The sequence below is a fragment of the Coturnix japonica genome, chromosome 32 (assembly GCF_054131305.1).
Source record: "Coturnix japonica strain WE chromosome 32, WE-NBRP24, whole genome shotgun sequence".
In the NCBI taxonomy this organism is placed as follows: Eukaryota; Metazoa; Chordata; class Aves; order Galliformes; family Phasianidae; genus Coturnix; species Coturnix japonica.
Genome location: NC_140694.1, coordinates 1250528 through 1391724, shown reverse-complemented (window position 1 = coordinate 1391724; position 141197 = coordinate 1250528). Strand labels below are relative to the sequence as shown.

The 141197-nt window shown below is 44.7% G+C and overlaps 6 protein-coding genes, 1 long non-coding RNA gene and 1 pseudogene across 14 annotated transcripts; 3 read left to right on the top strand and 5 right to left on the bottom strand.

Moving 5' to 3' along the window:
* Nucleotides 1–37582: 37582 nt before the first annotated feature.
* On the top strand, nt 37583–60511 carry LOC146755434 (AF4/FMR2 family member 4-like). Of its 4 annotated transcripts, none has more exons than XM_085525604.1 (18): nt 37589–37802; nt 39659–39695; nt 41415–41463; nt 42725–42745; nt 43298–43352; nt 44363–44400; nt 44743–44902; nt 45417–46352; nt 47026–47114; nt 48192–48429; nt 50305–50402; nt 50975–51038; nt 51187–51323; nt 51726–51797; nt 52906–52999; nt 53514–53557; nt 54396–54616; nt 55193–60511. In XM_085525604.1, the coding sequence occupies exons 1-18, from the start codon at nt 37758–37760 to the stop codon at nt 55309–55311; spliced, it is 2517 nt and encodes an 838-aa protein (XP_085381730.1). In that variant the 5' UTR covers nt 37589–37757; the 3' UTR covers nt 55312–60511. The 4 variants fall into 4 exon arrangements, 3 of the variants coding, with proteins under 3 accessions (XP_085381730.1, XP_085381729.1, XP_085381731.1); XM_085525603.1 differs by having other exon boundaries at nt 37590–37802; nt 44740–44902; XM_085525605.1 differs by lacking the exon at nt 42725–42745 and having other exon boundaries at nt 37590–37802; nt 44740–44902.
* Nucleotides 60512–66172: 5661 nt separating this feature from the next.
* On the bottom strand, nt 66173–78987 carry LOC146755433 (hydroxysteroid dehydrogenase-like protein 2; annotated as a pseudogene). Its single transcript, XR_014938076.1, has 12 exons — nt 78928–78987; nt 76991–77154; nt 76475–76573; nt 76227–76341; nt 75600–75703; nt 74691–74789; nt 72819–73013; nt 68505–68590; nt 68003–68018; nt 67472–67618; nt 66787–66915; nt 66173–66410 (listed from the first exon to the last, which is right to left on the bottom strand). The product of XR_014938076.1 is annotated as a hydroxysteroid dehydrogenase-like protein 2 (transcript).
* Nucleotides 78988–90895: 11908 nt separating this feature from the next.
* On the top strand, nt 90896–92097 carry LOC146755432 (uncharacterized). The gene is made up of 4 exons (XR_014938058.1): nt 90896–91062; nt 91149–91212; nt 91365–91475; nt 91573–92097. It is a non-coding gene; the product is annotated as an uncharacterized LOC146755432 (long non-coding RNA).
* A 3696-nt stretch (nt 92098–95793) lies between these two features.
* LOC146755431 (E3 ubiquitin-protein ligase Itchy-like) lies at nt 95794–98187 on the top strand. 2 transcript variants are annotated; one of them, XM_085525545.1, is made up of 5 exons: nt 95794–95880; nt 96067–96163; nt 96669–96741; nt 97417–97514; nt 97941–98187. In XM_085525545.1, exons 2-5 carry the CDS (start codon nt 96097–96099, stop codon nt 97970–97972), a joined length of 270 nt encoding a protein of 89 aa, XP_085381671.1. In that variant the 5' UTR covers nt 95794–95880; nt 96067–96096; the 3' UTR covers nt 97973–98187. The 2 variants fall into 2 exon arrangements, with proteins under 2 accessions (XP_085381671.1, XP_085381670.1); XM_085525544.1 differs by having other exon boundaries at nt 97856–98187.
* Nucleotides 98188–103822: 5635 nt separating this feature from the next.
* On the bottom strand, nt 103823–106066 carry LOC107306924 (protein MANBAL-like). 2 transcript variants are annotated; one of them, XM_085525418.1, is made up of 4 exons: nt 105341–106066; nt 105185–105224; nt 104609–104802; nt 103823–104180 (listed from the first exon to the last, which is right to left on the bottom strand). In XM_085525418.1, exons 1-4 carry the CDS (start codon nt 105503–105505, stop codon nt 104079–104081), a joined length of 501 nt encoding a protein of 166 aa, XP_085381544.1. In that variant the 5' UTR covers nt 105506–106066; the 3' UTR covers nt 103823–104078. The 2 variants fall into 2 exon arrangements, with proteins under 2 accessions (XP_085381544.1, XP_085381545.1); XM_085525419.1 differs by having other exon boundaries at nt 105185–105266; nt 105341–106064.
* Nucleotides 106067–114241: 8175 nt separating this feature from the next.
* Nucleotides 114242–115195, bottom strand: LOC146755430 (E3 ubiquitin-protein ligase PHF7-like). Its single transcript, XM_085525502.1, has 4 exons — nt 115153–115195; nt 114794–114885; nt 114616–114702; nt 114242–114370 (listed from the first exon to the last, which is right to left on the bottom strand). Exons 1-4 carry the CDS (start codon nt 115193–115195, stop codon nt 114242–114244), a joined length of 351 nt encoding a protein of 116 aa, XP_085381628.1.
* A 460-nt stretch (nt 115196–115655) lies between these two features.
* On the bottom strand, nt 115656–127292 carry LOC146755429 (kinesin-like protein KIF20B). 2 transcript variants are annotated; one of them, XM_085525561.1, is made up of 10 exons: nt 126870–127292; nt 125989–126108; nt 124574–124769; nt 120917–122117; nt 120338–120476; nt 119485–119607; nt 118927–119088; nt 117607–117733; nt 116927–117069; nt 115656–115915 (listed from the first exon to the last, which is right to left on the bottom strand). In XM_085525561.1, exons 2-10 carry the CDS (start codon nt 126103–126105, stop codon nt 115835–115837), a joined length of 2289 nt encoding a protein of 762 aa, XP_085381687.1. In that variant the 5' UTR covers nt 126106–126108; nt 126870–127292; the 3' UTR covers nt 115656–115834. The 2 variants fall into 2 exon arrangements, with proteins under 2 accessions (XP_085381687.1, XP_085381686.1); XM_085525560.1 differs by having other exon boundaries at nt 120917–122120; nt 126870–127291.
* Nucleotides 127293–128616: 1324 nt separating this feature from the next.
* On the bottom strand, nt 128617–130058 carry LOC146755428 (obscurin-like). The gene is made up of 2 exons (XM_085525501.1): nt 129761–130058; nt 128617–129133 (listed from the first exon to the last, which is right to left on the bottom strand). Exons 1-2 carry the CDS (start codon nt 130056–130058, stop codon nt 128754–128756), a joined length of 678 nt encoding a protein of 225 aa, XP_085381627.1. The 3' UTR covers nt 128617–128753.
* Between the last annotated feature and the right edge of the window lie 11139 nt (nt 130059–141197).

Genomic DNA, 141197 nt, shown 5'->3' with positions numbered 1-141197 from the left:
GAAAGTGGAACAGCAGTTGTCTCCTTCCTGAGACATGGTGGGGAGCATCCCAGAGGAAGCCCAAGTTCTTTGCTTCTCTCCACAGGGACTTCAAGCACTCTTGGCAAGAGCTGCTTTTGTTCTTTCTTCAATTGCTTCCATCACCAGAATCTCCTTTGGAAAAGGAACCCGAATGAAAGAATCAGCAAATGAAAAAGAATGAGCAATAGCCACTTTACCAGCTTTCTTCTGACACTCAATTTAAACTCATGACTCAGGCAAGGTCTTAAAATCAGCTGGTTACAAGAACTGTCCCAAAATATATCCAGCTTCTGTACAGCTGCCGTTATTTCTGACAGCGAGTGTAATCACAGAATCATAGATTGGCCTGGGTTGGAAGGGACCTCAAGGATCATGAAGATCAATCACCTCCCTGTCCCTGCTGGCCATCCCCTCTTCTGATGGAGCCCAGGGGACCATTTGCTCTCTGAGCTGCAAGAGCACGCTGATGGCTCACGTTCTGTTTTTCATCCACCAGGACCCCCAGGTCCTTCTCTGCGGGGCTTCTCTTAAGGACTGCTCCTCCCAGGCTGTACAGATGCCTGGGATTCCTCCAGCCCAAGTGCAAAACCTTGCACTTTGCTGTGTTCAACCTCATTAGATTCACCTAGGCCAACCTCTCGGTTGAGCTCCCTCTGAATGGCATCCCTTCCTTCCACTGCATCAGCCGCACCACTCAGCAAACAGCAGAGGGTGCACTCCATTGCATCATTGGTGTCTCTGATAACCATGTAAAAAAGCACTGGTCCCAAGACAGACTCCTGGATGACACCACTTGTTATCGGCCTCCACCTGGACATCAAACCATGAATCACCACCCTCTGTCCTCTACAAAACCTCTTTGTCTTCTACTCCTGCTGCAGCTGCAATGGCTGCACCAGCATGACTCACGTGTTTGACAATCCTCCAGCTCTGGCCTAGCCATGCACAGCAGCAGTCCGTCTCCCTCCCAGCTCACTCACCAGTGTGCTGCTGTGCCCCAAATTCAGTGCAGCAGCACTGAGAGCAGGCAGCACCCATCACCCTCCTCTAACTCTCTCTGCCAGCTGCGATGAGGACTGACACAGCACACCCACCCCAGCCCAGCTTTTCTGCTGAGACACCTCCCAGCAACCACCCAGCACCAATCCCAGTTGCTGCAAGCTGTCTGAGAGCCTGCTGGAGTGCACTGACAATAACTTTGTGGGCCAAGCATTAAGCACACAGAAGGGAAGCATTACTGGACATGGTGCACAGCAGGGGTTAAGACTGGAGGTGGTCAGGGCTGTAGTGACCATGCCCTCCTAGAGTTCCTCATCTCAAGGAATGCGGGCCTGGCAAAAAGCAAAGTCAGGACCCTGAGCTTCAGGAGAGTCAGCTGCAGGCTGTTCAAAGAATTCTTGCATGAGAGACACTGGAAAACTGTTTTTAGGGGTAAAGGAATGGAAAAGAGATGGTAACTTTCTCAGAAAACCTTTCTCAGAGCTGGAGCTCTGAGCTCCATCCCGACCACACGAAACACAGCAGAGGAGGCAGGAAAGCAGCATGGCTGAACCTGCTGGTTACAGGGAGCAACAAGAAGGAAATGGAGAAACAGCAGAAATGGAGACATGCAGCCTGGTCGCTTTGGTGGCCTTCTACAGTGGAGTGACAGCATCAGTAGGGAAAGGAAAAGCAACTGACATCACTCAGCCAGACTTTTGCAAGGCCTTCGATGTTGAGCAAGTTTCCTGTTAGAGCTCAGTGTGAACAAATCTACCACTGAGCAACACCCTGAGCCCCCACTCACCTCAGCAGAGGAAAGCCTGCACCCCAGCCTTCCGCCTATTCTGCTCCATTGATGGAAGCACACCGGGCATCATTGCTACTCACCCGACCAATGATGATAGGGGCAGAAAAGGGAATTCCTCTTTACCTTTCAGATGAAAAATTGATGACTGTGTGGAATCTTCCCAGTACAGCTGCGGGGCCTTCCTTTACTTGTATCCTGCTGCTCCGTGTCACAGTGGGAGAGCTGCTCTGGCCTCTCCTCTCAGCCTGTGCCTCCTGCAGTGTGAGCAGCTTTGTGGATAGAGGAGACACCCACACAGACTTGGGCCTGGATAGAGAACTGTGCCCTACAACATAGAATAGCCCTTGGTACATTTACATCATGCTCTTTTCCTTGTGTGTGAGCAATCCTTGCTCTTTTCAGATGGTACTATGAGCGTGTGACACCCCAAACACATATTTAGCATCTGTCCATATCATTAAGGCTCTCGTCAAGGCAGTTATTTCAGCCTTCTGAGGGGTAGTCCCCACGGCTGATGGTTGTGCTTCCATTCCCTGCTCAGTAGCAGTTACTGCATGTCCTGCCTTAAAGCCTCCTTGTCTCACAAAACTGCAGCTGCTGGTAAACCAGGCGTCTTCTGCATCTTCTAAGGGTTCGTCCTTCAGCTCCGACCGACTGGATGTAATGTGCAGCATCAGTTGTTTCAAAGCAGTGATGTCATCCTGGTTCTCCACCAGGGGAGTTCCGCTAAGGAAAGATACTGGGTTGGCAATAGTAGTTACAATTATTTCTATATCACCCTGCTCTACCAGGATGGCCTGGTATTTCGGGAATCTTTGGGGTGAAAGCCAATGTCCCCCTTTTGCCTCCAATACAGTAAACACTGCATGAGATATTAAAACTGGTATCCTTTGGCCCAGTGTAGATTGATGGGCTACTTGAATATTGAGCACCAGTGCATCCTGGATATCCCTTACTCACTTCAAGCTGTTTCAAGTTTACCATCAGTCCGTAGCTGTGTATCCATGGTCGGCACCCTCCTGTCATTCCTGGCAACGTATGGAGTTCCTTGGCAGTTTGCAGCTCAGGGGTTGAGCAGATGGCTTCTTTCTTGGCAGTCCTTAAGGTTCAAAGTCCAGCTGTCATCTCCTATCCCAAATACGTCACTTGCTGCTGAGTTAGTTGTGCTTTCTGTCAACCAAGAAACTCAGCAAACTCTCAGTCTATTGTACACAGTCCTTTTGTTGCTGTGGCACCCACGTGCTCCAGTAAAGTTCCACCCTAGGATGGAGGATGCCAGGTCTCAGGCTCACGAGTTGACCAGTTCTCAACAATCATTCAGCTGTTCTCACAACCCTGGGTAACACTGTCCAGGTTCACTGAGTCTCTTCTCCCTCTATTAGGGAGAACAGATACACGCAAGTACTCGTATGCTATCATGAGGAATCCAGTAGGTTACATTTAATTTAGAAGCATGATGCAATCAAAAGCTCGCTTAAATAAAAGCATACCCTTTTCTTTCACTCAAAATAATAGCCCAGAAAAAAATATAAACCAAACAAAACCCTCATCATAATTGTTAAAGAAATTATCTACTAGATCTTGATGGAGAGTGGAGACACATGCTAGTTTTAGGAACACAGCGCTTATCTCATTATCTGAATGCATCTCAAGGCATGCTCCTTGTGAAACTGTGAGAACTTCTATCATTAACAGACGTGTACCGTGCCCTGATATATGGTTAAACCGCTTGCAGTACACGGTCAGATGTACAGGCTGGCAGCTGTATGTGCTGTGACCAAATAAACCCCACACAGAAATCTTTCAGAATATCAGGATCTACAAGGATTGCATTCATATTTAAAGTAAAAAATTCCTAAGCTACACATGTTCTAGGTTTCCATTTGTTAGATACAACATACCTTTGGAAGTAGGCGCCTGAAAGGATATGCCTTCTACTTGCTTCTCTGTCTGGCTCTTCGAAAAGAAGGCCTTTGGAGCAGGAAATGCAAAGGGCAGCTCATTTCTTAACGCTGACTCTGCATCAACATTCTCTGTGTTTGCACGCTGCTTAGATGCCACTTTTCTTGTCACTGGAGTTGACAGTGTGAATTCCATATCACCCAGTTGAGTATCATGCCTCAAATGCTGCCAGAGACGGAACAAAAGGTTTTCTGATCACAGCCGGAGAAGTTACTGTCAAAGAAATTCTAACAGCTGAGAAGGTCAGACACAATGCTTATAAAAATATCATACATTATTTGGCTATTGAACAAAACAGTTGAAAACTCTGATTCTCTCCTAGAATAAGTTCGTTTCTTATAGACTGTCAAACGCCATTTTTTGATTTGTTCATCTCAATTCTCCATTGAGGATTAACCCTCACCAGCTTATCTAAACATAAATATGAATTATCACTTGGTTTAGTTAAAAATTTGAATAATATCACAGTGGATTTTTTTGCACAACACAGTAAGATTGAATTTCTTTCGGTACCTTTCAACCTCTGCCTACCTCCAGCCTAACTCCAGAATCTTATTAACTGTGCCTTATCTCTTCCCATTGTGTTTTAAAATCCTCACTGACTCCTTTACTTGTTCCCTTGCTTGCTGTTTCTGTGCAAACCAAACACTGGAGTTAGGGATCACGTCAAACCAACCATGGCCTACAGGTAGAAGGCAACAAAATTTATGCTTAACATACTTCTTTGCTCTATCTTCATCTTCCTTTGGTCAAGGTACACTAGATACTTAAATATGGAGGAAGCACTAAATACAATGAGAAGCAGATTTCTAGATTAAGAGCTGTATTTTTTCTGTAAGAAACTAGCTGTACATCTTCACACACCTGCTTTGTTTTCTGAGTATTTAGATCGAGTGGAGATTCTTCAAACACTGAAGCTACATCAGAAAATTCCATGGATCCAAACGCATCTGGCACATGGCCACAGTCTGGCACATCTTCATATGCCAGAGCCTTTTCAGACAGAAATGTTCCATCGAGATTCTTTTGCAGAATTAGAAGGAGGATTTCATCAGAAGATTTCACCACTAAAGTCTAAATAAGATTGCTTTGCAAGTTCCAAACTATGGCTAACAGCTAATAGAAGTCCACAGGCCAGCAGCACAAACTTTTATATTATGTTCTTAATATTCTAATTGTTGATATGACGTTCCTATCAAGAGCAGAAGGGAAATTACTCTTAGAGCTCAAGTCATCTTTCACAGCCTGTGTCAACAAGAGCAGCACCTCACAGCCTTTGGTTTGAAGACCCGGACCACAAGCTAGCTAATGATTTTACACAGAATTCCAGAGTTCAAGTCACTGTTTACATTAGGGCTGCAATTCTACCGAAAGCCTTCAAGTTCATCACACTTAATTATCACTGGCACCACACATAACTCCACGTTACATATGTGATCACACGCAACCTGGCAACTTCAGACAATTTCCAAAGCACTCCACTTGCACTTGGCTACTAAAGTACAGAAAAAGGAATTAACATCAGAAATAGCTGCAGTCAAAACCATCTAAGAATCCAAGTCTCCAGGAAACAAGGAAAGCAAATCCTCTCCAGGACTGTGTTCTAAAAGGAAACAGATCAGAAAGGTGATTTCTTCCCCCCTTTGACCACCCACTCATGTAACGTCCATGTCATTTCTAAGTATGCTGCCCAGACCAAGACTGAGGATGCTTCAGAAGAAGACCTTCCCTGCTAAGCCAAACAGAACAAGTAAGGTAGCAAAATATGTAGAGCCAAACGAGGAAAGGTGCTCTAAGAAGGTAAGCATCACAAGAGACCAACAGGAATGCTTACACAATCCAAACAATGCACAATTTCTGTTCCACAAGCTGCCAAGAGGAATGTGTGCAGTACTCACAGCGCACCATGTACATTGCTTACTGCAGTCATACTGCTTCGTAGGACCAGCCCAACTTACTAAAACATTTTAATGAGCAGTCCGAACTGTCTGGATCAGCACGGTTCACTTGGAAGGGACCTTCACAGATAAACCTGAAGAGGTGAGGCGACTGCACTATCTAAACCTTAAAGCATATAGGACCTTAAAGCATAAGCTTAAAGCACAGAAGCATGACCAGCAGGTCAAGGGAGGTGGTGCTGCCCCTCCACACTCCTCTCATTGAAACCCTATCTGGAGCACTGCACGCAGTTCTGGAGCCCTCAACACAAGAAGGACTTGGAGATGTTCAGGCAGGTCCAGAGGAGGGCCATGAAGGTGATCAGAGAGGGCTGAAAGCACCTCTGCTATGTGCACAGGCTGAGAGAGATGGGGCTCTTCAGCCTGGAGAAGACTCCAGGGAGACCTTATAGTGGCCTTCCAGTATCTGAAGAGGGCCTACAGGGAAGGCTGGGGAGGGACTTTTCATAAGGGCAGGTAGCAACAGAATGAGGGGAAATGGCTTTACGTGGGAAGAAGGTAGATTAGGTTTGGATATTAGGAAGAAATGCTTTACTGTGGGTGTGGTGAGACACTGGAGCAGGTTGCCCAGCAAGGCTCCAATATGATTGCTTTGCAAGTTCCAAACTATGGCTAACAGCTAATGGAAGTCCTCAGTCCAGCAGCACAAACTTTTATATTATCTTCTTAATATTCTAATTGTGGATTTGACGTTCATATAAAGAGCAGAAGGGAAATTACTCTTAGAGCTCAAGTCATCTTTCACAGCCTGTGTCAACAAGAGCAGCACCTCACAGCCTTTGGTTTGAAGACCTGGACCACAAGCTAGCTAATGATTTTACACAGAATTCCAGAGTTCAAGTCATTGTTTATGTTAGGGCTGCAATTCTACTGAAAGCCTTCCAGTTCATCACACTTCATTATCAATGGCACCACAGATACCTCACAAAGAAGCATTATGACACCACAAAGGGGCATTATGACGTCAGAAAGGGCATTATGACATCACAAAGGGCATTATGAATCACAAAGGAGCATTATGACATCACAAAGGAGCATTATGACGTCTCAAAGAGCATTATGACGTCACAAAGGACATTATGACGTCACAAAGTAGCATTATGACATCACAAAGAAGTATTATGACATCACAAAGGGGAATAATGACGTCAAAAAGGGTCATTATGACGTCTGAAAGGGGCATTATGACGTCACAAAGGGGTGTTATAACATCACAAAGGGGTATTGTGACATCACAAAAGAGCATTAAGACATCACAAAGGGGCATTAAGACGTCACGAAGGGGCATTATGACATCACAAAGGAGCCTTATGACGTCTCAAATGGCATTATGACATCACAAAGGGCATTATGACGTCACAAAGGGGCATTAAGACATCACAGTGGGTCATTATGACGTCAGAAAGGGGCATTATGACATCAGAAAGGTGCATTATGATGTCACAAGGGGGTGTTATGATGTCACAAAGGGGCATTATGACGTCACAAAGGGGTGCTGGGAAAAGATCTCTGTGTGGAGATTGCTTCTACTAGAGGTAGTTCTATAAGACTGTTATATAGAGCTGTGCAGGGGCTGTAAATCTGTCTGCAGAGGGTGATGATCAGTTCCGAGTGTCTGCAGTCAATGCTCATGGACAGAGCCCATCCAACCTGGCCTTGAATGCCTGCAGGCCTTGAATGGGGCATCCACAACCTCCTTGGGCAACCTGTTCCAGTGCGTCACCACCCTCTGAGCAAAAAACATCTACCTAAGATCCAACCTATACCTCCCCAGTCTCAGTTTTAAACCATTCCCCCTTGTCCTATCATTATCCACCCTCATAAACAGCCATTCCCCCTCCTGTTTATACGCTCCCTTCAAGTACTGAAAGGCCACAAGGAGGTCTCCCCACAGCCTTCCATTCTCCAGGCTAAACAAGCCCAGATCCCTCCACCTTTCCTCATAGGAGAGCTGCTCCAGCCCTCTGATCATCACAGTGGCCCTCCTCTGGACCCCCCCCAACAGCTCCACATCCTTCCCAGGCCTGGACACAGTGCTGCAAATAGGGCCTCACAAGAGCTGAGCAGGAGGGGACAATCACCTCCCTCTCCTGCTGGCCACCCCTTTTTCAGTGCAGCTCAGAATACACATGGATCTATCTTTTCCATACGGATATTCCCATCTGTGTACATATATATACCACACCTACACCCCCACAATCTGCTACAACTCCATAGAATTTTCAAGGTTGGAAAAGACCTGGATGATCTTATGATCTTATGATCTCAGATCTTATGATCTGGATGATCTTATGATCATCCAGTCCAACCATCACCAATACTTCCCAGTTAAATCACATCCCTCAACACAACACCCAAACTTTTTGTGAACTTCCCAGGGTCGGTGACTCTACATGAGAGAAAAGGGCACACAGATAAGGGATTCTGCATTTGCTATTAGCAGAGGTGGGATGAGACTGAGCACTGCCCCAGCTCCTGGGATAACGCAGAAGGGCTGAGACCTTCCAGCTGCTTCCACCCAGGGTCTCACAGCAAAGCCGACCCTGCAGGAGTCTGCATCATTCTTTGCATGGCATTGCTAAGAGGAAGATCCCCCCCCTACCCTTGGCTCTACACTCCAGCTGCTGTCTGCCATCTGTAAAGCCACCACAGCTCTCCTACTGGAGTTCCCATCTGCACAGTGACAGCTTGGTTTCTTCTTACTGTCAAAGCAGCCACAGCCTCAGTGCTTCTAAAATCTCCCCTTTTCAGCTGATTTCCTCTTTCTAGTGGCTGGGCAATTCCTCCCTCTCACAGTCATCCCTCTGCCCCACTCTGTGCCCACAGACCCACAGAGGGCACACAGAGCCAGCCCTGTCCCAGCAGCTGCTGCTTCACATCTGACAGTCTCAGGAGCTGAGATCCAGGCCGAGACAGCAATGCCCAGACATGGTTTGTAGGACGTTTGTGAGAGGAAATAGGGAGGTTTGTGATTAAACCTGCCCCCTAAGGAGGAAGGCAATGCTGCCTGCAGCCCCAGCAGGCATTACAAAACATCCCCATTTACAGGAGGGTTTTAAATAACACAATTCAGGAACTACAACTGCACAAATTCCCGCATGCCCTGCAATAACTTTGGGAATGGACAAGGTTCTACCACCTGTGCAATGCCATAGAAATAACAACCATCCACCTGTAAACCTCCATCCTCTCCCCTGCTGCACAAAGGGAAGCTCAACAGCAGTGCACAAATGTCCCAGCAATGTCTGAGCGCTGCTCTGTGCATCCCAACCTGCTCATCCCATCCACTCCTGGCTGGGCAGCAGGATTGGGGTGGCACACTGCAATGGGCACAGAGGAACATGGAAGCCCCACACATGTGAGGAAGGGGCTGGCTGTGCTCTACACTCACGTTATCAGACGTGATTTGCCCTTCTGTGGGGAGCCTCTGCTCTTTCCCAGCTCATCCTCCAGCGTCTGGGACTCCAGGATCTCATTCAGGCTGTTGTTGGCTGCGGGGCAGCTCCATGAAGAGCCGCCCCTCCACCGACCGGCACACAACAGCCGCTCCCGCGCACTGCGGCTCAGCCAATCGGAGCCGGCGGAGCTGCCGCTGCCCGATGGGACCCCCCCCCCACATATTGACCCCCAGACGAGGAAGAGGAGGAGGAGAGCGACGAGGAGCTGCCGCAGGAGCTGACGTTGGGGCGGGGGGGCAACGCGGGGGGGGGTCGGCAGTGGGGGGTGGAGGAGGGGGTGGGGCCGCATTACCCCCGGACCCCGTGGACCCCCCCCCCCCCCAGCCAAAGTGCTGCTCTACGACTCCCGCGGGCTCTTTGTGCAGCCGCTGCCCTCCAGTTATAGGACACCCCCCCCCCCTATATTGCGCTTTGCTCACCCCCACCCCCCACCTCCGGAACCCCCCCCCCACTCACCACATCACCCCCTACCCCCCCGGGTGGGGTTATGGGGGATGGGGGTGGGGTCGACGATTTGCCGTAAGCCGCGCCGGGATCGTGTGACAAACCCCCCCCCCCATCAAGCTGTCGGGGGGGTGGGCTCAGCCGTAAGGATAAAGCGGGGGGGTTAATGACGGGGGGGGGGCAGCGCTATAGGGAACGCAACTAATCTAAGCCCCCCCCCCCCCCCATTAACACCCCATTGTGTGTGGGGGTGGTGGGGGTGGGGCACACAATAACCCCCCCAAAGGCCAAACAGCCCCAACCCCCCCCCTCAAAGCCACTGCCTTACGCTGTGCCCCCCTTGCATGAAGGGGCCCCCCCCATCGATTGAGCCCCCCCCAGTCCCATCTATAGTTGAGAGCTATGCTTTTTGTAACCCCCCCTTTTTAAAGCCCGACCCCCCCCCAATGTTGTGCACGTTGTGCTGCCCCCCATGAGCCCCTGACCCCCCCCCTTAAAAGATGGGGTGTGGGGGGGTGGTCTCGGACCCCCCCTCCTTTAAACGATGGGGTGGGGGGGGGATTGTCACTGCCCCCCCCCCCCACCAAAATGGACACCCCCCTTTTAAGGGCTGGGGGGGGGGGTGAAGGTGGTCTCGGCCCCCCCCCATTAAAACGGACCCCCCACCCCTTTAAAGGATGGGTGGGGGTCGGATACGGCCCCACCCCGGTGCTGTGTGTGTATGTGGCCCCCTCCCTGTTTTGCCCCCGCCCGTGTCGGAGTGTGCTGGGAAAGGATCTCTGTGTGGAGATTGCTTCTACTAGAGGTAGTTCTATAAGACTGTTATATAGAGCTGTGCAGGGGCTGTAAATCTGTCTGCAGAGGCTGATGATCAGTTCCAAGTGTCTGCAGTCAATGCGCATGGACAGAGCCCGTCTCTGGAATTCCCAGGGAGCGTGAACCTTGGTAAGCACAAAAACCCCATGAGCAGCTGTGTTAGTTCCCTAAAGATGTTTCCTTTGACTTTAAGGATAGTAGTGCATTAACACACCAAAGGCTTTCCTTTATTCTTAGTTCTCCTATCTCCTATCAACCTCCAGCTACCACTAAAGTGATACAAGTTTTGTTTCTGTGACAGAGACATGAATATCCTTATCTTTTGATATCTCACATGTGCAAGGGGCAGAACTTTCTGTAACAGACCTTAAGCACAGAACTGCTTCTTCCAGCACTCATGCAGAGGGAGAAGTAGAAATGTACCTATGATTTAATCTTCCATTTCTAATTGAGATACCAGACTTTCATCTAAAGAGCATTAAGACAAACATGTTGTTCTTCCTCAGACCCAGTCCTGGCTGTGAAATCCCCCTAACAACTGGTGAAGCTGTACCTGGAGGGGATGCCATGTTTACTATTGACCTTACAACAACGTGTTGCGGCACTTGGTACCTCAGTGGTAAAGTCTTACAGGAAAGAGAGACCTGCATCATCAAGAGAACCCAAATTACTCACAGCCTAATGATAAAGAACGTCACCAAGAACGATGATGGAGCAGAAGTGAAATTTGTTGCCAAAAATGTTGATGTCAGCACCAAGATGAGAGTGAGAGGTATTTGCTTTGATCCTTCTCCTTTCCTCTTACAGTTAAGGCATAGTTGCTGTGATCTGATGATTAGAACTGGGGCTGCAGGCATTCACTGACTGTACCAAATACCTGAAACTGCATCACCTGGACTGACGTGAGTCCTGGTAATGACCTAAACATGATAGCACTGAGTGTAGGGTAAGCCAATCTACCCAGCTGCTTGGTATCTGAACCAGATTGCTTCATGCCAGCTGATGAATGTCTGCAGTTCACAGCTATTGGCCAGTGCATTCAGTCAGCAGGTTTACCACTGCATCACCATAGAGCAGTACTTTCAGCTCCAGGTTCAGACAGCCTTTCTGATTGCACTGGAATAGTTTAGAAGTAGGGGAGCAATCATTCCAATAATATCTCTATCAATCAGCTTTGCATGACAAAGTAGAACAAATAAACATTCATTATGGGAGGACTTGTTTGTCATTGGGTGGAAACCTCTGCAGAAGCATGTTTAGAGCATTATTAATCAGTAGAAGGAGATGTTTGGTTGATTTTTACTTAGTAAATCCGGCAAGAAGACCAAATGAAATATCTTGAATTGCTCAGCACTGACACAATGATGAGTGCAGGAACAGAAGGTGATACTTTTTCAGAGATGTTGCAGCAAACACTGACCACGTTAGCCTGATATCAATTGAACTAACGAGGCCTTTGCTCCTGACAGGTGCTGCAGTGAGATTTACCAATAAGAGCAAAGATGTAGAAAAGATCTCCGCTCGGCTGCGTGAGGAAGCCAAACTGCAGGCTGAGCTTTCAGACACAGGCGCTACTGTGGAGTGGATGAAGGATGGGAAGGAGCTCAAGGCCAGTGAAAATTATGAACTGCACATTGTGGGGAAGAAACACACCCTGAAAATTCACAGCGTCTCAGTGGATGATGCTGGAAGATGTCAGTGCATCTGTGAGGGGGATAAAATGCTCTATCAGCTTTCAGTGAAAGGTATGTGACAGTCTGGGCTGTCCTCTTCCGGCCCAGGGCCAGCAGACTGCATTCACCTGACTCCCCGACAGTCCAGCTGTTGTCAGACAGCATCTGGGGTGTTTTCAGTGGCTGTTTTGACTTGAACTGGCCAATCTGCTTTGTAGAGCCATTTGATTTCTGTGTTCTGTACTGTGTTTGGTCCCTAAGATATAGAGGAAATCAAGGGAAAGATAGGAAAAAGAGCATCCCAGCCTTCCTGTTCTTCTCTCAGGGTGGCCACATGATATGATGTAAACAGCTCTTTTTGTAGCAGTGATCCCAAATGTAGAAGAGACCTGTGAAGAGTCACAGGGATGTTTACTTAGCTGTCATTCCATGGTGGGCTTTTTCTTGCACAGATGTAGTGAGAAACTGAACTTTCCCACGCAGGTCTCTGTTTTGCTGCAGGGTGTAGGTCTGATCTCTGAGATCCACACGCTGGGCCTTGATTGCAATAAATGAGAGCCCTTTCTTTGCTCCAGTGGAAGACTTTCCATTTCTGCAGTACCCTCTGCAGATGACACAAATGCAAATGAACCTTCTTCCCAGCAACAATTGCCTTTTTTTTTTTTTACACTGAGTATGCATGAGGCTCTTCATCATACTCTGCTGGCTTGTCACCCTTGTTGGTCCATGGAGAAACAACAAAGCCCTAGAGTAGTGTATGCAGTTTGGTATTGGAGAGCTTACTTAATTGCTTCTTCTCAAAGAACAAACTCCAGAGAGGCATGGAGACAGCTCCCAACAGAATTGAATAATGGGACTAAATTGATGGAGAGCAGAACTTCCTGCCAAGGCTTGTCAGCTAGTCTTAATTTTGCTTTTCTTCTCTCAGTCATGTTAGCATAATATTTCATACTGGCAGGTCTGCCCACAGAATTAATTGAACTAGCTGATGGACTTTTCCATGTTCTTTGCATTGTAATGTGACTATCAAATGAGTAATCAATGCTGTTATTTTAAAACCTGTGTTGGCAAGCTGTAAGACAAACAACTGCTGTTGGTAGCTTGGTTACTGCAGAATCAGCAGTATTTCACCATTCAGCATCGCCACTTGTATCTTCTCTTGCTGTAAATCAGAGCGAGCTGGTAAATCATCTGCTGTGCGGGTCAGCTGTGTCTCTGCCATGGGCATCACGTGGCTGCTGGGAGGCTCTGAAGAGCTGCAGCCAGAGGTGTGTCACCCGCTGGGCCTCGTGCCCAAAGGAGCCCACAGGAAAGTGTTGTTGCAGTTTGTCATGCACTGCACTGCCATGAGACTTGACGTGCCAGACATCCTCTTACACGTGACCTCCTGCATCCAGGCAGGACATCTGAGACGTCTCCTTCAGCCTGACGTGGCTGCAGTTTCACACTGGTTTTACTAAGGAAGGAGAAGGCACGTGGATGAAACTCTTTTCCTGCTCTTCCTGGCATTAGCTCATAGTACAAGTAAAGCACTGTCAGGTCAAGCCTGGAGGAGTAATGCTTGTCACTGACATGTTCCTGTTCAGGGTGGAGCTGGAGGGTAAAATAACACAAGAAATTGTCATTGATATTCAATATCTGTGAAATTCAGCTGGCTGCATTCACAGAACCTGGCGTTAAGATCTGTTTTCTGGTTTCTATCTTGAGCCTCTTTTCCATAACCCAGTCCTCATTTATGAACTGAAGCTCTACTGAAAGCCTTTCGCTGTGTATGTTCATGCTGCAGCGCAGCGCTTGTGACCTTTAACAGCACATTCACGTTCCTCTGATCACAGGATCCTTAAGGATGATTAAGACGCTCTAGTCCGACTGCTCACCCATCACCACCATGATGCTCACCATCAGCTTAGCTAAAAACTCAGCAGAGATGATAGGTCAAGCACAACACTGGATTTGGGATGGCTAGAGATTCCTAAGATATTGAAGGATTGCTTGCAGGTGGTGTTGGCTCAGGTATTCACCCTGCATCCCACCTGCTGTTCTGTTTGGTTGAGAATCATGCATTCTGCAATTTCACTTTGTAATTCAAAGACCCTGGCTTTATCTGTTGAAAAACTGATCTAAAACAAGCCAAGAAGACTCCGTTGGAATTGGTTGATGCAGGACAAAGGCATTCCCAAAGGACAAGTTGCACTGTTTGATGAACATTATTGGATGAGAGCTAAGCTAAGATTTAAAAAGTTCTGGGGCTGTCTCTGAGCATCAAATACAGAGGAAGCCTGCATGATTCCCTGAGAATGGATACCTCCTACTTTGGTGTAGGGTTAAGGGAACACTAGCAGTAACTCCTATCACAAAATGTCACATGGCTCAGACAAAATGCCATCAAGAGGGCTTAATTAGGAGCACCAAATGGTCACAAGATGGTCTTAGGGCAGGGAAGTAATCTATCTATGTGATATATGTTGGTGCTATTAGTTCTTCACAGCTTGACTCTAGAGGGACTGTTGTTCTTTGGTCACCTAGTTTTAAAAGAATAGATGTCTCCTGTCTATTACAATTTTTAACAAATTATTTGATCACTGATGCCATAAATGTGCCTGGCATAGCAATTGGCCTTGGTATATTCAGTGAATGAAAGCAACAGTTGTTGCTCTAAGAAATGCAATACTAAGCTAGGTCTGCCTGTAGCTGACAGCCATCAGCTTGCTCCTCAGGCAGGTTCTGTCTGGATGGAATGAAGGGCATGAAATACTGATGTGCTCATCAAACGCTGCTTGTTAGCTTAGAGACAAGGTGTTGAATAGGTTTGTTCATGTATTGCAAACACGTTACTTAGCTGCCTTCATTTTAGCTTCAGAAGAACACGTGCAGAATACAGAATTGATTAAAAGAAATAAGAACTGTCTGCATAGAACTTACTCTTTCCTTACACAGGAGAATCAAGCACACGTTTGTATGTGAGTACCTCCAGAGGTGAAACTCGATCACCCAAATGTAATGAGCAGAGTCATTACAATCAGTTCTAACTGTATCTTCATGCTGTGCTGAATAAGCCCGAGTCAGGATGTAAACCACTTTCTCTTTTTTTCTTCAGATGAAGCCATTAATTTTGTCAACAAGCCCAAAACAACCCCAGAAATATCAGTCAGTCCTTCTGAAGACCTGGAGCTGGTGTGTGAAGTGTCAGCTGCAAGTGGAGCTGTCGTATGGAAGAAAGATCAGAGGTGAAGCAGGACCAGAGGACAACCATCATCTCCCAGGGGACGCACCGCAAGCTCATGGTCAAAAATGTGACCCTGAAAGACCGAGGGAGCTACAGCTGTGAAACAAAATATGACAAAGCAACATTCCAAGTGAAAGTCAGAGGTGAGAAAATGCTTGAAATCCCGGAGATAAAGGAACGCTTCATTTTGTGTGTCTTGCATTTGGAGGATCAACTTACAGCCTCTCTGGTGCAAAACACTTTGGCTATAGGACTTTCTTTGTCATCTAGTGTCATAGCAACACTTTTCTACATGTGCTTTTCCATCCAGGAATGAATTACTGCAACAAACCATAGGCAAGGAGGGTAACTTGTGCAGCTCTTGTAGTCAGCTGGTGTCTGCAGGGTTACAGTGCAAGAGCACACCAGGCATGCAAGGAGTGAGAAAAGGGGAGGTGTTTGAAGAGATCTGGTTACAGAATTTGAATGACACAATTAGGTGGAAAATGCCACTAATCAGACTCATAAATGGCCTGGGTTGCAAAGGCCCACAGTGCTCATCCAGTTCCAACCCCCTCCTATGTGCAGGGTTGCCAACCAGCAGCCCAGGCTGCCCAGAACCACATCCAGCCTGGCCTTGAATGCCTGCAGGGATGGAGCATCCACAGTCTCCTTGGGCAACCTGTTCTAGAGGGCCGTTCCCTTCTGATTTACTGGAAATGTAGAGAGACATGAGAAGAAAAAAATATAAGGGAAGAGGTTCAGCAGTGCATGCAGGTGTTCTAAATCTCATGTCCAAATCTGCTATCAGACTGTGAAATGTTTGGCTTTGTGATATGATATGAAATGAAATGATATGATATGATATGATATGATATGAACTGATATGCCTATAATTTCCCAAGGCAAAATAGAGGGGAAAGTATTTTCCTGTCTTAATGAGGCATCACGATGCTCCCTGTGAAGGGCAAGTATAGTGAAAACGGGGAACTGGAGTAAGCTCTGCAGCAGACTACAGCAAAACGGTGTGACTGTTGTGATGTCCCTGCAGAGAAAGAAGACCTGTTTACAAACAAGGACAAGGTACAAAAGGAGGTGAAGGCTGTACTGACTCAAAATGCCACGCTGAGCTGCGAGGTGGCCCAGGAGAAGACTCACCTTCAATATTGATGTAACTGGTAGGAAACACATTTTGGTTGATATTCTTTGATTATTCCATATTTCCATAGTCTGGCTGTGGAAATGTCTGTGTGAACGTGTCCTCTTGATTCTGCCATGAAATTGTTTTGGCGAGGATGACAAGAAATGCTTACAAACGTGCAGCTAAAATGATTATTTGTTTTTAACAATGTTTTATCTAGCTCTTCCCCTAGGACTACTTTTATCATCAGCTGTCCATGGATGTCCAACTGTGATTTGTACAATGTGCAACACTGCTCTGCCAGTTGATATTTCAACAGTAGTAGTTACAGATCTCTACTGTGGCTGCACTGAGGTTTGGTTGTCGGTGTCCTAAGAACTTTTAGTCAGAGGCATTGCACTTGCCTTTGGCTTGTTGAATCCCATGTTGACGACCATTCGTTCCATGTTCTGTAAATGTAATGACCAGTCATGAATCCATTGATACCTTTCTAATTGTACGTTTCTCATTAGTCTGAGAGTTTAGCATGGAGGCAGAACTCTCACTCCAGCTGCAGTAGAGATTGCTCTGGTGTCAGTATATTTTGCACAAGATCCGGTAAATTTTAACTTAGACTCCAGATAGCCATGGGCACATCAGCTGCATTCTGAGTGACCATTAGTGAGCTGGCTGATGACGAGGGTTTGTCTTCTGTTTTATTTGTAGCTGCACTCTACTGGTTTTTGCTCATAAGTCATCTTGTTCTCTGTTAACTTTACAGTTCTCATCTTGTATTCTGAGCTGATCAGGACAGGGAATCTGTTTTCTACTCTTCTTTCTTATGGCAGTGAACACATTGGAGCTTAATCCTGGTCAAGGTTTGGCATTTGATCAGCTATGTGGAGGAGCAACTGTACTGGGAGTCTACTGCCTTTCTGCTCACACAGACCTGGTGTCCTTGCAGGGCATAGCTTGCGTTCTGTTCCCTTGTAAAGGTTGCAGTCTTTGCTCTCTCCATCTTGGGGCATTCTGCTCCTTCAGTCCCTGGTGTGCAATATATCTCTGCTCCTGTAGTAGACAGTTTTGCTGCTTTCTGTGGTGTAGACTCTAAACCATCAGCTCTTACTATTCCCACACCACGTGGATGTGATTCTGGGGCCTTTGGATCTGTTCCGTGAGTTGTGTAGCTCATGCTTTTGGCTCAGGAAACTGGCAGTTTCAGCAAAGATTGGATTACAGAAAGGGTAGATTTGGGAGGTATCTGTCAGAGAAAATGAAATATGAATGATGACAGAAAGACTATGGCAACAGCTGGAATCTACCAAGTTAATCCTCAGCAGCCAAAGCCAGCCCACGTCTTATTGCAGAGGTGTAGGGAGAAAACCCAGAAATGTAGTGCTTTTACACTTGAATTTTGCTAGCTGAGGGCTATTATTAGCTGTTTGCCTCAGGAACCAAAGGTTTTCTGTTCTCTTTCAGAGCAGATGAGCTCATGGCTGCACAGGGTATTGTAATACCTCCTCCTCTGCCATACGTGGAGAGTGCTTGCCTAGCTACCGTTGCTGTATTTCTCATGTGTACCACTGTAACATGATGTGCAAGTCCAGCCCTCACTGCAAAATGATGTGGTGTGAAAGTCAGGAGGGATTATGAGTACTCTTGGAGTGGTTGGCTCTTTCACTACAGAAATCCTCATCTTACTAGCTTCTCCCAAAGTGCAATGGCTTCCTGAGTCTTAATTTCTCCTCTTACCATTGCACTCAGAAAGCTTTTCAGGGTTCCTTTACCCCACGGTTCCACTGGTAGCACAGAACAATCCCATTTTAAGGACATGTTGAATATTAGGTGCTGAGTGTTGAGCATTATGGGACGCGGATTAGACCTTCTTGCTTAAAAGAAACAAGTGCTGCACACCTTGGAAACCTATAGAAAACTAGACTAAAAAGGGCTGATTCTGCCATCTAATTATCTCAGTATTTGTGGTGCATGCTGAAATCCTTATTTGAAGTGGGCCAAAGCTCCATTGCATTTGTGAGAAGTTTTGCATCACCTGGTTGGTCTAGGCCATGTTTGTTGTCTTGCTAATAAGCAAGCCTTCTGATCTTCATCAAATCATTGCGGTTGGAAAAGACCACAAAGATCCCCACATCCAGCCTCACCCCATCCCACCATGCACACTGCCCATGTCCCTCAGTGCCACATCTCCATGGTTATTGAACACTCCCAGGGATGGTGACCCCACCACCTCCCTGCAAAGCTGTGCCACCACATCACCATTCCTCTTCAGAAGAAGTTTTTCTTAACATCCAACTTGAACCTTCCCTGAAAATCATCATTCAGAACAGGGGCTGTTGAAGATGGGCGGAGAGAATGATGTTTCTACAGTCAATACAAGCAGGGAGATCAAATGTAGAGTGTATCAACTGCATTCTTGCATTGGCTTGCTGCCCTGCTCCCTCGCCTTCAGTGGACTGCAGTGCTGGTGGTAGAGCTGTGGTGTGAATCCTGGGATTGCACGTACTGCAACGGTCAGCAGCACAGGAACTTGAGCTGAACTTACCCTCCTGGGCAGCTGCTGCCACTCAGAATTCAGACAGCATGCAGAGGAGAAAGTCATGAAGGAAGGGAAAGGGATGGCAGCAGAAGGCTTCACAGAGTGACAGTAGGGAGGAAGGAGATAGGGGACAGGTCATGGAAGGGTTTGCCATGACTGCTGGGGAGCAGGAGCCTTCCCGGTCACCTGAGCTGGGTATGCCTGAATATGCTTGCATGAATGATCTGAATGAGTGGTCTTCCATGTCTCCACTGCAAATAAAAGGCAATGTCAATCCCCCTCACACCTGCTAGTCCTGCATTCATGCTTGGAGCCTCTGTCTTGGTATCAACATCAGGACCCTGGGATCTTTCCTGGACCCAAACAAGCATAGGAAGCTTATTCAAAATTGCTCTGCTGTTAGAAGCTGGCTAGCACTAGAGAAGTCCATGATGTAAGTGCGTCAGAAATATTCTGCACTTCTACAGCCTTTGGAAGGGCAAATCATGGAATAGAAATGGAAGCCCATTTATTTAGGGTTTATCTGTTCTCCCACACCTCAAATAGGAACTAGCATGAATGCTCTCAGCAACCAGTTGTTGGTAAAAGGAGAACCAGATAAAACAGTCATTAAAGTAATCAATAAAAGATTCAATGTATCAATTGATCCCACTTAGCAAAGTGATTAACTGCATCCCCTTAACTGAATTGTGTATGCCTAACTAATTACACTTGATATCTTTCTGATGCTAACTCCATTTGTTGACACAAAGGGTAAGGTGGGCTTTAAACACTTTCTTCTATATGTGTTAGGTATTAAGAGGAGATGACCTCAGCCAGTTCTCTGAAGAATCAGGGGTTGCTGAGAGTACAAAACCTTGCTTTATGCATAAAACCGAGCTACAAAATCTAATGTAGGCCAAATATTCACCATATTAAGGGCTATATCATTACCATAGGGTAGAGTCAAAAGATGGTTTTCTGCTCTTAAATTTCTATGGTTTCCTGATTTTGAGGTCTTCATAATTGAGCTGTATTTGGCTGATCTCCAGTGCAGAGTGGAGCAATATCAAAAAGACAGACAGATGAAGATCTGTCATTGTCTTCATTAGAAGAAATCAGAAAATTAGGAGTCCGAGCTGATAGTAAAGACTACCCAGAGGGATGGGATGACCATAGGGACTATGCTGTGGATGCATTATAATGTGTGATAAACACTGTGAAGCAGTGTTGCTCCAGGAAATGGTCCAATACAACATAGAAGCAACTTTTAATGTCTTCCAGTCACAAGTTGTTCATATGTAATGTATATTTTACCCAATGTTTTCCAGTTCCAGAAGCAGAGGATGCCTTTATCAACAAGGAGAAGGTGCAGAAGGAGGTGAAGGCTGCACCAACAGAAAATGCCACGCTGAGCTGCGAGGTGACCCAGGAGAAGACGGAGGTGAAGTGGTACAAGGAGGGGAAACTGATCACCTCGAGCAAGAAGTTCAGGGTGGAGTCAGAGGGCAAACAGCGTCGGCTGGTGGTGAGCCAGGTGGAGAAGAAAGATGCAGGGGACTACAGCTGCGAGGCTGCTGGCCTGAAACTCACCTTCAGGATTGATGTAACAGGTGAGAGAAATTGTTTTGACTGTATTGAACCCCCCAACAAAGAAGGGGGGGGAAAGTTAAGTGGTTTGACACATTTAACCCCAGCATTCAGTGATGTAGACGGTGCTTAAATTCTGTTTAATTTGTGTACATTCCTGTTTGCCTTCCTAAGCTATGAACGCAGAGGACTTGGGTAGCCTCAGCTTAAGACAGGCTGGAAATAATTCGGGAATTTCCCTGGGGATCTCAAGTAGATGCAGTGATAGCAAAATGAGAAGTCAATAATTACAGGGGAAATTGAAGAATATTAAAGATATCTTCAGGGCACAAGCACACCCCTGCAAATGCTTCTTCCTAAATAGTCTCAGAGACAGCATTTGGTCACAATGCTAGACGGCGGCATTGGTGGTTTCCATTAAATTAAAGAAACCTGCAACTAAGAAGGTTTTCCCGTATTTTCTTTTGTTTTCTTCTCTATAGCAGGTGCAAAAGAAATGCTTAAAAATAGAAAGGCTTCAAGCTGGTGCTTTTCTTTCCAGAAATGGAGGAAGACAGGCGTTCTATTTATTAGGAGAGTCTGATGTGAAAGTGGAAAAAGGCTTTTTACCAGGGTCTGTAGCAACATAACAAGGGGCAATGGTTTCAAAAGTGAAGAGGGTAGACTCAGTTTGGACATGAGAAAAGTTCTTTATGATGAGGGTGGTGATACACTGGAACAGATTGTCCAGTGAAGGTTGTGGGTGACTCATCATTGGGAGTGTCCAAGGCCAGGCTGGATGGGGACCCTGGGCAGCCTCATTTAGTGAATGATGTCCCTGACCATGGCAAGAGGTTGGACTGGATGATCTTTAAAGCTTCCTTCTATACCCAAACCGTTCTATGATTCCATAGGGGAAACCATTTTATTACTGCCTCTGAAAACTCAGGAGATATTAGAATTGTTTTCAGAAATAAGTAGGTGAGAAAAATACATTTCCTCACTATGACTTAATCACAAACAGAATTTAACCTTGACCCTCACCTGGCTTTTGCTGGCAAAGCAACTTACAGCTGTCAGCTTGTTTGGACAATGTAATGCCTGTCCCCTTGTATGAAACAGACTTTTCAATGACTGCGTATGCTGGTGTGCTGCTGGACAGTGGGGAAAGGGGTGATTTTTTCTTTTTGAAGATTTTGGAACATGATACTGGTGGAAATGAAAACAAGTTTAGGGCTATCTAAGCTGTTTTGGTCTGGCAGGGAGGAAGTTCTTCACTGGCAATTGATATAGTTCAGATGTTGGCATTCAGTTCATAGCACTGTCAGGAAATGTGGGTGGGAAAGCTGTCCTCAACAGTGCAGTCCAAAGACTAATTTGGGCATTTGGGGAAGGCTGTGTAGAAAAGATTCATGTCTTAAATGTGCCCATTTGCCTTCAATTCCAGAAGCAGCAGATGCTTTTATCAACAAGGAGAAGGTGCAGAAGGAGGTGAAGGCTGCACCAACAGAAAGTGCCATGCTGAGCTGCGAGGTGGCCCAGGAGAAGACGGAGGTGAAGTGGTACAAGGAGGGGAAACTGATCACCTCGAGCAAGAAGTTCAAGGCTGAGTCAGAGGGCAAACAGCGTCGGCTGGTGGTGAGCCAGGTGGAGAAGAAAGATGCAGGGGAGTACAGCTGCGAGGCTGCTGGCCAGAAACTCACCTTCAAGATTCATGTCACAGGTAAGACAGGTGTTGCATGAAATACAGCAGAGATCAGTAAAGTAAAATCTAGTTTCTATTATGCAGTGCAGTAGTCTGTGCTGAGGTTTTTTCCCTAGACTTGATTGCCTGGGTTTGTAGAAAGTATTTGGTTTCAGTATGACACAAAGACCTGTTTCAGTCTGTCTGTAGAATAATAATTACTGATATATGTACAATGGAAGCAATATTCAAGATATTATTCAAATCTCTCCTGTGCCTGAGATCCCAAACTGTAATTCTTGTTCACCGAAACATTTAACTAAGCTAAGTATGTGCAGTGAGGCTGGAGTGCATGTTGTACATGCAGCCTTTCATGGCAGGAGAAGCAGGAACTTCTCCTAGTAGTACACTGCCTTTTTACTATGCCTTTATGTTGGAGGCTGCATCTGGATAGGTGAGTCTGCTACTCACAGTAAGAGACCTGGTAGAGCTGACTATTCCCAGAGCTCAAAGTAAGATAGATATCTGCAAATCACACACAAAGAACAAAGGACTGCGTTGGTGAGCATATTTCCTTTGTGCCTTTGACAGTCACAGTTGTGGCAATGGTAGAGGCCATGAGGAGTCTGTTCAGGAAGCCAGGAGTACTGTTCTGGGTCATGAAAAGGCAGCCAGTGGTTTGACTATCGCATGTTTATGTGTTTTGATGTTTTACAGTGGGTCTTAAGTAAAAGGAACTCAGGTTTTGGTTGCCTGCAGGACAGATGTTCTTTTGGGTTCAATATGTTTGCATAGTGACTTGCAACCATGGGACTGGTGTTCAAGGACCCTCTTGGTTCCTTCAGTTCCTAGGTTCTTTCTTGCCTAGATTTGACACTTTGTTTCAACAGAAGAGCTGATATTCTCTAGTGAAGGCTATTAGTTTGGGCACAAGTGGTAACCTAAACCTGTTCCAACCTGTACATACAAACCTGCAAGTTGGTCTCATTTCAGTCCCTCAGTCAATACTTTTTCTTTTCTTCCCTCAGAGCCAAAACCTGTGTTTATAAACCAGGAGCAGGTGCAGAAAGAGGTGAGTGCTGCCCTGGCAGCAAGTGCCTCCCTCAGCTGTGAAGTAGCACAGGATCCAACTGAAGTAAAATGGTACAAGGATGGAAGACTGCTTGCCTCCTCCAGAAAGTTCCAAATGGAATCTGTGGGCAAAACACGGCGTCTGGTTGTGGAGCAGCTGGAGAAGAAAGATGCTGGAGAATACATCTGCGAGGCTGCTGGCCAGAAGATGACCTTCAAGTTGGAAACAACTGGTGAGCATTCGCTTTGGGAACACTAAGCAGCTGTTTATGTGGCTTAGAGGAAGAGGAAGTGAGCCATGCCAAAGGGAAGGTGGTGTGGTGCAGGAATGCAGTTGAGATCAAACCCAGCAAACGTTTCCAGATTGATGAGGAAGGGGTCAGAAGAACCCTGACAATAACAGGGGTCCAGGCTGAGGATGAGGGAGAGTACTTGTGTGAGTCCAGAGATGACAAGAGCAGCATTACCATCACCCCCAAAGGTATGTCTCCTGAAATGAAGGCTGACAGTGTGGAAGGATCCTTGGCTTCCCTCATCAGCCATTACAACACTGCAAAGCTGAGTTCATTTGTATGTTTATGCTGTTCTTTGTGTTAACAACCAAGTACAAAACTTGTCTTTCTCTCTAAATAACTGTGGAACAACTGCTTCTGAAGAGCACAGCTGTTAAGTGGGCAAATCAGCCTTCAAGGCTGGAATTAAGCATCCCAAATGTAAGATGGGATTTGTTTTACCCCTTCTTTGCCTCTTTTCTTCTTGCATCTTTGTAGATGCAAGGAGGATCTCCTCTACAGGCAGGAGATGTGAGTGTGAGTTATGGTGATCACTTCCTGCGAGTCATAAAATCTGATGCTTCCAATAAAATCATTGACTCTGTTGGCTCTTTGAAGGTGCTCATATATAATATGATAGCAGACTTTGAGTATATAAAAGGCTTTTAGAAAGTGGAAGCAAACAATCTGTTCTCTGTGCAGAAATAAGGGACTTCAATTGCAATGACAAAGATGCAAGTTCTACAACAGAAAAGCTTTTTAATGGTTGGATGACTGGATAAGTCATTTGGAGGGGCTTTGAAGCCTTCACTGTGGGATTCAGAAAAGGTTAGTGAAATATCTGGGGCACAAAGAGCTGAGCATGTCCTGGAGCAATGGAGAAGGGCTGGATGATTTTTGCTGGTATTTTTAGCCATAGAATTTTGTGTTCTGGTGGTGTCAGGACATTCTTTTGTACAACATGGACGGGTTGGTTTGTTGCATTGGTTCAGACTTTTGTACTAGGAGCTCAGCAGTGGTTAAAGCTCACACTTCTGCAAAGTAAACAAGCTCCTGCAATTCGTCTCTACTCTGTTTTAGCTGTGGATTAGCTTGACAGTTCCCTTCCATAAGCTTTATGGTTCCCTTCTGTAAGTCTACTTACATAGAGTGAGTTGCTTAACTTTAAGTCTAGCTACAGGATTTTAAGCATATTATTAGCAAAAAATATCACAAATAATTTCACCAACAATTCTCCCCACCCATCTGTAGCTTTCTTTTTTTTCACTGGAAGGTTTTACACTGGCAGATAGGGTGGGCATGTAGAAACAACCCCATTAATTCTGAAGAAGCTCTGATTTCTCTGACTGGCCTTTGTTTTGTGATTCTGCATGCATGCCCTGTAGCTAAAGCCTGGATGTCTTCCCCAACACCTTCAGTCTCCCATCCTTACTTAAGTTACTCCATTGTAAATCTCTCTGCTAGTCCAAGAGAGTTTTTATTTTACCCCTTCTGTGAGGCAGCAGCTGGATGGGAAGGATGAGATGAGGACTAGGTTGTTTGGGTGGCTTTTTTTTTTTTGCCTAAGAGCCAACTGGGAATCAAAGATACCAAAAATTGAAGACAAACTGTGTCATACCGAGCAGGGTTTGTCAAATCACTGGCATGCACTGTTAGGACAACTTCATCATCAACATATTCTGGGCTGACAGTTGTCACAAAATTCTGCTTCTGTGTCCCAAAATGTGCACTTATCACTTCTATTGGCAGTTGCTCATCTTTTCTCCAAACTGAATGGTTGTAGGAAATAAAACAGACAAGCAAACAAACCAAACAACCCGCAGATATTAACTTGCAGCTGATTGTCAGTGCTGATCATTGGGCCATGTGCATCACTTCACATACTTCTGCGGCCAACAGACATTGGAAAATACAAAGACCTTCAGAGACTACTTGAATTTCTAGATGCACTGAATTACCCTCTAGAGTGTATTTCTGAATATAGAAGGAACCATGGGTGACTATGATCCTGATTTATATCTGGGTTCAGGCTTACTGTTTCAGTTAGGTTAGATGAATAATAGTTCCAGAGAAGATAGGGAAATACAGCACTTCATTGATACCACATGTCGGAAGAATGCAGCTCAGTGCTGGGCAGTTTGCTGCTTCATTCCCTCTTACAAGTTGCACCCAAGGCTGGAAAAGACCACTGAGATAGCTGAGCCCAACCCAGCCAACCCTCACTGGACTTACTAACCACGTCCCCAGTGCCACATACCCGTGGCTCTTGAGCACCTCCAGTGACTGCGGTATATCAGTGTGGTTGCTTCAGCTGTGTGAGTTTTCACCACTGGATGTTGTTCTAGCGAGGCAAAAAACCCAAACTGATGGAACAGTGTCTATACAGGAAGCAACTGGCTGTCCTGATGGCTGCCAACAGTTTTGCACAAGGTGTGTCATGCAAGCTTGCATGAGTCTGGTTTAAAAACTTGCAGTTCTGATGGAAGGAGAGGATGTTGGTGCAGGATAACTGCGGGATTTGTGCTTTCCCGACATCCAGTTGCAATCCCAGCTTATTGTTGCTATAGAAAACAGCTTCTCTGTAGACAAACTGAGTTAGTACCATTAAGTGGCTGAATCCCTAAGTGATCCAAGGTGAAGCATGATCCAAACTGGAATTTAGCTAATTGTAGTAGGGAATCCAAGCCTTAATGAGCTGAGTTCTTTAAAGTATGAGTCTTCCATCTAAAACAGCATTGAACTGTTACCCTGGTTGATGATAGAAGTGAGAGTTTAACAGCAGAAGTCTGAAGTTATGCTCCATATTTCTCATCACTCAAGAGAATATTTGAATATATGAATTCCTTTGGCTATGTTAGAGCTCATAATGAGGTCAGCTGATATTCTTTAAATGCTCGGAGTCTAGCAATGTGGGGAAGTGGACTGCTATTTGCTGTTGAGCTTTAGGCTAAGAAGCCTGATTTTAGAGGACCATAGACTTCCCCTTTCCCTTCCCCTCTCCTCCCCTTCTCCCTGGACTGATCCCGCATGGTTTGTGAATGATTTCAGAGCAAGGTAAATGAGGAATAGCCATGTGAAAACCTGTTGTTTTACTGCACTGTAAAAGACACTTAGTCAAAAGACAAGTGTGTGTTACAAGCTTATGATTGCAGGAGATCCTAGAAACAACTCAGCTGCTCAAACCTGTAGTCTGGCTGAATATTTTATTGTCAGTTCTGGTCAGGAGGAGATGCTTGAGTAAGACAAATAAAAGGTCATGGGTAAGTTGGTCCTTCTTGTGATATACTTCTAGGCTTTTGTCAGGGAAAAGCTTAATTAGTCCAAATAATTATAGCAGAAACCACACCAAGAACATGAGAGTGAAATTTCAACTTTCTTGATGTGACGGTAAATTTTACCCCATTCTGCCATTCCCCAAATGTTTGTTTCCTTATGTTATGGTTTTGCAATTTGGTTGGTGTTGGTATTCCACATCAGAACACCATGCCTAATAATGGGAGTAAAGGGGACAAGTTTTTTTTTTCTCCGTGAACTGCCTCAAATGTTCATGTGGGGAGTGGCACCGGAAGGGAAGTGAGGAAGGGGACGGCGTTGCTGGCGCGGCTCCCTGCGAGGAGACAACGTGGTCAGAGCTTCCTGCCTTCCACAGCTCCATCGGTGAGATTGGGGACTTGGTATTCTCTTTGTTGATACTCTCTTGTTGTTTGTTTAGCATTATTAGGTTATTAAACTGCCATTCTTTCTCAGATCACCTTTTTTCTCCCTTATTTTTTGTTAGATCTAATCGCAATCTCCCTTCCCTTCCCCGTCTCCCTAAACGCACGTGGCTGGGCCTGGCCGGGCCACGCCGCACTGCCGCTAGAGAAAAGGGGGGGGGGGCTTTTGTTCCTGCTGCCCCGGGTTTGTGCCCACTGTCCCGGAGTGAGCTCTAGAGAGAACTCCGTGACATTTTTGGTGGAGGATGCAGGCAGAGCTCAGGGCAATGTTTTGGGCAGTAATTAGGTGGTTTTTTTCAGCAGCCCTGTATGTAGGACTGATAGTCCCTAGGTTCCTGTGGTCCTGGCTTAAGGACTTCCTGATGTTGGGGGTAGGGTAGATTTATTAAGCCGATGGCTGGCAGGGATAGAGATATCTGCCTGGCTCCCTTCCAGACTAACGAACATCACAGGCACCGTGCTTGAACTGGCTCACGAATGCTCTGAATTCCTTAAGTATGACTGGGGTGTCAATTGGAATACTGTGTTGTTAGTCTCTCTGATTGTAGTAGTTTACTATAAATTGCAGAGAGACTTGCAAAGAATAGTGCAGAGAGACTCAGGAAAAGGGCCAGAAGCATCGGGACCCCCAGTATCAGGTAATCTCACCCCTGAACACCAGAGGGACCTTGGGAAATTAATAGAACCCCTGAGTGAGTGTGGGAGATCAGGGGGATCTCAGAACGAATGGCTTATGAAAAAGATAGAGAGTCTCGAGAATGAGATCCAAATCCTAAGGGGAAGGCAACAAGTTAATCCCAGCCGACCACAGGAAGCACCAGCATCAGTGTCAGTCGCCCCAGTGGAAGGCCAGAGATGGGAACGTGTGTCCTCACGTCTGGAACGGATGGAGGAAGTAGAGGAAGATGCGGGCGAGGGACCCTCCCCAAAACCACCAAGGAAGGCAACTCAGAAGACTAACAGACATGGAGAAGATAGTGACGATGAAGGCCAGAGATGGGAGCGTGTGCCCTCACGTCTGGAACGGATGGAGGAAGTAGAGGAAGATCCTGGTGAGGGACCCTCCCCAAAACCACTGAGAAAGGCAACCCAGAAGACGAACAGACGCGGAGAAGATAGTGATGATGAGGGAAAAGTCACTGCTTCCTCTACTCATAAACCTCTGAAAATTACTGAAATCCAAAGTGCGAGAAAGGAGTTTGCCCGACTCCCAGGTAAACGCCTTGTCACTTGGCTGCTCCGTTGTTGGGACAATGGGGCCGCCTGCATGTCCCTAAGCTGCGATGAGGCTCGTCAATTAGGAAACATTGCTCGAGACTCATCTATTGATAGAGGGATCAGCAGATGTCTCGATGGAGTCGCCAATCTCGGGGAGAGGATTCAATCAGCTGTAAAGGCAACCTGTCTTCTCAAAAGTGATTTGGAGCCTGTACTGGAAAAATGGAGTACAGCTGAGGAAGGTATCCAGTACCTGAGAGAAATGGCTGTGGCAGAAATGCTGTTCGATCCCACGTTTGTCCCTGGGGACCCAGAGGATTACCATGACCCAGAAAAGGTGAGCGGTACTCCGGAAATATGCAAGAAACTCATACGGTCAGCACCAGGGAAGTATTCCAGTGTACTATTAACGAACTCTAACAGGTATGATGAGCTGGATAGGAGACCTGAAATTTTTGAGCTCATCCTTTCACTGCAAAATATCGAATACTCACTACTGCCACACCGTACCACCATCGCAGCCATCTGTAAAATGGTGGATAGAATGGACCAAATGGAGAGAAGACAGGACAACATGCAGAAGAGCTGGTCTGCGGCAAGGAACCACAGTGAACCTGTGGCAGTCTCAGCTGTCAGACGCAAACGCACACCTGTCCGAGTGAAGGACCGCAGTGAGCCTATGTCACGTGGTGCCATGTGGAACTACCTGCGTGACCATGGAGAGGATATGAAGAAGTGGCATGACGGACCCAATTTTGTACTGCGAGCACGGGTAAGAAAATTACAAAAGAGGTCAGCCACTACTGAGGTTGCCTCTACCGCCTCAGACAACCAATAGAGGGGCCCTGCCCTCAGCCAGGGGGGGGAGAGGGATAATAGAGTGTATTGGACTGTGTGGATTCAGTGGCCTGGCACATCAGAACCACAAAAATATAAAGCACTGGTGGATACCGGTGCACAGTGCACTCTGATACCCTCAGGTTTCGAAGGGACAGAACGGATACATATACATGGGGTGACTGGGGGTTCGCAGGAACTGTCTGTGTTGGAGGCCGAGATAAGCCTCACTGGTAGAGACTGGCAGAGATGGAACACATAAGTGGGCTAGAGACCGAGGGGTGGACATAACTATGGACGCTATTGCGCAGATCATCCATGATTGTGACACCTGTGCCATGATCAAACAGGCCAAGAGGATGAGACCTCTCTGGGGGGAAGGGCGATGGGAAAAGTATAAATATGGGGAGGCATGGCAGATTGATTATGTCACCCTGCCAAAGACTCATAATGGTAAGCATTATGTACTCACCATGGTGGAGGTAACCACCGGGTGGCTTGAGACATATGCGGTACCCCATGCCACTGCCAGAAACACCATATTAGGCCTAGAGACACAAATCTTGTGGCGACATGGCACCCCAGAGAGGATCGAATCAGACAATGGGACTCATTTCAAAAATTCACTGGTGAGCACTTGGGCCAAAGAACATGGCATCGAGTGGATCTATCACATCCCCTATCACGCACCAGCCGCTGGTAAGATCGAGCGCCACAATGGTTTGCTGAAAACCACGCTGAAAGCAATGGGTGGTGGAACATTTAAGAACTGGGAGAAACATCTAGCAGAAGCCACCTGGCTGGTAAACACCCGAGGATCAGCCAACCGAGACGGCGCTACACAGTCCAACTCCCTGCGTACCGTGGAGGGAGACAAGGTTCCTGTGGTGCATGTAAAGAATATGCTGGGAAAAGCGGTTTGGGTCCTTCCAGCCTCTGGAAAGGGGAGGCCCCTCCGTGGAACTGTCTTTGCACAGGGACCTGGGTGCACCTGGTGGGTGATGCAGAAGGATGGGGATGTTCAGTGTGTGCCACAGGGAAATTTGATGCTGGGGGAGTGCAGCCTGTGATTCCATGTGTGTGTATATATATATATATATATATCTGTATGTACATATGTAATGCATGTTAACTACTGTTCTGTTTATATGTTGATAAAAGTTAGGCATGATGTGATGATGTGTAATAAGGGGTGGAATGTTATTGTTTTGTAATTTGGTTGGTGTTGGTATTCCACATCAGAACACCATGCCTAATAATGGGAGTAAAGGGGACAAGTTTTTTTTTCTGTGGGCTGCCTTAATGGGCATGTGGGGTGGGGCACCGGAAGGGAAGTGAGGAAGGGGACGGGGTTGCTGGACCGGCTCCCTGCGAGGAGACAACGTGGTCAGACCTTCCTGCCTTCCACAGCTCCACCGGTGAGATTGGGGACTTGGTATTCTCTTTGTTGATACTCTCTTGTTGTTTGTTTAGCATTATTAGGTTATTAAACTGCCATTCGTTCTCAGATCACCTTTTTTTCTCCCTCATTTTTTGTTAGACCTAATCGTAATCTCCCTTCCCTTCCCCGTCTCCCTAAACGCACGTGGCCGGGCCGGGCCGGGCCACGCCGCACTGCCGCTAGAGAAAAGGGGGGGGGCTTTTGTTCCTGCTGCCCCGGGTTTGTGCCCACTGTCCCGGAGTGAGCTCTAGAGAGAACTCCGTGACACCTACAACAGCAAAAATAACTTCTAGTTCTAATTTTCAATCTTTAAAAGTTGCCTTGGCGTTTATAATAAGGCATTCCCATTAGCTTTGGAGTGTTCACCTGAAAGAAGTGATTGCTTTTTCCTCAATTCAGTCTCAGACTAAATATGTGCTACACTTTTTGGCATTTCTGGGATCGCTTTTGGAAGGGATCTTGAAAACTATCCTAGTCAGTTACACTCCCTACTGGGTTTGTTTGTGTAAACACACACAAAAAAGCTTTCTCTGTCTGGTGTTCTGCCCTGATGTTGTGTGCTGGGCGCTGCACTGAGATGAGGCAATTGAGCTTTTTCCTATAGACTGAAGCCAAAGGTGTCTGTGATCTCTTTGATATTTCAGATGCTTTAGTTTTTATTTACGCACTTTGTCACTCCGACAGGAAATTCTCCAATGACTCAAACAGTTAAATACCATTAGAAGGATTTACAGCTTTAAACAAAATCTTTCCATCTGACTGGGAGCTAACTCAGGCCCAAGCTACTGAGATTTCAGAATGTTTTTAAATTGTGGCATAATAAATATCCAAAGACATTTCTCATTTCCCAAGATGGTCATGTTTTACAAATGTTCAGATTCATCTTGATTTGCACAGAAATGTTAAGGTCCTAGTTTTTCAATTTTAATTCTGCAGTTTTATAGGGTTTAAGTCTGAAATTCCATTCATTTAAGGAGGGTCCACAAAAGGAAAGATTCAGAATATAATTTTCTACAGGTATTCAGTTGGTTGTTTCCCAGGAAAACACTCAGCTAGCAGAGTGCTGTAGGTAACAGAAGAGTCCTACTATCTTTGTACTTCCATCTTATTCACTCTATATTACCATGTGAATTAATACATATTTAGCAGTGTTTTGCTTTAGGTGGTGTGGTGCTGTACATGCAGAAAAGGATAAAGGGTATGGCTTACTCTCCTCTTTGTAATTTATGAGAAATATGGCTGCAGGAAAAGCCCACTTAAAAAGGTTAAGTACAGCTTCATGTTCCTTTATGCTGTTACAGAGTGTTTTTGTGTGCAGTTAAGCAGTTGCGATGTCCCACCCCAAGAATCCTACTTCATTTCACTGAATGAAAATTCATCAGGATAACAGAGGCCAGGTCAGGGTAGAAGCACTTAGCTGCACTGGCATGCGTGCTGTGCCTTGGAAGTGTTCACCCAAATGTTCACATGCTGTGGACATGACTCTGTATACAAGCCTCAAGACAAAGTCTTGGCTAAATATCAGATATTTTTCTCATTGTGAAGACAGGAAATCCTGGGAACTAAAATCATATTCTCCTATGACATTTGTAAACACAATGGTAATTTTGAAGGTTGGCATGGATGATTTTCAGCTTTCAGCTCTGGATCATTTCATGCATTTTTGATTTTTTAAGGAGCACTTCATTGCACAGATTCATGGCAGGCATTTGCTGCTTCTTCGCTCTGAAGAAGTTATGACTCTTTAACTAGGAATATAAATGTAGCATAATGCATATTGAGAGACCCAAGTGAAATGTACTGGGAGGAAAAAAAGGGTAACAGCATATTAAATCAAATTTTCCGTCTGTCTTGGGATATTTAGTGGAGAGCAGATTTAAACTGTTTTGACTCTTTTGACCTTTTTACTCTTATACTCAAATAGCACTGTAACTCCCTTTATATTTGTTTTTATATCTTTGTATAGTACACTTGTTTTTTTCAACAGATGTTGATACAGTTTTGAAAGGTGATGCTCAGTGAAGATCCTCGTGTTAAAGTGTAACTCTCTACTTGTAAAGTGTAATTATCTTCTAAAGGGATAGCTGCATATGATTCATTATCTTAGTGCTTTTTATTGAATGAACTACCCACAGGATACTCTGTTCCCTGCCAAACATTTTGCCTCTGATAGTAAAATGGCATAGATCCTAATGGTTGGCTTTAACAGGTCACTATCTGTGATTAAGTCTGACATTTGTTGCTGTTTAAGTCTTGGATATATAAGAAATCTGAAGGAGGAAAAAAGAAAAAGCTGTTTATACCTCCAACTTTCAAGGCAGGTTTACGTTCTGCCATCACTGTGAACATTGGTTGTAGTTTGTAGCTTGGCTGCATTGCAGCGTGCAGGGCCCTCCCTCAGCTGGCAGACTTGCATTCACTTGCAGTTGCATGAGTTCAACTGATTTTAGCACAATTAGAGAAGAAGTGATTTTCATATGTACGTTAAAAGTTAGCACATTCCTAGGCTCGATGTCAGCGTTACGTTGGATGATGCTGATGCTTTTAGCTTGCTTACAGTGCAGGTATCTCAGGGAAATGCAACAAACTCACACCCTAAAGCATCACACATTTAAACTTACACTGGGGATTTCTTCTGGTTTTGATGTGCCTGTGGGCAGAGTAGTAGGAAAAAATGAAGCCAAGTGAGTAAGAAACTGCAGTGAAAGGCTCAAATGATTTTAAGGTGAAAAGCACAAATAATGTTTTTTTAAAAGCTGAGTGGTAGGTGGAAGTTGTGCCCAGAATGGAACAGCTGGTTTCATAGAGCTTTCAGATGAGCTCTTTGGCAGGATTACGATGCTGTATTTCTAATAATCAGGCAGCTGTCTGAAAACATGAAATAATGACTTTCTGAGCAGACAGCTTTTTCATTTTACACTTAAATTGGAATAGTATTTATGTTCTGGATGCACCTACCATCATTTTGTAGATCAAGAAGCCACTTTTATAAATCTCTTAATGCAAAGTACAGCATGACACATACAAAAAAGAGTTAGAGACCTTATTTATACCTTATTTTGTTTACTCCTGTAAGTCCTGGTGCTTTATGAACCTCAAAGGAAATCATTGCTGACTTGTTTGTGGATTTTGCATTTCTGCAATTTGACACGTTGCTGTTAATGCAAGCAGCAAGGCCAGGCTTCCAAGGAAGATTTGTAATATGTGAGATTTCTATGTTTTTGATCTACATTTTTGCAGTAGAGCACTGTAATGTGTGCTGTCTGTTGGGCTACCAGAGGGGCCGATCCTTCTGGATTTCCTGGAGCCTGGACAACTCCTGACTGCTGCATCGCAGTGCCAACAGAGCTGAAGGCTCCAACTTCCAGTTGTTTGCCTGAGGACTCTGTGATTTATTTATTTAAGTGCATAAACTGTCCCTGTCAGGAACAGATTGTAGGTTATAGCTGCTCTAAATGTGAAATGTTTTAAGCTGGACAAACTTCTTTTCAGTTTTGAGGAGCTGCAGTCAGCGGGGGGTTCTTGCCTGGGATCTCTTGCAGAACAGGGTGTGCTTCCATCCTCCTCTTTCCTTCTGTGACCAGGGAATTGTTGGTTGTTTTTTGCAGCAACATGAACCGTGAAGACCAAAATGTGCTGCGTATGAAAGAAAGGGAAAGGCGAAATCAAGAAATCCAGCAGGGTGAAGAAGCCTTTCCACCCAACTCTCCTCTCTTTGCTGAACTGTACAAAGTTGTGAGTTTCTGCCATTTGTACAAATGTGTTTTTTTGTTTTGTAGTGGAAATTGTAGGGAAATATGTGCTACAAATCTGTTTATATCTGAAATCTTTTCAGGTCCCAGTTGTCACCTTAACCAGCATTTAAGCAAGTATTGAAACTAAGGATGGACAGTTAGTTACTAATCATCTCCATAGGCAGATTTATGCTAATACTTATGAAGCAGGGACTATTTTCAAGGGAGGAAAGGGATAATGAGACAAGATAATTTATTTTTTGAAAAAACCTTTTTTCTGCTTCTGCTGCAGTGGTCATTAAGTGGTACCATTGAAGGTTTTCATTATACAGTTCAAAACTCACTTTGAAAACAAAGCTGTTTTGTTTGCGGGAGGTCAAACATTGCAGCTGAAGACTTTTCTCCCTCAGGGGGGAAGTTGTGAGTTTTTTGATTCCTGTCTTCCCTTCTGTTTGCTGTGCCTGATAACTAAAACCTACAAGTATGAAGCTAACTAAAGCTGGTGGGGATACAGTAAAACTGATTTGAAGGGCAAAAAAGAAACAACAGAAAAAACCCCAACTGGTTTTTCAGGAAAGAACCCCTATAACTGTGTTGGCAACAAGTTATTCCAGTATAAATACCAATTAAAAATTACATAACTGAGTGGTGAGGTTGAGCTGATGTTATTTTACTGCTAAGTAAAGCGTTGTCTGACCAATACATTATTGACTTTAAGGTGACAATGTCTACAGTTCTTAAAGTCTTCCATGCAGCTCACCTATACATTCTTTGAAGCACTGGTTAGTGTTTCAACTATTCTTGGTCAATTTAAGTGGTGCTGTACAGAAGTACTACTTAAAATCCCTGTTGAAACTTGGCTGAAGGCCTAGAATTTGGCTGCAGATTAAATAAATCCACTTTCTTTGCCCAGAATGAGAATTGGAATATAAGAAAATAACAGAACTGAGTTTGTGAAGTGATTGATCCATTTATTTGAAGTCAGAGGGAAAGAACTGCATTACTGTGGTTGGTTGGGGAGAATTGGGTCACTGTGACTCTTTGTAGGGGTTTAAGATACAGGGATCTTCAGGCCATTTAATTAGTATTTTTCACTTGTGTGGCTGCTTGCCTGTTTCCTTCACCTTCTATTGCATGGGACTAAAAACTCTATTGACTGTGTAGATTTTAACAACGGCTTCATTTTTTAGAGAATAAGCATGGATTGGGCATCAATAGACAATTTTCATTTGGCTTTCTTTCTATCAAAATAAGTGTAAACTGTCAAAATAAGTATGAAGTATTGCAAAGTATTTTGGTCTTTTTCCTTCTCTTCTCTGCCTGTAGGGATTTAGTCATTATTTTCTATGAACAGGTGTCTTCTCAGCCTCTGCTAAGACAGTGGTAATCTCCTCTGTATAGGAAATCCTATTTGACGTGCAATCAAGAGGGCAGTTTTAAAGGGGCCTGTATGCAGAAGAACACATAGAAGTGTTTTTTTATTTGCTAATGGCAGTTCTTTCATTCAGCCCTTGGTAGTCTTTGATAAATAGATATGGCTGACATTTTAGTTTGCTTCCTTTCACCTGCCTCCCTAAAAAGCAATGCTTTAAATAATGCTTTTCTTAGAGTTCTGTGTCCTGGGTGTTTTTGTGTCTTCCCAGGCTGAAGGATAAATCTTCTTCACAGATACTTTGTTGGCCATATGAAATAAAATGAGAAAATGATAACTGGGCAAAGTTGCATTTAAATTTGATCAAAGATTTTAATAGAGTTGTTAGTCACTTCTTTGTTTGAAGCACACAGACAGACTACTTTTTAAGTTATCCAGCTTTTCAACATTTAAGAATTCAGAGCAGTGTGTGAATGGAGCTTTCCAAAAGGCTCTGACTACAACTCATGGTTGCTTTTTGGCCAAATGTTCCAGGCTGTGTGTTGTAAGTGCACATCCACCAAAGTGCCACAGGCTGACAGAAGGTTGGATGGTCCTGGTACTGTCACTGCCTGGGTAGCCCAGAGCTATGGGCAGCTTTGGTGTCAGCAGCCTGTGTTGCCTACGTTCTTCTCTCAGTGGCTGTTTGATTCAGGGGGGGAAAGAAAGTGTGCAGAAATACAAAGGCCTTTGTGCTGCAGATAGGAACTGCATAATATTGCACAGCCTTGTTGACGTCTGAACACAAAAGGGAGGCTGTGTTTTTCTTTCTGAATCTGTCAACCTTGGATTCTGTTTCTTCACAAAGTTTGCAAAAAAATTCCATGTATGGCTGCCCTGAGCCTTTCAACTTTCTGCCAGCCTATTTATTTTGTGTGCGTACATCTTAGCCATGGAACTTTGTCAAATTCTCTGTTTCCAAAGTCTGTAATTTCCTCTGCCTTCTCCCCTCTGTCATTCTTGGCAGTGGGATGTCTCCAAATTCCAGCAAGTTAGTGAGCCGTAGGCTTGTACAGCCTAGACCCGGAACAGAATTCAGAAGGCTGAACACAGCGCTGGTTTACTTGAATCAAGCCACACTGTTCTAGAAAATCTTATTCTCCTTAACTTTCTATTTATTTACAAGTTATATGCTGCAGCATCTCACAGCATTTCTCTTGTGTGCAGAAGTCTGGTACACTTTGCCTACATGTAGAAAATGAGGCTCGTTTTGGTGGATGGGTGGATTTTATGTCTAAGATTGCTGGCATAAGATCATTTTCCCTGTGTGCAGCAAGTGTTTGCAGGGACCCAAAATCCTGACTGGGGCCTGTCTGCATTACTATAAATATATCTTATAATTATCAGGAAGTCTTTGAATCAGAAGATAAAACTTCATGAAAATAGGTCATAAAAAGTTTTATGGGTGCTGTGAAAAACAGATTCCTGACTCTTGATAAAAATATTACCCCATCACCTAACGCTCTGTAATTTCATCCTGTGTAAGTCTTTAAAGCCAGGGGTTCACAGTCAAAAAATGCAGAGCAGGAGGACTGGTGTGTTTGTAAAATATATTCAGAAATGCAGCTGTTTCTTATTGGATGGAATCTTTCCATCATAGAACAGGGAGTGTGATGTCACTGACAGCTGTTATGTCTGTGTACCTGAGCGGTGACCTGCAGACGTCTCTGAAGAGGTGCACTGGTCTCTGGGTTTGCTCAGTGTCCCGTGCTGTAGTAGTTGTGAAGGCAGCAGTCAGTTGCGTCGATCCCTTGTGATCCTTGTGATCCAGAAACTTTATTCTGAGAATTAAAAGTGAGGTCTGACCTGGGTTGTCAGATATTAAATGGAAATGGATCCTATTCACCACAGCCAAACCAAAAATGGACAGGTAAGAATTATGTACCTGACTACCATTCTAATCACCATTTTGTGTCAGAGTCCAAGCAATGGTTTCTTACCTGTTGAAGTGTCTTCCACTTAACTTCAGCAATCTGCTGTGCTTTTGTGAAAAGCATTTCCATCCTTCAAAATGTTCTTAATTTCTTCTTTCTCAAGAAATTGGACTTGAAAAAATATATATTTCTGTTTATTTCTTTATTAATCTTTGAGTTTCTGAGAGACGTGTATTCAGAGGCAAAATAGATGGTGAGTTATTTGGAAGAAGTTGCACATTTAAGCATAACACCTCGTTAAAGTGCCCTTAACTGGAATACTGCCTTAGAAATAGGAAGCTGGCTGAGGTAAGCACTGAGGCAGACACTTTCTGTAGAATTTATGGTATGTACATTGATGAGAACAGTCCCAGTTACTCATCTTGTGCTCAGCACAGCGCAGTCGTTCTGCATATGTGGAATTTTGATTACTGTAGGGTCTTTTTTTTGGTTTTACCTACATTTTATCAGGTACTTTTATCAAGTATTTACCTACTTGTCTTAGTTGACAGGAAAAAGGAAACTGAGGAATCATGCTTGTACTCATTGAACCTGTGTGAAAGATAAGAATCAGTTTGTATTCTGAAGAGAGTACGGCTTTTGCTCTCTGTTGAAGTAAGAAGACTTCTGCAACTTGATCTTGACTTTGCAGTTTAACCATAGGTTGATTTTAATGTCTCTTCTTTCAGTCAGTAAAGATGAAGGGCATTGGGAACATCTTAAAGTTCCCTAAGAGGTTTTGTTTTTGAGAAAATTGCACTCTTTCTCCATTCCACTGACAATACTCATTCAAGTCATGATTTCAACTGCTGCCACTTTTGAAATAAAAATGTTAAAGGAAGTCAGATATATGTAAGTATGCCTTGCCATGTAGAGCTTTTGTGTGTTTATGAAGTTACAATTGGAAACTGCATTTATAAATTGCATCACGTCACTGAGCTGGCTGTTTGTGAAGACTGCTGTACAGCTGTGCCCCAAACCCCTGCAATTCACTGTCACAGAGTACATCTATCAGCTTGGTGAATTGACTCAAACATTCTCTGTTTTTATGCGTAAGGTCAGCAGTTGTCCTCATTTTAAAAGGAGGTCAGGAAGGTCCTATTTTAAAATGGCACACTAGCTTAGAAGTAGGTTTTCAGTAACACAATACTCTCTGATTATTTGTTTGTTTATTTATTTTTTAACATTTCAAGTGTTTGATAACGTACTGTGTTTCAGGAGGCAGAATTGGGTTTTCTGGAACAGGAATACAGAGATCTTACCAGTGCTAGAATTGGCGAGGCTCTGTCTTTCAAGGCTAGTTTCATAGACAGCAAATCCACTGTATATCGAGGCAGGTATTTATCACTGTCTGTTGGCTTTTATACAGCCAGGTTGCTCAGTTACATGAGGATTTGGATGAAGGTGAGAAAGGGAAGATAGGGTTTGCAGAAGTTGCACAGTTTCTGGAGATTCAGGTACTGTGTATGACAACTGCACATGGCCCATCTTCCAAGCAAGCAAGCAGGGACAGAGGGGTCAGTGGGACAGATGAGCTAAGGATACTCTTCCCATGTACTCGCTGCTCTGTCACTGCTGGGGAAGGCAGCTTGGGCCCAGGAAAGGGCTCCCTGTTTCTGTTTGGTTGTTACCACTGGGTTTTGTTTTTAGCATGTTGGTTTTCTTTGGGAGTAGGTGTTGGTTTTGTTTTGTTGTTGTTTTTTAAAGGATATGTGCCATCCTTTAAAGTCAGAACAATAGCTTGATTATGGCATGATTTTTGAGATGTTAAAATTCCCTTTGAAAAAACTCCTGTGATCTTTTGTTCCCTTAGGAGTCTCAACAGTCCAGTTTTGGCACTGGAGAACAGAGTAAGTACATTAAACTTCCTTTCCTATGTGCAGTGTTTTTGTTACAACTGAGTATTCTTAGTACCCCTTAAGAAGTCAGGCCATTAGATCATGAGACCTCTCCAGGCTGGTAATGGAATGGGTTGCACGTAAAAATTGTCCGTATTTTCTCAAGACTTATGAAATAAACACTTGATTTTATTTGTGGCTTTTTGCTGAGAACTGGAAAGTTAATAACTGTTGTGTAACTCACTCATAACTTCTAGAAAAGGGGAAAAAAATAAAATTGTTTCTTTAAATTGTTGTTATTTTTTTAATTCTCGAAAAATAGGCTTCCTTGGTTGATATGATTGAAAATAGCTGAGTGTGAAAACACCCACAGAGAAAACCCCTGGGTATGCTGGAAAGCAACGAAGTTCATATTTTAATAGAAAAAGCACAATGCATTTTCTTCCTTTTTCTTGTCCACTTTCGCATTATGGATATGAAAATTGAAGAGAACTGCTCAAGAATTGTTAATATTCTTGAGTGTATTATCCCAGAATGTATTTCCAAAGTCTAGACAAATGCACCTTTTACTCCTATTTGACTGTGTCTTCATTTTGAATATTACTGAAATGAAGCATTTAACCAGGTAACATATCTGGCAAAAATGAATTAGATTTGTGCTGTTGCCTTCCAACAGTCTTACCAGTCCCTGTCAAAGTGATTAAACAGATTAAATAGTAAAAGCGGAATGGTTTATTCTTAGGTATTCACAAGCAGCTTAATCTAAACTCCTAATACAGTGGGGAATTAAGGAAACAAATTAAAACTTAATTCCATAAGGCTAGCCAATAGGTTACATTCTGGAAACAGCTGATCTTTAGGTATGTCATCAGGGAGGCCAAATAGATAAAAACACAGAACCATTTCTCAGCTCCATTTTCAGTTTTCTGTGACACTTCCAACAACCTCAGATATTGTTTCTGTTGTGCTATGTTTAGTAATTTACTAGAACTAAAGAACAGGGAAGAAAAAGAAGACAAACCAAAAAGCAGATTATATCACAGTGTTCTAACTGTAGGGTTTGGTTTATGAGTTTGCTTTTTGGATTTAAAGACTTTTCATTCACTAAAAAGCTGCGTAGGAATGCTGAAACAGATTAAAAACTTGATTTAATTGATCTCCTCAGCATGTAGAGGGTAATAGAATAATTTTCATGGGAGGGTTTGGGCTCTAAGGTCTCTTAGATGCCATCCAGTTCCAAGCTTCCCCCCAGACCAAGCTGCCCAGGTCCCACCCAGCCTGGCTTCAGGGATGGAGCACCCACAGCTCTCTGGCAGCAGTGCCAGGGCTTCCCCACACTCTGACTAAAGAATTTCTTCCTAATATCTAAGCTAGACCTATCCTCTTTTACTTCAGGATTGTCACTTGTATCCTACCTTGATAGAAGCAGAAGTTTTTCACACCTTCAGAAACATATTAAGTGTGTGTTGGTTTAGACAGCAACGATTTAAAAAAGCCTTCTAGATTTTCTTGATTAAGGTCATTGCTTCTCTTGGCAGTCTGTCTCTGCTCCTCTCTCACTTGGTCAATGTGTGAGAGGCTGCACCTGACGTCAGCTGGTCCCTCTTTCTCCTGTTCACTCCGCCATTCTTGAGTTTGTTTGGCTAAGCCTGTTTAGTTCTGTCCACTTTGCAGTGACTGTTTTGCTGTCTGTGTTCAAAAGAGTACAGCGTTATTTCTTTTTCCTTCTAGAACGATATAATCCTTCATCAAAAACATCCAATGGCCATCAATCCAAATCGTAAGTAGCAGTTGAGTAAACATTTCTCATGTAACAGTCAACTTTTAAAAGATTCTGGAAGTAGCTGTTTCTTCACCAGAATGTGTCAGTTCTTGCACACTCTTTGTCATGCTTTACATTTAACTGACAGGAGAGGGAAAAAAAAGTTGATTTCAACCTATTTTCAGGAATAGTAGGGCAAATAATGGCACACCGGTGTAACAGGTGTGCTGTGCCTTCCTTCCATCCCCCTGCTTTCTTCTCAGCTGTAGGATACTGAGCAGGAGTTTGGCCCTAGGAATTGGCTGGTGAGCTGGAAGTGTATCAGTGTGTGAGAATGGGCAGGATGGGACAGGATTTACTAAACGTGCATTGCTAAGCTGTCAGCTGGAAGCAGCTTGTTGCAGTTGCACAAATAGGATGAGGAACTGTTCTGTTATTAGAGGAGACAGTAAATTAAGTTTGAGATCTAGTTAAGTTTGTACGAGTAGTTACTCATTCTCTTAAGTGACTGACAGGCATTTTTATTAGTTGCGTACACAGACCTAACATTATGCTTCATTAATCAGACATCAGAAAGAAAAAATAAAAAAGCAGCAGGAAGAATCTAACTGTCTTCTGCCCTATTCATACCTGAAAATTGATTACATTCTGTTTAAATACAATTTCCAAACAAAAAATGCCCATTCCACCTGATGGAATGTTTACTGAAAGCAACTGCAGATTCTGAAGGTATTCTAAGTTAGTATTTGTGATGCAGTTACGAAATGAAGTTTAGTTTTTCTGTTTACATTTTTAGTATTAATAAGATTAAAAAACAAATCATCTGTGAGAAAGAAATGGGAAATAATTGAAGAGTGGCTTGTTCATTTATTTATTTATTATAGACTATGTCAGTTCCTTAAAACATGAGGTTTCAGATGTTTATACACAGCCACTTCAATAAGTGGTAGCAGTAGGAGTTCATCATTTGGCTTTTCTTTTGTTATAGCAGTGTAGTCCTCTATGAAAGGGCTGTGCTGGTTCCAGAATGGGAGGGTGTAGGAAGGTGCAAGAACATAGAGTTAGCCTCTATGTGTCAATAGAATTTCCGATAAAGCGATTGTGCTCTGTTAAGAAAGCGTTAAAAAGTGAGATAAATGCATCTTTTGATAAGGGTAGCAGCTGAAAATAGATGTCTAAGTAGATTCTCGAGGTTGCTGTTTGTTTTCAGATTATAAGTAGAACAGCTGTACTGTGAAATTGGGAAGTATTCTAATCCTTTCTTATCTTCTTTCTCCAGATGTGAATTGAACCAGACAGAGTAAGACGTTTTATTTTTGTAACGAAGGTGTTTTTAAATAAGCACAAATACCCCACTATGTTTTCTTTGTGTTCCTGTACTTTCAGTGTCATGAAATAGTATGTGTATGTATGACTACCCTAAATAGGAGCAATTATACCTTTGAAGAATAGTAGAAAATTTATGATGTCGAACAGTTGGGATTTTGCCACTAGACATGAAGCAATCACATTTCTTAATTCAATGGGAAACAGTATTCTTGTCCGTGGTGTGTAAGAGGTTGAATGCAGATGTTTTAGCTCCACCTGCATTAGTAAAACGTGTCAGAATTCCTTTCTAAACTTTAAAGAACGAACAAAGGAATCAAAGCACTACAGCCCGTAGTTTTCTTTAAAGAATGACTTAACTTGCCATTCTTAGACATTAAATGTTTTAAATGGTAACTTGTGGATTTCACCCACACACCCAGCTCTGTAGCATAAACAGTAACTTGTTGGAATATAGAAGAGTGCTTTGAATGTAATTAAATTACATGGAAAAACTTGTCTCACTTTCTCCCTTTTACTTACTTAGTATGTTGAAAGATGACTTAAAACTTAGCAGTAGCGAAGACAGCGATGGAGAGCAGGTATGTTCACAAGATACCAAAGATTCAGTAGAATAAACCAAGTGTATTGATGGTTTGTTACATCAGCAATGTTCAGTAGTCCAACAGCAAACTGAAAAGCTGAAGGAGAATTTGCAGTTGAGCTACGAAAAACAATTAGCAAGTTTTCAAACAAACTTCAGGTACTCTAAAATGCAAATGTGAGGAAAATGATCTGGTTTTGTGAGAACAGTACTTTTTTTTTTACCTAGGGACTCATGCTTTGATGATTTCAAATGGGCTTTCTCTGAATGTGGAATGGAAACAGAGTCAGTTTCCTAACACACACAATGGGCTGCCACCTAAGGGAGAGCCCCTCATGTTCTGTGCTGGCTAAAGAGTGCATGGCACACAGATGTCCATGCAGCAGCTGTTCGGGATAAGAGCTGCTGTGTGTGTCTTTTACTCCCAGGTTGTTTCTGTAACTATAAGTCTAGCAGCTCCTTTATTTTTATCGTATCTTTTGCTCCTTGGCAATATTAACTCTGTGCATCTCCAGCCAGAGATGGTGTTCAGCCTGCTGAATTAAACATACCTCTTGAGTCTGTGCTACCCAGCAGAAGTCCATGCTGCTTTTTTTGCTGTTCTCAGTTCCGCTGTTTGTTATTTTTTCACATGGAAAACTTGAAGATGGTGCATTTAGTTGTTTAATTACTGGGACATAGAACATTTCTGGAATAGCACAGTAAAAATTTGTATCATCTGGTTCTAAAACATGGCATGGGGGAGTGGAGAAAATAGGAAATCTCAGAACTACTGTCAGAATATGGAGGGTTCTGAGATGACACGTTTGTGGTAAAAGCTTGGATAAAAGAACTGTGATTTATTTTTCCTTTTGTACAAGCCAAAGGCAGGCAAATTTAAACCTCTGTATTTCTGAATTAGAGCACTCTTCAGGCTAAGTATTTAGAATCTTTAAGACTTGATATCAATACTTTGCAATGTAATTGCATATGCTTCTAGAAGCCTCATGCTCTTCTTCTTAATTGCAGGACTGTGATAAAACAGTTCCAAGGAGCACACCTGGAAGGTAGGCATTCCTTTACTTTCTATGCTGCAATCCAATGGTAGTGATGTTTGGTCCAGTCAGCGCTTCTGGCTTGATCTCGTTTCTAAAATCAGTGTTAGTTGTTTGTCTTTGATTAGACCAGAAGGTGATTAGAGTTTAATCAGTGGCCAACACATATTCTGCAAATATTATACTGACAACATTGTGAAGGGGGGAGGGGAACAAGGTGAATTGTGCTCAGTTGAACTCTTTAGCAAATGTTAGTTAAAATATTACATTTTATTCTTCCTAATGGAAGAACTTCCAGGATGCCTTTGCACTGAGTAATGTTTGTTTATTTTTCTTCCTTTTTGTTTTCAGTAGTTCTGAACCTTCACAACATAACAGTGAAGGAGCAGATAATTCAAGGGATGACTCAAGCAGCCACAGTGGGTCTGAAAGCAGTTCAGGATCTGACTCTGAAAGTGAAAGCAGTTCCAGTGATAGTGAAGCTAATGAACCATCACAGAGTGCATCCCCTGAGGTAGGATTTGTCACGCATTTGGGCTGTCATCAGGCATTAATCCTGAGTTTTAAAAGCAGAAAAAAATGAACATGTTCTCGGTCTCTTTTTTTTTTTTTAACAAAAACTTGTCAAGTGTAGAATTATTTCCACATATTTCCACATATTCTTTTGCTAAAGTACCTGTAATTTGACATGATAACTATATTTTCTATAAGCACACATTTGTTATTTGAGGTGATTTTTACCATAGTTATCTGTTGGAGTGCAGAAGACATGGGAACAGTAGCTTAAAAACCAGTAGCTTTTAGTCTGGAATGCCATGGCAGCAAGTGCTTCCTGTGGACTGCAGTTCTTCTGATTGAAGGAAAAAGCAGACCTGCTATCTGTAGTTATATGCATTTTTCATTAGTTACTGACCTCAGATGCTCGAGTGCACCGCTTGCTTTGGCTTGCAGCACAGTAGGGCTGCAGAAAAGATGGAAGCCACGTGAAACACTGTATCTAACAGTGCTTTATTGAAATTTGTTTTTAGCCGGAGCCACCGCCAACAAACAAGTGGCAACTGGATAACTGGTTGAACAAAGTTAATTCACATAAAGTGTCACCAGCTTCTTCTGTGGACAGCAACATCCCATCCTCACAAGGCTACAAAAAAGAGGGATGGGATCAGGGAACAGGAAGTGGGTACGCTGATCAAAGCGGATCCAAGGACTCGATTTCTTCAACACCAGGGCGAGATTCCAAACCCACCCAAAAGGGCTCAGAGAGCAGTCGTGGCACGCAGAAATCACCTGCCCAGAGTGACAGCTCAACACAGAGGAGGACCGTGGGTAAAAAGCAGCCCAAGAAAGCAGAAAAGACATCTGTTGAAGAGCCTAGAGGAGGTCTTAAAATAGAAAGTGAAACCCCAGTAGACATGGCAACAAACATACCTTCAAACAGGCATAAGGCAGCCACTAAAGGTTCCAGAAAACCTAATATAAAGAAAGAACCCAAATCTTCCCCTCGGCCTACAACAGAGAAAAAGAAATACAAGGCTTCAAGCAAATCTGCACAGAAATCCAGGGAATTCATAGAAACAGATACCTCATCCTCTGATTCAGATGAAAATGAAAGCCTGCCTCCTTCATCACAAACACCCAAATACTCCGAGAGCAATAGGACTCCTGTTAAATCTTCCATGGAGGAGGATGACAGCTTTTTTCGGCAAAGAATGTTCTCTCCTATGGAAGAGAAAGAGCTTCTTTCACCACTCAGCGATCCTGATGAAAGGTACCCACTTATTGTGAAGTGGGTACCTTCACAAAATGGATACCTGAGCCTCTTATCAAGAATACCAGAGAAGCCTTACAAGGATGCTGATGTGCCCAAAGTGGAAAAGAAAAATGTGCCAGAGAAGCATGCAAGAGAATCTCAGAAGCAGCCTTCTGATAAGAGTTCCACAAAAGGCAAAAGGAAACATAAACAGGTAACAGTATCGTAAATAAAATCTTGCCTGTTATCTTAGCCTTTTAGTATCTTGCTAAAGGGGTTAAGCCCAGTAACCAATGTCATACCTCATTGCAGTGGCTCAGTAATTTAGGAGATTACTTTGCCTACCTATTCTATGTAGAATAAATTGATCCTTCCTGTGCCGTTGTAATAGGGAATATTGGAGTTTTCATTCATGAAAGGCAGAGGGTTGTACCTTTAGATGTGTTAGCACTGTAGCTTGCATTCCTGGAGGTAGCACAGATTGTGTATCCTCTTAAACTCTTCAACTTTAGGATTAGGTTTATATAAAAATCTGGTCTTCGACATCTCTTACAGACTCCATGGGTTTTACAGTTCCTGGCATTCATAAGACACCTGTGTTTGACTCCCCAGCATAAAATCTGATTTCGTACCAAAGCCTTTGGCAGATTTTTGTTATTTCATAGTGATATGCGTGTTATAAAATGAACAACTTGAGACTGCCACTTTTCAAATATATGATACAAGGTAGTTGCTTCAGGGGATGTTTCTGTAGCCTGTACTGGTATTATTCTGTACGCTGCAAGACGCCCACTGAATTAAATCCGTTAAATGTGAAAAATTACTGTCTTCGTGAAGCTGTAAATGTAGACATTTATCTGGATGTGTTTCTTGTTTGCTGTATTCAGAATGAGGATGAAAACAGAGCCAGTGAAAGCAAGAAAACAAAACTGGAAGAAAAAGCTCCATCAGGACACAAGACTTCTAGCAGTAGGGAGTGAGTATCTTGCCTGAAGGCTCAGAGTGATCAAGGAGAAGACTCATGCCTGTATCCATCTCTCCCTTACCTTCTTCTCCTTCCTCCACAACAAAATGTCTCCTTACTAATCAGTGGGTAATATTTCATGGTTTCTGATTCTTCAGTTTGAAGTTTCCATTAGTTGTTGGTGGAAATTCATATCCATAACTGAAAATATTGACTAGGTAAACCCTACTATGAAGGGTTCACCTTTTTCAGATCAAACAACAGACAGCTGGTATAATTATATCATGGAAAAAAAATTCTCTACAGCGAATATTTGTTGAATTACTGATGTGTGAGAAGCTGCAGCTTCTGGCTACAGATGCTAGAAGTCTTTCTGAGTTAAATGCCTTCTTTGTTTCTGTTAAGAAATGTAGAAAAAATGGATGCTCGTCTGTCATGTTTTTTTTCCTTTAGTCCTGATATTTTGTTTTGTTGCTGGTGTGATTTTCTGAAGGGCACTTGGTTAAATGCAACAAGATGGTTTTTCAAAAACTTCATGTAAATAGTTATTTTGTGTACTGTTCTCTGTGAAAAGGGATGCCAGAATTAGCAACTGGAATCCTCAGCAGCCAAGGTAAGACTGTACCAAAAGGCCAATGGCTTCTAGAGAACAGTTATCTGGGCCATCTTTTTTCTGAGCTGTTAGGCTGACTTGTCTGCAATAGACAGACTGGCGCTAATGCTGGCATTCATTTCTAACATTACAAGTGTTTAGGGTGTTTTTAAGAACTGTTGAGGGATGTGGTTTTATGGTTAGAACTTGCCTTCTGCGTTTTCAGGTCAGAACAGATAAAGTGGTGAAAACTAGTTTAATCAGGCTTCGTAACGTTTAGTTACTGTGGTGATAATTTGCTTCCTCTGAATCTGTCTTGCTATGTTTAACATTAAAAATCTTGTTTTATTATTTTTTTTTTGGGGGAGGGGAAGGGAGAGGGAAAAGGCTTAAATGGGGGAAGGGTGTGGAGAGAAAAAAAGAAGTGATGCTGGATTTTTGTTTTATTTCTATTTTGAAAAGTAAAAAACAAAACTGAATGTATTCATTTTGTCCAGGTCTTTAAAACCAAGTGCTGTTAAAGAGAAGGATTTACTGCCATCTCTTGCTGCCCCAGTCCTTCAGAAGGATTCCAAACAAGAGCACGGGTCCCGGAAGAGGACAGCCAGTCCGTCATCATCCTTGAAGTCCAGCAGCAATGTTAGTAAGGACAGCAGCAGTGGCAGTAAAAGCTGCTCATCTTCTAAACAGAGGAAGATAGAGGGAAAAGGTTCTGGCAGTGCTAAAGAAACAAAGGTAAAGGGCTTGTTCTGTGAATGCCTTGAACTTATTTCTTGGCTTTGCATTTTGACGTGCAGTGTCATCTAAATAATTTGCAGTTGTTGAAATGTAATTAGTTTCAGATTTGCCTTGTTTCGTACCATGGTGCTTAGACTCTAAATTGGAAAATAACTTAGGAGAGATTGTCGAATGCTAATGTTTATTCCTACCAAATATTTATGTTAATTACTAAAGTGCATTTAGTCATCTTTTGATGACAGATGCTGCGTATTTGCTGTTTAATTTGTTAATGAGAAATATCACTACAAATCTGCTCACACTGAATGAATAATGAGGTTACTCTTATGTCGCTGGAGCAAGTACAGATCTTGTCCTCGTTTTAAGGAGAACAGGAGCTGGGTCCGTGCACAGTGCTGAGATACAAAGCTGTGGCTCTCATTTTTCACCCTAGGATTCTAGAAAGGTTCATCTGATTCCAGATCAGGATGGTACAGAGCTCTCTGTGGTTAGAGTAGAGAAAACACTGTGGAAAAGGTGATGCAGAAAGTGTTTTTTAAGCAACTTAGATTAAGAACATATGTAGTTGAAGGGTTTCAAAAACATTATAAGATGATGATAGTGTAAGGTCATGATATGTAATGTGCTTTTTCGTTAGTATATAAATGTGTATTACTGGACAGGAGTAAACTTGTGAGCACATCTGGGTATCTTCATAGAGTAATTTCTGTTGTATAACCAGATTTGAGTGTAATATGTTCAAGTTGGAGGGATTTCACCTTTATCTTTGGGATTCCAAATGTACCATTTCTCCTTGATTGCTCTGAAGTGTTCAGGAAGGGTAATTGATTTGGGGAGGAGTGAAGCAGCAAATTGCCATCGGCAGTGGCAGAAAGTAGCTTAGTCATTAGGGTGGAGTCCATGCAATATTTAAACTGGGAGACCTGCTGGATTAATTTACATGCCATTACTGTGAAATTTTAGAAACCTGGGAAGGTTGTGTGCATCGGTGTCTGCACTTACAGGAAGCCTGTAGATAGCAGATTTGCATCATAGACTGCTGCTCTGGCCTTTCCTTATTCATCAGCATAGAACTGTCCCTAAACCAGCTGTTAACTTGTTTGATGTTTTTCTTTTCATACTTTGGAAATGCTGCATTTCCCTGCATGTTTTGGTGGTGTTTTATGTTACACTGGTAGTTAGGGCATTGCTGTGCAAGTGCAGTGCCTCGCAACTTTGAGATCCTTCTAATTAGCAAGGATCTGATAAAGGCAGGTTATTAAATACTCTGTGTAATTGGCCTTTGGTCACGATGACTCCAAAGAACTGAAAGCACACTGAAGCTGGGAAATTGCCTTATGCTGTTGATCTAGTGAGAAGAGATTCACTTAGAATTCACAAGATGTTTTGATGTCCCTTCTTTAGCCTGAAGTGTCACATTGAGCCATGTAAAATTAAGGGGAGCAAGGGCAGCATGTTGTGAAGACAGCTGTTATTTCTCCTTGAAGTTGGTGTTTCTGAAATACTAATCTTTTCTACCCAGAGACATTCAGTAGTTTATTGTTGAAAGACATGAGAAGTTATAGAAGTATATATAGCCTCTTTGTTCAGAGTGGAAAATCATGATTTAGCAATAAGGGAGATCTCCTAGTGTAGTAGGGCTCAGCTTAATTATAGCCTCTGTGTCATCCCCTGTGCCAGCATGAGATGAAAGCCTCAGGGAAACTGTGTTATTGTATGGTGAATGGCAGCTAAAGCAGCTACTAAACTGAACTTACTGCTTACAGAGTGTGAAATCATGGGAAAAATGTGTACAGTAAATTCCTCTTTGTCTTTGAGAATATAAAAATAAAAAAAAGTCTTGACATGATTCGGTGACCATTTTCCTTTCAGGAGAAGATTCTGAACAATTCATCGAACTGCCCTCCTGTTTCTGCTCCATCTACAGAGAGCTCAAAGTCCAGAAGAGCAAAACTTGTTTTTGATGACAGGTAAGAAAAGCAGAGGGTGCCTTTCCCTTTTTGGGGGTGCTAATCTTGCAGCACAGTGAGCTCTTCTGTGGAGAAGGGTTGTCCTGTTTGCTTCACAAAAGATGCTGAATACTAGTTCATGCTCTGGAGATCTGCATGCTGTTCTGCAGCAACGTGCTTCTCTGCCTGCTTTGTGCACCAAATATTTGGCAGATGGTGCACTCCTTGAGGAGAAACTCTAGTCTGCCCTGTGTGTTCCTGCAGAGCGTGGATGGACCAAACAGTAGATCTAAACAGTCCAGGGTTGTCCTGTTTTTAAGTGTTGATGTATCCATCACACACTTTCAGGATATCACTGCTGCCTGTTCTCTTTTAACAGAGTCTGCTTTGCCCATGGTGAGCAGTTGTTGTCTTTGGTAGCAAAGAGGAGCCTTCATTTTTTGAACCCAAATGGGATTGTGATGCAGTACCTCCTGTTATTGTAACTTGAGTTAGAGGGGGATGAAGTGAAAGCTGTAACATTAACAAACTTTTGTCATAAAAGGAAGTACAGAGTAGGTGGTCTGACTCCTTAAATGTGTCTTCTATTGTAGGACTTACTCAACTGATCATTATTTACAGCAAGCAAAGAAGTTAAAACATAATGCAGATGCATTGGTAAGCAAATCTACAATGTTTATCCAGTATTTGCACATTATGCTGGGGTTTGTTTACTGCTTGTGCTGTGTTGCTGCCTGTCTGTACTAGAACTTTCTGGTATTTCCTCTCAATATTTTCCTTATTTTTTTTTATCCAATCTTCTCAGTCTGACAGGTTTGAGAAGGCTGTGTACTACCTAGATGCAGTGGTGTCATTCATTGAGTGTGGGAATGCATTGGAGAAAAATGCTCAGGAATCCAAGTCCCCATTCACTATGTATTCAGAAACTGTGGAATTAATCAAGTAAGCGCTGTAAAGCACACACAGAACTCAGATGGTTGGGGAAGAGGGCTGGAAATCAAAGCTTCTGCATTTTACTCATGTTCTGCCACTAACTTTTGGAGTCCCTTGCTCTACACTAAGAACGGATCACTAGCCACTTTGTTCCAGTTACTGAAGCTTCAAGTGTGTTCTTGAGGGCTGAGATCCTTTATTCCAAAGTTTGTGATGTCTTAACAATTTGTGACATGTGCAGAGCAGAACTATTCCAATTATTGCCTAGCCACGTTCTGTTTAGGGTCTGAGGGAAAGACCTGAAACAGTGAAGGAGTTGAAAGTTGAATTTCATAAGAACTTGGTGGCTGATAAATGATTGTATAATGTTTCATTTACTTGATAGTTTTCTTGTTGGTGATTTGTTTATAGGTACACTATGAAACTGAAGAATCACTTGGCACCAGATGCTACGGCTGCAGACAAAAGGCTAGCAGTGCTTTGGTACGTGTATCCTGAACTTTATATTACACACTGATTAATTACACACACAGATTTCAGTCTGTGAAATGCTGTCTTACACTGAGTTTTCAGGTGTTTTGAACCAAATAGGAGTTTTCTGTTTGACTGTTCAGTACCATTGATGCTATAGATCGATTACTGTAAGGGCTTGTTAACAACAGCAAAGTCTTTCAGCTATTAAGAAAATGACTGACTGACTTCAACTTTGACTTCCATAATGTTCTGTCAGTTACTGCTTTTATTTTAGAACGTGATGTCATTGGTAACTTGTCGCATGCAATGGAATTGTTAATATGGCTAAAAATGATAGAGGTGCCTTTGTGAATTTCATTATCCTTAGTGTTTTGATAAAGTTACTGTTGATGAACTGAGCTCTTCATTTGCTCTCTTTGTAAATTATAGTGTTCCAAAATAACAGACTACTGTTGAGTTGGTTGCATGGTCAGCTGATGTTGGGCTGTGACCTAAATGCTTCGGGAAACTTTGAGATTACATTAACAAGCAAACTGTTGTCTGGTCTTGGCTTTAATTTTAGTAAAATAACATAATCAGAGCACACTGCTTTACTCATTTGAATGAATTTCCAGTTCTGTTTTGAAACTTTCTTGGAAAGGAAATTATCTATTGGATTTGGGAGGAGTAGCAGAAGGAGGGTTTGGGGTCTTTGCTGTGTGTTCACACAGTGATATGGCAAAACTTGAAATGGCTGTTAAGAATTGTCATTTGCCTTCTGGACTAATTAAATGGCTGCAGCAAGCAGTTGAACAAAGCTGACTGTGTCAGGTGGAAAAGGGAGGGGGGACTATAGCAGCATGCACCAGATTCAGTGTGTCCTGACATGAGAAAAAAGTGAAGGCTGTATCAGTAAAGTCACTGCAACCTAGTTTCAGCTTAAGGCACAAAACTGTTCTTTACTTTCTTGAGAAGTAAAGGTGGTGTGGGACTTTGTCTAGTTACAGTTTGACAGTTGGCTGTTTAGTGTTGGGAGAGAAAAGCTTTTAAAAACATGGGTACTCCATTTTTGACTTTTGGTATGTTGTGATAAGCTTGACTTTAACTGGAAATGTTTTGTTGTTCTGTCTTTGGTTAGTCTTCGGTGCCAATCTCTACTATACCTAAGGCTTTTCAAACTGAAAAAGGAAAGTGCATTGAAATATTCTAAAACTCTGACTGAACATCTGAAGGTAATTGGATATATATTTTCTTCAAATATTAAAAAACTAATCAAATTGAAGCTCTACATTACTTAAAATTCCTCTGCCTGGTATTCAGATTGCTGCACGTGAACTTCCAGTATGCCCTAATTTAGGAATGGACCTTGAAAGTACATTCAAGCTGAGCAGTTTAAAGCTGGGAGGATACAGCATGACTATGATGTCATCAACCCATTGGTCCTAATGATAGCTTCCTATTAATATTTTGGTGCAGCTTTTAGTAAATTTAGTTGGCTTCAAAGAGAATTTTAATTTTGTTGTTGATATAACAAAGTTAAAACTTTGCTGATTTGTGTCTTAGTCATCAGTGAAATGGATGCTTTTCCCAATTTTGAAAGTACTTTGATATTATTTAGGATATTTTGATATTATTATATGCTTAAAAGAAAAGCCATGAGAACTCATGTTCAGAAATGAGCAATTAAACAACCAGATAAAATATAATTAGCTGAGGTATAAACATACGTTTACTTTTTCCCAACAGAATTCCTATAATAATTCTCAAGCACCGTCACCTGGTATGGGAAGGTAGGTAGTAAAAGTTTACCTGTATTTCTATGTTTATAGCTCATTCTCCACATAAACTGTGAGTTTGAGGTGCTCAAAGAGCAGCTTTTACTTTCTTGAGCTTCTGTTGTTTTTGTTCTAATTTCTAATTGTTCTAAGGTCTAGATTTTGATCCATTTGTTCACGTAAGTGTTCTGATAAGAGGTTGAGAAATGTGCTGTACAGAGATATTCTCAGGCAACTCCTTGTTGGGAGGAATGAACAAAACACTTCTCAGTGTGTCCTTAACACACAGGTCACTTGTCTCAGTGGTTTGTTGTTTTATGTAATGCTTTTGCTCTCAAAACAATAGCTTTATTAGTGCTGCAGTGATGCACTTGTAGCCCAGATGGCTACAAGTGCTTTCACAGTAAGCTCTTCCATGGTACAGCAGTTTACTTCTGTTCTTGAAACCTGACAACAGACTTTTTATAGATTACTCTATCAAAACAAAACAAAAACCAGAATTTTAGGAGGGCATTTCAGATATGCATCATGTTATTTGAAAATACAACAGCAGTATAATTGCCTTGCTTTAATTTTTTCATTATTACTATGTGAGGTTCAATTTATTTAAACAACAGATTTGATTGAAAGATGCTGCATGTTGATTTGGCTGTGAGGCTAAAATACAGGAGCTGGAGGAACATGAGAGGTTTTCAAAAGCTCACTTGTTTTAGGGCCAGTCCTGAGTTCTCAGTGTGTGAAGTAGGAGTGCCTTAGCATCCCATGTTCTGAGCTGTAGGAAGACATTTGCATGACACACCTGACATATCTGTGTGCGTGTTTTACAATGTAATGTTTTCCTTTGGATAAGCAGCAAGCCTGTTGGTATGCCGTCTCCAGTCTCTCCAAAGCTGTCTCCAGGGAATTCAGGAAATTACTCCTCTGGGGCAGCCAACCCTTCAGGGAGTGGGTCTTCAGTGACGATCCCCCAGAGGATCCATCAGATGGCAGCCAGCTACGTCCAAGTTACATCCAACTTCCTCTATGCCACTGAAATTTGGGACCAAGCTGAACAGCTGTCTAAAGAACAGAAAGGTAAAGGTAGGCAAAGGCAAGTTGTAACCTAAGATGTATACATTGTGTTAAATTCTAACAGGTTTTCAATTTTGGAGTTAACAGTGCATAATGATAAATAATTGGGTCCTTTGTAAAAGAAAGATGGAAAGTAATTCCTTTGGTGACAGCGATGCTCTGGGCTGGCTGTCCTGGTTGTCAGGTGGTGTTGGAGATCTAACATTTCCTACCAGCTATGCTTAAAATAAATAAATAAGTCTTGCATTTCCTGCAAGTTTTTCTCTTTAGGAAGTAGAACTTGGTGCATTTCCTTTTCTGAAATCCTGGAGTGAATATACACATTCGAGGGAGAAGGCCAAGAATGCTTTGTAACAGTTAGGCCGCAGTGTAATTATGCTTACCTTCTGCAAAACAGTAAAGAAATGGGCTTAGAAAGGATCTCTTTCTCTTTCTTCTGCCATCTTCAGCCGTCTTTCATTTCTTTTGCCTTGATCTGCAATGTTTGTGCTGAGGTGGTGTTCTTTTAGGGAGAGCAATATTTCACTTACGGCAGCCAATGAGAACGACTGTGCCTAATTTGTGTTTCTGTTGTTTTAGAGTTCTTTGCCGAACTGGATAAAGCTATGGGCCCTCTGGTTTTTAACTCGAGCATCATGACAGACCTAGTGCGTTACACCCGTCAGGGACTACACTGGTTGCGCCTGGATGCCAAGTGATACTTCGAACTGAAGGAATGGAAAATTGAACACATTTTTCTCGCTGCCTCTGATTTATCTCCACAACACTGTGTCATGTCAATAAGGAAGTCTGCCATAACACATTGCTTAGTTGACACTAAAAACAAAGAATGCTTTCACATGTCTCCCATCTTGATTTGTGTTTTGTGTTTTAACCCAAAACGATCTTGTTAATGAACTCCTTCAGTATTCCCTTTTTAAGTTATTTAAATATTTTTAAATTTGCGACATATAAAGGTGTAGCTTGGCTAATCTATCATGGATGGATCAGTCATTGGAATTCCCATCACAATACGTAAATAGTCGGTTTAAATCCTATTTATTTTAATTTTTTTAATTTTAATTTTAAAAAGCCCAGTTTTTTGGCAGTTTTTAGCTGTTTCTTCCCTAAATTTTACCCTTCCAAGTACTTAGGAAAAATTAAACATAGACACTTTATTTAAGTACTCCGTGAGCTTTGTTACTCTGTAATGTCTTGTGGTGGTAGAACCTGTAAAAGGAATTAGGATTGATAGGTTCTGACGTGTAGAAACACCATACTTTTCATGCCTAATGCCTATGATCAACTAATAAATGACAGCTAGAGTTTTATTATTGCAGAATTTGTACTAAATAGAAAAAATTCCAGATGTTCTTCTACGTATTAAAATACTTCATTTAAATGAATTTTAAAGAAATTTATATGGAAAAATATTTAGCTGGTTCTGACTTGGGTTGCTTTCAAGGCAGTTTCAAACCATTGGTTAACACTATAGCAAATCATGAAACAGTTTGCATTCAATGTAATATCAGAGTAATGGTGTAGGAATGAACTTCGGTCTGATAGGAAAGGCATATAGGAAAGGTTTCTGAAATGGACAATCTTGTGCTTTTTTTTTAATCTCTCTTCATTTAAAACGCATTTTGTTTGTCATTTTTTGACACTTGCAAAATCAGCAGTTTTGTGGTGAAAAAAACCAACAGTAGTTAAATTCCTACCAGAACTGCCATTTGCAACTTTCTCATTGACTGGAAAATCAGGAATCTTAAGTAGAGACGGAGGTCCATTTTTTTTTCTGCCTGAAAAAATGTCTGGTGGTTAATGGACACTACAGCATGACAGTGCAACAGCCATTGTGGGGTGGGGGAGCACACCTGCTATTACAGGGAAGTTGTCTAATCGTTTTGATGCAGAATGGATTTAAAACTTGTATTTACCCCATGTTAATGAAGGTCCCATTCGTGTTTGATGCATTTGATGGAGCAGAATATTCATTTGAGAGGGAAGCGAGTTGGTGTAACAGAAACAGTTTGTGGAGTTGCAGTCGACTGCTCTCAAAACCAAAGTACCTTTCCACATGAGGTGCTTGTCTGAGTCAAAGGTTTAAAATGCTACTGCTTTCAGTATTGCTTAGTGCCCCTAACATGTCTGGTGTGCCTTATGCCTTACTTTTAGATGAAGATTTTATGAACTATTTACAAGATGTTTTACAGCAGGACCAGGTGTACTGTATGCAGTGGTCTTCTGCAGTACTTGGGTAAAATTCCATTTCTTTTTCAAAAGTACCAGTGTCTGTCATGCAAACTGACTTCTCATTGCAGTGGTCTTCTAAAGAGTCAAGCTCTGAATACTTTAGAGTGCGATTGTGGAATGCTGCTTTGTTTTATCTCCCATTTAACCCTTAGTTCTGTACCAGAGATGAACGTGCACGTTCAGGAAAAAATATTGCACTAAAGTTTTGTGTCGTCGTGGTTAAGTGCCAAAATCATGGCAACCTCGAAAGAAGGAATAGAATTCTACGCTACTTAGTACTGCAGTATGTCCTATGGGCTTTAAGAGTTTAGAAGTTTTGAAATGAGTAACCTACTAAAAGGTAGCTGCATATTCGTAGAGCTTCCTTTGTGTTCCAGCGTGTTTTGTACTTCCAGAAGAGCTTTGCTACATACGAACCAACATGTGTTTGGTTAGCGGACCTGTGACTTTTCCCGTTAGAGCTGAATCACTGATCAGGTCTGTTGGTTGGAGCATCCTTTTTATTAAATCACTGTGCAAGATCGCATTCTTTTCGTGTTTGCTGTTAGAGACAAAACTCTGTACCCTCAGACTCTGCATCCTGGTTAATAGGACACTGTCAACTAATTTTTCCTTTAATACTCTAAAGTGCCTAGCACTCTTTTGACGCTATATAAAAATACCTTTGTAGGAGTTGCATTCATAGTTTTTTTTTTTTGTGTAGTGCTGCACTGGCCGGTGCGGCTGCTTCCAGCTTGCTCCTTTGTGCACCGTGCCCATGACTGTAAGCAGGAATGGTCTCATCTCTGGGAATTTATTTTCTCTTTTTATTTCCTTAGAGTCCCACAAATACCTTTTGGTGTTACACGCAGTTGTCTCTTACAAAAATGTTTTGCTTGTCCCCAGGTCAATGGGTCTTTGGGTAACTGAAAGACTTCTTACATTGTGTTAAAATGTGGACCTGAAATGGCTGACAGAATCCGTCACAGGGAAACATTCCCTGGAGTGCTGCCCAGGTTTTCTGTCTGTATGGGAGATACACAGTGGTCTTGTTATTTGAAAAATGCCTTACTCATCTGTGGCTATTTCAGTCAGAGACACTTAAATTTCACGCTTCCAAAAGCATATCTGATTTGGGCTTTACCATTGTTTCTAAGACAGAAGTTGTGTACTTTGTCAGATTTCATAGCAATTAAAAAAATGCAAATACTGAATATGCTTCCATCCCGGTGCCACGATGCAGACTAACAGTCCAACTCTGTCCTTTTGTTAACCTCTACACAACAGCAGTGGAAATGCAGACAGCGTCAGCACTAAGGCAGGCTGCGCTAGTGGCTGAGGAGGGGATCCCTCACTCCCAGGTTCCTCAACGATTCCCTAGACGATTGGATCTTAAGCACATATCAACACTGAGATCTTAATTCCCTCACCGAACGTGGTCCCAGTTGGTGAATCTTAAAAATGGCTTAATCAGACTAGGCTTGCTCAGATATCACTATTATTTGGATTTGCTGTGAAACTTGCAGGTTCCTAGATGGTAAGGTGCAACCATTTATACTTATAAACAAATCTTAAGGACACCAGAGTAAAACAGCCCAATACTTTTATTTTGATTTGAAACTATTAGCCATAAAGTAGAGCGTGTGAATGGCTCTTCTTGGCTTTTGATGGCAGTATGCAATTTGTATTGTATGTGTCTTTTAATATATATGTATATATATATGAAATCAGTCTGTCCAAAGTATATGTTATACTTGTTTTTACATTATGGTGCAACTGACTATATTGATATATTATTTATTGAGTGCTGAGTCACCATCTTACTGGTGATAAATCTTGCATATTATACAGGAGTGCAATGTATATTCCTTTAGATTGCTGAGGCTTGATTGCTGTGATAACAAAGGAAAAGAAGAAGAAAAAAAAAAGCCCTGAAATGTATTTATGAATGGCCCCAACATACAGAGTCAGTACTTTATGGGAATGATGTGCTTGCCCGGGGCAAGTAAAATAAAGCCGTAGGCAGATAATGATGTAGTTTTCCAGAATGGGAAACTATTGGAAAAAGAGACTACCTTTGCTGTATTTAATATTTCAGTTACCTAACAGATATTTACTGTCACCGCAGCGTTTATGTTAAGGGCCTGAGCAAGTCAAGTTTGAATTACCCATTGGGGAGTAAGCAACTTCCAAATTTCTAGATTTCTGACAAAAATTTTGGTCAGGGTTTAAATTATTCCATCTAATGAAACAGTGTTATGGAAACCTGTATGTTAATGCTGGATATCTTGAAGTGTGAAGACTAGCCAAAGCTTTTGGTGGCCAACTCAGACAAATACAGAGCTGTTCCAGGAGGCAAATCTCCACAGTGTGAAAGTTACCTAAAAGCAATCAATCAATCAGGGAATCGTGATGTATGTCAAACTCCATTACTTTTCAAGGAATTGGTTTCTGATGCCATGATGCCATTTGAAAGCAGCGGTATTGGGGGTGGGGGGAGGCAGGGAGGGAGGGCTTAGCGATGTAATAAGTACATTTTTCTCTCAATACGAGCTCTGGTCGTTGCTAGATCAGCTATCGACAGCATTAGTTCTTTGCTCTCTGCCGATCTCAGCTGAGTTTCAATCGAATACACTATACTGAACAATTTGAAACGCTGTGTTACAGCGTTAGGGTTTATATAGGCCATCTTTATGTAAAAGTTTTAATTTCATCTGGAAACTTAATGGAAACGTACCTACTCCTGTCATACCTCTCTGCGTTTGCTATTGGAGCTGATACGGGCAAATTGGAATGCAGTGTTCCCCGACTTGGTTTTTATATGCAGCCCGGGGAATCGGTGCTGTTGGGTGCACAGTACTTCTGCAGCGCTTCTTTTCGGCTGCATTGATGTTACACATCTGAAAACTCAACTCTAAGGACCAGGCGTGACTTTTGCAAGCACAGTTCCTGACATTTGTATCTGGTCCCCCTTTTAAATTGTTTTAAGAAATTTTGTATATGGAGGATAAAGTGCTTATATATTTATTAAAAATCCTTTATCTTAATTGAAATTATTATTTGATGAAGAAGGGTTTTTTTGGGGGAGGGTTTGTGGGTGAGGGAAGGTAACTTTTCACCTGTCTCTCATAAATGAAGCCCTTGTGAATCATACAGAAAGGTACTGCTAGTAACTAATGGGATGTCTCTGTTTCACACTTCGTACATGACGAGTCCATGTGTTACGTTTTGTTTCTATGGGAATATTTCGGCGTCCGTCTTCAACCAAAACCTAAAGAAACACACCAACTGTGATTTTATTTGTTGCAATACATTTGAAATTTCAAAGGGTACTTTGGGGCTCAAATTAGGATTTCTAAGTCAGTATGTGCATTTCACGTCATAAAGCTGTTAATGGTGAGCAAAGTATTATATACTAACTAGATTTTTTCCACATCTGTATAGTATATTCTATGTATTTTGTGGTATTGAGATTATAGAAAGTTTAGTGTCTGAAACATGCGTTTAATGTGTATTTTTAAACAAATTTATGGCAATTAAAATATTTGGAGAAAAGGGTATCACATTTCAATTTGTAAAGATCTTTTTAACTACCGTGTCATTAAAATGCTTTGTACAATGCAAAACTGTAACTGGAGAAACTAAGTTTAATAAATATCAAATAGATTTTCTGTATTAAACTTCAAAGTGGTCCTGTCTGTTGAAAGGGCTGCGTGCTCCCTGTTGCTGTATTTTTAAGCAGACGTTTCTTTTTTGACCCCAGCACTCTGCATAACAAGGGAAGATACCGTCCAGTATGTGAGGTATGTTGAAATAATGGGATTATTCAGACGGGGAGGTCAGCTTGGGACGTAGGCAATTTTGATTAGAAATAATTTAAAAGTAAATACTTCTTCCAGTTATCACCAGATATATTTAGTATATTGAATCTGCTAGCACTATTATTATCAGTTTGTTTGCTCTCTCTTCTAACAGGCTTTTATTTGAAGTCCGGCTCAGAGTTCAGCTATTGAGACTGAAATGAGACAGAAGCGTGATCAACTTTACACACTTGCCAGGTTGAACGATAAATGTCTAAAGTCCACTGTGAAATAAGCACTTCTGCTTGAAGTGCCTGATGTGCCGTCAGCAGACACTGTGGACACAGGATGCAAGGAAAAACCCGGGTAGTTTGCGGAATATAAACTTTTAATACGCACCTTAAAATAAATATATATATATGAACAATTACAAACAAAACAAAACAAACATGAGATGCAGAGTCCTTTTATTGAGCTTGGCCGTCCTCAGTGCGTGCTGCAGAGGTACAACCCCGGTGAGCGAATGCTCTCCATCTTTTTGAAGTCCTTTTACCAGTTCCTGTGGCAGGAAAGTCGAATGTACTTGTTGCTGATTTGCTGTCGTAGCTTCTGAGTGGTCAATAAATACGTCACAAGTAGAGCTGAGCCGTGGCAGCAGTAACAGCAGTGGGTGTTCAGAATCACAGAATCACAGAATCACAGAATGACCTGGGTTGGAAGGGACCTCAAGGATCATGTAGTTCCAACCCCCCTGCCTGGCAGGGCCACCAAACATACACATTTACTAGATCAGGTTGCCCAGGAGACCTCATAGATCCCCATAGACCCCATAGATCCCCATAGACACCCCATAGATCCCCATAGAGACCCCATAGATCCCCATAGATCCCCATAGACCCCCATAGAGACCCCATAGATCCCCATAGATCCCCATAGACCCCATAGATCCCCATAGAGACCCCATAGATCCCCATAGAGACCCCAAAGACCCCATAGATCTCCATAGAGACCCCATAGATCCCTATAGAGACCCCATAGACCCCATAGATCCCCGTAGAGACCCCATAGATCTCCATAGACCCCACAGATCCCCATAGAGACCCGAGAGATCCCTATAGAGGCCCCATAGACCCCATAGATCCCTATAGAGACCCCATAGACCCCATAGATCCCAATAGAGACCCCATAGATCCCCATAGACCCCACAGATCCCCATAGAGACCCCATAGATCCCTATAGAGACCCCAAAGATCCCCATAGAGACCCCATAGATCAGGTTGCCCATGGCCCTGTCCAACCTGGTCTTGAACACCTCCAAGGACGGGGCATCCACTACCTCCCTGGGCAGCCTGTTCCAGGACCTAACCACTCTCCTAGTAAAGAACTTCCCCCTAACATCCAACCTAAATCTTCCCTCCTTCAACTTAAAACCATTTCCCCTAGTCCTGCTATTATCAGCCCTTTCCAAGAGTTTACTCCCCTCCTGGGAGTAAGTTCCCTTCAGGTACTGAAAGGCTGCAATGAGGTCACCCCGTAACCTTCTCTTCTCCAGGCTGAACAAACCCAACTCCCTCAGCCTGTCCTCATAGGGGAGGTGCTCCAGCCCCCTGATCATCTTCGTGGCCCTCCTCTGGACCCTTTCCAAAATCTCCATGTCTTTTTTGTACTGAGGGCTCCACACCTGGACACAGTACTCCAGATGGGGCCTCACAAGAGCAGAGTAGAGAGGGACGATCACCTCCCTATCCCTGCTGACCACCCATCTCCTGATGGAGCCCAGGATCCCATTTGTTTTCTGAGCTGCAAGAGCGCACTGCTGGCTCATGTTAAGTTTCTCATCCATCAGGACCCCCAGGTCCTTCTCTGCTGAGCTGCTCTCAAGGACCACTCCTCCCAGCCTGTACAGGTGCCTGGGGTTCTTCCGGCCCAAGTGCAAAACCTTGCACTTTGCCGTGTTGAACCTCATTAGGTTCACTCAGGCCCACCTTTCAAGCCTGTCAAGGTCCCTCTGAATGGCATTCCTTCAACTGCACCACTCAGCTTAGTGTCATCATGCACACACACCCATGTGGACAAATTCTGTATAATCATCACCTCACTCTGGTGATAAAATCTCCTCGAAGAAGGATCCTGCAGCCCCACCATGGCACCTTCTAACTGAGGAAGAGGACCTTTGGTGAAGAAAAGAGCACTTGGGCAGTATGAGTCTCCAAGTACATGTGCTTCGTGTCTCTAGGCTGCTGCTGAGACCCAAAGGTGCTGTAAATCCATATAACTACCTTCACTTTTGCAGTATGACTGAATTAGACACAGAAATATGGATAAAAGAGGCATTAAAATCAGAGCAGTTGGCTTTCAAGGCACACAGCTTTCAAAATGGCTCGGAGAGCAGAGCAAACTCTTTGCAAGTAACTATTACCACACAGTTCCATTTGGCTAAGTCAAAACATGTGCATTCTATTCGAGTATGATGATCTTTCCATGCAGTTTATAACTGTAAAAAGGTATGTTTCAACTTGGGGAGAGGGAAGCTGTGGTGAGAGCCATGGTTTGGAATCCTTCAGGGCCAGCATGCTTATCTGTGAGTCTGAGGGAGACGCCTCCAGGCCAAAGCAGGTGCTACAGAGAGAAAGGTTTGACACAAATGGTTTTATTTGACTGCTAGAGACAAATGAGTAGGAAGAAGCTATGATTTCTTTGCTGACTGCTGGTAAATCAGAACTGCAGACTGTAGGAGAGCTTAAAGGAGCAGTAGTAGGAGTGTGAATGAATGCTCTCTGTTCTGCACTAGGATGGATGTGTGACCAGCATGACATACCAATCTTCCACTCCCAAATCATGCTTTCCTGGAGGGCCTTCAAAACACTCTCACTGAGCCAAAAAAGACACTTTCTGGGCAGGGAAGGTCCCCAGAATGCCCATAGCCCCACCTGAGCACCTGACACTGGCACTCTGTGCCTGCCTCACTGAGCCTCTTTGTATTTTCACCTCTGCCCAGCATCATGTAGAAGGGCTGCCAAGGGCTGTGTGCCTGCGTGCTCCCCTTGTGACAGCATTGTGTTGTAGGTGCCAACAAAGGGAAAGCACGGACAGTGCAAAGTAGCTGATAATTGCATTAAATGGGACTGTTTTGGCAGCACTTTGATTGTGTGCTGAACATACTTACACGGATCTTCATTAATTTAGGGGCTGAAGAGAGGCTGCAGCTCATTGCACAACATTCAGAGGTTCCCTCCCACATGCAAACGCATCTTTTGAAAAGCCAAGCCTTGATCTCGTTTGAGGTACCTTAGAAAATGTAACTGCAGTGGATCTGCTGAAGCTGAATTATTTGTGGAGAGAACATATTACATGTCTTCCCTTAGATCTAGTCACTACTTATCTCACATGTGCTGTTGTATTAGACAGAAAAAGCACAAAATGGTGTACTTCCTCTTGTTCCAAAGGAAGTGACAGTCGTTATTCTTTCCAGCAAATCTAATTGCATCAATTGTTTCTCACACAATACTCACAATTAAGGTTTCCAAAAGAACAGCTAAACTATAAAGCAGAGGGGAGCTGTTATTCACAGGTGTTGGATTAGATCTAATTTATGAGTGTAGCAGAAGCTACTTAGATGCAGGTGCTTAAAGCACATTCCTTCCCCCTATATTCTGAAAGAATACTTAGACCACTCAAGGATATTTCAATACCCTGAGCTTTTCCTGGAAATGCTTGAATATGGCGTAGGCAAACGAGAGATAAAGGAGAATCTTATAGCACAGGCAGATGACTAATGATGGTGCAAGCCATAAAAAAACACAGGACTGCTAACAAGGGAATGGAGATCAGCTGAGTAACCAAAAGAACCGGGTTTCAAATATTCATTTTTACACAAATGCAATTGTGATAGAGTAGGTGCATTATTCCGAGGGAAGGCAGAAAGTGAGATAGAGTAAAAGCTCTGCACTGTGCTGGTCACAGCACATTCAGCATTTTGCAAGCAGCTCCCAGCTGCATAGAATTGAGCAACACACTCATGAGCAGCCCACAGCACTGGAGGTGCTGCTGCCCTGCTGTCACCTACAGGTTGTGCTTAACAGTACTACTATATGTGAATACTTATGCTGCAGCTCTCTCCAGCTCCTCCAGATCTGAGCAAGACTGGATCAAAGAAGGGTAAGGTGCCCTGTTTTTTGAGGCAGCAAGGTTTTTTATTCATAGGGGAAAAGAGGTGTAGTCCAACATGAACATGTGCCTCTAAAATCTTTGTCAGTCTTCAAGGGAGGGAGCTGGAATTTCATCTGATTAATTTTTCCCCACTCTCAGTTCTCAGGAGGGTCACCGGCTGAGGAACTGGCAAAACTCTTTTCCCATTTTGTTTTCAACCTTTACCTTTTGTCAGCTCACTCTGCATCTTCTAGATCCCAGCCACCCCCAGTTTCCAAACACACCACCTTCTCACCCATCCTCTGCTCATACATGAGGTACCGCCAGCTGATGTTTATTCAGCTCAGAGAACAGCAGCGTATCTAACGGTCTTTAGTTATTAACACAAAAATCTTACCATGTGCTCACACCAAGACAATCTGGTACCATCACCCTTTCAGGTCATGCAGCAAAGCACTTGTTTGACTGCTTTTGAAAGATTCTTTTTCTTGCACTATCCCCTCAATACTCTTCATCTTATCTAGATGAGAACAAGCCACATCTGCTTACATCTCCTTCCAGATGTAACAGCCCTGGCAATCCTAAGGCATACTTCCTGATTGCACTGCTGCAACCAGCATTACACATACAGTATTGCATAATGTAGCCAAGTGTGGGAACAACCACACAGCCACAGGCAAGCTGTCACCTCAAAAGGAAAGTTCCTTCATGTTTTTCATGGCGCTGGGACTGCAGAGTGCATAAGTGAATTCAACATTCTCTGTATTATTACCAGAATTCAACAGGGATGGAACCTTTACAGCACAAATAATTTTGTTTGAGCACAGGCTTTGAAGACTATAAACTATTTGACCATTGCACGAGTTAGAAAATAAATTCTAAGTCTTGAAATATTCTCTACATACTTAGGAGTAAAATGCCCTACATTTTGAGCAGTTCTGTTGGCAACACTGTGAGGTTGCTACCTCTGGCTTTGCACGTGCTCTTGAACCAGGAGGAGGATCTGTGCTCTTGTCCCCTTAGAGAGCATTTGTGCTTTTTCTCATGAGTTTCCATTCTTTCCATGCTAAAGAGGGAAGGTGATGTGCCTGTAAACATGTTGTAGTTTAAACCTTCTGGTGCTGCACGCAGGTGCTGTGGGAGGGATTACCTTGTTTGTGGCAGTCTGGGCTGGGGGTGTGTTTGTGTGAAGATCTGCAAGGTGATATTTGCTCCTCCCAGACTTCTTATGGGACATGCACGCATGCAAGCAAATATGTAAAAGAAAATCCACTTCAGGTGTGTTGCATTGCTCCAAAGGAGTGTAAGAAAGGAAAACACCAGTTACATAATAGAAGTATTCTCAAGAAGGAATTGTTTAATCACAAACACCTTTCAGTCTTAATAAAACTAAATTAGATCTTCTCTAACAGATCAGCATTTTATCCACAGTTGTTATACACACAAAAAAAGAGAAAAAAGTAGATTATCGTTTTAAAATGTAGCACTGCTATTATAAAAGAAAGGCTGGATGTTCTGCTGGTACAGCTTCTCCCTCACAGTTTAGCATTAAACTGCGTCAGCATCTTCTCTAGCTTCAATGCTACCTTTAATCCTTAATTTTCCTGACATGAAGGCCATGGTTGGCTTTAGTTTACCTAAAAAGAAGACACAGAATCATCAGGAAAAGGAAAGGAACTGGAGATTGTGATATCATATAGTAGTTACTTTGCTACCAAGTTCTACTGTAAAAGCATCAGAAAAGAGGTTCAACAGATTGACTGGATGCTTTCTGAAGCTACACTCTGAAAAGTTCAATAGCTACTGAACAAAGCAGTAGATATTTTTATTATAAAATCATGGACTCACAGAGTGACTTACGTTGGAAGGGAATTTAAAGGCCATGCACTTCCAGCTACAGCTCATCCAATTCCAAGACCACAAAGAGAGGTGAGCCTGTCAGCTCATCCATCAGCAAGATGTTTCCTGCCACCAGTAGCTGCCTCAGTTCTGCCAAACCCGTTTGTTACTCACCAGTGAACATCTTCACAAAGTCGCCACTCGACATGCTCATCACAACATCAGCTGCTGCAGGAGGCTTCCCAAACCCAGCACTCCCACTGCTGGTTTTCAGGTCAAGGTACCAAGTGCCTCCTTCATCACCTGAGTGGAACAGGGAGAACCTGTGGCAGCACCACAAGGACTGATGTGCCCTGCCCTTTGCTACCCCCGCCTGCTTTTCTCTCCCATCTTCGTGCTAGACGTGCTGGAGGTGCTGTGCCAGAAGCTGCCCCGCGCTCTCTGTGCAGACAAGGTCAGCCCCAGCAGATGCCCCACAGTGCCACAGTGTCAGGGGACAAGGCAGTGGCTGCTGGTGGAGCTGGAGGCAGCAGGGGTTTGGAACAGAACTACATGCTGACCCTGTGCAGCACGGCCAGCAGGGTGACACAGCAGAAATGAAACACCAGGAAAACACACCACAGTCCCCAAAAGAGCAGCACATGCTGCTGATGCAGAAAGCATCTCCCTGTGACAACAGCAGCAGGGTAAATCCCACATGTGCTGAAGTTGGCTCTGAAAGGCAGCATCTTACAGAGCACACCCAAAGATGTCCCTGTTCCTAGACCAGTTATAAAAGACAAGTATTTACATGTGAAAATACAGACTGACTCTTGCTAGGAAAGTGAGCATTTGAGAATTTTACAAGTGATGGTCTTACCTGACAATTCAAACTGAAAGACGCCCTGCGTGGATTTCACTGTTTCTTTATTGAGTTCTCCCTGAATAACTCTGAATGTTTCTGCAACAGGCCCCGCTGAAGCTGATTCTTTATTAAGCTTGGCTCCACCTGATGCCTGTGAAGCACCTAAAAGAAACAGATGGATTCTCTGTAAAATGCTGGAACGCTCTATCTCACTTATCTTTCTAAGAATATATATGTTTTCAGCAGTTCTTCTGCAAAAGCTTCTAAGGTGTGAATCAATTCACTACTTTAATCAGCAACTTTCTACACTGCAGTGAATGTGCTCATTTAACATTAAGAAAGAGCATTTGCAATTTATAAGGCATGTAATGCTTAGCAGCCCCTAAAAGCCATGCAGAAGGTCAGTGTATCAGGAAATAATTATTCTACTCAGTGAATTGCTACTGTGTTGGAGATCTGGGCAGTTGGCAGTATCAGTTCCTGGCAGAAAAGTCTAAGTGCACACTCACAAATAGTATTTTCAAGGGAACTGGGCTCTTTTCAAACTTAGCCTCTTTCTTTCCTATATTTGTTTTGGCACTCCTATAAAACATATTCAGTATTCCTATTTGCCCTCCAATAGAAACATCACTATTCTGAAAAAGTGAACCTGATGCTTTTGTAAAAAAACAACTTCTCTATTTCATCTTGTAGACATTCACATCATGTACGACTGTGAGAACTTCATGTAGGAATAGAAGCTTCTCAAGTTCTCACACTGCAAGAAAGATGTAACACTCCTGCAAAATATGCTGATTGCTTGTGATTTTTTTACAGCAATATTTACTCATAATCTTCATGCCACTTAACTCTGGTGGTAAAAAGCAAAAAGGTTGTTCAAAACAAGGTGCTGATTATGAACTGTGAAAGTTGCAGACACTAAAGTCACTTCCATAAATCAAACAGCCCAAATACAAGAGATTTTGCCACATAGCTTGAATGTAGTCCAAAAGTAACTTGAAATAGAGGAGGCATTCATTATCATCACAAATAATCGACATGTACATGCAGAGGTTGCCCTTCCACGGCCTTCTGATTATGTGGCTGTCATGTCAGTTTCAGCATCCAAGAAGAAGTCAGGCATCAGGGGGTGACCTAAAGGGGAGTTGAACAATAACAGTAAGCCCAAGTAAGGGTGAACAGCACAAACAGGAATCCATTCTGAAGGCAACAGCACCTCAATTTACCAGTAAATGAACTACAGGTTGAAAGAAGACGAGGTGACATGTTTAGGTTCTGGTACATTTAAAATCAGACCCAGAAGCCTCTTACAGATTCAGTCAGAAACATCTGAAGATGAAGAAACACTATCTCACTATTTGGTAAATAGTAATACATGCACTTGTGGTGCAGGTCTGTTACCTCGGTCTGGTAACCTGGAAAGTCAAGTCCCTTTGTGAATGTGTATCGACGGCCCCGACCAAGTCACAGCTGCTTGTTACACCAATATGGTGAGCTGTAAAATGGCGTTTATTGGAATGTGAGGGTCCCTTATATAGGTATCCAGTTTCATCCTTATCTTTTTTACATATGCATGACCCAGCAGGGGAGGGCCTATCACGTTACATCCCGAGGGTCCGATTTCGCCTAATACAACATCTCCCTCTCCCCATGCTTAACAAAACCATGCCCCGTTACAATGCAAGCGCCAATCCTAATCCTAATATATAAAAGTGTTAGTACTTATATAATTTTTTGTGGTGAGTTATTTAAAAAGTGACGTAAACATGCAGAGGTATGTGGTGCAGTGTCTAACAATGTTAGTGGTGTTCTAATCAATATGTCCAAGGCATCTTTGGTTATATTATACAGTTCATCCTTCTGCTCAAAGCTTCTCATATATCTGCTGGAACTCCATTTTCTCATTCAAAGTCCTTGCACCTGTGCCTCTTGAGCCAGCAGCAGGAAATCTATTGCAGCTTTTTTCTGTAAAACAGCATGCCTGAAAGAAAAGTACTCAGATTTCGATTAGTTTTCTGTTTTTCCCAGACCGCCCTTTTGGGTGATCACTGCATCAGGTTTTATTCTTCTTGACGGGACCCATAAAATTTTTCCGATTCTCTTTCCTTTACTGTGGCATAACCTCTTCGTTCAAAATGATTGATTGCATAATGTGCTGTGCCAATACTTCTGCCTGCTGGGCTATCAGGATCCTACCTCTGTGACCCTCCCCCTCCCCAAGGACACGTATCTTGTCCTTCAGGAGACGGTTGGCCCTTTCCACAATGCTTGTCCCTGGGAATTCCCAGGGATGCCTGTTGAATGAGATATTCCCCAATGCTCCTTGAGTAGATCTCGAGATGAAGCACGAGCCATTGTCTGTCTTGATGTGTCGCAGCACACCAAGGACCACGATGGCAGTGGCCCAGTGTCGCTGAGCTGCAGGGGACTTAAATGTTAACATAACCATCACTCAATCAAAACCTTCACTGATAATACACTAAACAGAAGATTACATGTAACGTCATAATTTTTGAGTTGACATATACACACTCATTCCAGCATTCATTTTAGACAATTCTATAAATGGAAATTTCTAAGCTAATGTATTATTACTTATCGATAACTATGAGGTGGCAAACCACCAAAAGGAGAGAGAAGGAATACAATAGTGATGGATGCGATAGGCAGTGCCTGCAGGGCGTCCCCTGCTTCAAAGTGCACTTTGCCTTTCTCACCCATCACAGATTTTCTCCTGTTTTAATTCTTGCTAGAGATTGCAAGGTTTTTTCAAATGTGCTCCATATATGCATGGCCAGTGCATGATACAGAGCCCAGGTGAAACACCTGTTCTTAAAAGATAACAAACCACTATATTAGATCTCTCTACAATACAAACTACTCAGAAAAGTTATTAACAGCTATAGTCACTTATTTCTATCGTTACTTGCTTCACCCTTAGCTTTCTTCTTTTTTCTTTTAATTGGTAAGCTTTTTCTTGTTGACCTACTCCTACTATAGTTACAAAAATCATCTATGGGTAGTATAGTAATTCTTGATGCAGTATAGAGTGAGATGCACTTGTAACTGTCAGAAAACAAATATCTTTGCACTGCTGTGTGCACATTGCATTCAGCCCACTACGGGCAAAACTCATCCTGGGATCTTCAGGACCTGCTCTAGTACGGCTGCCACCGTTCCATCCAACTCCACCACCACAATTCCCCCTCCATACAATTTCAAGCTCCATCAACAAATTTGTCCAAGTCCCTACCCTAGTCCCCTAAATGTGTATATTATTGGGAGAAAATGAAGACATTCTTGCTCCGACTAGCAAGAGATACTTCTAATGTCTTGCTTTTGTCCCCATTCAGAAGTAACGATTTGTTTACTTTCACAAGCGGCGGAGCCGAGGGAGGGGGGGGGGTAAGCAGTGAGGGGGGGGCAGCGCGGGGGTTTGCGTTCTCTTGCTGGCACTTAAACTTCTCTGGTTAGAGCAGATCACATTCAATATTTTAACTCACTGTTCTTCTGTAACCTTTTGCTGTTTTTTGTTTTTCATAATTCCACAACTCGTACCCTCAATTACACTTCCATGTAACATTAATAATTCCACTTCCATATCGCATTCATGTTTACACATTCCTATTACATTAACAGTTCCATACACCATTTGCATTTATACTTTCATATACCATAAACATTTAACAATCACAAAGAGAGTGACAATAATCAATACAGTTAATAATCAATACAGTTTATCCTAAGTATTCTTCCTCTCCTCCAAGTTGTCAGCAGGAGTTTAACTGACTCCAGCTCGGGCTGCCGTGGCTCGCTCGACAGCTGGACTTGTTTCTGCTTCAGAGGCTCCACTCGAGCCCGGGGCCCCCTGACCGGGCCCCCAATTAACGATAAAAAGGAATGCCTCCCTTATCTTTGACCAATCCGAGACTTGGTCGCTCTTGTTCTCCCCTCTCCCTCCCCCCAGGTAGAGCTGGACCAGTAGCCCACCCTCTTGGGGAAGGGTTATGATGATTAGGAACGCCTCTGCCTCCGCCCCCGCTGATGCGGATTGGCTTCCATCTTGGTTAGTCTTATCCACCCCGCCCCCCGGGGCAGAACCACACCCACAACACATCCCATCTCGAGGAAGGGACCCATCCTCCCGCCCCTGCTCACTCCCCTTCCCCACCCCCAAGGATGGGCGAAGGAACGCAGGTTGCTTTGGATACCGTGATGGGGCCTCCGAGGAAGGCTTCTGCTGGTCAAGAGATAAGGATGTGGAATGTGTGGAATGCTGCTGGACGGGGCCATCTGCTTGTTGTTCAGCCGGAGTGATGGGTGCGGTCGGGATGGCTCGCGCCACCTTGTCTTTGTCTTTCAAATCCTCACATCTGCAAGAGAAAAAGCCTCCCGACCCACATTCCGCCGTCCCAACCTGAGTTTCAGTCTTCCCCTCTTTCCGAGCCGCTTTCAATGCCCGTAGCACCAATGCCCACGTTTTGAGCTCAGAAGCTTTTTGCTCATTCATTGCGTGCTCAAAGAGCGAAAAAGTTAGAGTCCCACTTATTGTGATCCAAAATCACCCGAGGAGAGGAAAGCTCCCTCTCCTTTTCAAGACAACTAATGACGACTGCAATGTCCTTCTTAGAAGGCGTAGCTTTCCTACCATAGTAGGTTTTACAAAGTTGCAATACTACTCTAATGACGGAATACATTTACCCAGAGACCTGAAGTCTTCCTGGTCTTCTACGAACTATCGGCCGTAGGATAGGCGCAGCGCTGCATTCCCCTTTGCACCCCACCGAGAGTGCTTCCACGGGCTCGAACCGTGGATACCGCGTCCGTCAGCGCGGTTTTAGCCGTCGCACACTCACCTCCAGGACTTTGCCTCACACGGGGCACCATTTGTTACCTCGGTCTGGTAACCTGGAAAGTCAAGTCCCTTTGTGAATGTGTATCGACGGCCCCGACCAAGTCACAGCTGCTTGTTACACCAATATGGTGAGCTGTAAAATGGCGTTTATTGGAATGTGAGGGTCCCTTATATAGGTATCCAGTTTCATCCTTATCTTTTTTACATATGCATGACCCAGCAGGGGAGGGCCTATCACGTTACATCCCGAGGGTCCGATTTCGCCTAATACAACACAGGTCTATTTTCTTTTTGCTAATGGGTTTAAAATATATATATATATATATATATATATATTTATATAGGCATTGATTATTAGAGCCTCAGTGGACTATTATGTGCTTTCCCAGAATCCACATTCTCAAACGTGAGGCAAAGCATCTTTTGACTGAGTCAAAGGAATATATCCATATTCCCCATATGGCCTTCCTTCCTTCGCAAACTTCTCATTTTAAAGATCTCTTTTACCTGGTGCAATTGCATAGACATCAAAATCCTTAACGCCTTCTTCTCTCAGTAGAACTTCATCAATAATGAAGTTTCCAGTGAAAGTTTTCGGCTTTGTTAAAATGCAATATGCAGCATCTGCAATTATGTCTGTTTTTCTGCACTGCTTCTCTATTCCGGATCCTCCCAGCATATCCATAGCAGCTGTATGTATGGCTGGAAAATTCAGAGGACAGGAAATTACAAGTTTAACACTAATGACATCACATACTCATCTCTTTGGCAAATGCATAAACTTTATTCTCCTCTCACATGAAAGTAAATCATGAGAAGACTAAACTGTGAAATACCATCAACCAGCGAAGAATGGTCAACCAGCAAACAATCCTCAAAGTGTAAAGATTCCCTTACTTGAAAAGTATTAAAGGAACCAAAAGAGGAATAAAGGGAAGAACTCCTTGTAATATTCATATTATTCAATGCTTCTATCAATACTTTCCACACAAAGACTTCCTCTGGCTTTATTCAGGACATGAAAAACTAACAGGACAACTATCTTTCTCAAAGTGAATGTGCATCAGCAATTAACATTTTCTGCAGCCATTACCATACTGAAAATCTCAATTTTAGACCCACAATAACTTGTGAGATAACAAAGTGACTCTAAGTTAAAGATGAGAAACCCAATAGCACAAACTCAAACTTTTCCTGGCTTATGCTCCTCTACTTTCACATTACAGCCAATTATTATTGTTCTAAATATAGCAAAACTATGGGCAAAGACTGATATGAAAAACCATCTACTGTCCTGCAATCTGCACATCCTTCCATCTATTTCATACAAAGTGCTGCTGGTTTTCCATTAATTCATACATACAGCATCTTCCACTTTGACCCTGCAGTACCTCTACTACTCATTCACACTCTTACATCCTTTTGGCAGGCTACCTCTTTCACTTTTAGTTAAATCGAGAGCTCGTAACATCTCACTATCAGCATATTTTCTTGTTTCAAGGAGCTGGATGAACCAATAGAACCATACTAGCACAGTGTCAATCTCCAGCATTGAAGCTGATCACATATATATGATGTTCTTTAAATTAAAAACTTTGTAATTGTAATGTAGATACTACAGAAGTCACCTCTCTCACTCTCTAAAGTAGTTAACTTTTGTTTTGGCAGATAAACCTTTCAAAACAACATTTTTCTTCCTAGACTGAACATTACAAACTTTTATACTTCAGAACATGAACAGTTTTCATCAAGGAAACACTGATACATACAAATTTTGAAAGCTCACTTACTGCTTCTAATGCTTTCAAGACACTGGTCTCTTTGTTCAGCAGCTACAAAACCTTCAACAGCAGCCCTGGTCCTCACTGACCCATGGACAATAAACTGGAGCTAGTATAAGATGGGCACACCAAGTTATTTTTCTGCTATGCGGCCCTTCAGTGTGCTGTGACTTGCAAGAAGTGTTGGATGGTTGTGTGAAAAAGCAATTGATTTCCCACTCAGCCAAAACTTTTTTTTTTTTTTTACATCTACAGAGGTACATATCTTGTCAGCTTCATCTATTTCCTGGCAATCTAACTAGCTGGGGATTCTAAATATTAACATAAATGTCCAATACTACTCAGGGATGGTGTGCAAACCAAAGTTTGAGTCATGTTGAAAGGAGCAGTGACAAGACAGGAGAAAAAGCAGAATGTGCTCAGGCTGAAGGTAAGTTTAAGTGAAAACAGGAAGGCAACAGTGAGAACTAGGAAAGAAAGCCAATACCCACACAACATCTTTGATCACAAAAAAATACACAGAAGTGCTCGGTGTCCTGAATCAGTCCTAAATAAGACCACCTGTATAGGACAAAACACAACAATTCAAAATAATCACCTGTTTTAGGCCATAAAGCATTGACAGCAACTTCTCCTTTAAATTCTTCTGCCATTCCCAAGACACACATGGACATGCCATATTTACAAATTGTGTAGGCTACAAAAAGCACACAAAAATCCCATATTTAGTAGGATACATATTTAGTCTACACATAGAATTTTAGTTTGAAGGATGTAAGTCACGGAAAAATCAACTTTCTGGGGTCAGAGCATCATCTTCCTACAGTACAGAAACTCTCCCAGCTCCTACCACCCCCTTCAGATACAAACTGACCCTTTTACATGAGTATTGAATTGGGGAGGGAAAAAAAAAAAGGAAAAAAGCACGTTGTAAATCCTTTTTGTATACTCTGAGAAGGGGATGTTGCGGAGAAGGAACATGGACTTGCAAGAGGAGTTTAACCATGTTCCAAGTGTTGAAGTTTAAAAGATAATCCACAGGTTTAAGATGAGCAACATATATTCTAGCCCAAAGATGCAATTGGGGCCTCCTTCACTCCTCAAAGATAATTTCTATTTAAAAAGACAGCAATGAGCTTTATCGCTATCAAATCAAATGTGGAAGCATAGAGAAAAAAAGATTTTGCCTTCCTATCTCTATTGGGAATAGAAAACATGGTGTAGTATTAAGAAATCCTATGAAAAACTCTTATCTCTTACCTGCAGAACCTTCTTGGAAATATAAAGGCCACGCTAGGGGCATGAGATTTGTACTGTGTTTTATCAGAAAACAATTTTCTTTCACCTTTTCTTTCAGTGCAAAACACTCTTAGGAACCATTCCTGTCAGTCTCTTGTGAGCACTAAAAACACAATATCTGGAATTCTTGGCTGGCGCTCCTGCACACGTCATTAGTTACTCACACATTTCTCAACACATAACAGCAAAGGCAATGGATGCTACTTACCACAGTGATTTTTGAACCACGTGGGTTTCATATTCAGAGGTGGGCTGAGGTTCAGGATATGGGGGTTCTTACTTTTCCGTAAGTGGGGAAGGCACGCTTTAGACCTGGAAGAGAGGAATCAAGCAAGACAGTCATCTCTTATTTTACAGAACATTTACCACTACAGCAGAGCAGTAGTTTCACTTTCACAAAGGTCCAATGGTGAGCTGAAACCCTTCCCTTGTAGTCAAGTATTTAACTGATGAAAAGAACAGAAAAAAAACCTGTCCTATCTCACTTATCTCAGGAATAGCATTCATGTCTAACAGCTGGGCTGCATCCTCCAAGCTGTGCAGCAACTTCTACTAAAGCAGATATTCCAGATGTTCGGAAGCAATAGTCTCCTTGTAATAGTTCTGGAAAGGGAGTAAACCATGATGTGCTAACAAGCCAGATTACCAGTGTAGAGAATCATCTAGTCCCATATTTCTTACCTTCTGCTCACATATTTATCTCATTTTTAAAACCACATTTGAAAAATAATACAGTATATATGCGTTTAGTTATTATTACTCTCTGCACCAAGATCTCAGACAAACTGAGACAGCATTAAACATTTTGTCAAAATGGCTTTGCCTCAGCACTTACGTGAGGTAGGTTCCTCGTACGTTGACATCCATCATAAGATTGACCTTCTTGGTTTCTGTTTCCAAAGTGCCGGTCAAAGAGATGGCGCTTGCATTGTTCACCAAAATATCAATCCCTGGTTTTAAAGTAAGTCACCTCACATTAGCAGTGAAATAAGAAAAAACAGGAGTAAAGCAGGTTAGGCTGTTCTTTCCTCTTCTTTTTCATTGAATAATCTGCTTGGTAGACTCCCCTGCCCCTCAGCATACCTCCAAATGTCTTCACAGCTTTCTCCACGGCGCTGATAATTTGCTCTTCTTGCCTCACATTAACGATGCATGGCAATGCCTTTCCTCCAGCTGCTTCAACTGCGTGATTAGAAAAAAGCACACTTAGAATTTGTCTCTCAGACTGCACAAACTGACTACTGAGATTTTCTCATTCAGTGAATGCATTAAAAATTACACCTTTCAAACTCTGACTCTTTTACATACTGCATAATGAATAGGGATGCCACAACAAAATCCTAACACTGAGAATGTACATGGCTCACCACACATTTTAATTAACATAACATTTTTACCTTTATGCACATGTATATTCATTAACATCAAACTTCAATACCTCACAGAATTCCTGGGAGGCAGGAGAAGCACTTGGGCTCATTCTTTTAAAGCTGAATGGGAGCTAGGAGAGTCAGAGCAGTTTCCCACTCATACACAAGAACTAAGCAATGACACACACACACAGCCCACAGTCTGAAGCCCACCCTGATTACAACTTACTCTCTTCTGCAGATGTGTAGATAGTCCCAGATAGTTTAGGATGGGGCTCTGCTGTCTTGGCAGCGATCACAATGTTTGCACCATCCCTGGCAGCCTTCAGAGCAATGGCTTTGCCAATTCCCCGGCTCGCACCAGTGATGAAGAGCGTGCAGCCTGCTAGTTTCCTGAAGATGTGAAGGAAGTAGAGGGGAAACAAGAGGGGGAACAAAGCAAAATCTGGAACTCAGTGACTTCTTGCAGTCTTTGGGGACAAAAACAATCACTGCAGTCTTAGCAAGAGGCAACTGCCTTCAACATTTTACAAGGAAATCAGACCCAAAATACAGAATAAATGGATAAAGCTACAGAAAAGCCTTTCACCACCACTGAAGACTTTTTGTACAATAATCCAAGGCTGCCCAAAACAGAACTGCTGCATTCTCCAAAAGCAGAAAAGGAGTGACTTCTAAAAACAACAAAACCAACCAATTCTAACGTTTTGATACTCAGTGCAGCTCTCTGTAATTTAATTCTTTTGGCCCTCTGAACACAGAGGACCAGTAGCTCAACACGCTGTAAAGGCAAAGTCCAGGATCACAATCCCAATGCAGGGTGCCAAAGACAAGAGCCAAAAATCAGATTTTCAAAAATGACCATGATTTTCCTTAAGGCTTTCACAGTAAAACTCAGTTTGCAAGTAACTGCATTTAACCCAATAAATCCCCACAAGTCTGTCCAACCAACCAGCAGGCTGACACAGCTGAGCAAACGACTTGTGACTGAGCCCCTGTGTACAAAGGTGTCACACAGAGTGGAAGCACCAGTGAGATAAAAAGGAACTGGGAATATTGCATGAGCATATCAGCACAGTGTGAGGAGAACCAAAGTTCACCTGCAGCTGAGACTTGCAAGGGAAGCCAGTGGCAACTTGTTTATCTGCTATAATGTGGGTAGGAAGAGCATGAACAAGGAAAAGGCGTTGCTGAGTGGCATGGGTGATTCAGTGAGAGCAGACACTGGTAGTGCCTTGCTTAGGAGCATGGTTTACCAGGACATGAGAAACTAGCCATAGATGAGAGGTAATCTTAGAACTTGGAAGGTTGGAAAAGACAATATAGTCCAACCTTCAACCCATCCCCACTATGGCCACTAAACCATGTCCTTCAGTGCCACATCTAAACCCTTCCTGAACATCACCAGGGATGGTGACTTCACCACTACCCTGGGCAGCATGTTCCAATGCATCATCAATCTCAGTAGGTAAAATCAAGCCTGGTGAACCTGATTGACTTCTGTGATAGAATGAAAGGATTTGAGGCCAAAGTGATAACAGCTGACACCATTAGCAAGGCTTTCATTACCATCTCTCAAAATACTTTTGTATCCAAGTAAATACATAATAGTCTGGATGGTTGACCAGCCTAAGGGGTAAGAGAAATGTTAACTGGACAGGTTCAGGGAGTTAGAATCATGCAGGTGGGCTCCTTTTGCAGCAGGCACGGCCGCAACCAGGGCAGCCCACAGGCTGCACCGTGGGCGCTTTCTGCACTCGTACAGGATCTCATGACTACTGCTTGCAACACACGGGAACGAATAAGGTCAACGTATGTCCCCGTTCATTAGCAGCGCAGAAATAACGCCGCAGCAGTCACTCAATTCAGATTCCGCAGCACACCCACAGCCGCACTTTGCCCTCCGGATGTGCACACAGCTCGGCCTGTGAGCAAACAGCACCGAGCGGGACTCCGGGTCCGACCCAGCCGCTCCGGGGCCACCGTGCCCGGCCGCGGCCTCCACCCCGCGTCCCATCGCCCTCAAGGGGCTGCGGAGCACGCGTCTGTCCCTCCACCCGGCCCCAGCCCTGGCCCCGGCCCCGGCCCCAGCTCTGCCCCGGCAGCTCCTGTGGCTCAGAGCTCGCGGCACCGCCGAAGGAAGGAGGAAAGCCCGGGTCGCCTTACCCAGTGTTTGGCAGCATGGCGGCACGGCTATGGGGCGGCTGTCGGCTCGGCACGGGACGCGCTCCCCGCTCACACCGCCCTCCGTGCAGCCGCGGCCCGGGGAGCCGGGCGGAGCCAGGGCCGAGCGGGGCGGGATGAGGGGCGGGTGATGGAAGTATCGGGATGAGTTCCCTGCGGGAGTACACCTCGTTCAACCAAGCCAAAGCCTTGCACGTTTTCACTGGCAAAATTAAAATCGCATCTGAGATCTCGCCCTCAAGGAAAGGACTGAATGACCAAACTGAAGTGACAACTGAAACGATTTATTATTGAAACAACCTGTCCTTATAACTATCGGTCTATCCACTACCACCTCGGGCCACTATGCGGGCGCCGACATGACCCCACTGCAGGGTGCTCACTCGTCATCTTCATCGGTGCGCAGCTAGCAGCCTTCCTCTACCCAGACAGAGCTGGTGAAAGGTGGGCGCTGCGGGTCCTCCCAAGGCTCCCACTCCTCTGGCATCACCGTGACTTCATGCTGTATGTTCACCGTGAGCGATAAGGAGTGGAAAAGCAGGCTGGCCTCAGGAGCATGCTGCTCTTGCTCTCTTGGGCGCCAGGGACGTTCCTGCAGCGCTGGGTTGCTTGGCAAGCTGTCTCCCATGTAAGATGAAGCAGTGAACGACAAGGAAGTACAAATGTATCCAGGGCTCCAGCCGCTGTTTGGTGGCAGCAGGGACGGGTCCAGAGGCTGGTTCATTCCCCAAGCTGCTGCAGCACGCATTGGCCGGCTGTGAGAGGCTCGAGCTCGGCGTCGGCTGCGGTTTCTCCTTCGGCGCTTGGGAGGCCGGGGTCCCCTGGCTGCAGCTGCCTGGGTGCCAGCTGCCGGACCCGCTGCCTGCAGGCAGCCCCTGCGGGAGCAGGAGCAGCAGCAGCAGCAGGAGCAGCAGCAGGGGCCCGTCTCGGCTCTCCTTCTCCGGGCAGATCTCAGCCTGCGCTGCTCGAGGAGCCGAGAGCTCTCTCCTCCGAAGTCTGGGTTCCAGTTGACGAGAGGCTGCAAAAGGCAAAGGAGAAGAGTCAGTTGTTATCACCTTGCGCTTGAAAGACAGCAAGGTACAGGAGATTTTCAATTGCTAAAGACGGACATGGGAGTGAGCAGCATCACGAGCCGATCCTTGACCACCTCTTGCAGGGTGGGAGCGTCTTTGCTCAGTCCAATTGAAGTTTGTCCTTGCAGACATTTCTGCAACAAAGCGGTTTTCGCTGTGCCACTCGGCAAGTGAAATCCTTCTGAACACCCTGGGGGTTCTGATGGGGTGTCATTGTGATGGCACGTGTTTGTGATGGGGGCTTCGGCCACTCCCAACATGGAGTCACAATGATCACCCCAAGGTGATGCCCAGCCCTTTTCAGCAGAGCTGTCCTCTGTCCTTTCATCCCCAACTTGTCTCAATGCAGTGCTGCTTATAAATCAGATTATAAATCAGATATAATTCCATGGGCTTTTCTGAACTCTCATGATCTGCAAACAAGAAGAGAGCAAGAGTTTCTACTGCTTTGTCCAGTATTTAATGAAATGTTCATCTCTGATCTGTGGTTTCATCTCAGTTTAAAGCTGGTTCTTTTTTTGCCTGTTTAAATGTACAAAGTATTTGTCGAGCGAGGGTCAAATCGCAGCTTTTACAATGTTGAGTTCTGGCCATGTTTTGGATCTGTGATATCCACATTTACTGCCATTCAAACCATTCCTCAGTTCCCTTCAGCAAAACTTTGGAACAGAGCAATTAAACATGAGGCAAAGTGACAAAAAGCAAAACATAAAACACATACATAAAAATGTTATTCAACAAGTAAAGTAACTGTCATGGGTTAGCCCTCAGCTGTACCTTCAGAAATGGCCTGGAAAAGTACATTCTTTTTCAGTCAGTCAGCCTCCTTGATGATGATTCTCTTTCTTCTTATTTAGAGACTTAAAGCCATCCCTGTCTTTCCTCACATGGCTTCCTAACATTGCATCTGTGTTAGGAAAGCTGGGATTTAAATGTGATGCAGTATTTGAAATGAGGCTGGAAAAGGTGCTGCCTTCAAACCTTGGGAGGGAAGCATTACTAACAGAATATTGGCCTCTCATACCACGCATCTACAAAATGCCCGTCCTCATTTTGACTTGACATGGTGTAAGCATGAATAAGATGTGGATCTCTAAGAGAAGATGTAACTAAATCCTGCTGCAACGCCCAGCAAGGAGAACATTTTTTCTGTAATGACTGTGTATAATGACTCAAAGAGAAGACATATAACAGTATTTCTTTATGTTTTGTGGATAATACTTCTTTTGGTTTTCACCTTTTCTGCAGATAGCAAACTGCCCTCTGTTACTGTGAGATGTATGCCACCTAACTGAACATGATTTTGCTGGAGATGCATCCACAGCAGAACAAAGCTGTCTCTGGCTGCCCCTGTGTTTTTCCCTCTCCATTAAAGCAGTAGTTCATCCTGTGGGATGAAAGCTTACTGTGCTGCCCTGGGGGATAGTGATTGTGAATGGCAACTGTGTCAGGGCTGTGTCTGGCTGCTTGTGTGGTTGTACACATGTTTAGAGGGGAGAGAGGACAGGACTGTCATATCCATATATAAGCCATTATGGATTCGAGCCCAATGGAACAAGAAATTCAGTAGCAATAGACAAGGAAAAACAGAAAGATGGAATCTTTGTTTTCTGATGATGTGTTTATGCTATACTGCTTATCCAGGGATGAGCATGTGTCCTAGAGGCAGCATCATGGGAACATAGACAGGTATCCCACCACCTTCCACTCAGGTCCTCAGTGCTGTGCTGTGGGATATTGTGGGAGCTGATGGTGCTGACTATGAGGTGTACTTGATCCTTGCATTACAAACTTTCATGTGGTGCCATTCTTGGACTTTATGCTCTAAACAGACAAGGCTGAACAATGTTCCAGTCTGCTCTGCACTGTAAGGACAAACCCCACAGTGGGTGCTAAAATTCTTCTGGACATTTGCATTCCACAGGATTTTTACATGAGTGTAGAAATGCTCTGCTTATAAATCCGTTCCTCAGGTCACAGCAAATGTAAAAAAGAAGTGACTAAACAAACTTGTTGCCCTGTTATCAGAAACTGAAGAAAAACTTCAGATTCTTTTAGTGGCCGTTCCAGTTAATAAGTGAAAGAAAACCAGCTCTAAGGCCTGTGTAAAATACAGGCGCTATCTGCATGGTGCTGAAGGTAATGAACGACACTGATCGCTAACTGTACCAAGAAGAAAAGGTAAGCTCAGCCTTCAAGTCCCCACGGGCTCTGTTTCGATGACCTCTTTCATTTCATCAGCTCCACTGGCACGTTTTTTTCCCAGCCTGAGTAGGGAAAAATCCAGCTATGTGTGTGTGCCAGCAGAGGGAGCGCTCAGCACACGAGATTGAATCACGGAATATCCCGATTTGGAAAGGGCTCTCAAGGATCATAGAACCACAGAATAGTTGGGTTGGAAGGGACCTCAGGGCCCACCCAACCCCTGCCATGGGAGCGCTGCTACCCAGCAGGTCAGGTTAGAACAGGGCCATCCAACCTGGCTGACCCCTTTACTTTAACCCTTTGAGGCTGAGCTGTCAGCCCATGGTTCACCCATATTTTGCCTGGATTTTATTTATTGTGGTGGTGGCCCAAATGTGGTTTGACTCCCCACCCCCAGTTTCTTTTAAGGCTAGGGCCCCTACTTGTTCTTAGGCTTGTGGCTGGATTCTCTGACACACACTGAGAGAGCTTTACATGCATTTACTACATATTTCCTACATTTAAAGTCAATGATTGACGGGATTAACAGACTACAAGCTGTGAAAGCTGAAAGGAATGAGGGTTTATTTAAAGCAATCAGTAGATAAAGCTTATCTTTGTTATAGGTAACATTCCTTTTCCATCAGTAACTCAGTGGTGCAAATGTAAGCTGAAAAGTAGAGAAACAAAATCTGTCCCTCTCAAAGAACTAGCATAGATTTCTCACAACTTATAAGCCAATATGATAAACTGAAAAGGCTAGATTTTTTATTTCTCTACTCATTGGTGTTTCTGCACATCTCATTATTTAAAGGGACTCTTCCTTGCTCAAGTATGATGGTCTTCTGAGTTCCCAACCTGAAGTCATGGCTGTGTGGTACCCTCCTGCACCAGCTCTGCTTTGGGGTCTGGCAGTTCCTTCTGTCACTGCCTCCTGCCATTCCCACCTGGAGATTATGCTAAAGAATGGAGAGGGAACTTTGCAAATGAGTGAGGGCAGTAGCACAGCACCTCCTGAGAAAGGCTTACTTCCACAGACTTTTATTGGTGGGCTGCACACATCAGCTTGATGTTACCTTAAGGAAATGAGAAAGTGAAGAGAAGGGACAACTGCACAGTAGACAGCCAAGAAACAAAGCCATGTAGTCCCCAGAGGATTTTCTTCTCCAGTGTCAGCAAGTAGTAAGGATGAGGAAGGTGACAATAACTCTTCTTGTCAGACTTTTCCCTCTGTTGGCAAGGGAAAATGAGGAAGAAAAGTGTATGCATTTCCTCCATAGCAGAATAAAGCTTAAGCAAGGCAACCTCTGTGCAGGAAAACAAAAAAATCTTCTCTTGTATTTCCTTAATGTGAACAGTACCTTCTAGCTTTCCCCCTTACTTTCTCCCACTGATAGGAACCACATGGCATGAGCACTAGTTTGTGGAACACACCTTTTTCATCAATGGATGAAGTTTTATCAGGGTGGAGGATAACTGCCACATCATTATTTCCAGTTGTAATCTTTGTCCTAAGGGTGTGTTAGCATGTGTGGGATATGGTACTGGGAGACTACAGAGCACAAAGTTCTGGATCTTTTTTCCCTATAAATATGAACTGTACTCCATAAAAATGCTTTGTCCAGAAGGTTGTTGTCAGCTATTTCTTCATAAGCTGAGAGCTTGCTTTTTTATTAATTTTTGTTTCTATTTATTTATTTATTTATTGGGGGGGGGGGGAGGGGGAAAGAAAGCATTAATGTGATATGGGGGAATGCAGAGATTCAGACTTTGGAGTAAAAGGAGAATACTCAAGGCCACATCTATTCACCAAAAACCACATCTCTCAGAACTCCAAGATTACCAGGCCCAAAATGGAGGGAATAAAAGATTAATGCTGTTGCCTCATTCAAAACTGGGAAGAGACAAGCCCAGATGGCTCGTTTTCTTATTTTCTTTGCCTGAGGAATAAGTGTTACACTGCTGTTGACTGTTAAACACATCCTAACTAAGCAATGTCCTATGTTTGTGTTTATCAGTTTGATTGCTGTCATTTTCCTTTCTTTGTAGAAAGGGAGAGACCCAAACAGAGTGAGGTTTTCTCCATAGGAAATGAACCCTGCTCCAAGAATTCTGCAGCCTGAACAGATGTGACGCACAAGACAAGTTTGTCAGCCTATTACAAATGGGCAGTTGCCTGAAGGACTGCAAATGGCCCTGGGATTTCTGTGACAGAACTGAAAATCAGCCCCTCAGCAGCCCAGCTTTGTCACCACAGACTTTCAGCCCTTCCCTCTGCCTTTCTGTGGGTGCAGCAACTGGCTAAGCCTGCGCTCTCTAAAGCATCTTATAGAACAGTACATCTGCGCTCACAGGTCAGCAGTAGGAGGGCAGAAGTGGAAGGACTGTGGGTCTGCCATAGCATCTGTGCATCACTCATTGATAGCTAATCCAATTCTGAACAGAGGATCTCACACTTAGCAACGCAAGAGGGCTAAGAGAATGATCCAGTTCCACATTCTTAGTGTTGTGAAGCACACTAGGGAATAACTTGGGGAGACAGCCTGGAGACCCAAGTGTCAGGGTTTCTTAAACATAGAAAACAGCCTATTGTACTTATCTGACATATAAAAATTACACATTGCACATTCTTACTAACGTCAGCCAAATATCCATTCTATAATTAGCATATATTCACACTGCCAGATCCCCTGCTTTCTTTCAAGTGGTTTTCTTGTTGAGCTGTTATTACAGTTTTTAATCATATTCATTGTACAGGCTCTCGTTTAATTTACCCTGCATTACCTGTGTATGTCTGCCTTGTGACAGCTGACACATACCTGCTGTGACCACAGATATTTCATGTCCCACCAAAACCCAGGGGTCTCTCCCATCATTATTTACCTTCCAGCACAAAGAGGGAGCTGCCATCAATCTATGAAGGGAATGATGAACCATACTCCTGCCCTTGTTACCCATTCCTGTAGGGTAATAAAGAAGATGCTTACCCTAAGGAAACTCTGCCATACTCTTCATGTGCAGCTCATCAGGAACTTTTCTGACTCCTATTTCATATTTTCCAGATTAGTATTTTTTGCCTGTAAGACATTCATGTTATTCATCTAACGCAGAAGTCATTTTCAGTCCTGAAAGGGGCTCTTTCTTCACACTTTAGAACATTTTTCTATGAGCTTTGTCTTCCAGACAAATACTGAAGAAATCAGAAATATTTTCTGTATAGCAGCAGTTTATATTCTGACTTATGGTGCACTGTCAATCTCCTTTGTCCTTCCACAAGAGAAAGCAACTGGAACAGGTTACTTTGTGTGGTAAAAGCGTAAGGAGAGCTGAAAATGAGACTTCTTGGACTTTAAGGAGCCACAAGAAGAGCCTAGAAAGTGAATGACATTCAAGTCTCTGAACATTTAGGTGGACACCAGGGGAGCAAAATCCTTCCTACTGTAAGAGACGAGCAAGTCCAAGACCTCCTCATAAGACTGGATATGTCCAAGTCCATGGGGCAGGATGACGTGCTTCCCAGAGTCATGAGGGAGCTGGTTGATACGCTCACCCAGCCATTCTCCACCGTATCTGAAAAGTCATGGCTGTCAGAAGAAGGCAGGAGAAGTCCCTGGGGTCTGGAAAAGGGAAACATCACTCCCAGTTTTTAGAAAGGCAGGAAGGAAATCACATGGGAAACTATAGGCCAGTGAGCCTTACCTCTGTGCCTGGGAAGATCATGGAGCTGTTCCTCATGGAAGAAATGTGGAGAACGATTTGGAGGTTCTGGTGGACAAAAAGATGGACATGAACCAGCAGTGTGTGCTTGCAGTCTGGAAGACCAACTGTATCCACAGAGAAGTGGCAGCATGGAGAAGTAGGCTCTTGCTCCCCTCCACTCTGCCTTCATGAGTCCCCATCTGCAGTACTGTGTCCAGATCTGGAGCCCACAGCACAAGAAAAGTGCAGAGCTTCTGGATTAGCTCCAGAGGAAGGTCAGGATGATAATTAGAGGTCTAGAGCACATCTCCTGTGAATGAAGAGAGGAGAATTAGGCTACATGTTAGGTTAGATACTAGGGGGAAACTTTTTCAGACAGAGGGTGGTGAGGCAATGGCACAGGCTGCCCAGAGAGGCTGTAGATGTGAGTTACCAACAGTGGAGTCTGGGAAGGACAAGAATCTTCCATTAATCGGTGACTGCTGGAAGGCGACAAAAATAGTGCTCTGCATTACAGTTGTTGAATTCCTGTTCCTCAAATTGTCCCACACTGCCTTCTATTTAGGAAACAAGCTCAGGGCACTCCTTGCCTCATTGCTCCTTTTAATTCAGACCTGCTGCTTCCTACAGGACCAGAAAGACGTCTGCTTAAACACTTGCGTAAGCCTGCCCTACCCCAGTCAGGCAGAGTAGTATTTGCAATGCCAAACCATAGCAACCTTAATGCAGATGGCTGCACCCTCAAGCTTCTCTGCCTGAATCTGGCTTCTTGTGGTCTTGTGTCCTCCATTGCTGTTCCAGCAGGGAAGACGCCTCAGACCCTTGGGGATCCCTTATACTTTCTGTGCCTTGGTTTCTGGCCTGTGTAGGAGGGATGTAGGACAGAGTGTTGAGCAGGAGACAACCAGATGCTGCGGCAATCGACTGGCAGAGAAGGACCAAAGTACTTCAAAGGTGGGTAGATGTGGATCAGATCTATGGGGCAGGAGCTGCTGTGGGGCTGAGGGGAGTCAGATCTATGGGGCAGGAGCTGCTGTGGGGCAGAGGTGTGTCTGATCTATGGGATAGGAGCTGCTCTGGGGCACATGTGGGTCAGATCTATGGGGCAGGAGCTGCTGTGGGGTAGATGTGGGTCGGATCTATGGTGCTGGAGCTGCTGTGGGTCTGATGGGGGATAGATCAATTGGGCAGGATCTGCTGTGGGGCAGATGTCGGTCTGATCTATGGGGCAGGATCTGTTGTGGGGCAGATCTATGGGGCAGGAGATGCAGTGGGGCATATGTGGGTCAGATCTATGGGGCAGGAGCTTCTGTGGGGCAGATGTGGGTCTGATCTATGGGGCAGGAGCTGCTGTGGGGCTGATGTGGCTGTCATGGTTTTGTAATTTTTTAATTTTGCTCTCAGTATTCCACATCATAACATCATGTAAAGTATGGATACTTGTATTGAATGTGCAGTCCACAGAAGAAGACTACATATCCCAGAGAACAACAGGGGTAATGATAAGTCACAGGACCAGGACGCTGTATAATCTCGTTCCCAGGCTGGAGTGCCCTCCTTCTTCTCTCCAACTTCTCGGAGAGTGGGAAGCGTTCCAGCCGTGTCGCCTAGAGTTCACAGTCGGCCTCTCGGTTTTCGGGGACTCTCTCATTCCCTGTTTGTTTGATTTGTTAGCCTCAATTATATTATATTGTGTTATCTTGTATTTCGTTATCATATTTAGAACTTCTTTACAGTGAGGGTGACGGAGCACTGGAACAGGCTGCCCAGAGAGGTGGTGGAGTCTCCTTCTCTGGAGATATTCAAGACCCGCCTGGATGCCGAGCTGTGTGATGTGGTGTAGGGAGCCTGCTTTGGCAGGGGGGTTGGATGATCTCGATGATCTCTAGAGGTCCCTTCCAACCCCTACAACTCTGTGATTCTGTGTGATTTTGTAATCAAGCTGCACTCTGCCCGGGCAACAGCCAAACAGGCAGAGGTGTGTGCTCCAGACTGTGCCAGCCTTTGGCATCAGCAGGAAGCTCTGCCCATGCAATACTCCCCTCCTGGCTTCTTTTGACCTCCCTGTAAGGTCTGGTGGCACAGCTTGATCCCAGGTCTCTGCTGGGCTGTTACTCTGCCCCGGGAGCAGCTGCCAGGAAAACCAGTGCCACTGGGAAGGTGACGTGTGCAGTGATGGTCTCTGTCACTCACTTGCCTGCTGTCTTGAGCATCAGTCCATCAGCCTCCCAGGCTGACTCCTCTCAGCCCTCTGGGTACAAATCTGGTGCAGTGGTGCACTTAAGTGAGAGACTTACAGGGTCTGCAGATTGTTAAGGGCTATTTGCTGTTTAAAGCCTAGAAGCTGTTTCTGATTCCTTTAAACCAAACCCAAAGCATCGTGTGTGTGTGTGTGTGGATAGGTGTTTGTGGGTACCAGCGTGGGGAAATCACAGAACAATGTCCTACACTGTTGGTGTGACACTGTTTAATTGTGGTGGTCTCAGACCGCAGAGGTGGCCCAGGGTCTCTTGCAATGCATTCTCCATTAGCAGAAGTTGTCACTGGTCCCAAGAGGGAAGCCGGGGAGAAAAAGGTTTTTCTGCACCTCTAAATGTAGCAAGTCTTCTGCCTCTGTAGAGCATTGCATGGAAGCCCCTTTCAGGGAGCATCAGGACCAGGGCAGAAGGACCAGAGTTTCTTTTCCTTATCACCAGACCATGTGAGTTGTCCCACCACACACTTTGGCAACTTCTGGGGTGACTGGTCCACTGGTGACACTGTGTACATGGGCACAGTTGGAGCCTCTTGAGAAGGTGATTCTCCTTTGTGGAAACGGTCAGCATTGTGATGGGGTGAGGCTGAAATCTCTGTTTCTTTGAGAGCAGCCAACCTGAAGCTGCTTCGTAGTGAGGAGGGTGACTGTGTCTGCCCTATGGGAGAACAAGTTCTCTGGGAAGGTTTACGGCTGCAGAGGCAGATCTGGGGACTTGTGTGCAATGAAAGAAGCTGGAGGAGAAGAGGGGGGCAGGAGCTGCTCTGCCAAGAGGGAAATGAAGGCACAGAGCGCTGCTGTGGGTACGTGTCCCAGGAGCCCACTGGGTCCCCAAGACATATAGAGCTCAAAGTCCACCCTAAACCTTGTTCCATCCCACAGAGGTGACAACTGGAGGCAGTAGGAGAAGGAAGGGATGCTTCATTGATTTCATCACAAAGGACTTAAGGAGAAATATCCACTGCTGAATATTTCTCAGGGGGGAGGACGCCAGTTCCAGGGAGCTCTGTGTGCTGGGCACAGACTGACTGAGCCCTTCCATCTGGGTGGCTGTGGCAGCACAACCTTCCATCGGGGTGCTCCAGAGGGAGCTGTGTCTCACTGCAGGGCTGGCAGCTGTCCTGGTTGTTCCTTTGGCTGCTCACGGCCTCAGCCACCATCAGCCCCAGCACCATCAGGACCCCCAGCCCAAGGGCCGGGCGCACTGTGTTGCTCTGCATAAACCAGCAGGGGATGGGAAAGGACGGTCACCTGTTTGTAACTGCTTTGTGCTGATGGAGTTTGCGATCCGCACGTCCAAAGAAACACAGCGCGAGCATTTATTGCCTGTGGAGATGAGCTGCTGGAGGCATCTCTGGGGCAGAGCTAGATAGCGAGGGTGGCCAAAAAGCAAAGGGAAGGGAGGGGAGGGGGACAAGGGCGAGGAAGGAAGGGAAGGGGTAGGAAGGAAAGCAAGAGGAAAGACACAGAACAAGACGTTAATTTTGGGTCCCGGGGGCTGGACTCGATGATCTCTAAGGTCCCTTCCAACCCGCACAAGACTGTGATACTGTGATACTGTGAATACCAATAGAAAAAAATACAAAACCACGACAGTATGGCAGCCCAAAAAGATTCCCTTGTGGAAGAAGGGGGAGGGTGAAGGAGGGTGAAGGAGGGGAGTGAAGGAGAGTGAAGGAGGGTGAAGGAGGCCGAGGGCTCTTTACCTGGGGCCGGCACTTCTGTGACCTCTTGCTGGCCAGAGAGAAGGGCTGCCCGCTGGGCACAGGGAGCGCCTTGGAGCTCCCGTGTCGTGCCCTGCCCTCCAGCCCCCTCCTCATCCTATGTGGAACGCCAGTGCCAGCAGTGCGGCCGCCATTTTAGAACCCTCTCCATGTCACCTTGGTCACCGCTGCCGCGCGCAACACACTCGCCTCTGACAGTTGTGGCAGTTAGCAGCCATGTCAGCAGCTAAGAGGGCTAGGGTAGAAGTTTTCCCTGTTTCAGGTGGGAGGATGGAGCTGGGGGCCCTAGGAGTGAGAACGAGGAGGGGGCCCGCCATGACCACCAGGCAGAGGAGGGGTAAGAGAGCCATATTCCATCATGCCTGGACCAGCCCCGTGACCACCACCCATGTGGAGCCTATGGAGGTGGATCCCCCTCCAGAGGAACCGATGGAGGTGGATCCCCCTCCTGAGGAACCGATGGAGGTGGATCCCCCTCCAGAGGAGCCCATGGATGTGGATCCGCCCGCGGCATAGCTGGCCTGGCACCACACCACCGTGCCAGGCCCCGCGTTGGCATGGTCACAGCTTCACCATCACTGGTCCAGGCACTCGGCTCCTTTCCTGCTGCACGGCCCCTGCCCCCAGCGTTAGCTGGGTGGCATTATTTAGCATCTTCTTCTCCTCCTCCTTGTTGCTCCACCGGTTCTGTGGGCCCCCAGTTCCTTCTTCCCCCTGTTGGAGTTAGGTGCTTGTTCTGTTCTTTGTTGTTGATGGTAGTGTTAGGTTAGTGTTAGCGTTCAGTTTAGTTTTAGCGTTAGGGATAGGTTCCTGTTTGTTCTTTAGAGTTAGGCATAGGTTCCTGTTTGTTCTTTAGGGTTAGGTATAGGTTTCTGTTGTTATTTTAGAGTTAGGCATAGGTTAGTGTTTGTACTTACAGTCAGGCATTGGCTGCTACACTCAAGTCAAAGTAACCGCTGCTCCCTGGGTAAGCACGCAGCTGGTTGCTCACCCCGAGCAATGAGTGCGACTGCCCTGAGAGCAGAGGTTTGATGACATCTGCGATGAACTGAATTTCCCTCTTGGGACTTTTCCTTTGCAGAACATGGAGGAGCAGAGCGTGAGTGGCTGAGAAATGGAGCTGGGACTCAGGAGAGCAACACGTGGCTGTGTCCCAGAGCTCCCAAAGTGTGGCCATGGCAAGGTAGGCGTGCCTTACCGTAAGCGTTGTTCAAGCACAGCTCCTGGCACTGTCTGCAACAGATCCGCTCTCTGCGTGCTTTCTTTCAGTCACTGGTGTTGTGCAGCACAGCCACGGCACGGCCCTCAGTGCGTACCCGAGGAGCATGAAAAGGTAGGTGGTGAATTTTCATCTTGCTAACGCTAGGATTAGGAATGGTGAGCATCCCTAAAAGATTGGCCACGAAGGTGTGATCTGCCTCGGGGAGAAGTTGATTCTTGCCTCTTCAGCTTTTCCCTTCTTTTCTGTCCACCTGTCCTTTCCAGCTCCTCCTCCCCTCAGCTGCAAGTGGGGCAGTGCTCGAGTGTGAGGACTCTTCCTTGGCATGCAGTAACAGACAATGCAGATGTGAGTTTTGTGTCCTTCCTTGTTCTTGGGTCCGTAGCCCAAGGATATCTTGCGAGCAGCTCTCTAAGTCAGCCTGTGCTGGCAGCGTGCGTGAGTGAAATAGTGCCTCTTTTTTCCCTCTTGCAGCAAGCTTGCCGAGGCAAGGCAAGCGCTACTCAGCTGAGGAAGAAAGCCGAGAAGGAAAGCGGAAAGCAACGATGAGGGCTTGAGCAAGAAGCTACAAAGGACAGCAGAACCACCTGCAGCGCTTCCTCGGAGGTGGCACTAAAAGCTGCTGACTCAACAGTCCAGTTTACCGGCACAGCCGTGCTTTCCCTGTCATGGACGGTGGAGATGATGGAAGTGAACTGGACAGGAAGGACTTGTGCTGCGTTAGAAGCAAAGAGGGCTTCACCTGTGCAGGACTTGGTGTATGGCAAGAGCTGGAGACGCTGTGTTCCTTCAGGGTGTGTCTCTTGAGATCCAGGCCTGGTGTAGGGTTAGGTTGAAATAGGGCTGGATGGGACTGGAGAGGGAGGAGGTGACGTAGCCCCGGGATTTGGCTTCTCCTTGGGTCTGACTGGAGGCTGAGTGACTGATTGCTAAGCGGAAATCCTGGGCACTGGGGCTTCATTTTGGGGTGTGGGCGGGGCAATAAATAGAAGCCGAGTCCTTTTGTACGCAATAAAATTGAAGCGAACTTTCTAAACCTGGTGCTGCCTCTTTCAGTAGCTGGTCAGAACATCCCTCGCTCGGGCTGGCAATCACAGGGCGATGAAGCGGTCGGCTTCACGCCTCTCCCTTGACATGGTGCACGTTTTCCCCTGTTTCCTTGTTGGTCTTCCCAACCTGTGGCCTTTCAGCCAACCCGTAGGTGCTGGTGACAGGCTGTGAGCATCTCCTTACTCTCTGAGGTCCAACAGAAAGAAACCAGAGGAGGGGAAGCAGCCCACAAGGAAGAAGGGTGTCCCGTGCTCAGCCCCTTGAGTTGGCCTCTCTTCCCTGAGGGCTCCTTCAGCTTCTGATGCACCGTGTGTTGCTGTTTGCCCTGGGAAGCCCAGCTGCACGCTGGCAGCTGTGGCCTGTGCATCAGCCTCCCCTTGAGGCCCAAGGAGTTGTTTGTTTCTATGTATTCAGTATTGGTGTGGCATTATGTTGTTTTGTTCTGCTTTGAGATCAGGGGTAATTTAACACTGCTGGAAGTAATTGGGGTTCAGGAGTAGCATATGTAGAATTTTGATCATGCAGCAAGTTGTGATTCCTACTGTGTTAAAGAACTGGTACACACATATACGCCTGCAGCCGGAGCTTGATTGACTCTCGTCAATACGGCCTTCCAAACCCCAGCCCTGGGGAGTTGTCCAAAAATTTTCCAACCTTTTGTACTACCTAAGTTTATTTTAAACAGACAAGGAGGAGTAATCTCTTAAAGGCTTTTTTAAAGGCATTGGACTAAGTTTTGATTATCACATCTCAGGAAGCTTCTGCATTCCACCTAGTGCTAATGTGATACATCAAGAGCAGATTACACAAGAGATTCAGGCCTTGCTGCCAGTCTTTTATGAATCCGAACTTTGTTTCATGTTGCCAGATATTCTGGTTTCCTTTTCAGGAGATTCCTTTGCTGTATATTAAGAAGGCCAACTGCATCCTGGCCTGCATCAGAAACAGTGTTGCCAGCAGGAGCAGAGAGGTGATTGTCCCCCTGTTGTCAGCACTGATGAGGCCGCAGCTCGAGTGCTGTGTTCAGTTTTGGGCCCCTCACTGCAAGGAAGACATGGAGGCCCTGGAACGTGTTCAGAGGAGGGCAACAAAGCTGGTGAGGGGTCTGGAGCACAGGCCGTATGAGGAGCGGCTGAGGGAGCTGGGAATGTTCAGCCTGGAGAAGAGGAGGCTCAGGGGAGACCTCATTGCTCTCTCTAACTTCCTGAAGGGAGGCTGTAGTGAGCTGGGGCTCGGCCTCTTCTCTCGTGTCATTAATGATAGGACCAGAGGGAATGGCTTCAAGCTGTGACAGGGGAGATTCAGGCTGGACACTACGAGGTATTACTGGTCAGAACAGGTGGCCAGGCACTGGAATGGACACAGGGAGGTGGTGAAGGGAAGGGGCCGAGGGCGAGGAAGGAAGGAAGGGAATGGGAATGTAAAGGAGGGAAAGCGAGAGGAAAGACATGGAACGAGACGTGAATTTTGGGTCCTTTTCCGGCAGCCGCCCCCCCCCACCAGGCCCCAGCCCGGCCTGAGCCAGGTGACAGTGCCAGTGACAGGAAGTGCTTCCTGCAGGCGGCGGAGAGCACTTCCGGGCCATGGCGGCATGGCGGCCATGAGCGGGGCCGGGAGGAGCGGGCTCTGTGCTGCGAACGGGTTCGGGCCTCGGTGCGGGGGCACGGAGGGGCTGTCGGGGGAGGAGCTCGCGGCTCTGCCGGCACCCAGAGGTGGCTCCCGGGCGGCTCCACGGTCTCGCTGAGCTGCGGAGTCACCCGGCCGGCCCCAAAAGCCTGGAGGCAGATCCTGAGCCGGCCCCGGCCGTGTCGGTGTGCGTTGTTGTTCCGGGGCTGTGAATGAGGACTCCCCGCTGGAACTGGTGCCGATGGATCCGCACGCCTCGGTGCCATGTTGGGCTGGGGCAGTGGGTGTGGATGAAGGTTTGTACGGATGGATTGGGTCTGGATTGCAGTGAGCGGGACGAGTCCGGGCTGCGGTTTGGCGTGGTTGTGTTGGTTGCTTTTTTGCGCGCTTTATTGCTGTGGCCGTAGAATTCCCTCTTTCTTACCATCTGATCTGTGAAGGCTTCTTTGTGGGAAGGTTTTGAGGGATAGAAATTGCTTTTGTCATGAGTCATCTGGAAAGGTTTCACAGAAACAGCGACATTTGCAGAAGGAACGTATTGGCATTGGCAGTTGTGCAAAATACTCATTGGGATAGAGAGGAGGGAGTACCTGCAGAAGACCATTCTCTTCTGGTTTTGAGGAAGCCAGGGAGAGCTCAGATTGCAGCTTAAGCAATGTTCTTTTGTCACACTCTGTGTCCTGTGTTGCGTTCCCCAGAGTTTCATCTCTCCTTTCGATTCCAGTTCTCCTGACAGGTTAGGCTTGAATTCAGCATAATATCTGCTTCTCCCTGGGTTCAGGTTCTTTGCATCTCCTGCCTGCTTTTCTCCCTTTTCTTAATGGAGAGTGGAGTTTCTACCACAGAGCAAAGTTTCCTGATTAACAGAAACAAATATGGAACATATTAGATGAATATAGCTCTGCATTTTTTTCTTCCTCCGGGTAGCAAGGGACTCCTGTGCTCTCATTAATATCAACAGTGAGTAGATGCTGCCTGCTATTGGAGCCTAAAATGCTTTCCATAGTTGAGTGGTTGGAAACATAGGGTTTTAACTTAAAATTGTTTGTGCAGGGTGAAGGTTGGGAACACAATTAGAATACAGTTACACAGTGCTCTATCCCCAGAACTTTCCAGCATTTTTCTTAACACAGCTTACGGTTCATTTCAAAACAAACTAACAAAGATGAACTTGGGTTAGCGTAGCCCGTTTTAAATGATCCTTCTGTGTCTTTTCCAGGCTGGTAGCAGAATGGAGACTTTCCTGAGGTGCTGAGGAACAGACACAAGCTTCTTTTGAAGGCTTCAATGAAATTCTGCCCCAGCAGTATCTGCGGTCCTTTGATGCTAAGGAGCTGGAAGTAAAAGACTATTGTCAGATCCAGGCTGCTACATGTAATACTTGAATTTCAGTCAGAGTCTGAAGAGCAGAGTTCATTAAGGCTGGTGGTTCTGCTTTCAGGATGTGTGAGAGAAGCCTTATGTATCAGGTAGTATTTGGTTACTGTGTTGTTCTTCACTTTCTTCTTTGCAACCAATTTAGACACATTTCTAACCTTAAGATTCTGCCAGCATAAATTTTTTGGCTGACAGTGTTTTTGTAGTCCTTGACAATGTGATTTGCATGTGTCTAAAGAGTGAGTGACTGGAAAGCAAGGGAGATAAGAACCAAATATCAGCGGATGGTCAAATTACAGAGTGGAGCAGGTTTTAGCTGCTTTTGGTCTCTCCAAATTATACTCTGCAGCAGAACATCGTATTTCTAGCACAGAATTGTACGGTTAGGCAATGAGAAAGTATGGTTTATATGTCTAAATGCATTCGTTTTCATGACTGGTGTATCTTCTTTGTTGCCACGGATGTTATTATTTGCTGTGGAAGTTTCAGTTTAATAGTAAAACCAAGCGTACTGTGATTGCGGGTGCTTTGAAGTACAGTAGTATTTCAGTGCAATAGTCTTGCTGTAGAAGCAAAGTAGTAGCTTGTAGTTTCCATGTTTATGAAATTTTTCTTCCCTAAAGGTGCTCCTGTGTGGAATTCAAGAAACTGATCTGAATGACTGGCAGAGGCAATACCATCTACCGGCATGATAGCAGAACCTGCAGACAGATATTGTGGTTCTGGCAGGTTTGTAGACTTCTTTTTTCCACACAAGAACACAGCAACAGCTTAATGAGCAATAGTCAGAATTACTCAACAGATAAGTAGCATGTAAATGTAAATGATAACTGCTAATCCAGCTGTCCCATGGGGGATGGGGAAGTGAACATTTCAATATTAAACTTGACATCAATGTTAATTATTATTTTTCAGTTTGGGAAATAAATAGATAATGAGAAGAGAATGAGATTTCTACAGTTTGTTACTGGAACGTGCAGATTACCAGTAGGAGGATTTGCTGACCTCACGGGTAACGAGCCCTCTTTAATGCATTTTATGCTCATGTTATTTCCTTTTTTCTTAATAAGGACCAAGCTGTGTGTTTAAGGGTATTTTTTAATGAATTTATATGGAATCTGAGTCTTGCATATTGGTAGAGCTGTGATAGAAAAAGGGATGGATGGAATGTGAACACGCCTTGCATCAGTGACTTGATCCATGGTTTGGACATGGTCCTGGCAGGGCAGCCTGCTCTGGGTATCCTTGGTTGATCAGAGTGGCAGGACTAGGTAAACTCCAGAGATTCCTTCCAGTACCAAACCAACGATGTGATTCAGTGGTTGAGTTTCTTTGAAAACTGCTTCATATTTATGCATTTCACTACATGGATTTCTTCAGAGGGATGTAGTGAGAGACAAATGTCTTTGTGCTCTGCAAGTAGTTATAGTCTTGTTTTCACGCACTGTGTTCATGTATTACCTACTGGTATACATGGGCAGTTAGACCTAAGAATTCATTGTTTGATTTTTGTACAGGGAGCAACAGACCCCAAAAATTTTGCATTGAGAAAGTTGGAAAGGAAAACTGGTTACCTGGAAGTCACACCTGGTAAGTACGAAGGATCAAACTCTGCTGTGGTTCTGTTCTTACAGATGGCAGTCTACTTTGAGATTTTAGGAAGTGGGTGTGATATGGAAGTGTCTGAGACTGTGTGAAAGCAAAGCACTGGGCTATGGCAGTAAGCTCTGCTGAGTAATAGTTGAACTTCTGAAAAGCAGTTTTGTTGTGGAGCTGATTCCATTGTAAACGCCATGGATCTGCACATCACTAAAAACGTAAAGCTACTTTTAGTACTTAAGGTTGTCCTTTTTTTAAAGAGTTTGGGATTGATCTTTCATTATCACCACGCTCGATCTTGGCAATGAAAATAAATAGCCACGCTCATGCTCCCTCTTGGCTGGAGAAAATGTAGCTTCTGCTCAGTTTCTCAGTTACGCTGGTGCTTTGTGAAGATGCTCAGATTTTAAGTTTCAGATACAGAAGAGAGATTAGGTGAGACTTGTTCCTAAATACATTGCCAGTTATGGAAAGTTATCGCTGCTCAGGTGCTTGTTGTGCTTTAACTCTCACTTTCATAGACAAGTGCATGTCAAGATACAGGTGTTTTAGAGGGTACAAATGCAGTTTTCCTTCTGAACAGGACAGTTCATATGCCTGTGTTCCTAATGGATATTTGGTGGTTTAAACTGTTGTTCAATAATTAAGGTTTCTCTTTGTTTTCAGTTTCAGTCGCTTGGACCTTCCAGCCTATAAGAATTATGAGCAGCTGAAGGAAAAGCTGTTATTTGCAACTGATAACCCCACAGCATCTGCTACCCCAGGTAATATTGGACTTCCAGCTGAGTTGAATGACTTTACTGCTCCCAGCACTGCTTGAGCAACCTGATCTGTGTGAATTCATACTGCATAACAAATACATACTCGTATGTAGCTGCCAACTAATCCCAGTTCTCAAACATGAAAGTAACTTCTGTTTCGTTGTTTGCCTTATGAAAATGACATGAAAAACTGAATGAGCTGCTGAGCTGCTGATGGACGAATTAACAAAGCCTTATTGCTCCAGGTAGCTCAGGTGTTCCTATATGAAGCTGCACAGTAAATGCGTCATGTCTTCATCTGATCAAGCAGCGGGAGCTGATATTTTAATGTGTTTCTGTTCCAGAAAAAGAAAAACTGCAAACGAAAAGCCTGTTAAAATTGTCTTGTTTGCATCATTCTGACATGCTGCGCTCTGTCTGTGAATTCAGCTCTTGGTTCTGTTGGTATCTCCAGCCCCTGATTCTTGTGGTGTCTTCTGCATTTTCTTCAAGCATCACTGTTTGTGTATATATGCTCTATTGAACAAGGACATGAACTGGGATCAGCAGCACTGGATGGTAAAATACTTTACTGAAATTCATTGTCGGCATTTCCTTGTATTGTAATTTCCAATACTCAAGTAACTGTAACAATATCTGTGTAAGTCAAATATTTTTATAAAATGACTCAAAGAGATGCTCGTCCTGTCATTATTGGTTTGGTGTTACGAAGCACAAGTGTAGAAATGAAGGATTGAACTGCTGCTGGGGGTTGCAGGTAGGCTGGGTTTCTGTCGTGTGCTATTTCTGCCTGCTGGGGATGTGAGCGGGCGTTGGGCCCGAGCCCCGCTCGTGTTGGTCACAGCACAGGGGCTGCAGGAAACACTGGGAGAGCAGAGCAGGGAGAGCCGGGCTGTGTGCAGGCCGGGGCATGACATGGAACCTCGGCAGCTGCACAGCTGCTGAGCTTTTCCCCCAGGTCTTCAGACTCTCAGGTGATAAGGCTGTGCAGCAAAGCCAGCTGGGCACTGCTGATACTGCGGGCTTAGGGGATGAAGCCCTGCAGCACCTGCATGGCACTCCCTGTAGTCTGCCATCTTTATGTGCACAGCTGCTGTAGGTGTTGTTGGAGCAGTGGAGTGGCAGTGCGGTGCTGCAGGGCAGCTACACACCCCAGGGGCTCTCCATAGGCTGCAGTGATGTGGCCCAAGTCCCATACTCACTTTCTTTCCCGTCCCCAAGAATGACATACCAGTAGCAAAATATGTTTTCCCCTTTTCCCAGTGTCCAAAGACAGAGATGAGGTGTCTTAGCAAGTGCACCAGCAATGTGTGGAGCAGAACCGCCTTGGGAGCCACTGTCACACCTGAGTTGATCCGTTTTAGGCTTCCCATGGAAATGTAGCATTTTGACTCTTCGTTAGTAAATCTTTGAGGTTGCATTTGACTTGCTGTTGCAGTGTCTGCTGCTTGCTCTTCATGCAGCTAGTCAATGTATTTGTTTATGTAGTCAGTGCTAGGGTTTGATTTAGACAGCTCCGTCATCTTTTCAAGAGCTGCACCATGGTCGGCTGTGGAGAGAGGGTGAGTGGGAGGGGACACCTGTGTCCCACAGTGGCTCCTCCAGTCAGTGAAGGTCCTGAAATTGGTCTCTTCAGCTAATAGGGAGCTTTCCTCAGCTACCGTGTGTTTGGAAAGAGGAAGAGCAGTCCCAGGACCTTCAGCTGTGAGACTCTTCAGACGGACCTTGTGGAGACATCTGCAGGTGTAGTCTGGGATGGAACGGCTCCTGTTTGGCTCTTGTTACCCACGTGCAGCATGTGGTTATTGAGCTTATAAGGGAGCAACATAGGAAAGAATCCTGTTCTCATCTACTACCTAATGCTAAGTCATTCCTCCTCACGGGGAAGTGACTAAGCATTGGTCCTGGGTGCTAGGAGAGGGATGTCAGATCTGAAAGCAGTGTGAATGATGGACAGCCATGTTAAACACAGGGCTGCTCTGCGGTGCAGAGGTGCTTGTGAGTTCAGAAGATACCTGCTGAAGGAGAACTGCTTTGCTGTTGGATGTCATCAAGCTGCAATCTGCCCGGGCAACAGCAAAACAGGCAGAGGTGTGTGCTCCAGACTGTGCCAGCCTTTGATTCTGTTCCTGAGGTGAGCTGCGCTTTGCTCGCTGCAAATTCCAACTATATTTGTAGGAATTATTTCTATGAATAACACAATGGTGGTGTTTGAGTCGCAGACAGATGCAGCAGAGCCTTTGCTCTGATCTTTTCAGGAACTCAAGCAGCTTTTTGCCATCCCCACCTGGAGCCATTGAAGCGTGCAGCCAGGAGCTGGACTCAGTGGTCCTCGCAGGGACCCTCCAGCTCAGGAATTCAATCATTTTACAATCACTGAGCTTGGCAGACATGCAAAGAGTGTGGGTGTGACAGCAAGCAATTAGCATGGCCAGCATCAGGAACCCATGGTTATGAGCTTAGGGCTGGTTTAGGTTTGCCAAGCGGGGGGACTAATGCTGGGATCCTTCTCTCCGGCCTGGAGGCTCTCACACAGCAGCATGGTTCTGTGTTTGGCAGGTGGGTTGGACCCAGGCTGTGCAGGAATCAACTGGGCTCTGCTTCAGCTGCAGTCTGAGGGCCTTTGGCTGCAGCCAGCTGCTGTTCACACAGGATACAGAAAGCTCCAGAGCCACACAAGGGCCTTCAGGCTCCGAGTGAAACCCCACAAGCTGAGGGGAAGGAAGTGAACATCACCATCCTTAAGTATCACCACACGGAGCCTTGACCCTCCCTGGCACCCAGGCATCAAAGGGCTCTTTTCATGTTCTTTACAGCAGGCTGGGAAAGAATCTTGGCTTCAAAACTTCCAGAGCAGCAAGAAGGAAGTATTGGTTCTCTTCACAGACAGCCTTGGTTCTTCCGCTGCTGCCAGTGGGGAACATCAGCAGAGAGCATCTCTAAAGCAGAGAGAAGCACATGTATGAGAATGAAAGTCAATTAGGTCTGAGCAGGATTAATAGGGATTTAATTGAACTATGTAAACTGGAACTCGGGTCACGAGCTGCTTATGAGCCTGCCTCAAGGGATCATGCAGCTTGCACTGGAGGAGCACAAGGATGCATTGTGAGCGGGACAGCATGTGGTCAGAGAGGGAGACCTGCTTGAACAGTCAAAAATGGAAGAGAAAAACTGCTTGAGATAGATGCCTGGGAATTTGAGGACTTACCGCACAGTCTTTCCTTCCTTTCCTCTTCTGGGGAGGGAACCAAGTAACACCAGCCAGAGCTCACCCAGCTCACCGCTCCTCCTGCAGTCCAAGTGGCTGCCAGGCAGCTCCCTGCTACAGCTACACTTGCCATGGGGCCTACAGAAATCCCCATTATCAATCGACTGAATCCCCATCTAATCCCCTGATCCTATTAACAAACACTGCCTTTATTTTGCTACCTCCATGGGGGCTCTTGGAGCCAACATCCCTCATGAGAGGCAAATTAATTAAGACATTGCACCGTTTCCTCTTTCCAGGAAGGTGGAGGTGTTCTGGCAGACATTTTGCTGCTTCCAAGTCAAGCACGGACACACGCATGCCTGAAAGTTTGAGCCAACCACCCTCACACAGATCGAAGGAGCTGAAAGGCCTCCCCTAAACGCGTCACTCTCGTGAACAGGCCATGGATGTCCCTGTGTTTCTACAGAGCTCAAGAAGCTTTCATAGTAAACAGAAAGAGGCAGCATGACTTTTAAAAAGTTACTTTTGTTTTAATTTGAAACAAAGATTATATGTAATTGGTGTGAGATATTTTTGTCATGTTTCTTTGTCCTGAAATCTCCAAGCAACTTCGGAGTGCTTTTGTCTCGCATGCTTTGTTCTGTTCTCCTCATGCTGCCCACCTGACTCATCCACCAACAGCAAGGGAGAGAAGCAAACGCGGTCCTTCTCACACTGATGGTTCCAGCAAATGTGCTGCTAGTCTTCTGGTAGAGAACAGACACAGCACAGCACTGCTGCTGGACCTGGGCTCACAATGCATTTGTCAGTTGAGGATGGCAGTCTGTGTATGCAAAAGGATGGCAGACTTGCAGCCCCACCACAGAACCCTTTTCTTCAAAGCCACTGTAAGCTCTGGGGCACCTAACACAGCAGGTTCTCCTCCCGTTGACTCATTTGTGATCAAACAAACCAAGCAGTGAGCTGGCATCAGGAAGCTCCAGATGCCTTACAGAGACTCTGTGGCTACGACACCACCTCTCTCCAGACCCTTCTAGCCATATTTCAGGTTAACACTAGACCGTCCCTGGCCCTGAAGAGACAGACCCTAAAGGAATGCAGTGTCTTCAGCTCTTGCCATATATCAAGTCCCAAATAGGTGAAGTCCTCTTTGCTGCTAATGCATTGGAAGCCCTTCCCTTCCAGCTTCCTTAGTTCCAATCCGCAGTCCACGAAAGGGAAAGCACAGCCATGCCTGAAAAACAGACCACGTAGTCCGTTGCCTTTGGTGCACTTCTGAGGAAGCATTCCAGGCGATTCTGCTGTCCTTTGTGCCTTCCTGCTCAAGCCCTTATCGCTTCTTTTTGCTTTCCTTGGCTTTCTTGCTCAGCTGAGCAGCACTTGCCTTGGGTTTCTTCACCATCTCCCAGGTCTTAGACTCAAAGCCCTCCAAGTCCTACAAGAATCAATTGGGAAACAGTCAGGGAGCTTTCTAACAACGTGCTGATGCCCAGCTCATTTCGGGCATTTATGTGAAAGCAAAAGTACGTAAGTGCTGGGTATCTCCGCTGGAATGCATCTATATCAGGCTGAGCCTACATTTAGTAAGACCTGAGCAGCACCATCCCTGCTTCCTCTGTATGTGTTTCTGGATGAGTGTTAATCCACACACAGCCTGTTACCACAGAGGTTGTTATAAGCTTAAGTGCCTAAATCAGGCTTTGTAGAGAAAAAACACCCCCATTTTAACAGCAGGACAAAAACCAACACTAAACAACAATTACTCACACCAGAAAAAGATATCACAGAATCACCAGCATGTATTGAACCACTGAAAAGGTATTTCTGCTAAATTTTCATCCTTATCACGTGCGAGACAAAAGGTAAGCCTCAAAACAGCAGTCAGAATGTCACAGTCAGAGCCTTTACACCAAGACCAAAATCCAGGCAGGGCACCGAAGGCAAAGCTCTCTTCACCTGGACTAACAAGGAATCCTAAGCTATAAAGCTTGTTTCCTTCAGGGCAGATGACAGATCATATTTCAGCCATGGGAAATAAAGTCTAGTTATCTGGTAAAGACACGAGGGAACAGTGCCAGTCTCATTGGAGAAAGCGCACACACACAGATTGCCTCCTTTCATTAAATGCATTTGAGTCTAAATATTGCTTTAGCATCTTGGGTTCTAGCAGTCAGAGCTTGCCAACTGGAAAAGGACACACAGAAAATGCCAGAGCAAGATGTGCTAGCTTCAAGCTTCCAACACAGAGCACCAGATAATAGAGGGGCAGACACGCATCTGACAGTATCCTTTAATCAAAGAGTCCTGTTCAATCATCTCTAAAGTCAATGGGCTATCATATCACATCTGTGTGGCTTCCCAAGGAAAGTGAGTTGGCTGCCTTTCCAAAGGCTGTAATCAGTGCATGGGGAGCTGCGAGGCTCTGCAGAAACAGAGCAACAAGCAGCTATTACTCAGGTTTGTAGATTGGTGCTGCTGAGAAGTGAACACTGATGCCTTCTGCTGTTCAAACCAAGGTAGTCTCCAAAGCCTGAAGCCTCTAAAACTAAGAAGCTCATCTATACGTGAACCTAAGCATCATTCCTAAGAAATGGAGAGTGTCTCTTTTGTTTATTGTCATGTGAATTAATCACATGCACAGGAAATCATGGGGACAGTGCATATACGGAGAAAATAAGAAATAGAGCATACAAACAACCTAAACACAAACAAGTTTGTCAGTTCTATCGCATTAATAGGACGAATGAGGGCCAGAAACTACACATCAAACAAAGCAGTCATCATTCTCAAAGAACAAGCTCTAGATATACAGTATCTACAGAAGTACAGAATAGAGACAAGCTCAAGGCGCAGGGACACCTTTCTTCCTCCCACGCTGCTTTTGTTTCTCTCAGCCCTCGGAGAACAAGGGGTGCTCACAGTTCATCACCAGCAGTTCCAGATGGGCTGAAAGGCCACCAGTTGGGAACACCAACACGGAAACGTGGGACAAGCAGCTCCATTTCCAGGAGGGACGTGAAGCCGACCACATCAGGACCCTGCGATTGCCAGCCTGAGCCAGGCACATTTTGAGCAGCTAATGAAAGAGGCAGCACCACCATTCAAATGTTTGTTTCACTTTTATTTGCAATAGAGAGATGCAAAATGCATCAAAAATACATTTCAATATGAAATCAAATAGGCGGGATACTGGTAATGACTAAAGACAAAGCTTCCTTAGTTCCTCTCCGCAGTCCATGAAAGGGAAAGCACGGCCAGGCCTGAAAACCAGACCATGCAGTGTGTGTCCTTTGGTGCACCTCTGAGGAAGCATTCCAGGTGATTCTGCTGTCCTTTGTGCCTTCCTGCTCAAGCCCTTATTGTTTCTTTTTGCTTTCCTTCTTGCTTCTCAGCTGAGCAGCACTTGCCTTGGGTTTCTTCACCATCTCCCACATCTTAGACTCAAAACCCTCTGAGTCCTGCAAGAAGCAATTGGGAAACAGTCAGGGAACTTTCTAACAACTGGCTGACAGCTGCTTTGGGAGCTCAAGTCACCTGACCGAGCAGCTTTGGGAGACCAGCACAGGAAATTGCCTTCCTGACCTCAGGGCACATTAGAAACTCCACATCTGTCAAGTTCCCAAAAATCCCATGCAAACCAGAGCCTAAAGTCCTCTCTAGCAAGGCGGTCCATGCTGGGAGGGTGGACCCTCTGCCTGGCAGCTCATAGGGCGCAGCAGCAGCTGCAGGATAGGATGAGCTGGCAGCTCAAGGCTGCTGGCGTGCGGAAGGAAGGACAGAACCAAGTGCGGCACTCTCAGCAGTGCCGGGGCACACTGCCGTAGGCAACAGCTACAGACAGTTCCCTCCCAGCCGATTCCTATCAATCTCACACAGCGCTACTTACTGCCTTTGGGGACTTGAAAGCTGGCAGGATGATGGCCAGCACACACAGGAGCTTGAAAAGGGCTCCAAACAAGAGTCTGTAGCGCAGCATGTTCTCCAATATCGTGGGCTCAGGGATCTCAGGTGGTGAGAAATGCAGTTCAGCAGCCATAGCGCAGACAGCTGCTGCTCCACTGCTCTCACAGAGGCTGCGTGCTGTAAGGGGGAAAAAGGCATCATTAGTCTCAGGCACTGCAATGGGGTTACTTCCTGTGAGCAAACATTTCCAGGCTGACTTAGAGAGGTGCTGGGAAGATATCCAGGGCCTACTGACCCGAGAACAAAGAGGGACAGCAAACTTGCATTTCAGTTGCCTTTGCCCGCCTGCCTAGGAAAAGAGCCCTCAGCCTTCAGTACTGCTGCACTTGCAGGTGGGGGGAAGAGAAGCAAGAGAGGACGGGTGGACGTCAAATAAGGGAAGAGCTTAACAAACAAGAATAAACCTATCCCTGAGCTCCATCACACATGCATGACCGCTGCCTTATTAATATTAATACCAGTATTATTCACAGAATTAAAGTTTCCCATGTTCACGTACCTGGTTGTGGACGTGTTTGCTGTCTTGCTGCTGCTGTGCTCTACAACGCCAGACACAGAAATAAAGTGCACAGAAAGCTGATCTGTTGAAGACAGAGGAGTGAGCTGTGCTTAACCAACACTGCTTCAGCACATGCTTACAGTAAGGCACACCTACCTTACAATGGCCACGCAGGAAGCTCCAGACACAGCTCTGGACTGTTTCCATGAAGCCCAATTGCATTTCACAGCCACTCACGCTCTGCTCCTCGACAATATGCAACAGAGAAGTCACAAGATGCAAATCCCATCCATCGGAGATGTCACAGACCTCTGCACTCATGAAGCAGCACTCATGTCATTGGGTGAGAAAGCAGACGTGTGCTTACCGAGTGAGCGCTGTTTGCTGCCATCTGCTGGTAGGACCCCACCTAACTCTAAGTACGAACAGTAACCTATGCCTAACTCTAAAACAGGAACAGAAACCTACACCTAACACTAAAACATGAACAGTAACCTACAGCTAGCTCTAAAACAGGAACAATCATCTACTAACACTAAAACGTGAACAATAACCTACTCCTAACTAAAAAACGCAAACAATAACCTACTCCTAAAACTACAACTAAACTTAACACTAAAATCCACAATAGAAATAGGGTTAAGATGGAACCGGGGGCCCGCAGAGGTCTCAAAGGAGGAGCTGATGTTAAATGAAGCCACCCGGCTAATGCCGGGGGCGGGGGCCGCGCAGACAGTAAGGAGCCCAGCGCCTGGACCAGCGATGGCGGAGCTGAGATGGTAAGGATGTGGGGCCTGGCACGGTGGTGTGGTGCCAGGCCAGCTGTGCCACGGGCGGATCCACCTCCATGGGTTCATCTGGAGGCGGATCCACCTCCATGGGCTCATCTGGCGGTGGATCCACCTCCATGGGCTCATCTGGAGGTGGATCTACCTCCATGGGCTCCACGGAGGTGGTCATGCAGCTGGTCCAGGCGCAATGGGAACGGGCTCGCTTGCCTGTCTGCCACCTGATGGTCATGGTGGGCCCCCTCCTCCTCCTCTCCGACCCTGCAGTCCCCGGCTCCATCTTCCCACCTAAATTGTGGGAATCCTCCAGCCTTGCTCTCTTGGCTTCCAACATGGCTGTCAACGTCCAGAGCTCTCAGAGGCGAGTGCGTTGCGTGGGGCAACGGTGACCAAGGTGACATGGCCAGGGTTCTAACATGGCGGCCGCACTGCTGGCACTGTTGGCACTGGCGTGGGACACACCAGCTCTGCTCTCCATGTTCCAATCCTGAGCCTCTCCTTGTAAGACCTCTGACTCCATTTGCATCCACTCACTCTCATTACATCCCACATCCGCACACCGTGCTGGAACACACACGGGGCCATGCTGCCTCACCGACCCTCAGTGGGGACCCACAGCCGTACAGCACCATCAGCACAGCAGAACCGGGCCGTGCTCCTGATGCTTGTCCAACCTCCCTCTCGCTGCCCCCATTCTGCTCAGGCAGCCGGTCCCAGCAACAAACACCAGCACAGAACTGCAGCCCCGACTCGTCCCGCTCACTGACAGCCAGAGCAAGGACATGTTACACACCTTCCTTCAGCTCCGATCACCTTCCCGGCACCGCCATGCCGCCATGGCCCGGAACTGCTCCCGCCGGCACCAAGCGCTTCCTGCCCCTCCATCCCCCGCTCCTCCTTTCCCTTCACTTTCCATCCGCACTCAGGACGCAGATCTCAATGGAGGTGGCTGCAGAACATCATCAGTGCAGGCAATCAATGGCTCGTGCTGCGCTTCACTGCCTTGTGCTCCTCGGTGCTCTGCTGTGCCCTTTCCTAACCCCGCAGGATCACATCTGCCATCCCCTGCAGCCCCTGTGCTGTGACCAACGCGATTTGTGCTCGGACCCAACGCCCTCCCTGCTGCCGGCCCTCCCCCATGCCCATGTGCTGCACCCACAGCGGCTGCCCCAGCCCCACAGCCCCGCAGCCTCCTGCAGGCAGCACAGCCCCGGGCACCGGGCTCGGCCCCAGCCCCGAGGTGCTGCTGCACGGGCTGAGCCCAGACCCACAGCTGAGATGCAATGACCACTCATCAACATTTCACAGAATCACAGAACTGTCAGTGTTGGAAAATTCTTTACTCAGAGGATGGTGAGGTGCCGGCAGTGCTGCTCAGATCTGGGGGTGCCCCAGGCCATGGAGGGTCCCTGGGCAGGCTGAGCAGAGGGGCAGGCAGCCCATGACAGGAGTGGCACTGGGAGATCCCTTCCAACCCAAACGTGCTGTGATTCTGTGACTTACTGCATATGGTCCATACAAGCCACACATACAGCAAAGACCAATGCTTCCAGAGTCCATGGGTTTGATGCTGACACATGCATCTATTCCAGATACACCAACCTTCTGTTCCACACGGAGCTAACCCGCTGTCCCACCTCGGGGGTACCTGCAGTACAAACCCAGACAGAAAGAGCCCCAACTGCATGGAACTGAAGGGCCCCAGAATCAGGCACTAAAATTAGAGCTAGAGCTCAGCAAGCTGAAAGTGAGCCACCAGTCAGCCCTGCAGGAATGGTGCTGTGTGCCACATCCTCCTCCTCTCCTTGCACGCCCCACGCTCAGTGTGTCATCCTGCCTTAGCTCACACCAGGAGCACACTCTGCCACCAGACCTGCACTGCTCCTGGCACTGCAGGGCAGCACTCCTCAGTAGGACAAGTGTGGGCTCTGTCTCTGCTTTCCTCTCCCCTCCAAAGCCCTTGGAGCTGCAAAGCATTGCACAAACAGAAGATACTGTGACCAAGAAAAATGAGGGCTGTGGGAGCTGCGAAACGCCCGGCTCGAGCAGGGAGAAAGTTTTTCATTTTCACCTCTGCAGAAGCAGCCCATCATGCAATTTACATCTCGCCCTCCCAGTGCCTCTGGGGGCCGAGGAGCTGGGAAGAGGCTGGTATCAGTGTGTCTGAGCCATGGGATCAATCCCATGTGGATTGGGGGGTTCACAGCTCTTGAGATGCAGGAAACAGCCCCCCAGGGGGACTGAGAGCTGCTGGGAGCAGCATGGAACCATGGATGCTCATCTGCAGGACGGACACAGAAATCCCAACCCTGCCTTCCTCCAGCCTTGCTGCACAGACACACTCAGAGCCTCTTCTCCCCTACTCACACAGTACCTGCAGGAAAAACCCTGCAGCATGGCTAGCACTACCTCCACCTGCAAAGAAGAGACCGAGAAAGAGCTGGTGCATGCATCCCTGTGTTGCTAGGGACATAACTCATGCCCTCCACCATGGGACCTTTACCCACAGAAGGAAGAGAAGACAGAGCACATAATTCACAGCGAGGGGGTCCTCCCAGCATCATGGGTATTGGTAGCAACTAGTCCTGGAGCAGAGAGTTTCAGAAACAAAGCAAGCATTGCATTTGAAATAAATTTTCTTCCCCAGCTTCCTAAAACTCATTGCCACCCCACTCTGCCTTGTCCCAGCAATGGGAGCCATTTCTCTAAGGCTTCCTGGAGCTCAGCTTTGTGCTTCACACTATGCTCCAGCCCAGATGCCCGGACCACAACCTTTCCTATCTGTCCTTCTCCCACATCACTTCCACATGGCAGCTTTCTGAAGGGGACTTCCACTGGAAAGCTCAAACACCAGGTTTTCATTATATGACAAGGAATCTGCATAAAGCCACATAACCTCTTCTCACTCAAGGAACAAGCTCTGCATTTCTGCTCCCATCCCCATTACCTTCATTGCTGCAGGAGCACACAGCCCCAAGGCTCAGAGGAGCCCACAGGAGGTCAGGACCACAGCTGGAGTTGCTGCCTCCACTCGGCAGCGCAGCACCAGGACCAGCAGACTGTCACACTGTGAGCACTGGGCCCAGTTCTGGTCTCCCCAGTGCCAGGAGCCCAGGGAAGAGCCACCAAGGGGATGAAGGCTCTGGAGCATCTCTCCTGGGAGGTGAAGCTGAGGGAGCTGGGACTGCTCAGCATGGAGAAGGGGAGGCCCAGGGCCTCTTGTCTGTGTCCAAAAGTCCCACATGGAAGGGGAAGAAAGGACAGTGACAGGTTCTGTCAGTGGTGCCCAGGGGCAGGAGGAGGTAATGGACACTGCCTGGAATACAGGAGGCTCTCCCTGAGATTGCACAACACCCCCTGAGCTGCCCTGGCAGATGCATGCAGAACCATCAAAGCTCAGGTGCATACAACATTGAGATGGCACCTCCCGCCATCCCAGCCTGCTTCTTCTCTGCCACCCATCCCTCTGCAGTCACTGTTGACACTTGTGATGCACAGGCAGACACAGCCTGCAGGGCAGCACCCAGCACAGCCCTGCACCCTTCCAGCAGAAGCCCACCTGGAGGCCTTTCATCCTACAGCAAGTTCCAACTTGCTTTGCTTTGCAGTTACAGTGCTATTTCATCAGCCAAGAGACCTCACCACGAGCCCGCTGAGAGTTCAGTGAGAAGACTCAGGGGACTAAACAACTACAAGGAAGCTCAGAGAGAGCAAGAGAAACAAGAGAAGGAGTATGGATATGGATCCAGCAAACCAAAGAGACCACTCACTTTGAGATTGTCCCTGGAGGTGCTGAAACAATACAGCAGTGTGTCACCTGTAGCGACATGGTTTATTGGGCATGGTGGTAACGGGTTCATGGTTGGACTTGGTGATTTTAAAGGTCATTTCCAACCATAACGATTCTATGACTCTCTAATTCTATGAGGCACGGAGCTGGGATGACAAGCACCAGGTTCTGCCCTGTAACCAGAGCAGACATAAGGTCTGGCTGATAGAAGATGCCAGTGACAGCAAGCTTTGCTCACTTGACACATCCCCACAAGCATTATCCAAGAAACCCTCAGCTTTCAGGTGCCTCGGCACACAGATCACCCTCTGCAGGTCTGGAGACCTCACAAGCCCCAGTGCTCACCAAAGCAGGACAAGCCACAGGTGCCGCTTGGGACCATCAGGGGCTGCCCTGCCCCAGCCTTACCGTGTGCGGGTTGTCATAGTAAACACCAATGGAGCAGAGCTTCGAGGAGATGCTGCAGCCATCAGTGAAGAGCTGCCCCGACTCTCCATAAGGGCCCACCCGGAACTTGTAAGCCAGTGTGGTGCTGCCGACGGGCGGCGAGCCGGCACTGACCACCACCTCTGTGAAGAGTCCTGAGTAGACAGCAAAGGCAAAGATGGTGAGCAGCAGCAGCACGACCAGCACGGCGATCAGCCCGAGGAGCATCCAGTCGGACATGATGGATGGGTGGTGCCACATCTGTCCTGCGTGCTGACAGAGAGAGCAGAGAGAAAAGAGAAGGAGAGTATTAAGGCAGTGCTTGCACAAAGTGCTCAGTATATAAACCCTGCGCCAAGCTCCCCTGTTCCAGCCTGGTCACCAGACACCAATTATGTTGTTGTGGTGCCGCCCAGCAATTAAGTGGTTGTGGGGGTGGGGATAGAAAGGCACTGTCCTCAGCACCAGGAACCATCCCCAGCACCAGGAACCATCTCTCCTGGTACCAGGAGCATACAAAACAGCCTTGCCTACAGCCCACTCCCATGGGGGATCAACAAACAGTGAGGCTGCATCATTGTAAAGAGATCATCTACACAGTGCTGGGCTGGAGATTATGGCTCCATAACCAAATAAAGGTTATAAAGGCCGTGGGCTGCAGCACAGGATTTGCAGAGCTGAGCAAGGATGGAGCTGGTTTGGGGCTGATCCCCATGCATTGGGATCAGAGCAGGAGGCCCAGCTGGAACAGCATCCCTATCACACTGCACTGCAATGCATTGCTGCCCTTCAGTCCAGGTGGCTTTTATTCATCTCCAAGTTTACAACCCAAGCCTTCCTGTTCTGCCCCACATCCCACCTCCCCGTGCAGTGCAGCAGCCGGGACACAGCTCACCTTCTCCCCAGCACAACAGCCCTGGGGAGCACATCCAAACCCAGCACAACAGAGCTGTGTGCGCCGTGCCCTCCCTCAAACCACAGCACTGACGACGAGGGTTGCTTGCCACAGCCCTATGGGATTCCTGGCTGAAGCAATGCTTGAATCCCATACTGCAAATAAACACTCTGCCTCAAGCTTGCTGTGACAAACGCTTTGTCCAAGAGGAGCTTTCCACCTCCAACACTGTGCAGCTGAAGAGGAACCACATCCTGGTGGGGGGGCTCAGCACGGGGCTCACCAGCCCCACTCACCTGCGAGCCAGCCACGTTTAGCTACGAGCTGCACATGATCTCTCCCCTGCACAGCCACAGGCCCCACACCTCTGCAACAGGAAAAAATACATGTCACTGCTTCCTCCCCAGCACAGCGGAGCAAAAGCAAAACCCATCGGGACGCAGAACCGCGTCCGACCGAGCCCGATGCTTGGCGCTGCCCCACGCGTGAGCGGGATTAACGCCCCCCGAGCCCCTCTCCCTGCGGCCCCGCACGGGGACCCACGCGTGACAGCGAGGCCTCGCGCCAGGCACGGACACGGGGGAGCAGCGGGTGAGGTTCCCCGGCGGCACCGCATCGCAGCGCCGGATCCACGCGTGATTTCCGAGGCCCGGGGCCGCCCCGCTCCGCGCACGCGTGGGATTCACCGCGTCTCTGACCCCGCTGAGCCCGGGGCGGCTCCGGGCCGTAACGGGACCCGGGCTGCGTGGCCGTCCGCCCCGCCGGGCCTCCGCCAAACCCTGGGCAGCCCCGAGCCGCCGCCCGCCGTCCCGGAGGGGCCGGAATGGAGCCACCCCCGCGCCGTCAGCTCGGCCCGGCCCGACCAAACCGGGCCCGGCGTCCCATGGCCCGCACCGGAGAGCGCTGCGGCGACAACAGGCAGCCGGGCCGGGGTGGGGAGCCCCGGTAGAACACGGACAGCCCCCTTGGGCAGCGCGGCACCCACCTGGGCCGGGCGAAGACCCCGCCGCACCGCACCGCTCCGCGCCCCGGCCCCGCCCCGAACCGCCCCACGTTGCTCTGACCCGCCCCAACCCCGCACGGGAGCGCGCCATGGGGCGGGGATACGGCAAGGGGCGGGGTTGCCCTATAGTTATTAGGGGAAGCTGGAGCGCCCCACAGGGAACAGCACCCCCTGGCGGGCGGGCGGCAGAGCGGGTGTCACCCCGAGTGATGCCGACTGTGATACAATGGGAGATAAACCACGTGAAGGAAGAACCGGGGAAATTGTTAATTGTGTCGTTTATTAGCCACAATGCCCAGCCTGGCCTCCTCCTTGTTCCGCTTGGAAACGTTGTGTCCCGCTGGAGTCGGGGCTAGAACCCAGCTCAGCATGAACCGGGCTGCGGGAAGGAAGGAATGGGTTGGGTGCTGGGGAAGGGAAGCCCGTGGATCCAGGCACTAAAGCTGCCCACCTCGGGAAAGGCAGAGAAGAACAAAACTGACAGTGGCATAAGGAATTAAGTTTTATTGGGATGGATTCAGATGACATTGGATAGGAAGGGGAGATTGTACACGGCTGTCCTACGGCATCATCAGGGCTGGCTGGTGATGTGCCGGGCCTGACGTGGTACCCGGGAGCAGCTCCGCCCCTGGGCTGGCCCTCGCCGCCTGGACCGGCTCCTGCAGCGTCTTTGGGGCTGGCTGTTGGTCTCGGCAGCCCGACGATGGAGAGGCGAGCGGCTTCGAGTCCGGGCCCGCCCTGGATGTCTGGAGAGTGGCTCAGGCACCTGGGAACTGGGATCTGGCCCCGATGGTGCCTGGCTGGTGCTGCCGGAGCTGCTGCTCTCTGGTGTCATAGAGCTTTGAGATGCCTGCAGCCCGTGCTGGCTGGTGGTGTTGGGGCCAGCGCTGTCCAAGTTGGTGCTGGAGGCTGTAAGAAGAGACAGAAGGTGAATGGGACAGATCTCCAGCCATGGGGTGGGACACGTTCCCATCTGTCCTGGGCCAAAGGGACTTGAGCAATGCCTCGCCTGACCCCAGCCCAGCAGCACGTGGCTGTTTGCCTCTTACTGGTGCCCTCTCCAGCACAGCTGTCGCACTCCCAGCTGGTTGTGCCCTGACTCACGTTGGAGCAGAGACGGTGTGTTCCTTGTGCAGCACAGGAGCTGCAGAGGAGCAGCTGCCAGGGCCTGTGGAAAGCAACGGGTTGTGGCCGTGAGGACAAAGTGCCCTGAGCCGGGGAGTGCCCGGCACAGCTCTGGTGCTCAGACTGTGCTCCCCCAGCCCGTGGTGAGGCTGCAATGCCACGCAGAGCCCCAGAGGGCAGCTGAGGTCACTCACCCCTCTCCTGACTGCTCCCTGCCTTGGGGGTAAAGGCAGCTGCTGGCATCGCAGCGTTGGTGCCGATCTCCCAGTGCTGCATAGGAGTTGTTGTCCTCCCATGTTGGATTTCTGCCAGAGAAGAAAGGGAATGTGATGAGAGCTCACTGGCCCACAGCTAAAACTAACCCATGAAATCCATCCATCCCCATCCCCATCCACCCCTGTTTCCAGCTTCTCAATGACGCTGAGGCCCATGTTAATGGCTGCCAAGGGCCAGGCATCTCAAGAGCTCTCTGAAGGACACCAACCTGAATGGGATTCGGATCCCCATATTGAGCATGTCTGGAACAAACCAGTCCCTGTCTCTGCAGTTGGGGCACTGGAAGCAGTAAATCCCTGCACGCAGGGCCTGTTCCTGCAGCAGAAACACAAGCAGTGTGGGTGTGAGCCGGGCCTGGTGCTGCTGAGCGCCTGCGGTGCCCGCAGGGCGAGGGGAGGGCTCCTACCTGGATGCAGGCCCGGTGGAACCAGGCGTGTTGGCAGGCTGGACATGACATGGTGGTATACGACCTGCTGTCATCCATGGGCTCCATGCAAATGATGCAGGTCGTGTCCTGCGCTGATGCTGGTTCCAGTGCTTGATGCGGACGATGGACCCAGCAGTAGGACCTGGGGGAAGATGGAAGGGATGGGCAAGGTGAGAAGGGCTGCGAGGAGGGCAGAGGAACGGGAAGGAGCCCCAGGCCTTGGCTCTGGCTCTGTCAGGCTGCTGGGAGGTGTCACAGCGCATTCCTCGCTGCTTTGGCTGGTGCTGACAGCAGGGTTGGAGGCCCACAGGACACACCTGGCAGCCCTTACCTGAACTCCCCAAAGTACTGGGAGATGCATTCACCCCCAGAGGCACAGGACAGGTGGAAGCTTCTCTCACATCCCGGCTCTGCGCAGGTGATGCTGGCCCCCGAACTGCCACAGACGAAGCAGAGCTGGAAAGAGCAGAGCAGCCCCATCAGCTGCAGGCTCAGGGCCTACGCAGCGGGCCCCACACCTCTGGGCAGGGCACAGGATGCGGGCAGGGCTGGGTGGCACTCTGCAGAGCTGCCTGGTGAACAGGGCTGGTCTGCAAGAGCAGGGATTTCTCCTGGAGCTGGGAGGAGGGGCTGGGATTGCTTTCTGGGGACCAGGCTGAGCTCTCCTGGCACCAAGCTCCCTGTTCTGGTCCAGTGCTCACCGTCTGCTCTGCCTGCCTGATTGCACATATCAGGTCTTCATCAAAGCAACCTGCATTTCCAGGTTGACAAAGACCAGTGGAAAATATCTGTATGAGAAGTAAAAGCATGACCTTGTTAGGGCAGAAAAGAGGCAACCATTCCTTGGATGAAGTTGGCAGCAGCCAGGAGGGAACTCACCACACAAAAAGTATGGAAGCAGAATCCAATTTTCTCATGCTTGTGCCCATATATGCTCAAGTCGTCCTCCACTTGACCACAGAGCACACATGCTGGAGAGGAGAGAGTAACAGCAGTGAGCACCTTGCAGGGCCAGGTGCCCCAGGGGCCATGGAGGGGAAGGGGCACTGTAGGCCCAGCAGTGCCAGCAGGCAACCACCGCCCAACTGCAGCCCCCCTGGCCAAGGAACAGGGGGGCGCTGCCCGGAGCAGATGTGAGCCTCTATGTTCCCCCAGCTCCCCTCTCCAACACAGGCAGAACCCCAGCACCTCTCTGCCCAGTGTCGGGGAAGCTGTGTGCAGGGATACTTTGCTCTCACCTGGCTCTCTGGAGCCGGTGGCCTCCTGTGTCCCCTCGGACATCATGCACTTCAACAGCAAGCACTCGCAGAGTGTCTATCCCAGCAGTACAAGGCTTCGTCCTCTGCGTGCCAACCTATGGGAGAATCGGGATGAGGCTGAGTTGGCAGCTCAGACACCGAGTGATGGGGAACCGGCCTCTGTCAGCAGCCTCAGGCAGCCCCTTCCTCCCTGCTCACCTCACAAGTTGCACTGAGCTGGGCCTGAGCCCCGCAGCCTCAGCTCTGCTCTAAACCCTGCAAGTCACAATGGCTGTTCTGTGGCACCCCCTGTGGAACCATCACACCTCACAGGGCTGAGGGCACCCAAGCAGGAGGGCAGTGGCTCTTGCAGCCATCCTGAACAAGTACAGTTATTACTGCACAATGGGTAAATAGCAATCAGTCCTAGAGATACTGTTCCTATACAGGGGAGGCAAGACAAAAATAAATAAACCCTTAACCACAATAAAATCCAAACACAGTTTAAGAAAGCTTGTGTTTATTTCAGCCTCAATGGAGTCAGTTTGAAACTGTCAGAGAGACACGGTACACCTATATACAAATTTAAGAACACAACGGAGTAACTGTTACTGTTTATTAACAACCAGTTTTAATAATACGATAAAAGTATGTCCTGAGAAAGGGGAACAAACATGCTTCTTCAAGGTTTTTTAGCTGTTCTGGATCTCAGCCGTCGCTTGATGATCAGATGATCACTTTCCTTCTTTTGTTCCTCAGATTCCTGAAGAAAACATTTCAAAAGTTACTCATCCTTTCACACAAGACTGACAAGCTCTTCTTGACCCACGCAAACATATTTCTTCCCCTAAATTGATTTCAGAATGGAATTTGCTTATTATATTTTATTCAGAAAACTATGGGATACCGAGATCATTTTAATGCAGCTTAATCACAAGGAACAAATATGGAGAATGTACAAAATCCTGTTTATCTTAAAAAAGCACACACATCTGAGGAAAGCCTGAAGGCAGCTTTCATTTTGAAATACTTCTTTTCAAAAGAGTATTATAATACTTGTTTTGTGAAACATGAAGCGTTCAGAAAACATTTTTAGCCTCAATCCCTGTAGCTATGACTTGCCCAGAATTTCAGTTCTCGGTTCAGTTCCCTGTTCTCAGAACTACAGTGAGAGAAGAAATTATCTCATCTTCTTCATCCTCTAACAGAAAAAAAATAACATTTTGGTTTCTGCCCCTATCATTCGTCAAATCATCAAAAAATTCAGAGGGATATTAAAGTATGGGCAAATGATCACTATGCTGAACAGAAAAAGGACTCTAATATAATTAAAAGATGCAGTTCCAACAGAGCAAGAATGTTCTTAGCACAATAGCTGCCGACAGAGTCATGAAACTGGCACATCAGATCCTTTGCAAGTTGGCTTGGACAGATCATAGTTTAAGCATACCTAAAAAGCTGTCTAATTCGTGCTCTAGAAAAGTGTGTAGTAGAATAATCCCACTCCAACACACTGAAATTATCTATGATTCCAAATTAGAAGACATCTCCGTGATTGCTACATCACCTACTTAGTAAACTGTAAGCCAGCCAAACACAGAGATCTTTGAGGACAAACTAAAACAGAACAGCAGGAAGACCAACAAGAATGACTTGGTAGAATAAAGAAATACCTCAGTACTTTCAGCCTCCCCCTGCAAATAGATGAAACCTCCAGTCTGTTCGGACTCCTTAGTAGTTTATTTTAAGCCAAGACTACAGTATAATCGCTTACCGAAGAAGCAGGTATATCTAGAGGGCCAGAAACGACAGTTGAATACAGCTTCCTTTTGGATCGTTTTGGCTTGGTCTCTCCTTCTTCGAGACTTTCACGTTCGTTTGATTTAGGAGAACTTACTGCTGACATCAGCTTCTTGGCTAGAAGAAATTTGTTTTGATACATAAACCAATCAACTTACTGGTTTTGTGAGTCTTTAAATCAATGAATGCAAAAAAAGCTTCGTAACAAACTTGGTTTATAAATGACACGTAAAATTTAAGTGAAAATACTCAGAAATTGTATTTGTTCATCAAGGTTCTTTATTGCTTCTATAGCTGAAACAGTTTATAGCTTCAGGTACGGCAGCTTAAAGCACGCATTAAAATGGAGTATGAAAGACAATCATGGCTCAGAAGTCGCTGGAAGTCAGAAACTTCAGCAGGAGTTAAACAACAGTCCTAACTTTCGTGCTGACAGAAGCACAAGACAGAACCAACTTTCTCTGTATACTTGTAGGTTTTCACAAATGTAATAATGAATCTCTGAAGAGACGAATAAATGCATTTACTTCATAAATCAAAGGACAACTTAACATGGCAGACAAGTCTAAGAACACATACATTAATAGCCTACAGCAGAAACAAGCCATTCTACAGTGTCTAGGAAACATGGAATAAAACTTATTCTACACCAACCTTTAGAGTGTATAATAGAAGGAGAGCTTTGAATAAAATCTCCAACTTTTTGCAGTGTTTCATCCTTCTTTTTAGTCAGTCTTGAAGCACGTACTCGCTTTCTCAGGAAGTAGTCTTTTCCAGATTTCTGTTCAACAGAGATGTGAACATGTGAAACAAGAGCATTGTTTAAACTTCATTTTAGTTCAACGTTATTTTAAGTTGACATTTTGAGCTTTACTACTGACACCTCTGTTCATTATGCTGATGATACCACAACGGCAAGTAATGTAGACAATTTTATACCCTTTAGGGAGTTGTCAAAATCTCAGCTATTTCAAGGCATACGTTTCTTAAAGTTTCTTAATAAGGCAGTAGTTTCTTTAAAAGTAGCTCCCAAGCTGTGGAGTTGTTTCTTACATAAGCTGTTCTAATTACATAAAATAAACAAACATACAAAACAGAAGACAACAGATGGGAAAAATCTACTACTCATACTCTGACCATGCCAAGGATACTGCTATCACATGTGAACATCTGTTTTTAATAACTGCCATGCATATTAATGATATGAACCTTAGTTTAATACAAGGGCTTCACTTACAAAAGCACACGATAATACACTAAAGCTTCTCTTCCCAACTATTCAGTGTGCAATATCCTTCCCTCCAAATCATTACACAGTACAGCCATTACACGCTCTGGGGACAGACTGACTTGCCCTTTGGTTAGCTTATGGAATTTAATAGGAAGAGCTCATAAGCATGTAAGATTCCCATACAGGTATACACGTAAGTATAAGACACTGCTTCTTTCGTGTGACCACACAATTACAGGAAGTCCCAAGCTAGCTTCAAAAGTAGAACAAAAACCAACCATTTTCTCGTCACTTGCAGAGGGTGAATTAAAAGACATGACAGATTTTGTATTTTTCGTGCTTTCACTTTTCACAAAATCCTGGGAAAATAAGACAAGTTTCAGCCATGAAAATTCAAGAAACCTGAGACAGAACTACTGTCTGAGTATTGAGCCTAGCTTGGGATCCGGAAATGCTGTGAATTATCGGAAAAAGCTACAGATGTCCAGTCTGACTGTAGGATCATAAGCATCAAACTGACATCTGCTTATCTGAACTACTGAAAAAATTGAAATTTTAGTAATTAACAGAAATTCTGTTTCTGAAGAACAAAAATAAAATCTGGTGCTTTTTTTGGTTAGTTGCACATGATGTCAATACGACAGTGTTCAAGAACAGAACCACACCCAGAATAAAAAGAGCAGGTACAGGAGTTTTACAGAATTTATGGGTAGCTAAGCAGGTAGGAGGAAAGGAGAGCTGACCTTGCTTGAATCCTTTAAGGCAGATTGTCTCAGTTCTGCTATTTCTGTCTCTTTTTGTATGGCAATAGAAGCCAAAGTTTTGAGCTGTTTTTCCAAAGCTTCTACTAACTGATCTCTCTCCTCACGCCACTTTTGAAGATTATGGTCCTTTTCCTCCAGCTCCTATATTTCATGTTGAAAGAAAAGCATACACAGTAGAAACAAGCAGAATCTTTAAGACAGCCTAGAATTAATAAGTTTTTCATATAGCATAAATAAGGACTCAAGCTGATAAAAAGAGTTTATGGTAAGACATTTCAATTAACATATCGTGATGTCACTCAACAAGATCAGGTTACATGCATGTATTACATACGTATTTACTATGCAGATTATTGTATTTAAAGCAATCTGCCAGTGCTCTGTAGTGACTAATTATTTGAATATCTTTCATGGTCTACCACTAATTTCAGTTGGCCACTTTCATTTTGCTCTATTTTTTTTCTTTTTTGACCTTTTCCCTGTTGCTTGGAAAACATGCATCATTCATGTAATAAAAATTAAGAGCAAGTAAAATACCTGTTTAAGTTGTTGGATAGTATAGTCTTTATAATCCAGCTCATCCTTAAACTGGTTATTAATCCTTTCAAGTTCTTCTATCTTGTTCCTGAGGGATTCCTCCACAGAACGCATCGTGGACACCTGTAATGTAAGCACAGCTCACGGTTAATTAAAAGACTTCTGTAATCCAACCTGGCCAGATACTTCTTTGTTAAATAAAGAGGAATTCACAAACAAGTGCTGAGTAGGAAAACGACAGCAAGTGCAAGGTTACCAAGGAAGACATGAATTCATTTTTAAGCTTCAATTTTCCACCCCAAGCACACCCAATAAACATTCAGACTAAGATCCTGCAAAATGGGTTTTAAGATATCTTCTTGTTTAATAATTAAATTTTAACTATTAACATCACTGAAGCTGAAATTGAAGAAAAAAAATATACACGCTTATATTAAAGAGCCTCTGGAAATTAATCTATTTCTCTTCAAGTAAATAGCGTTCTTCTTCCCAGTTATCAGCGTTTTTTCACAAGACTTAGGTTTTAGGCTTTGGAGTTACCACGGATACCAATGGCAAGTCACCAGTAACGTAGAGATAATAACAAGTCCCCTCCAGAGGCAGATTAGCTATTCTCTTCACAAACCTTATTCCAGACTACCAACCAACTTTACTTTCCTCTGTTCATTATCTATGTGAAACCATGTTTTAACTTCTGGTCCCCTCTAGAGCTTCAATGGCAACTTTACCTAAGATTTGCTGCTAGCCACACTAGTGTGAAATTTCCAGCTTCATAGTTAAAGTTTGAGAAGTTTTAACAGCAGAAAGCCAAGCATAATCTTACAGAAAAAAAAAATCTCAGTTGACTACAAACCTCGCTTTGTACTTGCTGAATTTGTTTCTCGGCATCAGAATGTTTGTCTTTTAGATCTGCATACTCTTCTTCTTTCCTCTGCAAATCTTTTTTCAAATTCAGTACAAGGGCAGAACTCTCAGAAAGAATATTTTCTAGCCTTATGTTAAAAATAAAGAGACAAAGAACATTACTGTTACACATCTCATGGAAACAGCAATTACAGCTTAATCCGTGCCCTGCCTGTTGGTTTCTATTTGTAAATAGACTCTTAAATCTATCTAGACCAGTGACAAGATTTAAACAATTACTTTTGAATTTCAGCTTGCTTCTCATAATCAGATGCTGAAGCAATAAATTATTCAGATGCTATTCTGAGGGATGTACAACAAAACCACCAGAAATCCCCATATTATTCTTTATTTCCTTGCACACTCCTGTTTTCCCTTGGAACTCAAGTAGCATACCAAAGCATCCTAAAGTAGTAGTTTGGCCATTGATAAGCATACAGATGCACTAAGTCGAAGGGATGTTCCCATTAACTATTTTTAACTCTAGTTCATTCTCAAAGGGCTCTAAGTTAACTCAGTGGTTACTTACGATTCTATACGTTGCACTTTCTCCATTTCACTCTTTTCCTTTTCCCGAAGAGAATGTTTCATCTGCTCCAAGCTGTTTTTAAGCTGCATAACTTCTTGAATCAGATTTGCTTCATTGCTACTTAACTCTTCAAACTTTTTGTCTGCATTTGCAGACTTCTCCTGCAGAGTTGCTGTAACTGTCTCCAGATTAACAATAATAGATTCTTTTTCTTTAAGTAATTCATTGAGTTTTGACACATTGTCTTCCATTGTCTTGGAAGCCTCCAGGCAATATTCAAGCTCTCTTATTTTTACCTCACAGTTGGCAACTTCCTCCTGAAATTGTGCAATCACTCTCTGATCTTCTGTAGTCTTTTCTTCAAAGTCCTGAGTTTTCTTTTCTATTTGCTCATGTAACTGATTCACAAGATCATCTTCCTGACTAGTGTGAGTTGTAATCTCACATAGCTTCATTACAAGTTGATGATTATGATTTTCAGCATTATTCAGTCCCGCCTTTAGGTTTTCATTGTCTTGAAGCAGTGCTTTGATGTGCTGACTTTTTTGTGAGGAAACATCAACAATACTTCTGCATACTTCCCAAATCCTTTCAAGACTATAGTTAAAGGAGAGGTCCTGCACAAGATCTGAGATGGAAGAAGTCTGTGACTGAATGCATGCAGAACTAATTTGAGATGTCCCTGGCTCATCTTTTTCACAGTCTGAGGAATCCTTTACACTGACAAAGTCAGTACCGATGGCGTGAAACTCTAAGTGACATTTGTATAATTCATCTAATTTGGTCCACATTTCTTTTACTTGTGACACTTTATCAATTATACATTCTTTGGCAACTTCTATGTTGTTAGTTAGTTGGGCATTTTTGTCTTCTAGTGTCATATTTATAGATTTCTGTTCATCCAGTTCAGAAGCAATTTCCCGATAGTCAGCTTGACCCTGCAGAATTTGTTCACGGAGGGCATCAGCTGTTTCTTCAGAAAAAGAAAGCTGAATACGCAGGCTTGTTACCTGCTTACTGAAATCTTCTTTTTTATTTTTTTCTCTTCTGCATTGTTCTTCAAGCACAGTTAAATGATGCTCCAAGATTTCAGTTCTTTCCCTCAGTGCTAGTACTTCCTTTCGGTACGCGGAGCACTTTTGTTTCATGTGTTCAATTTTCTTTTGCTCTACTGTGTTCTTTTTCTTTCTCTCATTTACAACTACTGTAAAACAAACAAACAAACAAACAAAAAAAAGGGAAAAGGAATGTAGCTCAGATTGATTAAAATCATTATTACATAGCAGTTCACAACACCAAGTAGCAACTTCTAAGTGAAAAACTGTCGTAATATGCAAGCCATGCCCTCACATCACATAGTATTTGATACTAGTGAAGGAATTAAAGTTCTCTGGACACGTAATCAGGTGCCTCAGATTTCTATACAGAATTAACAGCAAAAGGTTTTCAGTCTGGAAGAACACATTTACCATGGCACTACTCAAAGCTTCCACTCCACACCAGTAGAAAATCTAATTAGATTTAAGAAACATGGGAACGAGATAGATAATTCACAGCTATATTCTTTCTATCTTCCGTGCTTCAGCAATCCCTATAAGGCAGCCAGGAATCACTCCATCTACATCTAAATGGTAGATAAAGAGTTCTCTAAGAAATTTCAATCCAACTCACAGTCCTCTTACTTTCAAAAGAAAGATAAAACCCTGGACAAGTTGATCACTTAAGTGTTGATATCTGTCTCTCTTATTCAGTTGATCTCTAAACAAAATATGAGGATTCCTACTTCTGTCCACACTTACTCTTTTGCATATAAAGTTCACTCATAAAGTTGTACAAATTTGCAGATTCAAGTTTCCATAAATATTCCATTAGCTTGGGGCTGTATTATTCTTTAACTGGTGAGCAATTACCTAAAATCACATGCATTTTCTTTCTATCAAAAGCAACTTCTGCTGTATTTCATCACTGCTTTAGAATCCAGTTATGTCCATTCCATAATATGCATACTTTAAGTATTAGAAAAATAAATATAAGTGAAGACTTACTAGGGATTGGGTCACCACAACAATATATTCCATGGTGATTCTTGTACAGTCCTTTTATTACTACAACTACAGAAATGAAGAATTTTATAGCGCCCACGTGCAGCCTGCATTACATACAGATTCACATGTACTGCATGGAAACAGCCTCTTAACTCATCTAAGGAGTTTTATATACAGCCCTCAACTGATTTAAAAGTCATACTGAAGAAACAGTATGCAGTAAGCAGTGGCATATTCCACCCCAAACCAGGTTTTGGTTTTGACTGCTGCTCCCAGCAACACTAGTGAGGGGAATATGATTTATAAGTAATCTAAACACTTTATGCTGAAAAGAACAAGCAAGCACTAAAGCAAGATAAATAAGACTAGGGAGAAGATGTGTAATGTTCAGTCTAGAAGCTCCTTACAGAGGAAGCAGGGAAAAAGCATTATTACAGAGCATAGGAAACAAGACCTAAAAGCTCAGAGAATGGTGTAAATACCCTGAACTTGAAGCTGAGATAACCTAGCATCTCCTAAAACACTTTTGCTCGTGCTACTTATATAACTAATTCTACAAAAGAACCAGCACAACATACCTGTGCTCATTGTTCTACTGTGTATATTTAACATAGCTAAAGAATATATACTAAGCGGTTTTTGAAATTGGACGCTATTAATACTCACAAATAGAAGAAAATTTTAACATGATTGAATACTCAGTACTTCTTAACAGAAAACTTCATGCTGACATTGTGACTATCAGCTACCCATTTTAATTCCTATGTGGAGCATTGCTGTCATTAATTTTTAAATGAGAGCTTTGGTCATATGATTAGAACAAACCCACTACTATTTGGAGTATGGAGGAGTCCACATCCCTCCCTCAGTCTCTGGTAAGATGCATATTCGTTATGCCATTCAGTGGTCACATTAGGATTCAATATTTATGCCAAATAAAGGCAGCAGGGACAAATCATCCAAGAACAGCATCTCATCCAAAGAAGGCCTTGACTTTCTCCCTTGCACATATTTTGCAAGAGGAATACAGGAAAGGAAGGGACTACAGCTAAGTTTTAGATTTTCCCTTCTACATTGTATATGCTTTCCGTAATTCTAGGAACACTGATGCTCAGCTGTGCCCAGAAGTGAAGTTAAATGCATCAGAGCTTATCCAAACCATTTTGCTCAAATATTGCCCATGAGTGAGCAATTGGCAGGTCGTCAACAATTTTGATAGTTGCTTCAGGAAAAACAAAACAAACAAACAAAAAAAAGCACTTGAACAGCTGATGCTACTCAGAAGATCAGCAACAGCAGTTGAAACAATCCTAAAGAAACTGCTTTAAAACTATTACCAAATCTGCAAGTGCATCAACAGATGAGGAAAAGCAGCAAAAAGGAAAAATATAGTGCAAAAAACTTTTATTCTTAAGCATTCAAAAATGAACAGCATAGGACCTTCTGAAAAAGGGATATTTACATAACAGTTACTTCTATTTACAGTTTAACACAGTGGCTTTTCTCCTTATACCATAAGGTACGCGCTTCACAGCCTTTTGCTTCCTATCCGGAATAGGAAGCAATTTATTGTTTTGGAAGACACCCTGTTCAACGATGGAAGAAACTGTACCTTTCTTTGGAGGTGGCTCTTCCACAGTAGGCTTATCCTCGTCAGTACTGCGCTTTCTTCCCACTTCCAACTCAGTTTTCTCTTGTTTCAGTGCTTTAACTGAAAGCACTGAAAATTGGCTGCTTTCAGTTCCTTTATTAGTGTTCTCTTCTGCCGGTTCTGCTTTAATGGTAGTTAAATGGTAGGTAGTCTTTTCCTGTATTGATATAAGATCAGTTACATTGAAGCTTAACAAAAGGAGCACTTAAGTCTCAGTAATCTTCTGTAGGCAAATATTTACACAAAACCATACAGCTAAAATATTTACCCGGTGACTCTATAGACATCAGTTACAAATCTCAATAGCAGACAGAACAAGTACACCTTCAGATAATGACAAGTGCAATACTCGGTAGAGTATACAAGGGAAAGCAAGAGCCTAGCAGGTTACAAAGTAAAAGACTTGCACACAATCAAGAGTTTACCAGTTTATCAAAGAATTTCCTGTTTCCAAGAAGTCAACAAAATTACAAACATGGTCAAAGAGCAAATGGTCAGCTCTCATACAAGTTCATCACATCACACTTCTGCTAAGCTGCTAAAATCACTTTCATCGTGACAGATAGAATCCAACCTTAAAGCTTAGTCAGCTCTGTCACGCATATTTTAGATTGTGTCCTTGACCACAAGTGAAGCTTCCTTACTTACAAGATGACGATTGTTAAGCCATGCTGGCACTGCCAAGGACTGATTATTCATCTTTAGTAGCTTATGAAAAGAAAAGCCTCAGAAGTGTTCAGGCCACACAATCTCACAGATAGAGTTGGAGCCTTGTTCTTGGAAGAAGTAATAGGTGAGGACATGACTACTCATCACAGTCAGCTTTAATACCATGGAAATACTAAGTTGCAGTGATGCAGACAGTCAAAGACTAAGAAGGGTCAAGTTGCTAAGCTTACAAGGTTAGAGATCTGAGTGACAGAATTAACTATAAATGTTTTCAGAGCTACTTCAGGCTACCAAACATCAAAAAATGAACAAAAACCACCAAAAGTGGTATGCACACATACTTAATCAAGCTAGTCTTCACATATTCAGTAGCTCGCAGTACATTAGTCAGGATAAAGTTTTATGGACTGCATAGAACGTGGAGATATCCTGACCATTCATACTCGTACTTCCAACTCTACTCAACATAATTGTACTGTTGCTCTTCCTCTGATGTAGGAGTGTGAGGCAGGAGTTAGTGGAACACACTGATATTTTTGTTGTTTGTGTTAACAGCAACTACCTTCAGATAAATTTGAATTGTTTACAATTTCAAGCGAGTACCAGCTACATACAGAAAATCAGTTTTCCAAAAATGTGTTGATTACAAGCATAGAATTAGTGTTTTCCTTTTTTTGTATAAGGATACGGAGATGTGTAAAACTCACATAATCTTTTACTTTTTCTTCTAAATGAGATTTTAAGTCTTGTAGCTCTGTAATAATGTCATCTTTCTGCACCACGATGTCCATTAGCTCTCGAATCCTTTCATTTTGTGCATTCATTTTCTTTGAAATAAAAAATAAAAAAAATTCAGTCATCAGTTTCTAATGGAGTGTTAAGTAGCTGAATTACACAATGCATTAAAGGCAAATTCAGTTAAGCTAAGCTCAGTAAGAAATCTATTAATGGAGCCTACTGGAATAGCATTTTAAGCTACCACAAGTTGGTATTAAAACAATTTTACACAACATCTTCTTGATAAAGTTACCTCAGTTGCTTCTTTAAGTTGCTCAACAGACTCATCCAATTTAATCATCTGCATTTCAAAGTCTGTAACACACAGAAAAGGTTGTATTACATAAGTAGCCAATAGATAGTTTATTAAGTAAACAATTTTTCCAGATATTCTAATGTTTAGGTAGCTTTTGAACAGATTAATTAATTTGCATGTGGTCTTCACTTATTGGGAGTGATTCAAAAGTTTTCTATATTTCTTGGAACGAAAACATTGCATCAACAAGGCATAAAGAAGAGTAGAGATTACAATATAAAAGTAAAAATCAAGATATAGACATTGAACCCCATACTTACGAAAGCGTAAAGCTGCTAGTTGCAGTTTAAAGGAGAGGGGGAAAAAAAAGAAAAGAAATAACCAAAAACCGTGGAATTGCTGAACCTGAATATACACAAGGAACAAACTATCACTTATCTACAGGCTATGGTTCCAAAGGTAGAACATCTCCTCTAATTCCTACTCAGACTGGTTATTTCTCTTTTAGATTAATGAACTATTTCTGTCTTCTACCTTTCACATCGCATAACTCACCTTTGTTCTTCTGCATCAGCTCTTCTTCAGTTTTAAGTAGTTTGGTGTTTTTCTCTGTTAGCTCTTCTTTGGTCTCCATCAGTTCAAAGTTAGTTTTCTCCAGCTGCTTTTCAAACCAGCCAGTATCTTCCTTTGGGTCCCCCAGGGATCGATGGAACTATGTGCTGCCTCAGCTTGCTCTTTAATATCCATGACATCATAATGCACAGAATCAAGAATGCCCTCAGGATCAACACAGGTGTCAGGCACTATGCTATGTTCTCCACCCTGAAACGTAATTTATAACCAGTTAAAACTGGTGAATAGCTGACTACATAATAGCTGTTATTTCTACAGATAGTCTGGATAGCCACTATGAAGACAGCCATACAAGAAGTTTTTAATTTCAGCTTCAAAACCCACCTCACAAATTCACATACAACACGACAGTGATTCCTATGGGGGGAAGATAAGTGGCATTCTAGTAACAGCTAATATATTTTATAGTATTTGATGACCACGCTCCCTTTTTTTTTTTTTTTTAAAAATATTACCCCAGATTGATCTCCTTCAAATTTAACGTACAAGTTCGGACTCCCCTTTTCTTTGTATACAGCGTAAATTTTCATTTTGTGTTGCAGAAACAAGGAAAATGCCCAAATTCCCAAAGCTTTCTGAAACTGTTCTTAAGGCTCAGCAACTATTCCTGCTAGATGAAGAATAGATGTATCTTGCTCATCATACAGCAACACAGCATGCACTTCTTTGTAAACAGCCTTGTGTTTCTACAAGATGTGCCCATAACATTTAAATAGTAAAAAGGAAAATATTTAAGGGAAAAAAAAGAAAAATACCAGGGTGTCATGGTTTAATAATTTTGTAATTTTGCTATCAGTATTCCTCATCATAACGTCATATAAAGCATGAATAATTTTACTGCTCCCGAACACTTGCAGTATATTGATGATATTGTCATGTGGGGCCATACAGCAGCAGAGATTTTCAAGAAAAGAAAACAGATAATCCAAATTCTTTTGCAAGCTGGTTTTGCCATTAAGCGCAGCAAGGTGAAGGGATCTGCCCAGGAAATCCAGTTCTTAGGTGTAAAATGGCAAGATGGGCATCGACACATCCCAGCAGATGTGACTGAAAAAAAATCACTGCTATGTCTCCTCCCACCAACAAGACAGAGACCCAATCTTTTCTGGGAGTAGTGGGCTTTTGGAGAATGCATGTCCCAAACTACAGCCACATAGTGAGCCCCCTCTATCAGGTAACACAGAAGAAGAATAATTTCTCATGGGGTCGTGAGCAGCAGCAGGCTTTTGAGCAGAGAAAACAAGAGATAGCCCGTGCCGTGGCCTTGGGGCCAGTATGGACAAGACAGGATGTAAAGAACATCCTCTACACTGCTGCTGGAGAGAAAGGTCCCACTTGGAGTTTGTGGCAAAGAGCTTTAGGAGAAACCCATGGCCAACCCCCGGGACTTTGGAGTCGAGCATATAAAGGGTCTGAGGAGTGCTACACTCCAACTGAGAAAATCTTAGCTGTGTACGAGGGGGTTTGGGCTGCTTCTGAAGTAGTTGGGACAGAGGTTCAGCTCCTTCTAGCACCTCGCTTGCCTGTGGCCCCCCTGTCACGGACACAGGTAGATTTTTGTTTAAACCGTGACAACTACCCAGAATGCAGCATAAGGGAATTTTTGCCCAGAACTCTGGAGGACTATTTGTAACTCAGAAAGGTCAGAGATAGAAAGTTCACACTGATTTCTGGGTCACCAGCCTCACCGTACATCAGCATTTTTGGTTTTTAAATGATACATAAAGTTCTCAATGGCACTGCTCTAGTTGGTAGTTCTTTCCCTTTCCATGCAGCTTGCTCTGTGCATGGCTTGTGAACCGCTATTCAGGCCAGACAGCTGCAGCCCCAAAGACCTGCCATAAATGTACAAATTCTACCAGGATAATGTCTTGGGAGTGGAGAAACAGGATGCGCAGTCATATGGCTCTCACACATACCTTGTACAACCAGCTTGGCTCTGGACTGGGCATCACCAATGTCACAGGTGTACACGTCACTGTCACTTTTCTCCAGATTTTTTATGCACAGCTGCAGGTCTCGTCCTTTCTGTGCCCTCTTGTATTTCCTGCCAGGCCTGAGCTCAGCAATGACTTCCCTCCATATGACGAAGGATGCGGCTTTCTCGCTCTGACATGTAAAAAGTGCACTTCCACTTTCTTCAATTTTCACATCTGAAAGTTCCTTGATAAAGTAGTTAGGTTTTTCTGGAAGGAAAAAAAAAAAGGATGAGGGTGTAGGACAAAGGGATTTGTTACCCCAACAAGTCCCAAGCATACAGAGGTGCCCTGAATCTCCTTTGCCCTCATTTCAGAATATCACATAGAGATGCAAAGAGTCTAAGAAGACCACAGAGTCCACCCATTTACATAGGTTTGATAATTCCAGTAGATATCTGGAAAGTTCAATACCATTATACATGCGCTGGTAGGATCTCATCTGATAAACTGCATATAGTTTTGATTACATATATTCAATAATTCAATATAGACTAATTCAGATTGCCATCTTTTCTTGGCTCACTAACAACCAAGATCATAGAACCATAGAATGATAGAGTGGCCTGAGTAGAAAAGGACCTCAAAGAGCATCTAGTTTTAAACCCCCTGTCAAGGGGCCACCAACCACCAGACCAGGCTGCCCAGATCCACATCACACTGGAGAATCATTCAGTTTCCAGATTATTTTAAGGAAAAGATTTTAATCCATCATATTTTCTGAAAACTAAGAATTGATCCTGCTCAAGGAAACAGAAGAGAAAAACATCACCCACAGGCTGCAGATATTTACCTCGACTTCTCTACATGCCATCCCCAGTGTGCTTTTCAACTCACCTTGCACAGTGACCCTGGCTTTTGTTATGGAATCCTCTGTCTCACAGGGGTACTCCCCACTGTCCTTGGCAGTAGAGTCATGGATGATCAGAATGGCCCCACTTCCCTCCTGCTGCAAGTCGTACTTCTGGCTTTTTCTGATTGCTTTGCCATCCTTGTACCACCTGATGTTCAAATCCGGTTTTGACAGCTCACAGCTCAGGCTGATGTCCTGCCCTGCTGCTGCTGTCTTATCCTCCAGCTGTTTTGAAACCTCAGTAGGTTTTCCTGGAAGAAAACATTGCTTTTTGAGTAACATACACTTAGGGTAGGATGCCTCTCTCAAAATACATGCATCTACATGCTGGAGATAAGTTAGAGAGGCACTTGCAACAGACGCCATCCTACAGCCAGCAGTAATCTGCAAAGTACAGACAATAGAATTCCAGGCACCATTAATTCTCTCTTAAATCTACCCAATTGAGGATGATGAACCATGTCTGAAAACTGCCTCTTTCTTCTCTCCACTCATCACACTGGGAGCCTCGGATGATGCTCTCAGATGCACATGCTCTAGATAGGAATTTGTTGTACAGCTAGATGATGTGAAGGCCATCCCTTCAGCTTATACTTAGAGGATATTTGCTCCCACAGTTCCCTCAACAGAGCATTCCTGATTTACTGTTAATGGAACAAGCTGTAATGAGATGCCCATTTCCAACACTACCCCAGTGTTTGGGTAGTTCTCACATTTGTGTAAAATGTTTTGTCCTTTTACTTATTTTTAAGAGAAATTCTCAGTGCTTCAAGGTTCAAGTAGAAGGTTGCTATTCACTTTAACCATATTATGAGTTAGCTCTCACGACAATCTTATCAGAAGACAGTTGAAGGAATCAGACCCCAGAATCTCTCCCATCTCATTACCTTTCACAGACAGAGAGGCTTTGGAGGTTAGACCACGGGCAGTAAAAATGACTTCCCCAGCATCAGTAGGAGTCACACTTTTGATAAGGAGAGTATATTTCCGACCCACGTTAGAAGCTTTAAATCGCCCACCACTTTCCACTCTGCTTCCATTCAGTGTCCACTTGAACTCATCAATGCTTTCATGGGACAGAATGCATTCAAAAGTACAATCTTCTCCCTCCTGGATTTCAGTGTTTTTCAGCAGTTTGGTAATGCCACTATTCAGCTCTGGAAGGTAAGAGATAGGTTAGTATGAGGTTTATATGGAGAAAAGGCATTTGTGACTGACATGAGTAGCAGCACTGGTGTTTTAACTCAGGATTTGCAGAACATGGCTGCATTCCTTACTGATGTATTCTCTAAGACATTCTCCACTCAGAATTACCAGAAAGCTATAAAAAAAAAAGAGACGTGAATCTCTTGGCTTTGCTCTGGAAGAACTACAATTAGAGCAGCTCAGTCCATGGAGCAGAATGAAGATTCAATGAGCTACAGAGGGAACAATCTAACAGAGAGGACAACTCTAGGATGCTGCATGAGAAAAAGGGTTTTGCCTATGACAAGAAATTAAATGTTTCTATTAGCTAATTTGTTACCATCCTACCCCTACTGGTGTTCAAACCATTTCTCCATTTTAGGGATGTTTAGAAAGGAAATATTTCCAGGACATTCTTGATGTGTTTGGTGATTTTCATGGCAAAATGAGATACATTTACATCAAAAGCAATGGGAATTTTCCAGACATCACTGTGCTAAATTGCAGTAATACACTTCTATTGTAGAAACTATTAAGGCTCGTGGGGGAATAGGTGTAAGACATAGTGACCACACTGAATGTGCTTTCAGCACTCCTTTACTTTCCACAGTACTTACCCTGAATGCCGACCTTTGATTTGGCAACATCACGGACAATATCACAGGTATAGAAACCTGCATCTGACTTCTCGAGGTCATGGATAAGGGGACATAGGGTCTTCCCAGACTGTACCAGCTCATACTTGTTGCCAGAAGCGAGCACAACACCGTCCTTCTTCCACACTGGTTTGACCTTCTCTTTAGAGACTTCACATTCCAATTTAATCACACCCCGCTCCTCACCAAAAACATCATCCAAGGACTTCACGAAGACAGCAGGCTTCTCTGCAATTAAAAAGGCAAAACAGAACAATGTGATACAGAAGTTGAGACATTTCCAGTTGCTTTCAGATTTTTAAAGAGGGATAAATAAATCTTTACCAGCACTGACGACACCAATATAGAACCTAAAGCGGTTTCATGTGTGTTGACTGAATGCACTTTATGGAATTCTGAACTAATCAGTAGGAGAATACAGGGAACAGGAGGGACAGCCTGCATTGCCTTGGGTGGGACTGATATCATATGAAGTAATTGGGATGCAGCTCTTCTAAAGCTGGAGAGCTGGCATTGCCCTCACATGGAGCAGAGCTCATACAGCAGGCCACAGGATTAAGAGGATAAGCTGCTTAACACTTTTGATTTTCCTGTTTTATTGACTCCTTTTATCTGTCTTCTATTTCACACATCAGATGTTTACACTGGGGAAAAAACTTCCACCAAATGCAAAAGAAAGGAGAAAGAGGAAATCCTTCAAACTCTGAGCGCATAGAGTAAAAGAGCTTAATTGCTGGGGAGAGCAGATTAGAATCACAGTACCCTTAGAATTGGAAGAGACCCTTAAAGGCCATCTAGCCCAGCTCCCCTGCAATAAAAAGGGACATTCACAGCTAGATCAGGTTGCTCACAGCCTGGTCATTAGTCATCCCAGAGGCAAAACACACACTGAATGATCTCTCCCTGCAGTCATAAATCCTTGGAGACAACAGCATTGACACTGCATGTTACTGAAGCAGTAAAAGAAACTGCTCTTGTAACTCTCCTTGTGCTAAATAAAATGATGATAAAAAGCAACGGAATGCTTTGGCAGGACACCAAAACCATCCTCCTTCGTTGATATCTGCTGCAATGGAACCTTCCACTGGAAGAAAGCCTCTGATGACTTTTCACCCCAGAGAGGTGAGCTTTAGAAGCAGGACTGCTGCACAATAGAATGAACTGGAGCTCCTTAGCATCTCTTACATCCAGGAGGGGTGTGATCAGACCCACCTCTCACCTTCAGGTGCGCGCTTTCTGACACCTTGTCTGACTTCACTGTCACTGTGCCAGCATCCTCAGGCTTAACCTGCTTCACTGTCAGTGTGCAGCAGTTGCCAACGTTCTTGATGTCATTGTAATTGTTGGTGTAAAGGAGGTTGCCATTCAGGAACCATTCCATGTCCTGTCATTATGGGACAGCTCGCAGGAGAAGACAGCAGAGCTCTCTTCTTCAATTTCCACATCTTGCAGGTGCTTCGTTACTTCTACATTGCGGGCTGTGGGGAAACAAGGTGAACTGTTACCACTGTTACTATAAAGCATACTGGGATGTGGTAGAATGGTTGGACTAGATGATCTTTGTGAAATCATCTATGTGAAGATTATACATTTATAAAGTTAGCAGGAGAGAACGGCAGAAATCAACCTCAAGAAGAGAAATCTGAGGTGAAATAGGACATGGAAGAGGCCACCCTCCCTGCTCATACCTTCAGCTGTCAGCGTGGCCTCAGTCTCTGCAATTCCTGCCTTGCACTTGTACACACCAGCATCATCGGGCTTCAGCTTCAGAATTCTGAGCTCTGCTGAATGCTTATCCCTCTTGATCTTGTACTTCTCAGAGGGTTCGATGGGTGTGTGGCCCTTGAACCATTTCACAACCTTTGGAGAAGGCCTGAAGTCACAGGACAGGATGACAGAATGATGTTCCAAAGCTGTCTTGTCCTCCAACTTCCTGGTGATTTCTATATGGTAATCTGCAAAGCAGGGCTGGAAGAGAAGAAAGGATGAGGACAATTGGAAGAAGAGGAAAGTCTCTTGCGTGTATTCAATTCCAATTAATGTCATGTTCACAATGGTTTTCTGAACCACTCCAAAGATAAAACAAATGATTGTCTATAGGGAATGCCATTGACTACATTTCTATAAAGTAATACTGTATATTATCTACCAAATGCAAGGTCCAGCTCTTGTTCTGTGCTAATTAAATTGCTCCCATTTGTTGAGGCTTTTATTCAAATAAGAGTGAGTTGAAAATATAACAAGTACTTTCAGGATGTGAATGGAGACTCTTACGCTGGGGACAACAGCAGATAAAAAGCCTGCAAGTTTCTTTCAGATGAAATCAATGACAAACTGCATCAAATTTAGGTGCTACCAAACTTAACCTTGTCTAGTTCAGAAATACAATTAATTTCACCTGATCTGACTTCTTTGGTATAGCCAAGGACAAAACCTCAGCTCTGTAGATCTGAATAGTAAGCACATCACAGCTATTCAAACAGATCTTTTACTGAGATGCAGCTGTCTCATTTAGTGTCCAACGACTTTGAACTGGAAATGGAGCAGACCCTCCAGACACACACACAATATTTCAAAGACCCCAGTGAAGGAAGACTGGACATTAATTAATTCTTCATCTTCATGATGTAAACCAAGCGTGGATGTGTTACCTCTGACAAGCAGATTGGCTGTGGATTTGGATTTGCCAATTGAGAACTGAATGGTGCTTGTCATATCAGTGGTGGTTTTCGGTATGGTCAGCTGGTGGATGGTGCCTTCTTGCTGCATAATCAAGTTTCTGCCAGCCTGTAAGACTTCCCCACGTAGATACCACTTGGGAGGTTTCACAGAAGGAATGGATATCTCGCATTCAAATTTGGCTTTTTCAGGCTCAGTCACATAGTCATCATACAGCTCCTTTACTAGATTAATGGATTGCTCTTTAAGAAGGATGGAACAAGAGAAAGCAGAGATTTAGAAGGAATGTAAAAAACCCTTACATTATCACCCTACTTACTCACGTCAGCATTACTGCACATGAACACTACACCCATCAGCTCAGAATGCCTTGAAACATCATTAAAAATAATAGAAAGAAAAGAATGTTGTTAATAAGTCAGACAATAAGATTGACAACCTGAAAAGAGCCCAGATCTTCTGATTCCCAGTCCAACATCCAAATCAAACCATGACCTTCCCATCTCAATATCAAACTCCTCGCATTACGAAATGGAAAAGAGGTTCAATGAAACATGGACATTGATAATTACTTTGGTTAAATACAGCAACTTAGCTCTGAACAACAAGTTTTCACCTAGTAAAGGTCTCTGTAGCTCAAATGTAATGACTCTACTTAGGAGAAATTCATTTTCCAGGAAGTTCTTGCCCTTATAATGGTAACAGTGGCAAAGCTGGGGACTGAACTCTTGAGTAGTATGCTAACTCAAATGTCTCCCTTTTCTTTATCACACTTAACATCATATATATACCCTAACATTGTATATATTAAAAAAAAAAAAACCAAAACCCTGTGTTCTTTTCAAACAGCAAGAGAAAATGAAGAAAAAGTCAAGCTATGTTTTTTATCCCTCAACGTTCAAACACAAATCTGAAGTCTAAACGTAGAAAATCAACCTCCTAAGAAAATAATCCATCTTACTTAGCAAAAGTAAATTCCAAAAGAGAAGCTGGATATTTTGTGGGCAGAATGGTAGGTAGGTGTTTTTATTTCTGTGAAAGGCCCTGGTGGTGTTTAACTTCCTTGACATTAAAGCAAAGGATGTTAGCTCGTTTATAACATAAGATAATTTAATCAAAATCGTCATCAGAAGCATAATTACCTTGAACTGTAAGATGGGCACGAGATTCTGCCTTTTCTGCTACAGATTTTATTTCTGCTGCATCCTTGACTTGGACAAGTGTGTAAGTCAGCGAGTAGCTCTTTCCTGAAGCAGAGAACCACAGAGTCACTAAGGCTGGAAAAGACCACTAAGGTCATCTAGTCCAGCCACCAACTCATCCCTACCAAACTGTGCTCTTGAGAGCAAACCCACAACTACACTTGGCTTCCTTGAGCAAAGAGCTCTGAGGCACATGGCCAGGCTGAGCATCATCCAACTGGTTTCACAGCATCACTGCCTGTTCTCTCATGTCAATGAAACCACCCATTCCCCCATGTCCACATCCCCACCAAAGCGTAATCTAAACATGGCTTCTACAAGGACTGACCGAATGTGGCTGTCGTCACCTTCAAAGTACCTGATACAGAAGGATCACACTCACTGTCAGACAAAACCTCTTTGGAGAGGTGAACTGACTGCCCTGTTCACCCCCACTTTGGAAATAACTGCACTCATTTCCTACCTGCTCCCAGCAGTGTGGGATGGTGGGATAGCATCACACTTCCCACACTAAGCATCCCACCATGTCACTTGTTCCACCTAAACCTCAGTCCCAAAACAAAAGGGGAACTCGCTTCTGAACCCTCTTCACTTCATTTCAGATGTCTTATATGCTTGATCTCCAACCCACCCCCCACTCAGGAGAAAGATCCCCCGCTTACACCCTACCATCTTGCTGCATTCTAATGTTGTCATCAGCCTTCAGCTTGTTGTCATCTTTGTACCACTGGGTCTGAACCTCATCGTGTGAAATCTCACAGACAAAAGATGCACTCCCATATTCATTCACTTTCACAACTTCCAGTGGTTTAACAATCTTGATATCTCCAGCTGTGAAATAGTAGAGATATATTTGTCAGGGTATTTCCAGAACTGAGTGCAGCATCTTTTCCTTACACATATTTGCATAGAAAATAAGTAGGATTATGTTTTATTCTAAACCATCATCCATTCCTGAGTCATTTCCCTTTTCAACACAGTCAATGCATTGTTGCCCTTGAACTTAAAGATAGACTTACTAGCTACAATGGAGCTCCCTGCAAACAGTTTTCATGGAAACCAGAATCTCATTTATTCTAAAACCTTTCAAGCAAAATTAAGGGTATTAAAACAATAGAACTGAATGAATCTTTAAGGTCATTTAGTTCCAGTCCCCCTGCTATAGGCATGGACACCTCCCTCCACACCAACTCTTCTCCTCAGGGTCAAGGCTTCTCTCAAATCATTCTCCTCTAAGCCTGTGCCTGTGCTTGGGATTGCCCTGACCCAGGTGCAGGGCCTTGTACTTGGCCACACTCAAGTTCATGAGGCTGCCAAGGGCCCACCTCTCCAGCCTGTCCAGGTCCCTCTGAGTAGCATCCCTTCCCTCTAGCACATCAACAGCACCGCTCAGCTTGGTGTCATCTGCAAACTTGCTGAGGGTTCATTTGATTCCACTCTCCATGTTGCCTACAAAAATGTTAAATAACACTGGTCCCAACACCACCCTCCACCTGGACACTGAGCTATTGACTGCAGCTCTCTGAGTGTGACCATCCAGACAGTTCCCTATCCTGCAACTGGTCCATCCATCAAAACCATTTTTCTCCAGTTCGGTGACCAGGATGTCATGCAGGACGGGATCAAATGCTCTGTACAGGTCCATGTAGATGATGTCAGTTGCTCTCCCATTATCCACTGATGCTGTTACTCCATCATGAAAGGCCACCAAGTTTGTCAGGCATGGCTTGACCTTGATGAAGCCATATTGGTTACCACCATCACCTCATCTTCATTTTCCAAACTATGCCAAGGAGAACTAGACAGAACTCTACAATGTCGTGTCACTAAAAACCTGTCTGAATCATTGGCTTCTCTGCATGCTCATCACTAGTCTCTCCTTAGCTTGTGTGCCCACAATGTATGGGGAATGTCAGCCACAAATCTTACCTAGGGGACATCTTTGCTTCAAAGTACGTTGAACATCACACAATCCCTTTTAACTCTCCAGGTCTGCATTTATTTATGTCAGAATCAGACCATATTTCTGTGCTGCTATTTCCCTTTCCTTCTGAAGGGCCTGGATACAACTTGGATTAACCTCAGGAGCAGAGTTCCTGCATAAAACAGCCAGTACTGAAACAGCAACCCAACCTGGTTGCAGACTGAGAGAGAAAATGAGAGTTCACCGCCTGTGAATAATGAGACTTCTCTTATTTCCCTGGGAAGTAATGCCCACTTTTTTACTTTGACGGAGCTCCTTCCCATCCTAGAAGGGAAAATATCAAGTCAAATCTACATAAGTCCTTCCATCTCTGCACTGGGCAAAGGCAGCCTTCAGATCTATGCTTAATTCACCCACTCCCCTAGAATTAATGGAACTGTGCTTACTGGAACATATGCTGAAGCTTAAGCACAGTGCAGTGTTTTCAACATGTAGGAATGGCTATAGAACATGCATAAATTCAGGCTGACATATGACAGCTTAAAGCACTGCGGAGGACTGTTAACAAGCCCATTTGGACATCACCTTGAATAAATGATGTTATCCCCAAGTAAGGGAAGGAACAGCTGAGCACCGGGGAGGTACACAAAGGGCCAGAGCAAATTCTCACACTGTCAGGTGCAAAGAAAACTGAGATTTCACCCTAAAACCCAGTTCACAACAAGGCTACAAAATCCTGGCTGAGAATTTCTGAATGCTCACCAGTTGTTTCCAACTTGAAGGTCATCTTCTGGCCAGCAGCCTCACAGATGTATTCTCCAGCATCTTTCTTCTCCAGCTGCTCTACAACCAGACGCCGTGTTTTGCCCACAGATTCCATTCTGAACTTTCTGGAGGAGGCAAGCAGTCTTCCATCCTTGAACCATTTTACTCCAGTTGGATCCTGTGCTACTTCACAGCTCAGGGAGGCACTTGCTGCCAGGGCAGCACTCACCTCCTTCTGCACCTGCTCCTGGTTTATAAACACAGGTTTTGGCTCTGAGGGAAGAAAAGAAAAACAGAAGGACTGAAATGAGACCATCTTGCAGCTTTGTATGTACAGGTTGGAACTGGTTTAGGTTACCACTTGTGCCCAAACTAATAGCCTTCACTAGAGAATATCAGCTCTTCTGTTGAAACAAAGTGTCAAATCTAGGCAAGAAAGAACCGAGGAACTGAAGGAACCAAGAGGGTCCTTGAACACCAGTCCCATGGTTGCAAGTCACTATGCAAACATATTGAACCCAAAAGAACATCTGTCCTGCAGGCAACCAAAACCTGAGTTCCTTTTGCTTAAGACCCACTGTGAAACATCAAAACACATAAACATGTGATAGTCAAACCACTGGCTGCCTTTTCATGACCCAGAACAGTACTCCTGGCTTCCTGAACAGACTCCTCATGGCCTCTACCACTGCCACAACTGTGACTGTCAAAGGCACAAAGGAAATATGCTCACCAACGCAGTCCTTTGTTCTTTGTGTGTGATTTGCAGATATCTATCTTACTTTGAGCTCTGGGAATAGTCAGCTCTACCAGGTCTCTTACTGTGAGGAGCAGACTCACCTATCCAGATGCAGCCTCCAACATAAAGGCATAGTAAAAAGGCAGTGTACTACTAGGAGAAGTTCCTGCTTCTCCTGCCATGAAAGGCTGCACGTACAACATGCACTCCAGCCTCACTGCACATACTTATCTTAGTCAAATGTTTCGGTGAACAAGAATTACAGTTTGGGATCTCAGGCACTGGAGAGATTTGAATAATATCTTGAATATTGCTTCCATTGTACATATATCAGTAATTATTATTCTACAGACAGACTGAAACAGGTCTTTGTGTCATACTGAAACCAAATACTTGCTACAAACCCAGGCAATCAAGTATAGGGGAAAAACCTCAGCACAGACTACTGCAACTGGATCACTGTATAATAGAAACTAGATTTTACTTTACTGATCTCTGCTGTATTTCAGACAACACCTGTCTTACCTGTGACATGAATCTTGAAGGTGAGTTTCTGGCCAGCAGCCTCGCAGCTGTACTCCCCTGCATCTTTCTTCTCCACCTGGCTCACCACCAGCCGACGCTGTTTGCCCTCTGACTCAGCCTTGAACTTCTTGCTCCAGGTGATCAGTTTCCCTTCCTTGTACCACTTCACCTCCGTCTTCTCCTGGGCCACCTCGCAGCACAGTGTGGCATTTTCTGTTGGTTCAGCCTTTACCTCCTTCTGCACCTTCTCCTTGTTGATAAAAGCATCTTCTGCTTCTGGAATTGAAGGCAAATGGGCACATTTAAGACATGAATCTTTTCTACACAGCCTTCCCCAAATGCCCAAATTAGTCTTTGGACTGTACCGTTGAGGACAGCTTTCCCACTCACATTTCCTGACAGTGCTATGAACTTGTATTGGCAGTAACTATGCTGGTATTAACAAGGATAGCAATTACAAGCAAAATGGTAGAAATACAGAAGATATAAGGAAAAGGGAACTCACCAGAGCTAAGGCAATCCTCCCCGGCAAGCAATCTCCAAGAGATGCTGCCTCAGTGAGGGTCAGCCCTTAAATGAGGTCTCAGAGGAGGTGGAGTTGAACTCCACCCCTCCAGGGAGCACAGCTACATAACTTTCACCTGTGCTCCCACAGCTGACCCCACACTTGCCTCAGCTGATCAATCAGTGGTTCACATTGTGATCTCCCATACAGAACTGAATGCCAACATCTGAACTATATCAATTGCCAGTGAAGAACTTCCTCCCTGCCAGACCAAAACAGCTTAGATAGCCCTAAACTTGTTTTCATTTCCACGAGTATCATGTTCCAAAATCTTCAAAAATTAAAAAACACCCCTTTCCCCACTGTCCAGCAGCACACCAGCATACGCAGTCATTGAAAAGTCTGTTTCATACAAGGGGACAGGCATTAAATTGTCCAAACAAGCTGACAGCTGTAAGTTGCATTGCCAGCAAAAGCCAGGAAAAAATTCTGTTTGTGATTAAGTCATAGTGAGGAAATGTATTTTTCTCACCTACTTATTTCTGAAAACAATTCTAATATCTCCTGAGTTTTCAGAGGCAGTAATAAAATGGTTTCCCCTATGGAATCATAGAACGGTTTGGGTATAGAAGGAAGCTTTAAAGATCATCCAGTCCAACCTCTTGCCGTGGTCAGGGACATCATTCACTAAATGAGGCTGCCCAGGGTCCCCATCCAGCCTGGCCTTGGACACTCCAATGATGACTCACCCACAACCTTCACTGGACAATCTGTTCCAGTGTATCACCACCCTCATCATAAAGAACTTTTCTCATGTCCAAACTGAGTCTACCCTCTTCACTTTTGAAACCATTGCCCCTTCTTATGTTGCTACAGACCCTGGTAAAAAGCCTTGTTCCACTTTCTTATCAGACTCTCCTAATAAATGAACGCCTGTCTTCCTCCATTTTGGAATGAAAAGCACCAGCTTGAAGCCTTTCTATTTTTAAGCATTTCTTTTGTACCTGCTATAGAGAAGAAAACAAAAGAAAATACGGGAAAACCTTTTTAGTTGCAGGTTTCTTTAATTTAATAGAAACCACCAATGCCGCCGTCTAGCATTGTGACCAAATGCTGTCTCTGAGACTATTTAGGAAGAAGCATTTGCAGGGGTGTGCTTGTGCCCTGAAGATATCTTTAATATTCTTTAATTTCCCCTGTAATTATTGACTTCTCATTTTGCTATCATTGCATCTACTTGA

Excerpts from the sequence above, each read along its gene's own strand:
- LOC146755429 (XM_085525560.1), bottom strand. The coding sequence starts at position 126,105 with ATGAATGCACAAAATGAAAGGATTCGAGAGCTAATGGACATCGTGGTG. Across the intron at positions 117,734-118,926 it reads CCTTAAAGGATTCAAGCAAG|AAATCTGGAAAAGACTACTT; the intron begins GTCAGCTCTCCT and ends TCTGTTGAACAG. Across the intron at positions 115,916-116,926 it reads TAGATATACCTGCTTCTTCG|GAATCTGAGGAACAAAAGAA; the intron begins GTAAGCGATTAT and ends TGTTTTCTTCAG.
- LOC146755434 (XM_085525603.1), top strand. The coding sequence starts at position 37,758 with ATGGAAATGGATCCTATTCACCACAGCCAAACCAAAAATGGACAG. Across the intron at positions 43,353-44,362 it reads AAGACAGCGATGGAGAGCAG|GACTGTGATAAAACAGTTCC; the intron begins GTATGTTCACAA and ends TCTTAATTGCAG. Across the intron at positions 46,353-47,025 it reads GCAAAAGGAAACATAAACAG|AATGAGGATGAAAACAGAGC; the intron begins GTAACAGTATCG and ends TGCTGTATTCAG.
- LOC146755431 (XM_085525544.1), top strand. The coding sequence starts at position 96,097 with ATGAGATTTCTACAGTTTGTTACTGGAACGTGCAGATTACCAGTAGGA. Across the intron at positions 96,164-96,668 it reads AGGATTTGCTGACCTCACGG|GGAGCAACAGACCCCAAAAA; the intron begins GTAACGAGCCCT and ends ATTTTTGTACAG. Across the intron at positions 96,742-97,416 it reads TTACCTGGAAGTCACACCTG|TTTCAGTCGCTTGGACCTTC; the intron begins GTAAGTACGAAG and ends CTTTGTTTTCAG.
- LOC146755428 (XM_085525501.1), bottom strand. The coding sequence starts at position 130,058 with ATGTTACTCAAAAAGCAATGTTTTCTTCCAGGAAAACCTACTGAGGTT. Across the intron at positions 129,134-129,760 it reads AGCCAGGGTCACTGTGCAAG|AAAAACCTAACTACTTTATC; the intron begins GTGAGTTGAAAA and ends TTTTCCTTCCAG.
- LOC107306924 (XM_085525418.1), bottom strand. The coding sequence starts at position 105,505 with ATGAGTGCAGAGGTCTGTGACATCTCCGATGGATGGGATTTGCATCTT. Across the intron at positions 104,803-105,184 it reads GCAAACACGTCCACAACCAG|CACGCAGCCTCTGTGAGAGC; the intron begins GTACGTGAACAT and ends TCCCCCTTACAG. Across the intron at positions 104,181-104,608 it reads CTTTCAAGTCCCCAAAGGCA|GACTCAGAGGGTTTTGAGTC; the intron begins GTAAGTAGCGCT and ends TGCTTCTTGCAG.
- LOC146755430 (XM_085525502.1), bottom strand. The coding sequence starts at position 115,195 with ATGTCCGAGGGGACACAGGAGGCCACCGGCTCCAGAGAGCCAG. Across the intron at positions 114,886-115,152 it reads CACCGGCTCCAGAGAGCCAG|CATGTGTGCTCTGTGGTCAA; the intron begins GTGAGAGCAAAG and ends TCTCCTCTCCAG. Across the intron at positions 114,371-114,615 it reads TCAGGCAGGCAGAGCAGACG|CTCTGCTTCGTCTGTGGCAG; the intron begins GTGAGCACTGGA and ends TGCTCTTTCCAG.